A 144,179-nucleotide genomic window follows, 5' to 3' on the forward strand; every position below is an offset into this window, starting at 1 on the left:
AGGAAGGGCGATGGAAGAGAGTATTAATTTAAAGATAGTAAATATTAAGATAGAATATTTCTGTTGAATGTAAAAAAGGTTAAAGTTGAAAGAACACTGGATTTAGTAATGGACAGTTTTAGGCGGAGGAATTAAAATAGCGGTCAAATGGAAACAAGCAATTTCAAATGATGTAAGAGAGCTAACAGGGGCAGCAGCACTAGAGAAGGGGTGCCATTTGAGAACAGGAATGAAAGCGTTGCTGAAGGCAAGAACAATAGGACCGTAAAATGGGATTACAAAGCGTCTCTTTTGATCTAAGCAACCGTTAGGAAGTAAACAGGAAATTATGGGACGTCCAGTGTTTGCGTCAAAAGAAAACGGCGTCAGCGTGGCTAATATTTTGGAAAATCGGTCATATTTAGCAGAGAAGGTGTGAATACGAAAATGAGTGTTTTGGAGGTGACCGTAAAACATGAAAGGGCCATACTGTCGTGTGAAAAAATAAGAAATTTTTAGATAAGGGTTGGTTTGTGCGCTAGGGAGACAGCTGTGGTAAGATGTTTTAGCAAATAGGAAGGAATGAAAAATTAAACAGAGTACGGGATTGGTTGAAGTCCTTGGGGAAGGCGTTTCAAACTTGAGGGAAAAAGGATAGTTCGGGGGAAGTAATTGAGCAAGTGTCCACTCGGTATTTGACTTTTGTGTGGAAAAAGGAAAAAAGTCGTGAGTTTGCAGGTTGAAGTGGGAGAAGTAGATTTTTTTGGCTGTCGAAGTTCACATTTCGTAGTAGCAAGATGAAGAAGAAAAAGAAAAAAAAACGAGAAGAGAAAGAAAGTCTGGATAGGCAGCGATAGGAAGTGGAGGCAGTGGTTGAGTTTAAGGTTAAGGTAAACGTGCAAGAAAGAAAGCCTGGTCCTGCATCGGATAGCAGTGATAGGGTGATCGGCGTCTTTAGAAACGAAATCGCAAGATGTGCCTCCGAAGTTTTGTCGTGTAAGAGACAACACTTGTGTCTTTGGTCCGGCCCGTTGAGAAATGGCCAGTTGGGCAGACATGCGAGCCAAGAAGAGAAAGAATGCTTAGTCCGGCATCGGAAGGCAGTGTGCCCAACAAATGGAAGATAGCCAGTCTGCCACGAAGGAAGCCTGAATGCAAGGAAATCGGAAGTAGCGGCCATTTCGGAACGTAAGTCTGTTCCTGTTTTTTTTTATTGAACCCCGAACTCATGGACTCATAATCTAACTCTTTAAGGAATTAAGCGATAGTCCTTTTAAAAAATAAACATTCATGCTGTGTTAGGAAAGGTGTAATTTGTTATGAATGTAAATTATTATGAAATAACGTAAGGGTGGTAAAGGGGATGACTAAGATGATAACTAGAAAGTAATTAAAGTAGAATGGGTGATATATATAGTGAATATTATTGAGATAAGAGGTAATACATTTGTAATACCTTTCATGTGGAAAAAGTTAGAAAAAATATAGAAAGAGTAATAAGAGTGAGTTGAAATGAGTTTTACTGATGTAAGAGATAAAAATTGGTAATGTAAGAGAATGATTGAGTAATCATCGAGGATTCATATTAAGTAAGATACAACTGAATCAAACTGATGTTAATAATTTGTAAAATGAGAATAGTTTATGAGAGATAGTGTAGTGTACTGGTTATGGTTCAAATATATGGAAATTGGTATGCTTGTATGCAATTATTTGTTTCTTTTATGTAAATGCTGTATATAATGTTCATTAAATGTTTGTAATTTTTTTAAATAAATGTGTCTTTAATGTTCTGCTAACACACGCTTTACACACCCTACAATCTAGAGTTTTCTGTGAATTGCAGTCAGATTTGCGTTTTGTGGGGTGGGATTATGACTTCAGTAGGGTGGAAATCACAACAAAACAGTAACAAATAAAAACAAGTAATAACATTTTATCATTTCTTCCCCCCAACCCCAACAGCTTTCAATGCTTGGTTCACGAACCGAAGGGTTTATGCTCGCTATCCAAGATCAGGTAATCAACAACAGGAACTACAGGAAATAATACATCGCCAAGGACCCTGGAGTAACAGATGACACAGACGACTATGCCACATGGTACCACAAATAAACCAGTACATCACTGCAGGATGCAGGGTGATCACTCAGAGGGAGTACACTCACAGAAACAAATAGGTGGACTTGGTAATACATCAGAAGATAGCGAAAAATGTCAGCTGATCAAAGAAAGTTTACTGTTTAACAAGTACGAACATCAAGCCATACTAGAGATCTTTACTCAGTCTATACTGGAATCATGCCATCACAATGAACAAGACTATCTGACAAAACAGACCACACATAATCGTCATTGACAAGGAGGAAATGGCTACATATCTAATCGACTTAATGATGGCACGATTCCAGTATAGTCTGTGAGTACAGGTCTCTAGCATGAAGATAGTAGGAAGATAGTCATGGATGCAGTCAAAGATATGTGGCGTATGGAACAAGTAACGACCATCCAATCATCGTGTCAACTAGCGGTATAGTGCCAAAGAGCCTCCATAAGAACCTAGCAATAATACGCCTCCCAGAGAACACTTACATGGAAATTCAGAAAGTGGAAATCTTGTAAATGTTTAGGATAGTCAGAGAGTCCCTCTACCAACGGTAATTATAGCCGTACATAACAACCACCCTATACACTTAGTAGCAGTATCCGTCAGGGGGTGGAACACCCTATCAGGGGGAGATAATATAACACATAAATAATAATAAAAATAATAATGAAACTCATGGAACTCTATCTATATTTTCCCTGAATTTGCAGCTCATTTACAATGCAGTCTGGCTTTGCAGTGAAGCAACTACCGTGTTGCGCTATCAGAGGCCTCTGGAAATACAAAAGGGGAGAAAGGGGAGACGTTGTGATGAATTACAAATAGCATCCGGCAACGTTCCTGCCTTTGTTGTTAATAAAGATAAATCGAGCTTGCTTATCTGCTGCACGAAATGGTGCTTTCCGAGATACAGAACGTGTTTTAACTGCCTCGAAAGTAATTGAAAGCGCGTTTAGGATTCCATTTCTAAATATACATTACATTATGTTACCATCAAATTATCATCGCTAACTGGATCAAATGCTCGGTTAACGCGATAAACTCTCAAAACAGTCTGCTGACTTTAGTAATACAACAAACAGAATTATATTTGCATAGTATTAATGAAAATGAATTTTTTTGCTTAAGACGTTTTGTTCCTGTCAAAACCATATGTTTTTGTTTTGCAGTAAACATTGAAGGACCCGCTCGAAGCATCCTTAATTAAGAAAGCCCTATCACCATACGCTCCAAGGTACAGCCAATGAATTGTCGCGAGCTAGCATTAAAATAAAAATAGGATCTGCGAAACTCAAGAAAAGTACTGTCTGACTTGGAGTAACGAAAGAACCGGAAAAGTCACGAGAATCCAGAAAACCCATTTTGGATTCGCTCAGAAAGTTTTCGTAGACATTTACACTATTCTTGCGAAAGTGAACGAAGTGCATCGTAAATGGTGAGTTATGGCAGAAAAATAATTTCTTCAAATATCTCTTCGCAGAGTGTGTCACTGTTATGGTTGCACTGGACTAGCTGAGGCTGAAAGATGATAGGTGACATATCTTTTTCAGTATGTGCAAGGGTTACAGGTGGGATTCAATTGAATTTGGGATTCACTTGAAATGAGGGGCTTTACAGAACATCCTTTTGAGGTGTAACCGTCGTTATTCTGTTCAGCAGATTCAACGTCCAGTTCCGAAGCGTCTTTTCTGGAAGATGGTTGGAAATTGTCGGGTTTCATTGTGTGGCACCGGAGGAATAGTGTGGTATTTTGGAATTCATACAACCTTTCGATTCGCAGAGTTTTAAACTTGGATAGATCCGCCACACAATAGGCATATACTTTACGACTACGAAGAAACTCTCCCTCTATAAAGTTTATCTACTACTACCACAACTTCTCTTGATCACCCATAACAGAGTGATTCTAAAATAGGTTTCGCATGCACTTTAAAATAGTCTACTACCAAAATATTTATGCTTCGCCTGCTAACCCTCGTGGGTAATACAGCTTAGAATCACTGTCCTCCGACATCGTTTGGTAAAGACCTGAGTTCGCGTCCTGTCGATAAGGAGAGAAATTTTTATGGGCCTTTTTCCCAACGTGGCTGAGTTAGCGGTCTCAAGCGAGGGTAGCATGGTTTTTTATCCCGGAAATTCGGGTTTTTCGTCCAGAAAACGGAATATCGACCATAGAACATAATGCAATTTACAGACAATATATCCGGGGCAATATAGCCTTAGTCACTGAAGCTCCTAAAACCCTACAGACAACAAAAACAGCTTTGTCTGCTTTCAACCTAATATAATCCACATCCACAGCAGAAAGAGACTTGTGATAACTTACGCATTTGTTTGATGCCTATAGCAATGAGTGGAAAGATAATAACTGTTTATACGAATGATGCAGGGTTACATACAATTTCAGTATTGGTACACGTATTTATTTAAGACATTACACATTCATTACATAATTATCTAGGTGATGATTCGCAACTCTGGAGAGCACGAAGGGACGCAAAAACGATAATAGTTACGATGCCACTGAATGCAAGTTTTGTATATTGAACGCTCGCTCAACAAACTTCAGTTAGCAGAGGGGGTAAAAGTAATGTGTCATAAACATCATGAAATGATGCTAATGATTTACAACAACACGCTCATTATCCTTGTTGGCTCACTTAAGAGTAAGTCAATGTTTAAAAAGAGGAAGAAGCTCATCATAATTGTACCGTCTTAAAATTAGGAGGCTTTTGTGAATTTTGTGGCTTCAGTAACGTCAAAATCCAAAGAAAGAAGGCCTTCGAAAGAAAGCCAGTATGATGAAGATTTTTAATTGGACACGTTAGGGAAATATTCGCTAATTTAATTCACTAAAATGTATTACTACCCAAAGAGTAGTCTGTAAATTTAATATATATATATATATATATATATATAAATTTTCAATAATCATTAAAATTAATCACAACGCAAACCACAATTTTAAAATGTTGAGAAGATTTTTAATTATTGTTACATGAATGCGTTACAATTATTATTATCAGAATAATGCGAAAAACAATGAGATTAGTTCAAAGAACAGTACAATACACGCCGCGTAAGAGAAACACAATTTCAATAACCCTGAAGTCTTCGAGATGATTAAACATCTTTTAAAGTAACTCAAGAAAGAATCTTCTGTCTTAATGGACGGTGCAACAGTCAATCTCAGAAAGAAGTCGACGAATTGATTTTTGGAAAAAAACTTTCTCCTGGTGGGGTAGAAGCGGTTGGTTTGAATAGGTTTATATAAGGTTTGGACAACTTATTAGGAGGAATGTATAAATTAAATGGATTTTTGACTTGTATATAAGATTTGCTTTTCTCACCACGTTTCCACCACTAATACGTCTTTACCTACACCACTAATCTTTGAAACGTCTGTATTATTAAAATAGTGTTTCTTTTATGTATATGGAACCAACACTAAGTATACTTCATACAGAAAATAGAATCGCTCCAGATGAAATTTATCCACTATCTTTCCAGACGTAATCCAATGCTTTACCACAGAATCTTCTACTGGAATCTCTATTCCTACTTCAAGCTTCAATCTTTGGAAACTCGGCGAACTGTTCTTGATCTAAAACTGTTGTACCATATGTCGCTGGTTCAAACTACCTGCCGGATCTTCTGTGCCATATTGATCTTCACGCTCCAGCGGTGTCTACTAGACAGAAGACTACGTCACACATCGGTAACAACTCTAGATTAGAGATATCCAGGCACTCCTTCTTCCAAAGAAAATTGGCACTCATGATCAAGTTTGATTTGGATATGGCTGTGAACAAGAATGTTTCATAGAACTATTTGCAATAGGTTGATTGGCTGACGGACGAATTAATGAAGACTCGTCAGAGTCTTCATTAATTCGCGCACGCGCGCGCGCGCGTGTGTGTGATGTCTCCCGCAGCAACCTGAACTCTGCGATTTTCTTCATGGCACTGGACGTGACGTCATGAATACCTTTTTTTCTTGGATTGGACTTTTCTCGTTTGAAGAACTTTCATTGTACAACGTGTGTTATTCTAATATTTAATTTTATATTTTGTACAATCTTTGTTTTCTCTTATCTTTTTCTGCTCTTTTATACACTTTAACTGGGCGCATGTCCGTTGTGTATATTATACGTTACAAATAAAAAAAATAAATATACGGTCCATCGAAAGGCTCCTACTTCTAATGTGTTTGCGAAGACTTCTGACTGAAAAGATTTTCGGAGTTAAAAAGAAATGGGGATGACTCCCAGGCATTCATCAGACTCATTGCCAATGATCAGCATTCAGCGCAAGCAGTGCTGTACAATGGGTTATTTGTCAAAGCTGAAAACATTAAGCCATAATCCATTCGACTGGCTCCTGGAAGCCATGCGGATTAGTGGTCTTGTGGAAGAGTTGACGAAATATTTCTGGAGCACAGAAATAAAAGTGAGAAATGTGAAAACCTCATCTCAGCGATAATGGAAGTAGGAGCTAAAAGTTAAGGCAACACATGATGAGAAATATATTTCCCTCTAGCCCTAAGGCAATTTATGGGGAATATTTTTCATGTTATTTTCTACAAAGCGTTTAATCAGAAAGTAAAGTGGTCTCTCAGTAGATTTTGAAAATGCGAACTCGCGATCACATTTTCAAGATCTAATAATTTAAAGGAAATGCGATTTCCGTGCTGCCAAATGGATAACATACGTCGAAAGCAGTTGGTTTGATTCGAAGAAATCAAGAGTTTCTTTAATTTCTTCTATATACTAGCTAATCTTATTCTCATTGAATCCGTTTCGCTTTTTTTCTTTGCTGCCAAGCAAGCGAAATAATTCCGCTTCTTTATTTAACGGATAAAAAATAATTAAAACAAGGTTGTGAATGAAAGATTTTCTTTCATTCACATTCGGCTTTGCTAATGAAAGATTCCTTGTAAGAACAGATGAACTGAACTACTTTATACAAACGGCAAAAACGGTTTTAGGTATTTCTCAGAAGCTTCAGCACTACGATTTAGTGTTACTTAATGCTATACACAAAATAACTCAAATATATTACGGCAAAAGTTTAATTTGAAAATTCTGCAATCGAGATTAACAGCTGCCCAAGAATGCTGTTGATAGCCGTTGGCGGGGTAAAGGTGAACAGGGAGAAACTTGCAACACTCATGCCATTTGTAAAAAAGAATACGGTGCTGTAATAGCCAAGAACAGCTTCATTTCATTTTCTGTTTTGATAACGTTGCACTCGTCTCTACCGGAGTTAAACCCCGTTTTGGCCTGATGATGGGATGGCGCAATTGATCCAGAGACGTAGCCTTTTTACCAATTATTTTATAAAACTATTCTACTAGATATGAGTGATATATGCTTATCAACTCCTCCTCCGAAGTAGGCATCACGGAACCTCCCAGGGAGGCTGCTGGTCCTACAAATTGGCTTCACTTGGAGCCAATCCCCACAGCTAGATTCCAAGCTAACATCATACGAAGCTTTATATTTGCCATTCTCTACAACCTGTAGAAATTCAGGAGGAGAACCTGCTGGTTGAGGGGCTTCAACAGATCCGTTTGGGTTCCCCCCTTCTTCGACAAGGCAGATGGCACTGAATGACTGGACTAGGTGGTTTGCCTGCGAGGGTCAACAGTTTCAATGCCATGCCCCTAACCTCATGGTCCGAGGGATAAGATTCGGGCTAGGGGGCGGTGAGTGTATAATACTTGGATAGCCCAGACGTTCCATTCCGGAGAATTTAAATTTATTTCGAATTAATTGGAAGTAGCCATGAATGATTCCACTAGAATTTTCAATGAAAATCGTATTCCAGTTATTGTATGTCCCTTAGCAAGCCGAGTTCTCGTAAAAAGAGGTGAAAATGTCATAGCAATTAAAATAAGTAAAATATTACTTTACATTTACATTTTCAAAAGATGGGAAAACACGTTGGCCCAGGATTCGCATTTATCGATACAAGAAGATTCCTGTAAAGACTTCAGGATGAGTGTTAGCGGAAAGGAAATAGGTACCGTTCAAAACGATAGTGAGATCTAAAATGATTTTTGAATATGTATTTTAATATTTTCTCTCATTGTTTGTTCGAAAGGATGCACAATTTTCAGTTATTCTTTTTGTTAATGCACAAAGAGAAAGCACAAAACACTGAGCTGACATGTAAAGTGCCATAAATCATCTTCAGTGTTCTTTGCAGTGAGTTAGAAATCGATTCAAAGCACTTTATGCGCATGTCACACGAATCTTACAACCAGCGGGTATGGCTGCCTTGCTCCCAACAAAACTTCCTCAGGTGAGAAATTAGTATATAAAACACCGGCGGGGCGGTTAAATATGATATAATTTGCTCAGAGGCAAAACTATAAATTCCTGGCCTCCCCTGCCTTATAGATTAGGAGTATGGTCGCCTAACCTGAAAGAAGTAATTGAATCTAGTCTTAAAACACGTAAATAACAAAAGCTTCGAAACGTATATGCTTTCTCGCCAAATAGTGGTGCTGTGTGGTAAATGTCTAGGAACGTCTGCCTCAGCATCTATTGGTAATTCCAGGAATATTGGAAATGAGATTGATACTAGGCTTGCTATAAATTACTCAAAGTTCATCAACCTAACTGGAAAACTAAAAAAATTCTGACTAAAAAAGGAATTTCTGTACCATGAAATTGAGGATTTCTGAATTCTGTTCCGTGTGTGGCAGTATTTCAGAAAGACAAGGATGTTTAAATTAGATTCTCGCACTTATGGTACAATACAAAATGTAAATAAATGTATGGTACCCTAGCGTGGGTAGTGATTTATGAGATAAAACTGTCCTTGGCTGCCAAACGGCAATTTTTGTTCAAAAAATTCTCCAGAATATGAAAGAAGACGAATGCATCGCCTAAATCCCACCTAAAAATCTTGAAAGAGCGAAAAATCAGAAGGATCAACTCATTGCCGAACAAATCCAGGATGGGATCAGTCGCTATTTCTTCCTCTCTTTCTCTTTCTCTTTCTCTCTCTCTGGAAACCATGTGTCTACCCAGCCTCCTGCCTACACTGCATTGGAAATTTCATATCTGATTGTATCATAAACCCCTATGTCTTCTTCGTCCTGAATCTCTATTAACTACAACCCCAGTAGCTTGTAAGTAACTCCTGGATTTCTGTCCCCTAGATGAAAGGCTAAACATTTAGAAGCATTAAACTTCACTTTGCTTTTTTTTCAGGCAATTTTTGCAACCGATCTAATTCATTCTAAAACACGATTGATTTTCATCATTTCTACCTTTAAATTATCAGAAAACTTCGAAACTTCCTCTTTTTTTTTTTTTTTTTTTTTGGTAGTTGTTGGCGCATCGGCTTCTGTGGCCATAATGCACCTCCCAAGGTTTTTGCAATACTTTGATCCAAGCCCGAGGCGGGATTCGAACCCGCGGCCTTTGGGTTGCTAGGCAGGCACTTTACCCACCCGGCTAGCACGGTCGGCCTGAGCTTCCTCACTAATACACCGAAATAATCCTATTGAATATTTTAATAACTATTTTACGGAAAAACGATTTTAACTACAGAGATATAGATTTAGAAAGAAACGAACCGTCAAGGAATCGGCGCACTCTTAAAGAATTAGTCAAAACTCTTAAAGAATTAATCAGTCACGCGAATTGCTTGACGCTAAGTGAAAAGAGAGAAAGTTAAAATAAAGATCGCAGACCTTAATTAATTTTATGTTCTGTTATTTAAATTAATGGATTATAAAAGTGCACATACGACGGAAAACACATCTGAATAACTGTAGCCGAAATCCTAAACTTACCAAAACGCAAAGAGCTGCTTAAATAATTGTCACTTGTAAACAAGAGATAAGCGTACAGCGCTCGTGTAAATTTAGAAACGTCAGCAGGAAAATTAAAAATTTAATGAGAACGTTCTCCTTAAAGTTTGAACTTGGGAACGTTACAAGCAGAGCACCCTCGCGCGAGGAGATATCGACTTTTGATAAGAAAGGATTTACATTATTCTTCGCAGCTTTAAAAGCGGAATTAATAACCTGCCCCTTTCGTATGACCCGCAGTTAGAACTGTCATTTTGTGATACGAGCTTGGCCCACTTATTTAATCAATATTCCCACTGAATTTCATTCGAGAAGGATTTTTCACTCTGAAAAGAGTGAAAAATCTGACATTTTTTTTTTTAATTTTTAATTTATAAATAAATTTTGAATTTATTGTATCAGGCGTGACAATCTTCATCCGTTCATTGCCAGTGCTTGGAGTGTTTCAATTTTGATAATACCAAATTGCTATCCTGCCAAATTCTGGCATCCCGCGTCAATTACAATACCATGCATACAATACACTGTATTTATTAAAATGCGCACTATTATACAGAAAATGAACTACACCCATTCAAAAGTATGGAACAATGTCCCAAGTCCATCCAGATTACTCTCACAAAGATAGAAATGCAGTCGCCCCATATTTTGGTAGTCCAGAAATGAGCAGCACGAGGAGCTGTCCAATCTTGGAAAAAACCGTACCCAGCACCGCAAGCAGATGCTGAGACGAACAGAACAAGGAGTTGCCCAGGCCAGATAATAACAACCCAGCACCACAAGGAAATGCTTATTATCGGAACGTTGCCGCACATCCTATACCTACCTACCTTACTTCCGTTCCAATAGCTAGAGGCCAACTTACATATATTTCGCCATTGACCTTCAACGTAGTTCTTATCGTAATCATTTTTTTCTAGCCTAATCATCTTGAATTTGATCCAATTGCAGGAGTGCGCGTCTTCTTCGAAAAACCGTCAAGGCAAAGGACTGGAACGCTAACAGAATTTCCTTCTTTGCATGACACATGCCTCACAACTTGGTGTCAGCGATCGAAGATGAGGCACATTACCTACTAACTCTCCTCTCTGAGGTCTCGATACTCGTGGCAATTAAATAAGAAGTGTGCCAGTCCTCTCGTATCTCACAAACACACATTGCGCGCGTACCGACCGTAAGGCATTTAATTTATTTAACAAAACACGAGCCATGTCCAGTAATAAAGAATGTGAACTGTAGATTTGGTTTGAACCAGGCAAGCATACCTCTGCCAACCTAGTCGATATATGAAAGAAACATTTTTGTTATCAAATTTTTGAAGCTGCTGTCCCACCTTTTCTCCCCTAGCTGCGTCAGGTAAGCCCATATCCGCTTCTTTTCTTCCTTGTAGCCCTGGTCACATTTCACTGCAATCGATCTTCTCTCATACATCCGTACTTTCTGATGGTGAAAGCATATGGACCTAAAAGGTGTATTCAAATCAAGAGGCATTCTTCAGTGCATCAGTAGACACCGCTCGGCATGTCATATAGAGCCGTAACTGCATAGCTCTCTGAATTTAAGCATCTTGGACACATTTTCCATTCGCAATGCAGTCTGTCTAAACATGAGAATCATAACCAACAATTTGTAAAAAAAAAAAAAAAAAAAACAGTGTGGAATCTGTTACAACGCGCAATTCCCTAAGAGAAAGAACCATATAGAAACGGGGTTCTGGGTGGTGGTTTCCACCGACAATAAGTAACAACAGTCTTCTCCACTAGTGAAGCTTTGCTTATTCCATGTAGTGCAATATCAGGACTTTGTGAAGGTATTTACAATATGATAAAAACGATGCTATTTTACCATTTTCGGTGATTCACTAAGTACAAACATGATGTTAATGCACTAATCTGTTACGTTTATATCATGTAGGCTTTATCGGGGATGAGAAATAATCTTCATCCCTTTCTGTTCCAGGCCAAGCAGATGTTACATTCTGTTTCTGAATGTTAATTCGACATCCAGTTCTGCTGGATCCCAATCCACATTGGGATCACGGGTAATGAACTGGTTGACGGTGCAATCAGATCATCACTACCCCAGAAAAACCGTAACCTGTTGTTCCCCAATACAGATTATTGATTCACATATATTGTTTCTGATAATTGATTCACACAAACACTTTATTCACATGTCTGGCCATTTTACAGAGTCCTGTGTCATCAGAGTGAATTTTTTTACCTTTATTTAAAATTTATCTTGTTAAGCCGGTTTTACATATTATTATTATTGCTCTTTATTATTTCCCCCTGATTGGGGGTTCATTCTTATGACGGATAGTGCTACCAAGTACACAGGGTGGTTGTTGTTGTGTCTGGTGTTACTGTTGGTCGAGGAACTGCCTGACTGTCCTACAGGTGTTCAGATTGCGATTTTTTGGAGTACCATGTAGGTGTTCGCTGGGAGACCTATTGCTGCTAGGCTGTTATGTAGGTTATTTGAAACCATATTGGTGGTTGATACGATCATCGGGATGGTCTTTACTTCTTGCATATATATCCCCATTGATTTTCTGCAGGTTGCCGGCATTCGGCACTGCTATATCAATCATATAGGTAGAATTTTCCTTCTTGTCCACAAGGGTTATGTCCGGTCTGTTGTGCAGGATTGTCTTGTCCGTCATTAAGGTGCAGTCTCAGTATAACTTGTGGGTTAGAGGTCTCTAGTACTGCTTGGGCTTCGTACTTGTAGTACGGTACAATTTATTCGATCAACTGGTATTTCCTTGCTAACTTCTGATGTATTATCCTGGCTACCTGGTCATGTCTATGAGTGTACTCAGTCTGGGTGATCACCTTGCATCCCGCGGTGATGTGTCGGATCGTTTCTGAGGCCAGGTGACATTGTAGACATGTGTCATCTGACACTCCGAGCTCCTTGGCGATGTATTTTCTATCGTTTTTGGTGTTAATTACCTGGTCTTGGATGGCGAGCATGAATCTTTCAGTCTCCAAGAAGAGCGTCCCGTTCGTGAACCATGCATTGGAAGCAATTTTATCTATGTGATCTTCATGCAGTGTCTTCCATGGATCGCTTCTCGGCCTTCCGGCTCAGATCGTATTGTAGTGTCTGGCATGGCGTGTCTTCTTTGCCCATCTTTCTAACTTCGTTTGTTACGTCTGGGTGGGACGCGACTTCTCGCTTAGTTTGAGTACTGCATACCGCTTGTCTATCTTCCTTATGGCCTGGTGGAGTGCTGCTGTGTTTCTGGTAGTAATCCATCAGGTTAGCAATCCTGTTCTCTGTTGCTCGATGAGGGCTATCAGGCCCCTTCCTCCTTCTTTCCGAGCTATTGTTAGTCTCTTCACTGCTGACTTCGGGTGGTGTTGGCAGCTTTTGGTCATCATTGTCCTTGTCTTTCTCATGATCTCCTCCAGTTCAGTGTTAGGCCAATCTATGATCCCGAAGGAGTTTGTTAGCACTGGGACTGCATAGGTGTTTATTGCTTTAACCATGTTCGCTCCATTCAGCAGGCTTCTGAGTCTCTGATGGTATTTTTGGGTCAGGCAGACCTTGATTGACTTGTGCTCTAACTGCTGAGCCTGCGTCATCGCCAGGTATTTATAGGTCTCTCCCTCTGCCATAGCTTCGATTTCTTTACCAGTCTGCACCTGATAGTTTTGTCAGACTAATTTCCCCTGATGCAATCCGTGGGGCTTGCATTTGTCTAGAACAGCGGTTCTCAATACTGTGCGTCCTGACAACCTGGGCAGGCGCCATAAATTACCAGGAGCGTCGCGGACGATCTAATAGTTTATGTAAGATTTCCATGGCAAATATTAAAAATGTATTAAGAATGATTTTTTTTTTTTTACTATTACATATCTACTACTATTTGATCTGTATTATTAATGTAAATAATTATAGAAAATATTTCGGGTATTTTTGACGAAGAGAACGTATCGTGTTCCCTTACCGTATTCTTGGAATCTGATTAGTACGAGCAATTGGTTCCGTTATTTTCGCATGTTGTTTGACCTCGAATGAGTCTGGATTATTGTAGTAACATATTAAAAATAAGAAATTGCACAATTTTACTAGATGTTTTTCTTCAAGGGAGGTGGCGCCTCCGTGGGCAGGAGCAGCAGTGCGTAGCACACGCTTCTTGATTAGACCGGGGTTCGAGCCCGTGACCACCAAATATGTAGGATGCGGAAAGGTCAGGGCATGACCACCATACGTCAATTCCCAATTTGTGCTTATTTGCATGTTTTGACGTAGTTATGTAACTGGTTAGGTCACTGAAATCTTCTCTGTTACCTTTCATATGACCTGATTTTGGCCAACTATAGTCTTAATTGTTAATGCTCCAATAAAACCCAAACCAATCAACCAACCTACTCTACTCTATAAATACATTTCTCTCAGGGCATTTTGAATAGCAAGCTACCGTGTTCTGGTAGCGAAAGAAATGAATCGACTTCCGTTCTGGAAAGCTTGCGGTGAAGTGTAAATAATTATTCTAATCTTTACCAACCTTAAGTACGAAATCGGTGTTAGAGAGCAGAAAATTCAGGGCTGAGTGAGATTTCCCATGAGAATTTTTTGAGAGGTGCACTCAGTAGAGTAAATGATGACTTATTGTTTCTTTTCGAATTGGAGCGTTCAAATCTGAATAAATATTATTATGTATTGTTTTGTGCGTGTATGTGTGCTTATATAGTTTTCGTTGCTCAGCAGTAAAGGATTTATTTATTAAGTGTATTCACTGCCCTACCATTAGTATCTAGACACCTGCCTTTATATAAAAAAAGAGCTTCTTTTGTGTCATTTAATATTTTGTGCTGAAACCTTTTGCTTTTATGATGGCCTTCAACCTTCGCGGAATACTCTCAACCAGCTTTCTATAAATGTCAGGTGACATGTTCCCACTCTTGGCGTTTAACGTAGCAACCAGTTCGGTCTTGTTCTTTGGGCGATTTCGACGTGCACGTACCCGACGATCGAATAATCCCAAAGATGCTCGATAGGGTTCAGATCAGTATTCTGGGCTGGCCAATCCCACTTTTCCACACCCATTTCCTCAAACACTTTGTGACGACTCGAGCAGTATGGCATGGCACGTTGTCTTGCTGATACAGGTATGGGCGTTCTCCGAAGTATTGTCATAATGTTGGAAGTGCATAATTGTCCAGCCTGTCCGGGTATTGCACAGCATTCATGGTTTTGTCCATAACGACTAATGTGCCCAAGCCAAACCATTAAAGGAGTCCCATACCATTACATTGCCTCCGCCAAACTTTGTTATTGGGAGGATACAATCAGGAATGAACTATTCCCATGGCATTCGCCACACCCAGGAACGGCCATCAGACTGGTACAGTGCGAACCTCGACTCGTTTGTCCATAGGACTGTTTTCCATTGCTCTACAGTCCAGGATTCGCGCTCCTAACACCATGGTAATCGGCTTCTAGCATTTGTTCAGGTGATCAATTCTGTTGAACTGTTAAGGTAATTCTGTTGAACGTGTCATCTTGCATGCCCACTTTTGCAATTGTCTGTTCGAAGCCCAGTGTGCATATTTATAGCAGGTTGTGTGACGTATTGCATTCATAGGACCTGTTTCTCCATCGATGGAGGGATGTCCGATATTAATTGTAGGGCAGTGTATATATATCCACCTTTTAGTAAGTATTCTTATTGCTAAAGTGTGTTGAGTTATCTAAGCATATCACTAAATCATTTAAGAATTAAGAGTTATCACTTAAGAATATAATTTAAGAATTAAAATTTTCTATCCTTTAAGAATATCACTCCATCACTTAAAAATGTGATTCCTGCATTTTAAAAATAGTTTCTGTGTTGATAGTACGCTATTTAAACAGCATGTTTTGGATTTCATTTGCATAAATTCAGGTATTTTGTTGTGTCTTTTGTAGGACGTTTTGATTCCATTCCTAATTATAACATTACGTTTTTTTTTTTTTGTATAATTTGATACTTTTCTCATGAAAACCTTGTCAAAACATCAATACAGATAGCGACCAAACAAGCAAGTGTGAATGCACAAAATATGTATGAATGGGACAAAATAACTCTGGACTACAAATCTACTCAATTTACGCTACATCAGAACGAAGTTATTTTTAGAAGCCCTGATGAAAGTACATTTAAGCTTGCTCAGACTATCTTGTTTTCTTCGCATCTAACACTTCTGATGGCTGAAAGTGTTCACAATTATTTCAAAGAGTACAAAAATGTACAATGAAATACTTTGTTTGCACGAGCCCCTATCTACTCAGGCAGAGAAGCAGAAATTGTCTCGGCAAGCTTTAATGGACTTCGTCAGTGCTTTTAAAGTTATTTTGTAATTTGGACGCAGTATAATTTGAATTATGTAGACAAGAATGGATACTACTTGATATGATTTGATGTCCAAAACAGCATGCTTCAGAAGGTAGAGCACTAACTGCGGAATTCTTTGTTTTGTCCGACAGTTCAGCTCCTGATTTTCTTTTGTTCCAGAAACTAAACCTTTGCAGTGATGGGGCAGCATATTCGCGTTCTTCAGCACTCAGTTCCTTATTCAAACATGACATTTCAACACCGGAAGTTCGATACCTGCAATGCCACGATATCTAATTTCCTCTCTCTCTCTCTCTCGCTCTCTCTTTATATATATATATATATATATATATATATTGAGCTTCTCCTGACAGTCTAGAATAGTCCTTTTGTGACTGTCCTGGACTGTGAACTGAATAATGCTGCCATCTGTGGTTCGTTCTTTGAACGACTTTGTGAAATAACGTAATATCATTAAAAGGAAAAGATATGATGTAACATAGTGATTAAAACTTTGTTTCCAATAAAATGATAACACTGCCATACCAAGAGCAAACTTTCGAAATTCAGCAACGAGAGTCAGCCTGGAAATTTCAACTTCTATTTATTATTTATTCATATCATAATTCTGGTGATTTCTATTGGCTTGGTGCACTGTGGCGCCATCTGGTACGTTATACAGAAAGCAATGAGAAAGGGAAACATTTTCATCATTTATATTATAAGTAGTATTAAAACAGCAACTTTAATATTTTAATTTAAAAGTGTGAAACAAACCTCAATTTTATATCTGAAATTCTAAATTTATGGAAAGAATATCGGGTAATTATCAAAACAACGATAAAGGTTCAAATTAAAAAAAAAACTGATATATTCGAAAATGTGCCGATTTTGTTCCTTAATTGTTTAAAACATTAAATTCTTTGTTGCAAGATTTGCTGTTTGTGCGGTACTGTTTATACCCTCTTATATACAGCTTAGGGAATAAACAGAAACCTATTGACACGTTGTAATGATCTCTGCAGTGACCTCTCTATTTCTAAATAAGTAGTACAATAAATTAAGCGACACTTGGCTGAATAAACCTAACTACGCCTCTCTGAGCTTTTCGGAAATATTATTTCCCTCTTTAAATTCTGCCATGCCAGGAGTAATCAAAGCCGCATTTCTGGAAGCAATGCGGCTTTATCTAAGCATGGAATGCATTATTTTCAGTAACGCTAATTGCGGTTTAGCAAAGTTCAAAAGCGTGCTTCTTCGGTGAGCAACAACGGACACATTTCGAAGAATCAGATGAATATTTTATAACACAAAATCGTGCAGTTATATCTTGCGGACTCTGTTGGGACGGATCTTAGAGACTTCTGTGGTTTGAGCCTTCCGCTGTCTAAATTTCGTGTTCCACGCAACGATCATGACTTGAACAACATCGATACAAGTGAATATAGAAACGCCAAGCCACATACCTAGGTATCCTCCTATGTAACTGAGAACTTCAACGGGCTGCAATGAGAGACAAAAATTAGTACGATGGATCTTTTCATTGCCAAATGTACATACTTAGAAAGAATTTTAATTCAAGTTTCAGTTCACGAAATATTTAAACTTTTCATTTGCATCTCGCGTTTTCGTCTATCTGATATCCATTTCGGACTGCGGGGAAGCGGATTTCAGACACTCCTCACAATCCCTCATAAAACAGCTACAGCTTAGTTCGAATGACGATTCCATATTTTTTCTCGTTTCTGGTGTAGTGCTCGACTTTTAATTTTAATAATTCTATAATAAATCGCAATTAATCTTTAACAATAGGAGCAAATCTACATTAAAGATTAAATGAATAGTACGTATTAATTAATAGATTTAACTAATAAAAATAATCTCACGATAGAGATATAAAACCTTACTTCATACTTAGCTTGGTAGGTGTATGTGGTTTCCATCAATTGGTCAAAGTGCATTTTCACTTGCACAACTGAGCAGCTGGAAATTAATAAAAAAACACAATTGATTGAGAAACATTATTCGCAGTTTTAAGCAAATAATGATAGAGAAACTGATCAACGCAAAAATATAGAAAAGGAAAGATGGATGTAGGAAATTAACCCTTCGCAAACAGAAAGCACGAAATAAGAGAAGTAAATCTGGTTTCTTTTTACTGTACACTGAAGTTCCAAAATTGGAAAACTTACCTTTTGTTGCGTAGGATGCTTCGCTAGAAAAAAGAAATTTTCATTTAAAAGAGGCATTTGAATGGCGACATATTTTAACCATAAATTTCAAAGTTTAAACTTTTCTGGAGAAATTAAAGCTAATTGTATTTCCAAAGTCAAGTGGAAAATTGAATACATGTTGTAGTAATTAAACAACTGAAGTACTCTCCACACAAGTTAATTACAGTACACTGACAGACCAAAGTTGTGGCACTGACGAAAAATCCAATAGCTTTCAAATTGCAGAATAATTGATAAAAGTCAATAAAAATTGTATTATTTGTGAATTAATTTAAAAGTATAGTGAAATTCAAGCAGTTGCCCTTGACATTCCTTAGTTTTATAACCGTGTTTGGCATTAAAATCTCATAAAGCTCCCACCTTGTTTCTCTCCAAACGTTTTCTGCAAATAGATAGTGGCTGATTTTGTCTTCTTAGTTGTCTACACTTCTTATAGGACTCTTTTCCTCCTGTATGTAAATGACCTACCTTCACTAATTGGAAATCCTAACCATAGCTTGGTGATAGCACATTGCATTCCACCTTCCAATTTGAGAAACCTTTGCATGCACAATTTTGATTTCTCGAATATCTACCACCAGTTCCTCTTTTTTATTAACAAAAACAACAAGCGGCCCCCAGCCAGAAACTGGCAAATCCGCTATGTACATACATAGATATATATATATATAATGATACATACAATGATATATATACATATAATCGTGTTAATTACAATGTTATAAGTGTAATGAACATGTAAAATGTTTACACAGCAAATCACATCACGCAACTAATCAGAAGTATTAATTGTGGTACAGGAACTACAAGACAGCAGTCTTTTTCTGTCGTGGGAAGAACGAAAAAAATAGTAGATGGCAGGCGATATCACTTTTAAGAAATATCGATAGACATTGCAGGTGTTGGGTTGGTTCCTTGTTGTTGATATGTTGATAAACTTGAGAAGAGTTGCTTTCTTTTGGTGAAAACAGCAGAGCAGAATTGTTGTAGAGCTGAGAACGATTGAGAATTTTCAGTCAGTGCCACTTCATTTCCTTCAGAGAAGTTGCTGACAGCAGCTTGTAGTGCATATCTGTCATCGCGGTACAGGCTGCAGCGATACAGAATGTGCGTCCAGGTTTCCTCAGCACCACACAAGCAGAGATTGGTTTCAGACAACCCAAATTGAAATAGTTTCGAGTTGATGGAGCCGTGCCCAGTAAGTACATACGATGTTCGTAGGCTGGGAGAAAACCATCGGCGGACGTTCTTGTTGAGAGGGAAGGTAACTGCAGGAACAAAAGAGCGGGTGACTTGACCAGTAGTACTGGAATCCCATCGTGATTGCCACACACACTGATAAGTTAAGTTCCAGATTCCACACACACTGATAAGTTCCAGATTCTCCGTTTCTCGTCTTTGATGTTAGCAGTTAAGTTGCATGAGATGCCGAGAATCTCGCTGGGTCTCCGCTTTAGACGATAGCATAGTCCTTTGAAGATGACATGCAGTCTAGTGGTAAGACTCCAGCAAGAACCTGCAGAGCGGCAGAGGACACTGTCCTGCAGACCCAGAGCATGGCAAAGCAGCAGTCCCCAGTCCAATTTGGAAATTCAGATTATTGCTGTAGTGAACTTCTTAATCTTTGAGGCGAGGTGATTAATATGAGAGGAGAAGGTTAACCTGTCATCTAAAATACATTTTAGATAACAGGTTAACGCCCAGATGTTTTAATTCAGGAACAAATGGGATTTGCTTTCCGTCTATCTTGGGAATGCGCGCGTAGCACAGTGGTATCATCACAGTCCTCCCCACACCGGGTGGAAAAAGCCTGGGTTCGAATCCCGTCGATGACGCGAGGAACTTTAATGGGCTTTTTTCACTCCATGGCTGAGTTAGTTGGTCTCAGGCGTAGATAGCAAGGTTTTTCTCCCCAGTAACTGGGGTTTTTTCGTCCAGCAAAACAGGCAAATCAACCATAGAACATACGCAATTTACAAACACAAATACGGGTTAATGTATTTAATTACGGGTAACCCTAAAATAATAATATTTTTCCGTCTATCTTTATATTTGGAGGTCTTCTGTAATCTAACTTGCCCTTAAAAACCATCAGTTTTGTTTTTGTGGCAGATATTCGCAGTTTATGTATATTTGACCATTTGATTAGTACAGAAAGAGTTATAATGGCCGATTGTTCTAGTTGAAGACGCGATCGACCTGAAATTAGAAGAACCAAATCATCAGCGTAGGCAAAGGCAGAGATATTGTCAGGTTTTTGCTTGAGACAGCTGTCCAAAACTATGTTCTAGAAGAGGGGTCCCAGAACTTATCCCTGGGGGCATCCTCTTCAGATAATCCTTGAGAAGACTGCTTTTTCGAGATTACTTGGATGAGCCTATTTCGAAATTAGCTTCTAATAACTTGAAACAGTTGCTGAGAACACTTGGCTTTGGTAAAACAATTGAGAGCGCTCTCCCACCAGAGGGAATCGAAAGCTCCCTCGAAGTCAACGAATATATCATTTCATATTTAGCTCTCGAAGCTGATATGTGGTTAACTAAAGAGACCAAGGCGTCTTCACAGGATTTTCCCTTCTTGAAGCCAAATTGGGATGGAGACATTAACTGTTGACCTTCAATTAAATCTGCTACTCTGGGTGCTAACAATCTTTCAAATAATTTGCCAAGGTTTTTCAAAAGAGAGATGGGTCTGTATGCTTTGGGATCAGATTTATTTTTGTCTGGCTTGTGAGTAATTTTAATCAAAGCTACCTTCCAGAGATTAGGAAACATCCCCTCAGTAAGACATTTGTTGTACATAGAAGTATTTCTGGAAATATTTCGGCAAATTTGATAATTACAGCATTTTCCTCAAGATCTAAACCTGGACATTTATGGATATTAATTTTGCTTAGGGCCAGCTTTAGCTAGGGAAAAGTGAAGAGATCCGTTTCATATGAGGAGTTGTAGGTTGAATTTCTATTCCTGATAGATATTTGTTCTGGAGTTTCTGTTGTGAGATCGTCCAGGGGAAGCAAACGATCCAGCATGGCGTTAACTGAATCATTCCAGTTAGTGGTTTCTGTGTTGTACACTTCATGAGAGTGATACTTGTTTTTGATAATTTTATATTATAGACCCCAGGGATCAGAATTTCCTCTGGAGTGAACTAAGTGCTGCTAGGAGGCAAGTTTTTGTTTTACAATTGTATTTACGTAATCGTTGCACTGGCCTTTATAGATATTTTTTAGTCTGGTGACTTCTGATTCAGGCCAGGACCTCCTCCGTTGAAAGTCTCTGCGTGATTTGTATACTTTTTTGCGTAGAGTGGAAAGTTCAGCTGTCCACCATGGAACTGTAGTATGCTTGCTAATTTTCTTCTTAGCGGAGCGTTGTGTAGGACGAAGTAAGGCAGCCTGTACATAGAATGCATATTCTGATGCATTGAACTGGTTCAAAGACCGGTGAGTGTCAATGTTAAAATCCTGGTGAACTGAAGACATAAATAAATGCCATTTGATGGTTTTGATAGAAAATCTTCTAAGATCGTTTGGAGGAGAAGAAGGAGGGGGTCCTGTAGTATTTCGAAGGAGAGATACCTTAAAAGTGATTGCTCGGTGGTCACTGTTTGTGTAGTCAGTATGTATGGTCCAATCAGAGATCCTCGAGGACATGGCGGACGTTGAAATGGTTAAATCAATGTTTGATTCTCCGTGGACGTTTGAGAAGGTGTGCGGTTGGTTGGGTAAGTTCTGCAGATTTAAATTGTAGGTGAATAAAAATTCCTCGAAAATCCTATCTCTGTTCTCCAAGACACTGCTGAACCATAAGAAAGATTTTGAGTTTGAATCAGTTGTAATTATTAAATATGTGGGATTTAAAATAGCAAACACCTGTTCTAGATATCTTTGTCATAAATTAATATCTGCTCATGTCTTGCCATACAACCACGATTTTCCCGTCATCCACCTGCCAAGCTGTCCCTACACTCCCCTCTACTCGCCACAAGCCACCATCAAAGTTTCAGTGGAACCTTCCGTACAGGACGAAATGTTCCAAATGGGATACAGACATCCAGTGGAGACTGTGGCACAACATCCTTCCCACCCCAGTCAAGCTACAAATCTTCGGGTTATGCTCCTCAAACTACTGCCTCTTCTGCGCCACTCCAGGTACCCTGGAACACATATATCTGGCATGCCCTGTGAACAAGGAACTCGTCAAATACGCTTTGGATGCAGCAAAGCTTGCCTGCAACCACGCCCACACTCCGGAGGACTACTGGTACCTACTTCACTCTGAGCAGACAGCACACACCACCTATAACTTCTTATTCATTGCGGCCAAGGCCGTCATTTACAACTTCTACTTGAAGCACACAAGAAGCGGTGACAACGTGCCTCCTGTCGACGTCGATCATCGATGCAACATCTGAAGTGGAGCCTACGGAGGAAGTTGGAGAGCAGACTTCTACTCGAATTCCACAGCAAAAATCCAGAAACTGGAGATCATCTTAACAGCGAATGGAACAGTGGCGGTCACTTCTTCACCATCACTGAACAGTCCATCACCTTCAACGTGTGACACTTAATATGAGAATGATCCAACGCCAAGAAACTGTTTTCTTAATTCCTGAAATTGAAATGTTGAAACGTTTGTATTTCATTCTCAAAAGTTTTCTTTATCTTTCCTTTTCTTGCTTTTTACATAGAATGTGAATAGTTGTTGTTGAAAATGTATCTACTGTTCACGTTTTAATTAAATAAAAAATAATAATAATAATAATATCTGCTGATGGTGGACAATATAGTGACAGTAAGCAGAACGAGAAAGTTGATGTAGAGACTAAAATACAGGTGGAATTTTGATTACACAAGCCAGAGATAACAGTGATATCCAGTTGTTGTTGAATATGACGATGGCAGATTTAGGATCTGTTGCAGAGGACTGGATGATTCTTGTAGTCATGGGATATCCCATAACTTTGGAAGATTGCCCATAAAAGTGCTTAGAGACATAAGGTGCCTGAATGCATATAATATCCAATAAATGTTCCGTTGCAATGAGCCTGATCTCATCAGCAACGCATCTAGAGTGTTGTGCATTGTTCTGCATGATTGTAAGTTGGAAGGGATAGTCTGGTTCGCTGCCTAGCTATGCAGAGAGAGGCACACTGCTCGTCTCTGCTTTCGAGATCGCTTGTACCGCTGGTTGTTCATTATGATCGCCATACGATGGCATTACCAAGACACCTGCGGGCCAGATATCTGTGTTTAGATATCTTTCTATATTGGGACTTTTGATCTTAATCCGGAAACAGGAATAGGATGGATGCCTCGTGTGGACCTTTATGGGGGTACGGCGGTATGTTGAGCTGCTTCAGAAGGGTTTCAATTTGTTCTACTGTTGTTTCCGTGCATAGTCGACTTATAAAAATGCTGGAGGGCCTTTCCCTACTTCCTCTACGCTGCACCGTTTTAATACTCAGTGTGTTAGGGTCAGAGCCAATAACTGCATCACGATTCTGAGCTGCTTGGATGAAGGTCTCCTTGTCTTTCTTGGAAGTAACTTTAGTGCTGATAGGTGCTCCTTAAATTCCAATCTCCAATTTCACGTTAACAGAAAAAAAAAAAATAGTTAACTTCAGTTCTTCTAAAACTTTGTGCAGTCTTATATCTCGCCAGAGTAATCTACTGCTTCTATGTCTTCGACGGTACTCGGATGTCTAGGCAAGATCTCATATCTCTACCTAAGATTATCCTGCCCTCTAATCTCTCTTGACATAAATATATCGCAAGTAGTGTTTCCTCTTCATCACAAAACTTGCTTTTCGCTCTCATTAGTATTTTTCTTCTAAACAACTACTCATTCTATACAAAACTCAAATCTGCAAGAATATTTTACCCGCATCTGGGATCATTCTCCCAAGCTGCTGTCAAACTTCTTACCTAGATACAAAAAACGGGCAGCCAAGCAGTTTAAAAGAGGAGAGTCTTTTAATCTCGTCTCTCACAAAGTCACTTCGCTAAATATCATAGTTTTCCTTCCTTTGTTATTCAATCCTTTCATAATACAGTACATTACTATCATACGTAAGCATAGAACTGGGGATGGACCAGCCCATGGAGGACATCCCGGGGTTGGACCAATACAGCTTACTATGCATCTACCGTGCACTTGTGCAATCTAAACTTGATTACGGATTCCAGGTTCATACCTCAGTCAGACACAGTGTACTTAGATGGTTGGACCTTGTCCATCAGATTATCCTTATTGCTACTGGAGCATTTCGAACATCTCATTCCCAGAGCCTATACGTGGGGGCAAATGAACCGCCGCCATCGCTTCGTCGACGTAAGCAGTTGTCTCTAAAGTACGTTTTAATAGGGAGAGCCGTGCCAGATCATCCTACGTGGACATCCGTTTTTGAAACGCGTTGGAAAAATTTGTGCAAAGTCCTTCAGACTGCCACTCGTCCTTTCGGTATTCAGATGCAAGAGCTACTCAGAGAGCTTAACATCATGGTAAACAAGGTTGACCAATCACCAAAGCAGCCCCTTTCATCTTGTCATGCTCAATTTGCAGCATGCAACTTTTCCCTTAAGAATGGGATAAAGTATGGTACTCCATCAATGGAGAGGACTATGGAGGGAAAATACTCCAGGGGTAGACCAAAAAAACCTTCATCGGGACGTCGCTGGGTGAAGCAGGACTTCAAAACTTCGAGAAATTAAAAAAAAACGGCACAGGAGAGACAAAGATGGCGACCGCTCATCAGAGGAACTAACCAATCACAAGACTGAATTCCTGATGATGATGACTCCATCATCTGCCTACTTGCATTTCTACTCAGCGCACCGAGCTGATCATATTGTATTCTTTCCAGTTTTCAATAATGGCTCAAAGTCGGAATGATATGTAGGATCTGCTGCTACGGTCTTCACAGAAACTTATATATCAGAGCAGATTCTCTCTCTGAATCTGGCATATACATTTCAGAACTGCGCGCAGTAGAATTAGCTTTGGACCTCATCATAACGTGGCAGTACTAACGGTTTATGATACATTCCGATTTCTTAAGCGTATCACAGGCTTTATTAACTTTGAAATACAGTTCTCATCCTGTCCTATCTCGGGTTCAGCAGAAGGTAGATTCTCTCTATGAGCATAAATACGATATCCACTTCTGCTCGACTCCTTGCCACATTGGGATCAATGAAAATGATTTCGCTGATGCTGCTGCAGCGAAATCAACTTCCATTAATAATCAAGAAACTCCCAATGGCAGCATTCGTGGAACAGAGAGTCTACCAATAAGTTACGTTAGATAAACCCAGTAGTCGAACCATGGAAGTCTAGTCTGCCCAGGGATCGTAAAGAGGAAGTTATTCTTGCTAGGTTCCGCATAGGACACAGTTATTTTATGCATTCATTTTTGCTGAGGGGCAATGATATTGCTATGTGTTAGTCCTGCGACACCATTGTATCTATTAGACACAAATTAATTGACTCTCCAGATTGTAGCTATACTTAATAATAATAATAAGATTCTTTATTAACATAAATTTTATACACTAGTGATTCCTTACACAGAAAGCCAGAGGAATCTTACAATTAGTTGTTTATACAAGTGATTTTGATTTATAAAAAAAAAAAATAAATAAAAAAAAATAATAATAATAAAATAAATTAAATAAATAAAACAATAATAATAACTATATAATAATTAATAGATCAAAGCAAAGATAATAGTCAAAATGTAAAAATGAATGAAGTAGTAATTACAGCGAAAAAGGACTACAAGTTGAGCAGAACATGAGATTACATCAGCTAACTAAGATCGGCACTTCCATAAATGTCCTTTACAAACAGCAAGATAGGACAAGATGCCATCGCCATATGCCTTGTCCATAGTCCACAGGTCGATGTTGAGCGAGTTGAGAGTGTCCAGAGTCACATTTGGGAAGTGTCTCTTGAAATTCTGTAACCGCTGGAGCCTTGAGCACAAGGAGGGGGTACTACGGAGATGTCTGCCTGGCAAACGCCAACCAACCGTGTTCCAGATGTTGATGTGATCCTGCTTAGCTGAGCACAGATGAAGGAATGACTTTATTTTTAGCACAAAGGCTCTGTGGACTATGGGCGTATATTGCAGGTTGCAGCAGAGAGTAGATTTAGATGTTGTGTAGATCTGGTGCAACCACAAGTTGGCCCACTTCAGCACCCAGAATTCTAGGCCCCACAGTTTCCTGAGGCTGGTGGGTGGTTCCGCCGACCAAACTTTCATGGCATAGGAGAGTACACTACAGAAGTAAGTTGCGAGGTACTTCTTGATTATTTTCTTATTGTGCGTTTTGCACAGATCAATTTTCATTCCCCAGAACGCTCTCAGGGCTTTGGAATACTGAGCTTGGATTTGTTTTTATAGGTGAGGTTGCCATCAAGGATTACTCCTAGGAAATTGACACTATCTGTGGGAGTCAGGACATTTCCTGCCAATACCGGAAGTAGAGAAGATGCAGTATCAGTAGTCATCCGACTTGGGGTAAAGATAAGATAATTTAACTTCTAAGGACTGACAGGCCAAAATATTTAGCATACTTACAGAATGTATTTAGGTAGCTATTTACAGATTCAGAGGCGGTTTGTCTTTCTTGTGAAGGACCAACATGGCGTTTGCATGGCAAGTAGCAAACAGTATCATCAGCATACGATAGGAACGCTGGAATTTGATCCATCAGTGGAACGAATATTGCTCCAAATAACAAGGCTGAGAGACAACCATCTTGTGGGATCCCTACTTCGACGCTTTTAGTGACTTTAACGCCATCGCCTTTGAAGTGAAGCATTCTCCTAGATAGCAAATTATTGAGAATCTCGAGCATTTTTCCGGATATCCCGTAGAATCTCTCAAGTAAGACAAGAAGGGGTGTTATTTGGACTGAGTCGAAAGCAGATTTCATGTCGAGAAAAATGATGTGAAGATCTTCGTTGTCATTCCAGGCCTGAAGAATTTTCTGTGATAATGACTGTAGGCAGGTTACCGTAGATCTATTAGGCATGGCATAATGGGTGTGTTCTGGCCTATGCTCAAAGATTGCGAGTGCTACATCATTATAGATGCACTTCTCGAGGCATTTCAGGAAGGGAGAGGCAATTGATATTGGTCTGAAATCAGCCGATTTTTTCGCATGAGGCTTTTACGGAACTGCCATGACTCTGTATGATAACCAGCTTGAAGGCAACCGTGCAAATTTGAGTACTTTGTTGTAGAGTTGAGTGAGCTCTTTGCTGATCAAATAAGAAGCAATTTTATAACTAAAAAGAGGTATTGCGTCAATTCCTATGGTGGACTTCTCAGGTAGTGAATTTATTATTTTTATTAGTTGTTCTTCGGAAATATCTGTATTACTAGTAGGTGAAGAAATGTTAAACGCTTCGTTCCAAGGATATGCTTCGGACACACGGTGATCTCGCTTAAAACACAGCACATGCTCACACTATTCCTGGACATCTAAAGACAGAGGGGTGCAAGTATGACTTGTGGACCACACACGTTTTCCCCTGGATAGACGGCGGTTCATGAAATTGTCAATAGAAAATTGTTTCCTTTTATGGAAATCCATCCTTGCTTTGGAAAATCTGGCGTATCACTCTTGTGAAGGCGACTTCTTGTAAGAGGCATGGGCTGCCTTTTTTTCCCTAAAGGCCTTGGTCAGGAGGTCATTCCACCATGGCTTTGAGTGGGGACTAAGGATGCAAGTTTTGGACATTGCAGACCTTGCAATGAATCCCATCCATCTCGAAAGCCAGTAGGCAGCCTCATTTATGTTAAGCTCAGCCAGTATGTTCCATGGGTAAAGTTGGAAGAGGGTAGTAACTTTTCCAATGTTGATGTATTTTGGATTGTATACTCTCCAGACAGTGTTCGTAGTTTGTACTTTTGTACGTTCATCCTTAGGTGCCTGCAGCGATATCATTGCAGTAATCGGAACATGATCGGACGGGAGCAAGTTCTCAGTTATGGTCAGGGTTTCCTCTACTAAACAGTTTGAGAAGATGCGTGCAGGGTGGCATCGCCGTGTGAGGGAGGAACATGAATAAGACCAATGCCCATTTCCGACATGTTCAATGACAGAGTATCTAGGAGCTTCTTTGTGGCTGGCAGTGGAAGGTTAAAGTCTCCGAGGATGATGAGCTTTTGCCGATAATTGATTGTGGATGACAGCCATGCTGTCAGATTAAGGACAGAATCCTCAGAAACTGGTGGAGATAAATAAACGGCACACACAGAGATCGACAAACCAGCAATTCGGTAGATTCCAAGAACAGCTTCTATGTCACCTCCTGGATAAGTAGATGCCTTAATCAGGGGTAGTGAATTCCTTTGACAGATTGCTACACCGCCACCTCGTCTCCCAATTCTATTAGCAGCCAGCGTGTGATAGCCAAGATTTGAGGTGAAGGCAGCAATTTCCATTTCATCTCTGAGCCAGGTTTCAATCAGAATGACGAAGTCGTACTCTGAGCAGGAAAGCAAATCAAGTAGACCATCTAGCTTTTTTTGACACTCCTGATGTGTTGTAGGAAACATCGAATTTTTACTTCGACAGAAGGTTGTACTATGATGAGATTACTCTTGGAACAGAATTTTCTTTTCACATAATGATCTGAAATCTCGTCCCGGGATCGATGTCGCGTTCGATGTGCTCTCATTCTGGATATTCTAACTGGAATGCGATCGGTCCGATGTTCGCTCGTCATCTCCACGTTAGACATCCATAAGTTGCACCCGCTCTCGGATATGATTTGGGAGACTCCGCTAGAGAGGACAGGTAGCTATGCTGGTGTAGTTATACATTGTTGTGGAATGGGGTTCGGGCTTGATAAGTTCTTGTTCTTTGGTGTCCCATAGTATGGCATTACCAACAGACCTCTGGGCCTGTATTCTGCATTGAGGTATTGTTGATAATTAGGCCCATCAATCTGAATCCTAAAGGAAGCATGAGACGGATGCTTGGTATTGATTTTGAAAGGCATTATCGCTTTTAATCATCTGACTTATACACTACTTAATCTTTCCAATCTTAAGTCATACATGGTACAAAATGTAACAGATTCTAATATGTTCCAAGTTTGCGGTTATCTGGCTGTCTTGTTGTAGTCACTGCCCCTATTATACAAAGGACCTACTGATCACCCCTAATTACCCGTATTTCCCCATGAATAAGACGCTCCCATGTATAAGACGCACCTTAATTTTGGGGCCCTAAATTTGAAAAAAAAATGTATTACGTAAAGTTATTGAACTCAAGTTTTATTCATCATAAAATTCATACAACTCCTCATCACTGTCAAAACTCCCATCCATTAGCTTTTCCTCATCTGTGTCTGATGACGAATTACTGTCTTCATATATTGTGTCGTCCTCAGTTCCATCTATGGCATTTGAAATGCCACACTTCTTAAATGACTTGACAACGATCTCAATCTTGATATTATCCCAGGATCTTTTCACCCAGGTACAAACTTCTCCTATAGTTGGTTTCTTCACTCTTCCTGCTGGTGTCAAATTGTCCCCAGAAGACTTCATCCATTGGTTCCATTCGTATCTCGTGGCAGCTTTACAGGGTTTGGTAATGCTGACATCAAGTGGTTGGAGCTGTGATGTCAAGCCTCCAGGTATGACGGCAAGTTTTGTTTTTTGCTCTGCAGCAATATTCTTTGTGTGTTTTGTTATGTGTGCCCTGAACTGATCAAGCGCCAATAGGGCAGGTTTGCATAAGAGCCCACCTGGTCTCCTGCTCCAAACTTTCTCAAACCAGATCCATCCAACCCTCTGATAAACGTGGACAATCACCCCTCGAGGAATGTCTTCTTTTGTCACTGCTTTGCGTTTGAAAATCAGCATAGGAGGCAGCTTGGTTCCGTCGGCACAACAAGCTAGAACAGCTGTATAATGGCTCTTTTCATGTCCACTTGTCCTCACAGTTACAGTTTTCACCCCCTTCTTATCAACAGTTCTGTTACTTGGGACATCAAATTGAAGGGGGATTTCGTCCATATTTGCAATCTGTCCCAACTCAAACTGATGTGTCTTCCGACATTGAATGACAAAACGATGAAATTCAAGGACCTTCTGCTCATAGCTTTCAGGAATCTTTTGGGCAACTCTGGTGCGTGTACGCATGCTTAGTCCATTCCGTTTCATGAACCTGAAGCACCAATTGTGTCCTTTGAAATCAGTAACTTCTTTTTCATCAGCAATTCTTCTTGCCTCCTGCTGAACCATCTTTGTGGACACGGGAATTCCAATTGCCCTTTGCTCTTCAATCCATATCTTCAATTCCCTCTCTAAACCAGGCCATTTTTGCTGACTTGCCTCTCATGGCCTTCATCTGCCGTGGAGTTTTCAGTAGGGTTTCTTCTTCCCGTAGCCAGTCCCGGATTGTTTTCTCAGTTGGAAGAGGACCAAACTTACGTTCAGCAGCACGATTTCCATTCACTTGTGCAAACTGGATAACTTTTAACTTGAATTCAGCACTGTACGAAATTCTTTTCTTACGTTTTGCCACGTTCTGCCCATTTCTGGGCAGAACGTGGCAAAACGTAACCTAATATACCGGTAACAAGTGCGAGACAATGAGCGCAAAGCAAGACGCTCAAAAAAGCGGGAAATGCAAGTAAAAAAATCTACAACCACTGTATAAGATGCACCCAGTTTTCAGACCCCAAATTTTTCGAAAAAAAGGTGCGTCTTATACATGGGGAAATACGGTACAATATATTAACAACAAAAATCAATGAATTCCGCCAAACAAGAAAGACACATCCGCTAGAATCGCAATCATGTCGAGATATCTGGTAAGAATACGCTAACAGAGCTTCAAACCAAAAAATAAAAAAACGATATATTAAAATCAGATGTAAAAATAACGGTGTGTACAGATCTTGGGGCTGCCACCAGATAATGAATAGGTAACAGTGTGGGTAAATGCACGATGGAGTTCAACCATGGAACAACCTCTCAGGACAAAGAGTTTTATTCACAAATGGAACTGGAGTTCCCATTCGAACAGAAGAGGCTGTCCTTTCCTATTTCGCGATTTCACGCACCTTCCATTTTGATCACCGTCTGCCTTTCAGTGAAAATCCTCCAACATCCTCTTATTGATAGAGTTACTGTGACATGTATTTAATATATGGTCCCAATGTAGCATCTGTATGAGTAGACGCTTTTCAGTAGGTCTCATGGCGAAATCGCCAAAAACTCTAATTCGTTTAGTTGATTGCATCTTTTGATGACTTATTTGCATATCTTAAAGCATATTGCAATATAGAAGGTGTTTCAAAAACGACGGTCAATAATTTAAAAGTGAAAAGTACAAACTAAAATAAGCAAAAAAGTTCCAGTGAACATCGGGCCGCAAATGAACCGTTTTCGAGATAATGCACATTTTCTGATTACGATTTGATTACTGACTATGGGAGCAATCTGGAAGGATAGTTTGTATTGCTGAGACCTTGTACACGCTGGATATGGTAGGAGTACAGTAATTGACAATGAAAAATTCGCCACACACTGCTATGACTCAGTACACGCTCTTACAGAACAACCCTCCTTGTCGAAATTCCTAGATTATGTTCCATTCTTTCTAACAGAATATAAAAGAGCTTTAGAACTGGCACGGCAAAGATTTATGATTGAGTCGGAAGCTGCGAATACAGTGAAAACTGAATTTAATCCGATTACAGTTAAGACATTAAAATTAGTTCGTAAGAAGGACGTTTTACTAGAAACAGCATCAAAAGCTGATTTAATGAATAATTCAACGTCAGATTCTTTAGCTATAACAGGAATTACCACGGTGGTTCCTAGAAATGATAATCCATCCATAATCATTTATGATGTTCCCAAAGACTTGAGCCAGGATGAGATACTAGAAGAATTATATTGTAAAAATTTAGAAGAGTTTGGTATTACATGGGATGAAGTCAATATGGATATAACCTTCAACTCTACAACTAAGTACAGAAGCACTATAACAGGGCATTGCATAGTTAGTATCTCTCCACAATTGTATAAACTGATCTCTACATTAGATAGAATTTACTTGATTGTACTTCCAGCAGGTACGGGTCGTTTACCATAGTCTCTAGGTGCTTCCTATGCATTGGGTATGGACATATGAAAAAATATTGCTCTCAAACCACTCCATCTTGTGGCCATTTCGCAAGAGACGGGCATGTACTGGCAGAGTGTACCAGTGCATGCCCGTACTGGGACACTCTGCTTGTCAAAAATACAAAATACAGTTCGTCTGTCAGTAAGGACGACGAACTGTATTTTGTGAACTGTAAGCGTAGAAACGTGAACTTCACCTCGGCCAGGGATTCTCGTTATCCGGAATATTTAGGGGCCTATGCAACTGGAACGAATAAGGACGGCCAATGAATAATCGAAATAATTAACAACCGAATGAGGTTAATAAACTCGCAAGAGGATCTGCACATGATTCTGTGATGGATAGAGTTCTTGGTTCTTCAGGAATTAAAATCATGCACAGATGAACGGCCAACTTTCCAGGCTGGAGGCTGATTAAATTAGGAAGTCGATGGAGATCTTGATTGATACAGTATCCGTACAAGAACGTATTGGGCCAGGATTCAATCGGAGCAACGCTTTGAGATACTAGGATATCCTCTGAGTTCAGGAGTTGTGCAGCCTGTACAAGGAGAGCCCAAATCAAGAATCGTGGTAACCAACAACGATTTAGATGTTCTGGTGATACACGAGTTGTGTAATCAATGTGCCACATGCGTGATGATTGCAACAACAACATTGCAAATTTATCTTATTTCATTATATTGTCCTCCATCAATGGATTTTAATAGCTCTTTGGATTACCTGGAACATGCACTATTTATGTTGAAGCCTAACCACGTAATTATCACTACTGATGCAAATGTTAAATCAAGTCTATGGCATAGTTCTACAACAGATGGGACAGGTAGTTTGCTTGAAGAATTTATATTTAATTACAATTTATATGTGATGAATATATCCAATCAGCCTGCCACGTTTTCTGGACTTATGGGGCAGTCCAACATTGATATAACTATAGTAAGTTCTGGCCTACGATACTACATCTATGATTGGCGAGTCATTACTGACTGGACATCTAGTGACCATAGAGTTATCTCCTTTCATGTAAAAAATGTTACTACTTCAGTTAGTCAATATCGAGTGCCAGGGTTGGTTCGGTTCTCACTGAAAACAATTGATTGGTCTGCGTTCGATGCATAAATTCTTATGGACTTCTCTGTGACAAGGTAACTTCAGCTAATAGAGTATTCGGCTGACTCTCTTGCTGTATTTATACAGGATTCATTTATAAGAGCAGCGCACAAAGTTGGTAAGAAGAAAGTTGCTAGATCGAAATCCTGTCCTTGGTGGACTTCAGAGTTAATAGTATTAAGGCGAGCAGTGAACAGGGCTAGAAGACAATATCAACGTCAAGACATTGGTCCCGCTCCGAGGTTGCAAGGCTGCACGAGGAGTATTTGTCCTTAAAAAACAGTTATAGTAGGAAGATAGCTGATCAAAAACGGGTGACATGGACACTTTTTGTGAAAGAATTGCGAAATTCTCACCGGTGGGGTTTACTTTATAAACTGTCACGTGGCAAATTCAGGTATGGGGATGTGTTTAATACTGTAACCACGGATATCAGTGAGACTATTGGCTGGAAGGACTCCGTTAAGATAATTTTAAGTAAGCTATTTCCAACTGAAGATCCTCAGGAAGATACTGAGTATCAAGCTGGTATACGTAGAGAATTCGGCTCTGTGTAGCTAGAAAACATACTGCGGAGTTTACGATGGAAGAACTTACAAGAGTTTTGAAGAAGCTTAATCACCAAGTTGTGATCTGAAGTGCCTAAAGGACCTCTCACATCGACCTTGTACTTAGAGGGGTTGTTTTTTTTGAGAAAAAGATCAAGCGTATTGGCTGTATGATTAGGATTGTCCGGTATTCTTGTAGGTAAATGAACAATCTGTGCTAGTTCATTATTAATTGCAAAAGCCTCAGCAACTCGACCAGCTGAGTCGGTATGACTAGAAAACGGAAGCCAGCTGGAGTTGTGAACATTAAAATCACCAAGGAAAATTACTTCACTGTTAGGAAAGTTGGCCTGGAGAAAGTCAAATTGCAAAGAGAGCAAGTCAAAGAGCTCCAAATAATTAGTGGAGTTCGGAGCACGGCAGAGACAACAGATGGATTTGACACAATGAGGTAGAAATATTTTAAGCCCGAGAAGAGAAAAGAGAGGCGATTCCAAATTGCCAAGTCTCTGACAGGGAATATCAGAACGGACATATGCACAAGACCTTTGAGGCGAAAGGAATCATACAGCGAATAATTTGGGCATCTGAGATGAGCAGTAGTTGAATCAACTGATAACTGAGATTCAGTCAGAGAAAGTACATGGGGTTTGGAAGACTGCAAGTGGAAATGGACATCGTTGAGATTAGAATTGAGACCACGTATATTTGTGAAATGAATTAAGAAGTGTTTGAGAGGGTTAGATCTTTTCGCAGATAAGCTTGCTGTATTAGTTTGACAATTCATGGTGTATTCAATAGTAAGAAAAAGTGGGTGGGACATGCTGTATGAAGTAATGAAATTTTTGGATATGGCGTACATGTGGTAAGAATATACCCAGATCCTTGACATAACGTGGCCTCGACAATGCTCCCCGCATACACACTACTGGGACACCCTGCAGTCACTATCTGGCAGAGTACAGGTAGGAGATCCGGAAGACTCTTAGAGAGTTACCAATAGGTTCGGTCCGGCGTACTAACTAGCGGCCGGCCTGCGAAAACCGTTTTAGATCTGTACACTCGAAATGTAAGGAAGATTGGATCTCGTCACGACGTTCATCATAACCTCAAAAGTCATCAATCATACTGTATGATGGAAGAGATAGGAAGGGTTCACTGGAACGTAGCTCTAGAGACTAAACATGGGTTCCACCAATTCAAGCCTCCAATAAGCAAAGTGGTGGTATTTCACCGGTTGATGAGAGTCATCTACCACTTAGTACTGCCTGGTAACGTAGAGGGGCGGCATTCCTCTATGTGGTGTGGCGGCCACACCTCGACCCCTGCTCACGTTGGTTCACACCTGGGTGGTCACCCACCATGTACTTGTGCATGGAGGTTATACCCAGGATTACTAAAAGTCCCACCATCGTGAAGATGCAAGCAGAGGATTTGGCTGTTACAGACCGTCCAGACTTCGCCGAAATTGGGTCCACTTGACTTGAGTGTCACCCGAAAAGCAATTCTATCAGCGTTTTAGACTTCAAGGCAGCAAGTACAGGTTTTCTGGCATATCTGAGAGAATGTCTGTGACAACCTCAAGGATCAATCATGGAAAAATGTGCCACATTGCTAAGGTTCACTTCATTTTCTATCAAATTATAGTTACGTGTCTGTCATCAAAGAATGATTGTTCCATTTTAGCCGCAATAGCAAGGTCCATGACTGAGATTGGTCTTCCTTCTGTTGAGTCATCGCTCGCGGGCACTGCTTCCCCACACCTGGACTGCCATTTACCATTTTTCACAGTTCTATATGGTGGGAAGTCCGCCAAATTTATAGCTTTTATCTCCTTATTTATTTGTTTTACTATTTTTGCCTTTCTAATAAAGAAATGTTATTGCAGATTGGACCTCAACTTTCTCCAGCAAACCACTTCTCGCTGTATTCATGACTTTAATTCAGTATGAATCTATAAAAACAAATAAATATACATTAACTTAAACATTAACATATACATGTTCGGGAGGTGACTAGAGGGAGTAATACACTTCATATAATTATCAGTAACTGGGGTTTTTGCTTTTGTAAAAGGTGACTACGGTGGACTGAGACAGTATTTAAATTCTATACGGTGGGACCAACTGATGATGTTATCAACGGCAAATTCAAAATGGGAAGCATTCAAAGAATTAATCTTGGAAGCTACCAGGCTTTTCATCCAAACTAAGAAATATTGTTCAAGATTTAGGCCTAAATGGATGTCAGAAACACATGTGGCAGAGCAAACAAAGTGCATGGGATACATACAAATTAACAGGTGACATGGAAGCCTATGATAGATATAAGCTGGTCGGTAACCAATCACAAAGGAAGTTAGGCAAGCAATTGCAGATTACGAGAAATCTTTGGCAAAGGATGTTAAACAAAAACAGCAAAGAATATTTTACTTATGTAAACTCTAGAAGGAAGGGGATGAATCAGATTGGTTCACTTGATATCGATTGCGCAACTGTTGATGATCCTGGTCAGGTAGCTAACAAACTAAATGAGTATTTAGTATCTACATCCAGACATGAGGAATTCCGTAAGGAAGGCGAAGAAAGAAGTTTACTGAACCCCAGGGGCTCGCATCTGGTAAGTGTGGGCTTGGCACACTCAGGGTCCAGAGCTGGATATCATCATTCTTCTTTTCTGTGATTCTTTCTCTCTCTCTCTCTCTCTCTCTCTCTCTCTCTCTCTCTCTCTCTCTCTCTCTCTCTCTCTCTCTCTCTCTCTCTCTCTCTCTCTCTCGGGGTAATTCAGAAATTTTTTTTGGCTGGTGCAGCATGGACCTGGGACTTCCTTGCACCATGTGGCTAATAATAATAATAAAAACTCTAATAAGGAGAAAATTGATTTTGTAATAACTGAAAGCAAAGTGGAGGAGAAATTGTTGAAGATAAACGTAAGAAAGGCACCTGGGGTAGAAGGGATGTATCCAGTTATATTAAAGGAAGCAGCAAAGGAAGAAAGCAAATCATTAGCCATGATTATGAGAACTTCCTTGGACTCAGGAGAGTTTCCCCATGGACTGGAGGTGTGCAAATGTGACCCCAATTCACAAAGGAGGATCGAGGGTGACACAAGTAATTACAGGCCTGTTTCACGGAAATTAATGGAGGCACTGGTTAAAGAAGCACTGCAGGATCTTCTAGAAATGACTTCAGTTATAGCTCGGACACAGCATGGGTTTGTTAAGGGGAAGTCTTGTCCAACCAATTTGATTGGACTCTATGATATGGTCACAAAGGAACTGGATGCAAAGAATAATTTTGATATCATATATTTGGATCTTAGAAAGGCTTTTAATACTGTTGCACAAGGAAGACTGCTGCAGAAATTGCAGCAGTGTGGCATTGGAGGCAAATTGCTGCTATGGATAAAGGGATGGTTGAGAGGGAGAAGACAGAGAGTGGTAATCAATAGACACTGCTCTTCATGGACTAATGTTATTAGTGGAGTCTCCCACGGTTCAATGTTGGGTCCATTGTTGTTTTCTGTATTTATTTATTATTGATATTGATGATGTTATATCAGGCTTAATGTCCAAGTTTTCAGACAATACAAAGGTCGGCATTGTTGTTAATAACAGTGTGCTACTGGAACAGGATCTAGAAAAGTTGAGCAGATGGGCTGAGAGGTGGCAACTGAAGTTTAACATTGACAAATGTAAAGTACTGCATATATATATATTTTTTTTTTCGGTAGTTGTTGGCGCATCGGCTTCTGTGGCCATAATGCACCTCCCAAGGTTTTTGCAGTACTGTACTTTGATCCAAACCCGAGGCGGGATTCGAATCCGCGACCTTTGAGTTGCCAGGCAGGCACTTTACCCACCTGGCTAGCCCGGTCGGCAGTACTGCATATGGGAAGCAGTAACCCCAAAGTAACGTATCAACTGTCTGGTACTACACTGACAGTGGTAGAGAATGAAAAGCACCTGGGGGTAATTGTGCAAGCAGATATGAAGTTTTCTGAGCTGCGCAGACGGTCTTGTCAATGATATACAGGAATTTTTCTAGCAGGGATGAGGAAGTGATTATCCCCTTGTATAATGAGGCAATGGTCAGGTCACACCTTGAGTGTTCTGTATAGATCTGGAGTCCTGATTTTAAGAAGGATGTAGACTCATGGAATGAGTACAGAGAAGATCAATAAGATTAGTGAGTGGAACAAAATGTTGATCTTACAAAGAAAGGCTTAACTTTTCCAAATTGCAGCTTCTGGAGACAATGCACCTGTGAGGTAATCTAATTGACGTGTATGAGGCCTTAAATGGATTGAGCAAGCTGATGGGATTCTTCCTCTTGCTCAGAATAATCTGATAGGGCATAAATTCAAATTGAGGAAAGACGGTTGTAGGATAGATGTGTGGAAGTTTTCCTTTAGTCAGCAGGTGGATTGCTGGAACAAACTTCTGTCTGTCTTTGTAGAAGTTGATAGCTTAAATAGATTCAAGACAGAATTAAACAGACATTTGGAGTGAATGGATGGGTGAAATGAGAAGTTGTTTTTTTTTTGGCTGATGCTATATAAGCTTGCTTTCTTGTGTCATGTGCCTTTACTAATGCTAATGCTAACTTACGAGAATTTGTTACACAAATCACTGAATCAAATATTTCTAAGTGAGGGTAAATACTTAATGGCCGCCCCTTATATGTCATCCTGATTAAACGTGAACACTAATATTGTTATAAGCTTGTTGTACGTATAAATCACGGAATTCATGGATCCAATTTTCATAATCTAGAATACTGTCAGTTGGCCACAAATTTTTCTGATATGAAATTCTAAAACGAAAAGTAGAAACCCTTCGAGAGAAGTTACTTCATGCACGCCAATATTCCACTTCAAATTCTCGATAGGTTTTCTAAATAACAGTAAACTTGGCAGAAAGATTACGCAAACATTTCAACATTTCACTAGCATGTTATTATTCTTTCGAGGCAGTTACATTGAGGATGGTAAATTGTGGCGAGCGATGGATTACAAATTTACAGAAACAGATGGGGTGCATGACTTACGTAATAATCAGGGTGGCCTCTTTCCTCCAGTCTTGCCGTGTACGAAGTCTGTCTGGAAAATAAATGAACACCGTGTAAAAGAGATAATACAGTTTATGTCCATCAAAATATAGAAACACTATTGGGAGAGTGTGAAAATTAATTGAACTAAGGACTCGAATAAGCACTTGAGCATTGTAGATTGGACAGATGTGGAAATTACGGGTACAAACTAAAGGATCGATCCTTCAAAGATTAACTGCACTGTGGGTTTAAAGGTGAAAAAGGTTAGATAAAATAGCCCTTTTCATGTATCTGGTAATTCAGAGGTGTTCTAGTTCAGTTCATGCCAAATTTAAAATTATAATTATTATTTGCATTCTTCAGACGTGAAAAAAAAAAACAAAAAAACAAATAACGCACTAGTTGTTTAGCATATGCTGGAGTCTGGTTCTTAATACTTACAGACATTCCGGTTTGCATTTCTTGTTACAGACAGCTGCATTTCTAATCGTTTCTGCAAAGAGAGAACAATGATATTGGAGGTGCATTGAATTACTGCAGCTCTTTTAAGACATGTTCTGTAAATAGCATATGTATTATATATGTTAATGTTATGTTTTAACATTTTGTGTGTTACATTCAGAAATTCTAAACTAACAAACTGAAAGCATTGCGCTCGCATCTTAGTTTTTCTGGTATCAATGCATAGATCCCGAAAGTGGTGACGTATACTCTGCGCTTTCCGAGCTTGTGATTCAAGTGACCTTATTTGTGGATTTTTAATGCTTCGGATACACTTTCAGATGCTATCTGACAAAGGCAAATGTGTCGGAAGTTTGTAAATGTTTACAAATCATAAACATGCATAAACGTGTTTTAAGAGTTACGACAATACTTACTTATTTATGATATAAACGTTTAATTGTTTTTGAGAGTAAATTTCAAAAAAATTACCGTGTAATCTGTTCGTAATCTGAAAGCTATTACAGACTTGAGATGTAATTTATTTTTGGATTTGGCCCTTGGTGGTGAAAGTTGCATATGCTTCATAACAAATCAAATAAAATCAAAAATGAGCGTTCAAAAAGCTTCGTAGACCTGCCCAAGGTCTAAGAAGGGCTTCAACCTTAACAAGCTTGGAGAAGTCTGAGATATGTGATCGAAATGACAAAAGAGATGAAGGCTAGATCGGAATAGGACACCTAAGTCTTTGAATGTATCAGCACTTGCAATTAGAGAGTTTCCAATATAATAATCAGTAAAGACGGATGATCTAACTGATTTACATTTTAATGGGTTTAGAAACAAGTTATTTTTATTGAGCCAGAGTGAGATGAAATGAAGACGGGGCTGGCCTTCAATCGCTGTTAGTTGAAGAATAAATAATTTTGCATTGTTTAATATCATCTACATAGAGTTGCCACTCAACGTTAACGGGCCGAGATAAGGTTGACAGATCATTAATGTAACAATAAAGAAGAGCAGACCCAAGGGTGAGGCTTGAGCCTTGCGCTTCCTGCTGGTCTTTTACAACCGATTTTTTTAGAAAATGTTTATTCAGCTTCTTGTCATCATTCTACTGTTTTGGCGTTCCTAAAGTCTGGAAAAGTTACAACCATCCTCCATAGCTATAGACCAATATCTCTCTCAAGTTGTCTCAGCAAATCCTTGAAAAAAATGACCACAGTAGACTCGTCTGGATCATAGAGTCAGAACAGCTAATGAACCGTAGTTAATATGGAGATTGAAATGAGGTCTGATTGCATATTGAAAGAATTATGCAAATGCCGTAATTTACATAGGTTGACAATCTCTACATCCAAAACTAAAATTATGAGGTTGAAGGGTAAATTGGCTCTTAGTAGACCTCCGTTCGTAAGGTTGAATGGTGTTTCCTAACAGCAGGTGTGAACGATTAAATACTTGGGAATATGTATTGCTAGTAGTTTGAACTTTATCCCGCATATTAATTATATATCAGAGAAGGTGAAGAAATTTATTGCAATGATCTCAAGAATAACGGGGATAGAATGGGGGATAAAGGGGAAAGCACTCCATTTGATTTATGATTGCATTTTTCTGCCGATCGTTATGTATTGTGCATCAATCTGGGTTGACCCATGCAATCAAAGTAAGCAACGCCAAGAAGCGCTATTCTATACATCGACTTACGTTATTCAAAATGGTTATGGCCTGCAGAACGGTTTCCACAGAAGTTTTGAAAGTGCTAGCTGGCAAAATGCCACTTGATTTGCAGTTAGTGTTTAGAAGCCTATCCTTTTATTTGAGAAGTGGTATAAAATCCGAGTGGATGGACATCGAAATTAACACTTTAAATGACTTAAGAAACAAAAGGAAGAGGATCTGGGAGCTCCTTTTACAACAAAGGCATTGTTAGGAAAAATTACAGATGGAATTGTTCGGAAAAAGGTAGTCTTGGAATGGTAGCAAGATGCAACTGTACGTGTGGCGATCTGGAAACATGGGAACATGTTGTGATTAATTGTTTGGACCATGATGATTTGCGTTTGGATTTATTGATAGTGTAGATAATGTAACTCGTCTGGTGGATGGGATTGAGCCATTACTTATTAAAACAAGGGAAAATTTTATTGCCTTTCAAAATTTTGCAAATTCAGTTTTCGTGAGAAAGAATATACTTTTACAATTGGAAGGGTTAAGGTTGAATAATGGATGAATTGATGGACTGTACCCTCTTATTCACATGAAACAGTATGTTATTTTATATATAAGAACAGAGAAAATGCTTTGCAAAGGTGGATAGGATGTTGTTACTCTGTTTCCTTAATGGGTGGATGTCCACTTCTGCTCCTGCCAACGCAGTTGGCAAGAAGCCTTAGTTGTTGTTTTTTTGGATTTGATCATGCAATAACACAGTCTTCCAGCTTGGTTTTGCTGGTTAATATGAGTAACTTCTGACTGCTGGTAGATGGCTGTTCGTTGAACTCTTTATCTTTTGGAGAATACAGGCGGTGATCAGTCTCTAGGATGTGATGCTTGTGCTCATCTGTGAAAGTGTGTCTTCATAGGTTTCTGTTGTAGCCTACTTGTCCAGATCGTTATGATGATCAATCTCTAGGATGTGATCTTGTGCTCATCTGTGAAAGTGTGTCTTCATAGGTTTCTGTTGTAGCCTACTTGTCCAGATCGTTATGATGATCAATCTCTAGGATGTGATCTTGTGCTCATATATGGACAGTGCCGCTTCATCGGTTTCTACTGTAGCCGATTTGTCAGGTTGTTGTGCTGTAGAGGGGATGACCATTGCACAGTATAGTTGATTTGTAATGTGAAGGAGAAATTTGTATTGGTAATACTGTAATTGTACCCTATTCTTTACTGCTGTATGGGGGATTGGCCAGATTTTTTTTGACCAGGGGCCGCTTTACTCAATAAATGAAAAAAAGAAAAAAAAAAAAAAGAAAAAAGGCTTTCATCAAAGCAGGTCATGTTTGTATCTTATGGTTAAAACCAAATTTGCCATTCGTAATTCCTTTGTTAAACACGAACATCTAGTAATGGTTTCAATAGATATAGAGAAGGCTTTTGACACTACCTGGCGGTATGGCACACTTAAGAAATCTTTATTGCAATAATAATAATGATAATGATAATACACTTCGATAGATAGCAATGTTGCCCTTCACGGCCACCAAGCCAGGGGTTAACAGTAATAATACAATATAAATAGGGAGCATTGATATATAAAACATAGGAAATGCATATGTGGAAGTACAACTTAAAACTCCAAGTATCATACAGTTTTTTACAATAGCAGTAGTAGTAGTAGTAGCAGTGGCATTTGATGCAAGAAAGCAAGTGCATGAGCTTATGCAGCATCAGCCAAAAAAAAAAAATAAATAAATAAATAAAAAGTAAAAAACAAATCACACCATTCCCTCCAAATTGCCTGTCCAGTTCCTCCTTAAATTTATTCAACCTATCAACTTCCACAACGACAGATGGAAGTTTGTTCCAGCAATTAACCACCCGCTGGCTAAAGGCAAATTTCCGCACATCCAATCTACATCTGTCTTTTCTTGATTTGAATTTATGCCCCCTTAGGTTCGTAATCTGAACAAGTGGAAGGATCCCATCAGAATTCAGCGTGCTCAACCCATTCAAGGCCTTATATACCTCAATCAGATCACCGCGCAGGTGCCTAGTCTCCAACCACTGCAATTTGCAGAACTTAAGCCTCTCTTGATAAGAGGATCCCGTAATTCCCCTCACCAATCTTGTTGCCCTTCTCTGTACAAGCTGAAGTAAATCTACATCCTTCCTAAAATGAGGCCTCCAGACCTGTACGCAGTACTCAAGGCGTGGCCTGGCCATTGCCTTATAGAGAGGGATAATCACCTCTTTTTCCCTGCTAGCAAAATTCCTATATATCATTGACAAAACCCCATGACCTGCCCTGGCAGCCTGTCTGCATTGCTCAGAAAACTTCATATCTGACTGCAAAATTACTCCCAGGTCTTTTTCATTTTCTACCACCTTAAGTGTAGTACCACACAGTTGGTACGTTTCTCTGGGGTTACTTCTACCCATATGCAGTACTTTGAATTTGTCAAGGTTAAACAAGGTTGCCAGATAGTGACTGGAGGGAGTCCGAGTAGTGTGTATACGGGGAGCATTGTCGAGGCCACGTTATGTCAAGGATCTGGGTATATCCTTACCACATGTACGCCATATCCAAAAATTTCATTACTTCATGTCAGCATGTCTCACCCACTTTTTCTTACTATTGAATACACCATGAATTGTCAAACTAATAGAGCAAGCTTATCTGCGAAAAGATCTAAACCTCTCAAGCACTTCCTAATTCATTTCACAAATATACGCGGTCTCAATTCAAATCTCAACGATGTCCATTTCCACTTGCAGTCTGCCAAACCCCATGTACTTTTTCTGACTGAATCTCAGTTATCAGTTGATTCAACTACTGCTCATCTCAGATGTCCAAATTATTCGCTGAATGATTCCTTTCGCCTCAAAGGTAGTACTTGTGTATATGTCCATTCTGATATTCCCTGTCAGAGAATTGGCAATTTGGAATCTGCTCTCTTTGATCTTCTCTGGCTTAAAATCTCTCTACCTCATTGTGTCAAATTCATCTGTTGTCTCTACCGTTCTCCCAACTCCACTAATCACTTGGAGCTCTTCGACTTCCTCTCTTTGCAACTTGACTTTCTCCAGGCCAACTTTCCTAACAGTCAGATAATTTTCCTTGGTGATTTTAATGTTCACAACTCCAGCTGGCTCCCGTTTTCTAGTCACACCGATCCAGCTGGTCGAGATGCTGAGACTTTTGCAATTACTAATGACCTTGCACAGATTGTTCATTTAGCTACAAGAATACCGGACAATCGTAATCATACACCCAACACACATGATCTTTTTCTCACAAACAACCCTTCTAAGTACGCGGTCGAAGTGAAAGGTCCTTTAGACACTTCAGATCACAACTTGGTGATTGTCTCTTCTCCACTGGAGCCTTTATCTCATGGCTATTCCCAACCTCATATTGTTTGGCATTACAAGAATGCAAAATGTGATGACTTGCGAGATTTCCTTTCTTCTTTTCCTGGATCGGATTACTGTTTCAAACCTTCTGATGTCAACGTTTGCTCAGATCGTGTTGGTGAAATTATTCTTGCAGGAATGGAATCCTTTAACCCACACTCCACTTTAAAATCTCGTCCTCTATCTAAACCTTGGTTTTCCAATAAATGTGCTAAGGCTGTTCAAGAGAAGAATGTTGTATATCGTAATTGGCTTGTTTCTAATTCTTCAGTTTCATTTTCTGTCTACAACAAAGATAGCAACAATTGTAAAGCAGTTATTAATCAGTCCAAACTAGAGTTTGAACAGGCTAAGAGTAGAAAACTTGCTTCTTGCCCTGATGGTAGCCGAGTATTCTGGTCTCTTGCCAAAGCTATTGGCCGCAACTTTTGCCCATCTCTGCTCCCACCTCTGCCCAAACCTGATGGTTCTGTTGTCACTTCAGCCAAGGATAAAGCTGACCTGTCAGTATCCCATTTTTCTTTCAACTCATGTATTAATGAGTTGGAAGCTCCCTGTGTCGTCCGTCAAAAGGATGTCAGAAGGATATTGAGGAATCTTGTTGCTAAGTAACCTGTAGGTCCCGATGGTATTTCTGCACTCATTCTCAAAACCGGTGCTCTTGAACTTACTCCTATCCTATGCCACCTTTTTTTCCATTTCTTATGCCGAAGGTGTTTTTCCTTCTGCTTTGAAATTTTCTCATATCCGGCCAGTTCCTAAAAAGGGTGACAAATTCCTCCCATCCAATTTTCGTCCCATTGCAATTACTTCTACTCTTTCTAAAGTAATGGAGAAATCAATTAACCGCCAACTCTTAAACTACCTAGAAACCTTCCGTCTGATCAACGATCGCCAGTATGGATTCCGTCAGTGTCGATCCACTGGTGATATTCTGTCTTATGTTACCCATTTATGCACTAATTTAATGGAAAGGTTCGGTGAAATACATGTATTTGCTCTTGACATCTCAAAGGCTTTCGATTGTGTTTGGCATAAAGGTCTTCTAAACAAGGTTCCATTTTATGGTTTGCTAACCGTTTTAATAATTGGTTATTCAGTTTTCTCTCTGATCGCTCACTGAATGTGACGGTAGATGACCCTCTGTCTTCTAACGTCTCCACTAATGCCGGTGTCCCCCGAGGTTCAGTTCTTTCCCGCACACTTTTCCCCTTGTATGTTAATGACCTTCTTCCATTGACTGGAAATCCTATCCATAGATTTGCCGATGACAGCACATTGCATTCTACTTTCTATTTTGAGAAACCTTGCCCTGCTCAATCAGCTTCAACTTCTCGAAAATCTGCTACCAAAACAGTCCTTAAATGCCGATCTTCAGGTAATTCTCCAGTGGGCCAAAGGCAACTTAGTTGATTTCATCCCTTCTAAAACTCAGTCTTGTCTTATATCTCGCAAAAAAGATTCTTCTGCTCCTATGCTTACATTTAGTGACACTCCGATTTCTAGGCAAAATGATATATCTCTTTTGGGGATTACCCTGACTTGTAATCTCTTGGCACAAGCACATTACAAATATTGCTTCCTCCGCATCTAAAAAACTTGGTTTTCTCTTTCGCTCTCGGCGTTACCTTTCTTCCAAACAGGTGCTCACTCTGTATAAATCGCAAATCCGCCCTGCCATGGAATATTGTTCCCACATCTGGGGTGGTGCCCCCAAAACCTCTCTCAGGCTTCTTGATTCCATTCAAAAGAGGGCAGTTAGTTTAATTAATGATTCCTCTCTAACAGAGTCTCTCCACTCGCTGTCTCATAGACGTACTATTTAAATAAATTGTTTATTATTGCTGATAAGTACAGAACATGCACTAGAAACAATAATACTCATCACGGCGACATGGCCAGGAGTTTGGCCAGGGATTTCTGCTGCATGCCTCTTCTACAGATACTTCCACGGGCACTGTTCTTCTGAATCGGCTTCTATAATTCCCGTTCTCTCTTTCAAAACAGTCCGAACACGTGCAGCCACCAGCCAACATCCATTTGCTGTCCAACTTCAAACTCATAGAACCAACTTTTCATCTTCCTCGTTTATTCATTCAACTGCCGTTTTCTGGAACAGTCTTCCTTCATTCGTATTTCCTGAAAATTAGTGTCTACAGTAGTTCGAGTCAAATATCAACAATTATTTTCTGTCGTCTTCTTAGCCTCCAACTCAAGCACGGTACTAAGTACTATAGGTTCTAATACCTCTCGTGTTTGGGGTTTACATAAATAAAAAAAAAGTTGTGACTTCATTGATATAATATAGATGCTGTTTGGCAATCCATCGGAGTCGAGCTGTCAGGGTGAGGAGCTTATATATGTGGTAACTGAAGCAGAGCTTAGGATAAACACGACTCCGAGATCAGTATGCTCATTGACGATGGAAATTTGAGAATTACACAGAATGGGCTGAATATAAGAAGGCATTTTCTTTAAAGAGAATATCATATATTCAAATTTTTCAGGGTTTATTTTTAATCCGATCTGGTTGTGGTAGTTTTCAATTTCCGTCATGTATTATTAATTGATCTTGTTATCATGAGTAGATCATCGTATGGAGAAATCGGTGTGAGGAGCTTTATATCATCTGCATAAAATTAGATATCATACCTGAACTCAACATGTGGAGAGATAAGTGCTGTGAACAAGAGACCAGATAAGACACCACCCTGTGGCACGCCTGAAGAGATACTTCGCTCGTATGTGTGTGCCTATGGACAGTAAACTGGATAATTCTGTTTTGAAGGAGTGACGTGAGGAACTGTAGAGTGTCTCCCTTGATCTGCTAGTGGTCTGAAAGTAGTTTCAGCATTGCAGGAACGTTTATAGAGACGAAAGCTGCTTCAAGGTCTACATATGTATCATATGTTGCAAATGTATCTCCCATACATAAGGGTGGCTCTAAAAGTGAAGTGGGAAATTATCGACCTGTCAGTCTGACTTCAGTAGTAGGGAAAATCATGGAGGCATTGATCAAGGGTGGAATTCAGGATCATTTGGATCGAATTGAAATTCTCAAGGATACTCAGCATGGTTTTGTAAAGGGAAAATCATGTTTAACAAATCTGGTTCGCTATTTCGAAAGGGTCACTCACGAGCTGGATTTAGGGAATAATTTCGACATTGTTTATTTAGATTTCAGCAAAGCTTTTGACTCAGTCCCACATGAGCGGTTGCTTTATAAGCTGGAACAGGTTGGAATCACTGGAAAAATCCTTAGATGGATAGAAGGATGGCTTCAGGGCAGGAGGCAGAGGGTTGTGATAAATGGCTATTCCTCAGATTGGGTTGATGTAAGAAGTGGGGTTCCCCAAGGATCAGTATTAGGACCACTGTTGTTTTTAATTTTCATAAACGACATTGATGAAGGATAGAGGGCGTGATGTCTAAATTTGCAGATGATGTTAAAATTGGTAGAGTAGTTAATGATCACTGTCAAGCTGAGCTTCTTCAGCGAGACCTAGATAGACTTCAAGAATGGTCAGAAAAATGGCAGCTGTGCTTTAATCCAACAAAGTGTAAGGTATTACACCTGGGAAACAGTAATCCCAAAATAACCTATTCACTTGGTGGAGTTCAACTAAACCCAGTACTGGAGGAAAGGGACTTGGGTGTTACGATACGGTCAGACATGAAATTCTCTGAGCATTGTAAACAGGTTGCAAGGAAGGCCCATGGTGTCCTATCGATGATCTATCGAACTTTTGCAAGTAGAGATAGGGACGTGATAATCCCATTATATAAGGCCTATGTTAGACCACACTTGGAATACTGTGTTCAAGTATGGAGACCGCACCTAAAGAAAGACATCGAGCTTAATGAAAGGGTGCAAAGAAGGGTAACTCGCCTGGTGAGATCGGCAAAAGGGCGTCCTTATGAAGAAAGACTTCGAATATGTGGGTTGCAGAGTTTGGAAACTAGACACCTTAGAGGAGATTTGATTGAGGTGTTTAAGGCTCTGAGGGGGAGGCATCAGTAAAACGAATGAGGACAAAATTTTCAAGATTATAAATGATGCTAGAACTAGGGGACATAAATTCAAGTTACGCGGGGAAATGTTTAGATTGGACTGCAGGAAGTTTTATTTTAGCCAGCGAGTTATAAATTACTGGAATAAGTTGCCTTCATGGGTGGTAGAGGCCGACAGTTTGGGGAAATTCAAAGGTCATCTGGATAGTACTTTCGGGTAAGGGAAGCGCATAGGATGATAGGATTAATTTCCTTTTTATTTAATTTTTAATTTCATTTTATTATTTTTATTTATTTATTAATTATTATTATTTATTTAATTTTTGTTTTTATCATTGTTTTGTTCGGATTTTTTTTTTTTTTTTTTTTTGGCTGGTGCAGCATAAGCCATAGGCTTTCTTGCACCATACGGCCGTTACTAATACTAATACTAATACTAATACTAATATGTGACTGCAAGCTCTGCTTGGGATTCAAACGCAGAGAGGATAGAGCTGGTGGTGGCTAAGAGGTTAGTCACAGTGGATCTATGAGGAAGGGAGTAATGGATTTGCGGAGACTGATGTGGAAGATGTTGTTTAGTTAGAACGCGGAGAAGTACCTTCTCAAAGAGCTTTAAAAGAGGCATTGGAGATTGGCCGGTAATGCTTAAGAAGTGTGGAAGATTGAACTTTGGGGATATGATTCACAAGGTAGATGTTCCACTGCTGGGGAAAGAAATGGCTTGATAAAACAGCATTAAAAATAGTTATAAGGGGATATGGGCTAAGACATTTGATAATGAATTGGGGGCTCCGTCCGCACCTGCCGTAGCAGAAGCTGATGTAGAATTAATGACAGCAATAAGCTGTTCTGTGGAGATTGATACTGCCGACAGAGTGTCAGGCGAGATTCTAGTTGTTGGAGTATAAAGATCAGGATATTGTTCCGTGTTCGAGGCAAATCTAGATATGAAGTCAAGCCACTGGTCAGGTTCAAGATTTAGAGGAAAATCAGAAGGCCGCTCAGAGTAGGGGCATTTTCCACTACGAAATTTTCTATCCATATAATGCTTAATTGCTTTTGATTTCTGCTTATTAAATGTTGCGCGAGCTCTGGAGTAGGCTATCCTGTCTTGGATACTGTGCGACTGCATCCACATTTTGTGCCGATGCTGCTTTAACTTGAAGCTCATATTAAGATGGGGAGTCCACCATCTTCTGGACCGAGGCATGATGGAAATTCTCTTTGATGCTGCAAACGTAGCAATAGTCTTAAGCCAGCTAGTAAGCAAATTCGCTGCAATTTCTAGATCACAATTTTCTAAGATTGTCCATGGGATGACAGAGGCCGCCTCAACACATTTAGAAATACTCAAAAACCTGGGACTTACTATTACTTTGGTATTAGTCGAATTCATAACATTGAAGTTTTGAACAGGTATGTGTAAAAGAACACCAATTGACTTGTGGGCCGAATTTAAATAACAATAATAATAAGACTCTTTATTAACATAAATTTTATACAATAGTGATTTGTAAGACACAAAGTCTTACAAATTAAATTAAATGTCTATATAATTTATGATAGAACGCTAGATTGAGTGATATTGTAAACCTCAAAAGAAAACACTTAAAATCACAAATAGTGTTTAAGATAATGGGTCTCGCGCTAATGGAATTAATTTAAGAGAAGGTTAAATTTAATGTACAAGCAACTATACCGTGAAAATAAACATTAGAAAGAGTTTTGAATCAGTGCCCACACCTGAATCAGCAAGCGAAGATATCGGGACAGAACAGTGGGGGGTTAATTGATGGCATGGCTAAAGGGACGGAGTGCTCCAGAGATTACAATGGGGGTACCAGGTGTAAGCGTTTTGTTTACTGCAAACAGAGCAGGTGTGGTCATTTTATAATAAGGCGAGACGAATCAAGAAAATGGGCGCAGATGTTTTCCGGATGGATTCTGAGCTCCGAAATTTCTGGTCATTTCTAGAAGGATCGAGAATTCCCTAGAAACGGAAGTTCTTTCTACACCGGAAGGAACTCGGCCTTCCTGTCATGTGTCATAGGCAAATGAGAATGGAGACGATGGTCAGATAGAAATGATTGGTCGAGGAAAGGAGGGGCGTTACGAAATTTTGGGAAATAAAAAGGCAAGAGCGCGCGCGAATAAGGGAGTGAAAGGTTTTTTTGGAGTGATGAAGTTTTTCGGAGTTGATAAAAAAATTTTTCGGAATAAGTGATGTTTTAGATATGTGATAAAGTTTTTTTTGGAGATGATAAAGTTTTTTGTAAGGTGATAAAGTTTTTTTTTGGGAGTTATGAAGTTTCTTTGGAGGGCGAAAAGGGTGTTTTTGGAAAGATAGGCCCAGGAAACAGTCCCCGGAAGCGATCCACCAGTAGAACCAGTTATGGTGAGTTCACTAAATTCTGATAGCTTTAGCAAAGTGTAGATAAGTTACGGAAAGGGGAACTTTCTCGAGATGGAACATAGAAGTCCGAAAGCGTCCACCGAGAAATATATTTGAAAGGAGGACAGCGAGATATTGCTAACAGAAGAACATCGTACCGTCCTGTAGAAATAAAGTGATGGGAAGCGACTCCTACTGAATGATCCGGCACAGCAAAGAAGGATGCGACACCAGGATGATCGGCATAGCGAATAGTGTCCCTGGCCGAAGTTAACATTCCGGAATCGGAGAAGAACGTTCCCAAACCAATGGAGGACCCGATGCAGAGCAGAAAGTCACTGGCCACACGTTGTATTAGCGGTAAGATCCAAATCCCCAGAAGTAAGTGGTTAAACAACGAATTTACCTCTATGTAATTGCAAAGGACTGCAGGGAAGATAGATAAATATTAAGTGAGATTTAGGGAAGCATACAGTTAAGAGTTAAGTTAAGGTATAGATAAGTAAGGAAATATCATAGAAATAGTTAATGAATGATGGTTTACAGTTATGATTTATTTACTGATTAATCAATGGAGGAAAGGTAATAATTTTGGACGGGTTAGCCTATAGAGCAGGTACAGTTGTATGATACTTATATAATGTCATTGATGTAGAGAAATTAGTCGCTAAATGCTGGAGTTTACTTGAGGGAATGAAGACATAAATAATCCCATGTATATTTCATTAACATGTAACTTTAAAGTGCTGGGGAGAGGAGAGAATAGAATAGAATAGTTTGTAAAGTGGACATAATTCCAGAAGAATTGTTTTAACCATGAAGAAGAATGTAGGATTGTGCTAGATAGGTATGAAAAGGGAAGATATAAATAAATAAATAATAAATGTCAATTGTAATTAAGAAAGAGTTAAATTAAACTGATTGTACGAGATGTTAGTGGGCCTATAGTAAGAAGAAGACGATGGATGGGAGAGCCTAATGACCAGGAACGTGATCCATGCCCTGTACCTATATATGAAGTGAATAATGTGTAATGATTTGTCTTATCTTTTATTTGTAAGTATGTATAATAAACTGATTGTATTTCACTTAATGAAAATGGAGTTTGGTCATTTCTGAACACACAGCAAAACCCAAAGGAGGAGTGCACTAATATAGAAACTCCCTCAGAACCGGAATTCTTCTGTGAGATAACAAGTCAGATGCAAAGTGGGGATATTTAAAAATAATAAACATAAGAAAAAAAAAAAAAAAAGAATAAATAATAAAACCGCCACCCCCACAGATTCCTTACACAGAAAGCCAGAGGAATCTTACAATTTGTTGTTTATACAAGTGATTTTGCTTTATAAAAAAAAAAATAATAATAACTAAATAATAATTAATAGATCAAAGCAAAAATGATAATCAAAATTTAAAAATGAAGTAGTATTTACAGCGAAAAAGGACTACAAGTTGAGCAGAACATGAAATGACCTCGGCTAACTAAGATCGGCACTTACATAAATGTCCTTTACAAACAGCAAGATGCCATCGCGATATGCCTTGTCTATAGTCCACAGGTCGATGTCGATGTTGAGCGAGTTAAGAGTGTCCAGAGTCACATTTGGGAAGTATCTCCTGAAATTCTGTAACCGCTGGAGCCTTGAGCACAAGGAGGGTGTACGACGTAGATATCTGCCTGGCAAACGCCAACCAACCGTGTTCCACATGTTGATGTGATTATGCTTAGCTGAGCATAGATGAAGGAATGATTTTATTTTTAGTACATGGGCTCTGTGGACTATGGCCGTATATTGCAGGTTGCAGCAGAGAGTAGATTTAGATGTTGTGTAGATCTGGTGCGACCACAAGTTGGCCCACTTCAGCACCCAGAATTCGAGGCCGAATAGTTTCCTGAGGCTGGTGGGTGGTGTCGCCGACAAAACTTCCACGGCATAGGAGAGTACACTACAGAAGTAAGTTGCAAGGTATTTCTTGATTATTTGCTTATTGTGCGTTTTGCACAGATCAATTTTCATTCCCCAGAACGCTCTCAGGGCTTTGGAATACTGAGCTTGGCTTTGTTTTTTATATGTGAGGTTGGCATCAAGGATTATTCCTAGGAATTTGACACTGTCTGTGGGAGTCCGGATGTTTCCTGCCAATTCCGGAAGTAGAGAAGATGCAGTATCAGCAGAAGTAGTAGTAGTAGTAGTAGTGGCATGTAATGCAAGAAAGCAGGTGTATGAGCTTATGCAGCATCAGCCAAAAAAAAAAAAAAAAAAAAAAAATCACACCATTGCCTCCAATTGCCTGTCCAGTTCCTCCTTAAAATTATTCAACCTATCAACTTCCACAACAACAGATGAAAGTTTGTTCCAGCAATTAACCACCCGCTGGCTAAAGGCAATTTCCGCACATCTATTCTACATCTGATTTTTTTTTATTTGAATTTATGCCCCCTTAGGTTCGTAATCTGGACAAGTGGAAGGATCCCATCAGAATTCAGTGTGCTCAACCCATTCAAGGCCTTATACATCTCAATCAGATCACCGCGCAGGTGCCTAGTCTCCAGCCACTGCAATTTGCAGAACTTAAGCTTTTCTTCGTAAGACGATCCCTTCATTGCCCTCACCAATCTTGTTGCCCTTCTCTGTACACGCTCAAGTAAATCTACATCCTTCCTAAAATGAGGCATTCAGACCTGTACGCATTACTCAAGGCGTGGCCTGACCATTGCCTTATCCAGAAGGATAATCACCTCCTTTTACCTGCTAGCAAAATTCCTATATATCATTGACAAAACCCCATGACCTGCCCTGCCAGCCTGTCTGTATTGCTCAGAGAACTTCATATCTGACTGCACAATTACTCCCAGGTCTTTTTCATTTTCTACCACCTTAAGTGTAGTACCACACAGTTGGTACGTTTCTCTGGGGTTACTTCTACCCATATGCAGTACTTTGCATTTGTCAAGGTTAAACTTCAGTTGCCATTTCTTAGCCCATCTGCCCAAATTATCTAGATCCTGTTGCAGTAGCACACTGTCATTAACAACCCTGCCAACCTTTGTATCATCTGCAAACTTCGACATTAAGCCTGACATACCTTCATCAATATCATTGATAAATATACAAATCAACAGTGGACCCAACACCGAACCCTGTAGGACTCCACTAATAACATTACTCCATGAAGAGCAGCACCCATTGATTACCACCCTCTGTCTTCTCCCACTTAACCATCCTTTTATCCATTGTAGCAACTTTCCCTTAATACCATTCTGCTCCAATTTGTACAATAGTCTTCCATGCGCAACAGTGTCAAAAGCTTTCCTGAAATCCAAGTATATGATATCAAAATTATTTTTTGCATCCAGTTCCTTTGTAACCACATCATAATATCCAATCAAATTTGTCAAACAAGACTTTCCCTTAACAAACCCATGCTGTGTCTGAATTATTGCTGCAGTCTTGTCTAGATGATCCTGAAATGCATCTTTAACCAGTGATTCAATTATTTTACCCGAAACAGAAGTTAAAATAACTGGTCTGTAATAACTCGTGTCACCCTTCGATCCCCCTTTATGAATACATTTGGACATCTCCAGTCCGTGGGAACCTCCCCTGAGTCCAAGGACGCTCTCATAATTATGGCTAAGGGTTTGCTTAGTTGCTTTGCCGCCTCCTTTAATATAACTGGATTGATACCATCCACCCCAGGTGCTTTTCTTATGTTTAACTTCAACAATTTCTCCTCCACTTTGCTTTCAGTTATACCAAAATGATTAAGTATCCTGCTACAATTTGATAACTTTCTGCCATTTTCAAACCTTAATAATTCCTCATCTTTACGCCAAGTCATCCGACTTGGCGTAAAGATGAGATAGTTTGACTTCTCTGGATTAACTGACAGGCCAAAAAATTTAGCATACTTACAGAATGTATTTAGGTAGCTGTTTTCAGATTCAGGAGCGGTTTGTCTTTCTTGTGAATCACCAACATGGCGTTTGCATGGCAAGTAGCAAACAATATCATCAGCATACGATAGGAAAGCTGGAATTTGATCCATTAGTGGAACGAATGTTGCTGCAAATAACACGGCTGAGAGAGAGAGAACCACCTTGTGGGATCCCTACTTCGACGCTTTTAGTGACTGTAATGCCATCACCTGTGAAGTGAAACATTCTTCACTTCACAGGCGATGAATAGTAGATTATTGATGATGTGGAGCATATTTCCGGATATCCCATAGAATCTCTCAAGTAAGGCAATAAGGGGTGTTATTTGGACTGAGAAGCGAAAGCAGATTTCATGTCCAGAAAAATGGTGTGAAGATCTTCTTTGTCATCCCAGGCGTGAAGTATTTTCTGTGATAAGGACTGTAGGCTGGTTACAGTAGATCTACTAGGCATGGCATAATGGGTATGTTCTGGCCTATCGCAAAGATTGCGAGTGCTACATCTTTATAGATGCACTTCTCGAAGCATTTCAGGAAGGGAGAGGCAATTGATATTGGCCTGAAGTCTTTTCTCACGAGGCTTTTTTGGAGCTGCCACGACTCTGTATGATAATCAGCTTGAAGGCAACTGTGCAAATTTGAGTACTTTGTTGTAGAGTTGAGTGAGCTCTTTGCTGATGAAATAAGAAGCAATTTTTAGACTATAAAGAGGTATTGCGTCAATTCGTATGGTGGACTTGTCAGGTAGTGAATTTATTATTTTTATTAGTTGTTCTTCCGAAATTTCTCTATTACTAGAAGATGAAGAAACATTAAACGCTTCCTTCCAAGGATATGCTTCGGACACACGGTTATCTCGCTTAAAACGCAGCACATGCTCACACCATTCCTGGAAATCTAAAGATAGAGGGGTGCAAGTATGACTTGTGGACCACACACGTTTTCCCCTGGATAGACGGCGGTTCATGAAATTGTCAATAGAAAATTGTTTCCTCTTCTGGAAATCCATCCTTGCTTTGGAAAATCTGGCGTATGACACTTGTGAAGGCGACTTCTTGTAAGAGGCATGGGCTGCCTGTTTTTCCCTAAAGGCCTTGGTCAGGAGGTCATTCCACCATGGCTTTGAGTGGAGACTAAGGGTGCAAGTTTTGGACATTGCAGACCTTGCAATGAATTCCATCCATCTCGAAAGCCAGTAGGCAGCCTCATTTATGTTAAGCTCGGCCAGTATGTTCCTTGGGTAAAATTGGAAAAGGGTAGTAACTTTTCCAACGTTGATGTATTTTGGATTGTATACTCTCCTGACAGTGTTTGTAGTTTGTACTTGTGTACGTTCATCCTTAGGTGCCTGCAGAGATATCATCGCAGCAATCGGAACGTGATCGGACGGGAGGAAGTTCTCAGTTATGGTCAGGGTTTCAAACCCCTCCCTCACACGGAGGTTCCTCCCTCCGTGTGAGGGAGGAACATGAATAAGACCAATGCCCATTTCCGACATGTTCAATGACAGAGTATCTAGGAGCTTCTTTGTGGCTGGCAGTGGAAGGTTAAAGTTCCGAGGATGATGAGCTTTTGCCGATGATTGATTGTGGATGACAGCTATGCTGTCAGATTAAGGACAGAATCCTCAGAAACCGGTGGAGGGAAATAAACGGCACACACAGAGATCGACAAACCAGTAATTCGGTAGATTCCAAGAACAGCTTCTATGTCACCTCCTGGATAAATGGATGCCTTAATCAGGGGGAATTGAACTCCTTTGACAGATTGCTACACCGCCACCTCGTCTCCCAATTCTATTAGCAGCCAGCGTGTGATAGCCAAGATTTGAGGTGAAGGCAGCAATTTCCATTTCATCTCTGAGCCAGGTTTCAATCAGAATGACTAAATCGTACTCTGCGCAGGAAAAATAATCAAGTAGGCCATCTAGTCTGTTTTTGACGCTAGTGATCTTTTGTAGGAAACATCTAATTTTTACTTCGACAGAAGGTTGTACTATGATGAGATTTCTCTTGGAACAGTATTGGCTTTTCACATAATGATCTGAAATCTCGTCCCGGGATTGATGCCGCGTTCGATGTTCCCTCTTTGTGGATATTCTAACAGGTCTCTGGCAGGTAATTAGGTGTGCAAGGAAAAGAAGCAAGGATGAGATCTAATTGGTTGTTACATCTGGAAGGGATATGGTTGATCATTTGTAACCCTGTACAAGATAAGTTTGATAGGAGCATTTTGTGGGGGTGGGGATTTTTTTCTTATTGGTTATTATTTATTTAATTTAATATATAGTATTTTATCCTTTACTTATTATCTTTATCTATCCCCTTGTGATTATATCTCCTTTAGAATAGCTCCCCACTTGCGCATCTGACTATTAACTTCACAAAAAATATTAGGTTCAAGGGGAAAAGCTCTTAGATGTATTTAATTCCCTTCGGATAGGCTGGTACGTGGAACAACAAAAAAACACACAAAGGTTATATATAAAATTCAGTTTATTGTACATATTTACATTAATACATCGAAACCAAAATGATTAAACCCAAACATATGACAACATGATCTAGTCTCATCTTCTTATATATAAATATATATATATCTTATTCATGCATCAGTTAAAACCATCAATAACAAAAATCGATCCCTTTCTATTATTTCCTATATATATTGATTATGCATCAATTAAAACCATTAATAACAAAATATCAATCCTCTTCCTATTATTCCTTATATAATTCAATACTTATTCATTTACTTATCACAATGATTATTAACAGGTATCACTCACTTCTAATTCCCATCCAAAACATATTTAATTGTAACCTATCAAGCAATTATAAACCAGGGATCAATTACTTCAAATATTTTATATATATATATATATATGTGTTCCCTTCCAAAATTATTTATATATCTATTAACTTGCCCTGGCTAATGTCCTTCAGCACATATCCTAAAATAACCTATCCTTGCAACTGAGTAATTCTTATACACAGTATCTTTTAAAAGTCCTGCTACTTAAATTTCCAGGTTTCTACAGTTCTTTGTGTGTATGACAATACTTATGTAACTAGCCACTTACTTAGTTATCTTGAGGCTCTGCGGCATGTCTTTCATCTTTCTCGCGGTGAACAGTAGGTCAACTCCATCTGGAACGCATCTCACAAACCCTTGGAGAGTTCGGCAGGAGTTATTCTGATTTGCTTCTTGGGACTCGGGTTCCTTTGCTCCTGGAAAGCGATTTATTTCATCTGGTCAGCATGTTTGTTCTCCCTTCGGTCCGGCTCCGGATTCTATCGGCTTCAGCACCATTATCTCCTGGGCATCAGGCATCTTGTTTATTAACACAGGGGTTGATTCCTTCTCAATTATTGTGCAAGATCCTACAATGAGCTAACTTCACCGTATTCTGCCTTCTCAACTATTTTAGTTGCCTTCTGCTCTTTACTGAACTCTGTAAAAAGCTCGGAAACTCTGAACTCTCTTTACTGAAACAAAACTGTGTCTGCTACTGGCCGACGGATTGACTAACTGCTACATCTTAACTTGATCCCCTTTCTTCTCTCCAATACTAACTTATACTACAATACTCAACTTACTGACACTGACTGACTATACCATCTTAAACTTTGTCAAAAATTTGCTCAACTTTGACAGAATTACTCATTTCACTAACACTAACTAAAATCTCCACTTTCTCTCTTACTAACTCATCTTCAGAAACACCGACAAAAACCTCAACTCTGTCTCTTAAACCATTTTCACTCATACCGACAAAAATCTCAACTTTGTGTCCCTTAAACCATTTTCACTCACACCCACAAAAATCTCAACTTTGTGCGCTCCTAAACCATTTTCACTAACACCGCCAAAATCTCAACATTTTGTCTGTTTCCAATCCTTTCACTGCCTTTTTCCTTCATCTTACTCCCGATTTCGCCACGCCTATTCTCAGTGACTCCTTCCAATCCTATATTCATTTACGGATTCCTTCTCCTTTCATCCGTTAGAAGGCCTTTACTCAACCTGCCCAGTAGCACTTGTTCAATACACCCACTTTTACTATTTTACTAGATCTGCTACCATAAGTTGTGCCCTTAGATGTTTGCCGATTATCGAAAAAACAATTTTCCCCTCTCATATAACGCCTTTGTCCCCGTAGAGTTCTAAAACCACGAAAATCACATGTCCTGACCACAGCACCTATATTTGGAAACTTATGTGCTGGTCAAGAAACCACTTCCTGTTTACGACTGGCTGTCTCTACTAAGTTCGACCCCGCATAAACCTTAATTTGCTTGTTGTGGTTTGGACCCATGCCGCTTTACAGTAGTTTCCCTGCTTATAACGGAAGTTGATGGCTAATGGCTCTGCTTTTATTACTTACTACCCATTAAATTTATATTCCATGCTGAAAAATTGTTATTATTGAAATCAGACGATATTACTTTCTTATTCACCAGCAACAAGAACTCCTATTTCTTAATTAATAAAAACAAACTTATTATTATTTTTATTCTGTAAGATTTTGAATCTTACAATTTGCTGAAGGTTAGCTAGCTGATGAGGAAGATTAAAATCTCCACAGATGAGGTGCAAGGCAGAAGGATGAATCTAATTGATGATCCAGTTAGATATTCCATGGATGGCTTCATAAGAAGGTGCTGGGGGTATACAAATATATACAAATATACAAACATTTGTATATATAACAACTACATCTGAGGACCCTATGGTAGCTGAGAGTAACAGCAAGCGCTTCATACGTTGATGTTTGGCTAGAGATTTGATGAATGAGTGAGGTTTGTGAGCTCTTAAAGAAAATTGCAACACCCCCTCCTCTTTGCCCAACTCTAGAAGTGAAATCAGATTTATATCCAGCTGGAACACAGGATATAAAATATTCTTGGTCTTCTTTATCGAGCCAGGTCTCGGTGACACAGAGGATATCGATATCATTGTGAGGAGAATTTGGTCAACGGTATCCAGCTTCTTGCGAAGGCTTCTAACATTCTGGTACAAGACTCTGATTGCATAATTCCGGGGGATCTTTCTTAAGGCACATACCTTGTTTTTATTGAAGGCAGGCTTTCGAGTTCGTCGATTAGTGACCCATGTTGGGATGAGCATCCCGAACTGTTTATTACTGGTGATCGCAGGCTGATGGAATCAGTTTGATGATGCCGATGTGGTTCACCACTAGCATAATTACGACTTATGGTGCGCACATTTTGAGACAATACCTGGAGCGTGGAGCATTCATACTTGTCTCCTTGAGTCCTTGATTGCTATCGAGGAGGGTGGATTAGTTGAGATTGTTGATCGGGTCTGTTTTCCTCAGAAAATGGTCTGATATATATTCCTTGGGGCCAGGAGGCAGGATCTACAACCTTTTCGTAGACAGCGGGTGAACACGTTATAAGGAAGGAGGCATAGGATGTTTGCCGACTTTTAAGCCGAGACATACTATGCCTCTGCATAACCTCTCAGTTTAACCTGAACTGAGAGGTTATGCTCCTTAATAAACATTCTCCTAATAGATTCAAGAGAGGTTCTAGGTCCAAATCTGGAGGCGAAGATCGCGGCTCTGGTGGGAACGACGGAGATGTTATATTTCTCGGCAGGTGTTAGACGAGATTTGGAGACTGTTACTTTGCGGGATAAAGAGATCTGGTTAGTGATAACAGCATGATGGGGAGGGCGATCAATATTGGTAGCTCGGCGGCATCCTGAGGAATATGGGGGGGGGGGGTTGACTGCTGGAATGAGGGAATATTGTATACATCTCCATACTAGATCATTTCAAGTTCGATACCAACATTTTCATCCCGGTTTTCATCCCGGTTATCACCTATGCCTCTGGAGTCTGGTACAAGAAGGCTAATACAGTAGTAAACAGATCGCGCCTAGGAACTATCCAGCGCTCTCTTCTCCTTCTGTCCTCGCGTGCCTGTCACACTGTCAGTACCCATGCACTCCAGGTTCTCACTGGATCTCTTCCACTGGACCTGGAGATTGTTCGTCATGGGTTGCTCTATCAAATAGCCAAAGGAAGAGCAGTTACCTGCGCAGGTTTCACCACTGACCCAGCAAATAATAGAAATGCTGAAAAGAAGAGACTTAATGAACATCTAACAGACACCTGGAAAGAAAGATGGCAGACCTCAACTAAAGGCGCTGTCACCAAAAGATTCCTCCCAGATGTCAGGGCCTCCTACCCCCTCACACCTGTCTGGTTTTCACCGGGACTCTATGCTACCTACCTCCTCACTGGACATGGCTCCTTCCAGAAAAAACTACATGACTTCAGAATTTCAGACTCACCCCGCTGTCACTGTGGAGAGGATCAGACGTGGGAGCACCTTGCCCACAGCTGTGAAATCTACGAGGACATCAGGAGTATCCTAATAACGAGACTATGCTTCAACTACCAAAATCAAGAACACCTCACCCTACAGAATGAAGAAACTTACAGAGCCCTGACTCAATTTGCAATGGACCTATTTACCAGGCAAAAAGCGCTACCACCACCTTAGCATCTGAATCAATTAGACTTGACCAACAAACCATCCGGAGTACAGAACCCAACTTGATCATTCACATCTCAAGTAGTCAACTGGTCTCCCCACTTGGTTGGGACAATACTAGCAGCGCAATCAAAGACAGGGTCCACACATACCTTGACAAATTCCTCATCATTGATTCCTGGACCTACTTCTCCCGACCAGACGTGACACATCTTATCAAGCAGAGACCTACCATCGATCCCTGGACTTAACCATCATATCTTGGACTCCCAGTTTTGACCACCCCACTGTTCGTTATCATGGACTACTGGACCAGCCTTCAGTTTGGATGCGACACAGACTCACCAAATGGACTCCCAATGACCTTCCTGAACATGACCCATCCACCATAGCAGCACTGACACTGCTGGATTCCCACCAAGTGTTGGCTCCAACTGACCGGCCATGCTAGCTGTACCTACCCTGCACTTGCGGGGTATCTCTCTCTCTCTCTCTCTCTCTCTCTCTTTTTTTTTTTTTTTTTGCTTCTTTCTTCTGTTTCCTTCCATCTTTCCTTTCTCTCCCCCTATTTTTCTCATACACAATCATTTTTTTTTTTTTTTTTTTGTGGTGAGGTGGATTTTTTTTTTTTTTTGCTTTTGTCCACCCCACTCCTCTCTGGTGAGGCACTGGGCATGCCACACTGTCATCAGGGACCATCTTCCCTGTCGGCCCCCTTCTTCTGTTTCCTACCCTCCAGTCTTCTGCCTACCTCTCTTACTTTTCTCTTGCACGACTTTTTTTTTTTTTTTTTTTTATGTATGTGTGTGTATATATATATATATACACACACACATACATATATACAGGGTGTTTCAGTTAAACGTTTCAGAACTTCTAAGAGAGGTAGGGTACATCCTGACAACTCGAAATCATATAGCAATGTGGGGTCGGAAATGCTTTCCTGAAGCGGTGTTGTACACAGAAGCACCATAAAGAAAAGAGACCGTAAGTGAGAAATCGTTTTAATAATACATGAAAAGAAGCAAAAGGTACATGGATTAAAGTAAGTGTTCGAAGTTTCTTCCACGGGCTACAATGCACGCCTCACATCTCCGACGCATGGACATAGTGGCATAGTGGCATAGTGTTTTGTGGAAGGCGCCACCGGTGGTTTCCCACATCTGCACCATAGTACTCTGTGAAGAATTTACAGAATCTCTGTAAAAGCCAGAAAAAGTGTGGTGTCTGGTTTGTGACAGAGTTGTGCTGTGTTCTGTTGTTCTGTCTCTGGCTGCTTAGCCGCAAGACCCCTAAGGGAACCCCACGTTGCCCGCCACCACCACTGGGAGGTGAGCCAGGCTGCCCATTATACTCTGGCTGGCCTCCGCCAGGGTTGCCTGAGCTTCCTGACGGAGACCAAAAAAAAAAAAAAAAATAATAAAAATAAATAAAAAAAAAAATAAATAAAATAAAAAAATAAATAAATAAATAAATAATTAAATAAAAAAAAAAAAAAAAAAAAAATATATATATATAATAATAAAAAAAAATAAATAAATATATATATATATATATATATATATAAAATAAAAATAAATTAATAGAAATAAGTAAACAAGTAATAGATTAAAAAAAAAAAAAAAAAAAAGGGAGAGAGAGAGGGCCATAGAGGATTTGAGGGGGAATGAATTTGGGTGGGTTGACAGGGGAGAATAAATCCACCCTAATTGGGCGAAGTATAGGAAAGAGTGTGGGTTTAAAAAGTCACAGGGGACAGGTGCCCCTGTGTAATTGTCAATGACATAGTGCCTGTAGATCCCGCACTGAGGTCAGTGCCAGCAATCCCGCACCTAGATCGGTGCCAGCAGTATATCCTACCCATTTCGGGTTTGCGATGACTTAAATCCCGCACTCCAAGGAGTGCCAGCATCCCGCACCTTGGATGGTGCCTGCAATAGATCCTACCTTATTAGGGTTTGCATGATTATGTCTGCGTTTCCGGGGGAATAGAGAGTTATCCCACGCCGGTCCGGTTTAGTTCTTGGGCTCTGAGTTCTGCAATCTTAGCTCGCCTAAGAGCAAATGTTTCCTGCGCGTAGGTGTTAATGCCTTATAGGTATGTTCCTCGAGTAGCAGAGTGGATTCTTGATTACGAGGGTTTCTCTGTATCGTGGTGAGGAATTTAAGCCTAATGTTGTCGTAGCTGGGGCACTCATACATGAGGTGCCCCCAGGACTCCTCTTCGCCGCAGTGGCAACGTGGATCATTCTCGATTCCCATGGCGGTCAGTTTTTGTTGGAAGGATCCATGGCCGTGATGATAAAGGTCACATGGAGGCCAGGCGAAAACCAGGGTGGAGGTTCTGGGTGAGTTGAGCTTATGGATGGAAGGAATCGTTTTGTGATGGCCCCTTTTGTTGTAGTGTCCCAGTCATGTTGCCATATCTCTTGTAGATGTTGGGTTATCCGTTGTCTTTCCTGCCTGATGCCATTTGTGGTGTCAAGTTGAAAATTTAGCAGTTGGGTTGGAATTCCCTTCCTTAAGTGATAAAAAAGCCCTCTTTTAACCACTTCTAAGTATAGTGGCTGACATCCAGTTAATACCTGCAGAGCAGGGGTGCTGACGGTGCGGCACGCCCTGCAAATTGAAAGAAGCATGAATCTCTGGATTGAATCCAGCTTACGTTTATTTCTTGCTAGGATTGCTTTTCGGTACCAGATAGAGGCACCATAACACACAATCGGCACGTATGCCGCTTGGTATATCAGAGTAAGAGCTTTGTGCTTCAGCCCCCAGTCTGCCCTGCTGACTCGCCTATCATGGCACTGTACCTTTGAATTTTGTTGGCTAGATACTTTAGGTGGTGGTGGAAGGTAAGCCCCGAGTCTAAGAAGATACCTAGGAGCTTGACTTCAGTGTGCAGCCGTATGGGCATAAAGTTTAATTTTATTGTAGGTGGTCTTGTGATTTGTAGCCTGCCTTTAAGGAGTATGGACATCCGAACATTCTGGAATACTCCAGGCGAATTTCGAATTTCTTGAACAAGAACGCCAAGTTAGTAGGATGGATGATTACACGAACGCAGAGTTAGCCGATATGCATTTGGCGTACGGGGCTGCAAATTGTAGTGGGCCAGCCGCACAGCGTTTGTACGCGGAACGATATCCGACGAGGCGTATTCCCAGTCATAATTTCTTTGCAAGACTGCACCAGAGGTTAGCTGAGAGAGGTTCATTTGAAAGAGCTGACAGTGACAGGGTAAGAACAGCACGGACTCCAGCCGTCGAACAGAATGTGCTGCAGCATGTACAGGGGAATCCAAGAACGAGTACCCGAAGTCTAGCAAACGCAGTCGGGGTTTCCCATTGCAGCGTCTGGAGGATTCTCCGAGAACAAGACATGCATCCGTTTCACGTGCAGCGTGTCCAGACACAGCAACCGGAGGATTATGCACCTCGTATTGCTTTCGCACAGTGGTACCTTGGAAAATGTGCTACAAATCCCCTTTTTCCTGCTGAAGTGTTGTTTTCCGATGAGGCATCCTTCACAAGGGAAGGAATTTTCAACACGCATAACGACCATATCTGGGCGGTCGAGAACCCGCATGCAATACGACGTCGTGCAGCACAGATTCGATTTTCGGTCAATGTATGGGCCGGTATTATGGGAGATCACCTCATCGGACCTTACCTGTTACCGTGTCGTCTAACCGAACCTATCTACTTGATCTTTCTGCAGCAAGTATTGCCACAACTTTTGAGAGATTTCTGCATCGACGCAACAGACAATGTGGTTCCAACACGATGGAGCCCCTGCCCATTATAGCGGAGATGTTCGTAACTACCTGGATGTCACATTTGGTCAACAGTGGATCGGACGTGGTGGTCCCGTGCGTTGGCCTGCTCGGTCACCCGACCTATCATGTCTTGATTTTTATTTCTGGGGTCATATGAAATCGCTAGTTTATGACACCCTGTTGACAATGCTGAGGAGCTGGTTGCAAGAATCGCAGTAGCTGCCGAAGAAATTCGCCTGGAGTATTCCAGAATGTTCGGATGTCCATGCGTCGGAGATGTGAGGCGTGCATTGTAGCCCGTGGAAGAAACTTCGAACACTTACTTTAATCCATGTACCTTTTGCTTCTTTTCATGTATTATTAAAATAATACATGAAAAGCCCTATTATGTCCGCGTTACTTGTACATTTCATGTACAAGTAACGCGGACATAATAGGGCTTACAGAGACGTGGTGCCACCCGGAAATTGGGGATGATGAATTTCAGTACGGCTTGTATAATGTATTTAGGAAGGATAGGTTAGATAGAAGGGGTGGTGGGGTAATGCTTCTTATCAGAAGCAGCCTGAGTGCGACGATAGCTTTCCCGGATTCAGACGTTTCACATGCTAGTATAGAGTCTGTATGGTGTGAGATAGTTGGAAACAAAGGTATAATGCGAGTAGGAGTAATCTACAGACCAGGTGATTGTGAAGATTATGACAAAAGCCTCTACATGCAAATGGAACGGGCAAGTAAGCGTCAATGCCTTATTATGGGTGATTTCAATCTGCCTCTAATTGATTGGAGTAAATGGGAAGGAAACTCGACATGGGGTACAAAATTTTTAAATCAACTAGATGACTGTTATTTGTATCAACATGTCAGGGAAAATACTAGAGAAAAGAGTATCCTAGACCTCATCATCACACATGAATCAGATGACATAACAGGGCTGACAGTAGAGGAACCAGTAGCAGGAAGTGATCACGGAGTTCTACGGTGGATGATGACGAGAGAGGTAGCAGCAGTAAAAGGCAAAGGAATGGGTTTTAATTTCAGAAAAAGAAATTACGATGCCTTAAGGTACTACATGGCCTCTATTAACTGGGTAGATATCGCGCAGAGAATGAATACAATTGAACTGTGGTACGCTTTTAAAACATTAATCACAGATGCCTTGAATGCGTATATACCATTAAAAAAATACTCCACGAGGAGGGTTCCAAGTTGGATGACTAGTGAAGTTGCCGCATTACTTGAGCAGAAAAAGGTGGCATGGAAAGGTTACAGAACAACAAAAAGTACTGAAGCCTATAACAGCTACAAGGTGATGTGTAATAGAGCCACAGAAAAGGTTCGACAGGCAAAGGCAGTTTATGAGAAATCACTAGCAAACAGAGCAAAGAGGGGGGATAAAGAATTCTTCACATATATAAATGCCAAGAAGAGCAGGACAAACCAGATCGGACCTTTATGTAAGGGAAAGGGGATAGTAATAAATACACCAGCTGCCGTTGCAGATGAACTCAACAGTTATTTTGCATCGATATTTACAAATGAAAAGCCTTTTGTGGCAAAGGGAAATTGTGGGAGCGAAGTTAAAAAATATGTAATTAATGATATTGAAATTTCGCAAGATTATTTAATGAAAAAACTTTCGAGCCTACAGACCAGTAAGGCTCCTGGAGTTGATGGAATATACCCTATAATCTTAAGAGAGGCGGCAAGCGAGTGCATTGAACCATTGAGGCTAATTATGCGAGCATCATTAGACTCTGGGGAGATTCCCTTGGATTGGAAAAGTGCAAATGTATCTCCCATACATAAGGGTAGCTCTAAAAGTGAAGTTGGAAATTATCGACCTGTCAGTCTGACTTCAGTAGTAGGGAAAATCATGGAGGCAATGATCAAGGGTGGAATTCAGGATCATTTGGATCGAATTGAAATTCTCAAGGATACTCAGCATGGTTTCGTAAAGGGAAAATCATGTTTAACAAATCTGGTTCGCTATTTCGAAAGGGTCACTCACGAGCTGGATTTAGGGAATAATTTCGACATTGTTTATTTAGATTTCAGCAAAGCTTTTGACTCAGTCCCACATGAGCGGTTGCTTTATAAGCTGGAACAGGTTGGAATCACTGGGAAAATCCTTAGATGGATAGAAGGATGGCTTCAGGGCAGGAGGCAGAGGGTTGTGATAAATGGCTATTCCTCAGATTGGGTTGATGTAAGAAGTGGGGTTCCCCAAGGATCAGTATTAGGACCACTGTTGTTTTTAATTTTCATAAACGACATTGATGAAGGGATAGAGGGCGTGATGTCTAAATTTGCAGATGATGTTAAAATTGGGAGAGTAGTTAATGATCACTGTCAAGCTGAGCTTCTTCAGAGAGACCTAGATAGACTTCAGGAATGGTCAGAAAAATGGCAGCTGTGCTTTAATCCAACAAAGTGTAAGGTATTACACCTGGGAAACAGTAATCCCAAAAAAACTTATTCACTTGGTGGAGTTCAACTAAAGCCAGTACTGGAGGAAAGGGACTTGGGTGTTACGATACGGTCAGACATGAAATTCTCTGAGCATTGTAAACAGGTTGCAAGGAAGGCCCATGGTGTCCTATCAATGATCTATCGAACTTTTGCAAGTAGAGATAGGGACGTGATAATCCCATTATATAAGGCTTATGTTAGACCACACTTGGAATACTGTGTTCAAGTATGGAGACCGCACCTGAAGAAAGACATCGAGCTTCTTGAAAGGGTGCAAAGAAGGGTAACTCGCCTGGTGAGATCGGCAAAAGGGCGTCCTTATGAAGAAGGACTTCGAATATGTGGGTTGCAGAGTTTGGAAACTAGACACCTTAGAGGAGATTTGATTGAGGTGTTTAAGGCTCTGAGAGGCATCAGTAAAATGAATGAGGACAAAATTTTCAAGATTATAAATGATGCTAGAACTAGGGGACATAAATTCAAGTTACGGGGGGAAATGTTTAGATTGGATTGCAGGAAGTTCTATTTTAGCCAGCGAGTTATAAATTACTGGAATAAGTTGCCTTCATGGATGGTAGAGGCCGACAGTTTGGGGAAATTCAAAGGTCATCTGGATAGTACTTTCGGGTAAGGGAAGCACATAGGATGATAGGTTTAATTTCCTTTTTATTTATTTTTTATTTTATTAATTATTATTATTTAGTTATTTATTTTTATTTTTTTGTTTTTATCATTGTTTTGTTCGGATTTATTTTTTTTAATTTTTTTTTTTTTTTTTTGGCTGGTGCAGCATAAGCCATAGGCTTTCTTGCACCATGCGGCCGTTACTAATACTAATACTAAAACGATTTCTCACTTACGGTCTCTTTTCTTTATGGTGCTTCTGTGTACAACACCGCTTCAGGAAAGCATTTCCGACCCCACATTGCTATATGATTTCGAGTTGTCAGGATGTACCCTACCTTTCTTAGAAGTTCTGAAACGTTTAACTGAAACACCCTGTATATATATATATATATATATATATATATATATATATATATATATATATCTAAATACATCAAAATTATTGCCCGACCTATTTGGCCTTAGAACAAGTTATCAGCGAACAACCCTACGCTCTGTTAAAATTACAACCGTTGCTCAAGAAACAGCGATCATCTCATTCTCAAATGTGGTCCTAGCCACTGAAATCCCAGGAAAGTAGGTGGCAGGATCCGCCAGAGTACTCTATCATCAGTGGTGCACCCGGTCAGCCTCCCCGTGGCACGGTGTGGTAACGTCGGGTCCCACTAGGGGCTCGGCGGCTAATAGACCGGAGGAACAAAGGGCACAACACAATATACAGCACATGACCCCCACATACTTCAAATCTCTGGCCCCGATACAATGTACACCCGCGGAGATGGGAGAAATCCCAGTAGCCGTTAGACACTAACATACCTTACACCTTACACCTTACACCAACATGCCCTTTCTGTAACATTTATTCAGGAAGAAGGTGTTCATCAGGAATAAGTACTGAGTGCTACTCTTTTGCTCTTAAAATAGATTCCACGACTAAACAAATTCCAAATACAGTAGAGATTTACCTTTATGTAGATGACCTTTCCATATCCTGCCATTTCCAAAACATGAGATCTATTGAACGACAGCTTCAGATATCATTTAATAAAATACAGCAATGGGCCAGCCTCAACGGCTATGGAGTCTCGCAGCAGAAAACAGTTACTATCCATTGTTGTAGACAACGCAAGTTCCTGAACTTCAAATCTCGAATATCTCCATCCGAGTCATTAATAACATCAGATTTCTAGGATTAATCCTAGACAACAAATTAAACTTCTTAGATCATATTAAAAATATGTGTACTTCCTGTTTAAAAAAGTTGAACATACTCAGAGCTGTATCCGCCCAAATATGGTGTAGAGATCGTACCTTTCTGTTTCTGTTATACAGAGTATTAAACAAATCACGTCTGGATTATGGAGCTGCCATCTCCGATTCTGCCAGAGCAAGTGCATTGCGGTGGCTTGATCCAATTCAACACAGTGCCTTGAGAATTGCACTTGGGACATTCAGAACATCGCCCGAACATAATAGCTTCTACATTGATGCTCACGAGCCCCACTAAGTTTACGTAGGAAAGCACTGTTACTGAAGTATGCTGTTAAGATACAAAGTTGTGCCTCGCATCCCATTCAGCCATACCTATTCAATCCACCATTAGAAAACTTCTACAGAAATAAACCTAGCATAGTAAAGCCAGCTGGTCTCGCCTTCTTGAACTGATGCAGGTTTGGAATGTTTCTCCATACAACAGACAAAAACTTGCACTCAACCACCATGGAATCCTACTTTTATACTGCCCTGTGACACTCACCTCTGCCAACGTTGAATGAATGTTTTATCAGCATCCACTGTCAAAAAACTTCATGCAGTTCCCACTCAAAGATATATTGATTTTTCCCCAATTTATACAGATGGCTCTAAATCTAATTCGAACGTTGGAGCAGCCGCAGTGTTTCCGAATACCATTATTTCAGCATCCCTACCATTTCCATTATTTCAGCATCCCTACCATCCGAATTCAGGATCTTCTCAGCTGAATTATATGCAATTAAACTAGCTTTTGAAAATCTTTGTTCTGACTGTTTTTTAAAATCTGTTATCTATACTGATTCTCTCAGCTCAATCTTGGCATTATGTAATTTCTCAGATAAAGTTCACTCTGTTCTAGATGAAATCAGAAGTTTATTACTGCAAATTGAAGAACGCGTTCAATGGGTCACTTTCTGTCGAATTCCGTCCCATCGTGGTATTTTGGGCAATGAACTGGCCGGTAAAGCTAAAGAAAATCGAACTACCCTAGATTTAACTAATATCCGTGTTACAACATCAGACTATGCATTGATCATTAATGCTGCATGCTTATCAGAACGGACAGCCCTCTGATGCTCTGAGACTAATTATATACTCTTTCAGTTCAAACAGGATCTGAAAATTTGGCGCTCCAATGTCCGTACATCAAGACGAGAAGAAGTAGCCCTTTCAAGATCAAGAACAGGTCACACCCATCTGACCCAACTACATTTACACACAGGAGATGATCTGCCACAGTGTCAACATTTTCTATAAATCTGACTGTTAAACGCATTCTCATTGACTGTCCCTACTACAAAGAAGACAGAACTTCAACCTTGCTATCTTTGGATAATCTTCGTAAACCAATAACTCTAGAAAACCTAATTGGTGACAATGCAAATATTTCTGAATTTTTTATTCCTCGGGCAAACTGGATTCTTCAATCATTTCTGATTTCAGATGATTTTTTCTTTTTTTTTTTGCTTTACAAAAATTTCTTATTTCCCTATATGTATAATAAATGAATAGGCGCGTTATAGCCAAAGCAGCTAATGGGCCATTAAACTCCCACAACAACAACAACAATCAACAATATTATCCCCATGCTGTACAAGAGAGTATTTAAAGAAAGTCAAGAAAGTATTTAAATGTTTAAAGCATTTACAAAACTGTCTGAACGCTTTGATTAATAACTTTGTTTTATGAAATGGTTTTTGTGTTTCTTAATCAGGAAGAGATAAGTCAAGTTTACAACGGGAATGCAGTGTATCAGTTTGCTGCTCTTGAATTTGTGTTCTCTTAAGTAGCCAGTTGGTATTATCACCAACCTCCCCACACCAGCAAGATGTCACCCGCGTTCGTATCCCGTCAATGAATTTTTGTGGTCTTTTTTCATAAAACAATGGCTGAGTTAGACGATCTCGGGGAAGAATACCATGGTTTTGTTCCCTGAAATTGGGGTTTTTCGTCCAGCAAACAGCAAGTCGATCACAGAAAACACGGCATTTCGAGAGATTTTATATTTAGCGAACTACGCCTAAGTTTCTATTGCGCCTAAAATACCCTTTAAATCTGTCGAAAGAAATTTTCTTAATTGCATCTGTTGGACATTGTAATGAAAATAATTTGAAAATTATATGAGAATAATTTTTGAAGTACTCTGTACTTATTCAAAGTAAAGATCATGAACAGGTACTCACCTGAAGGAGATATTACACAGAATGTATGGTTCTGATGAAACTTTATCATAGATGAAATGCAGCCATGGACGGCTAAGGACCGATTCATCTGACACTCTTCGATGCACATCTGAAATAGAGATATTTATATGAATCATGCATCTCTTTAAGATTCTCAATTATTTATTATTTTTGTTTTACTCACTAGAATATTTTCTTACACTGCCCAGCCAAAATATGGAGAAAAAAAAAGCACTCTAAGTTTTACTGTCGGGTTCCCAATTGACTGAAGCTTTCTGGGGCATTACTTGTCACTTTAAAAGTCCACACAGTACTCTTAGATATAGCAGTCGTTTATATTCTACCTGTCCCTAGTTTAGAAAGGATAAACAATGCAGTAGATTGGCTTCTCAACAAATTACACGTGTCAGCCAATCATATAGTATGTGAAGATTTCAACCTTCCACCGCAGCTTAATAACCTGTTGGACAGGACACAACGTTAGAAAGGCTGCGGCCATGCTCCATCTCTCTTATCAACTATCAACCTACAAGAGGTGAAAATAGACTTGGTGTAATTCTGTCTTCTGGTAAATGAATAATTGATGTATCCCCCGAAACGTTCTTTCCATACGATCATAGCCCAATTGCAATGCTCATAATGTTACAAGCATACATGCTCATAAGGAGCATGTATGCTTGCATGTATACCAATGCTAGAAGTATAGTAAATAAATTTGATGAATTTGAAGTGTTGGTCAAGACATCAAAGGCGGATATTGTTGGGATAGCAGAGACGTGGTGTCACAAAGATATAAGGAATGCAGAACTGGAATTTGGGGAGTACAATGTGTACAGAAAGGATAGACAGGACAGAAAGGGAGGAGGTGTTTTGCTGTTAATTAAGAAAAACATAAAATCAAAAGAAGTGCATCCAGTTGATATAGATGGACAGTGCACTGTTGAGTCAGTTTGGTGTGACATAAGCACTGCAAAAGCAAAGATAAGAGTAGGAGTGTGTTATAGGCCTAATGACTTGAATGAGTACAATGAACAATTGTACAGAGAAATAGAGTGGGCCAGTAAATCAGAATGTCTTATAATGGGGGATTTTAACTTCCCAGATATTGACTGGAACTTGTGGGTTGGTCACTCACACACTAGTCAGATTTTGTGGATTTATTGGATGATTGTTTTCTGCAGCAGCATGTTCGAGAGGCAACCAGAGAAAGTAACACTCTTGATCTGGTTATCAGCAGTGATCATTCGTGCATTAAGAATTTGCAGATAAAGGAACCACTAGGTGGCAGTGATCACAGTGTGCTGAAGTGGGATTTACTCAAAGAGGTAACTACCGTCAGGGGTAAAGGAAAGGGTTTTTGCTTCCGTAAAGGGGAGTACAGTGGTCTCAGACAGTTTTTAAATTCTGTACAGTGGGATCAACTGACGATGTTACAAACAGTAAATTCTAAGTGGGAAGCATTCAAGGAATTAATCGTGGAAGCTACTAGACTTTTCATACCGATAAAGAAATATTGTTCAAGGTTTAGGCCTAAATGGTTATCAAATGAACTAATGAGACTCGTGACAGAGAAGAAAAATGCATGGGATGCATATAAATTATCAGGCGACGCAGAAGCCTGTAGCAGATATAAGCTAGTCTGTAATCAGGTCACAAAGGAGGTTCGGCAGGCAAAGGCGGATTACGAGAAATCTTTGGCAAAAGATGCTAAGAAAAAAAGAAAAACAGCAAGGATTTCTTTACTTATATAAACTCTAAAAGGAAGGGGCTGAATATGATTGGTCCACTTGACATCGATGGTTCGACTGTTGATGATCCTGCTCAGATAGCAAACAAACTGAATGAGTATTTTGCATCTACATTCACACGTGAGGAATCATTACAGTTTGAAAATGGAAGAAGGTTATCAAATTGTAGCAGTGTGCTTAATGATTTTGTAATAACTGAGAGCAAAGTGGAGGAGAAATTGTTGAAGTTAAACATAAGAAAGGCACCTGGGGCGGATGGGATCTATCCAGTTATATTAAAGGAGGTGGCAAAGCAACTAAGCAAACCCTTAGCCATAATTATGAGAACATCCTTGGATTCAAGGGAGGTTCCCACGGACTGGAGAAGTGCAAATGTATCCCCAATTCACAAAGGAGGTTCGAAGGGTGACACGAATAATTACAGACCAGTTAGTTTAACTTCTGTTCCGGGTAAAATAATGGAGTCACTGGTTAAAGATGCATTGCAGGATCATCTAGACAAGACTGCAGCAATAATTCAGACACAGAATGGGTTTGTTAAGGGAAAGTCTTGTCTGACAAATTTGATTGGTTATTATGATGTGGTCACAAAGGAACTGGATGCAAAAAATAATTTTGATATCATATACTTGGATTTCAGGAAAGCTTTTGACACTGTTGCGCATGGAAGACTACTGTACAAATTGGAGCAGAATGGTATTAAGGGTAAGTTGCTACAATGGATAAAAGGATGGTTAAGTGGGAGAAGACAGAGGGTGGTAATCAATGGGTGCTGCTCTTCGTGGACTAATGTTATTAGTGGAGTCCCACAGGGTTCGGTGTTGGGTCCACTGTTGTTTTGTATATTTATCAATGATATTGATGAAGGTATATCAGGCTTAATGTCGAAGTTTGCAGATGACACGAAGGTTGGCAGGGTTAATGACAGTAATGGCAGTGTGCTACTGCAACAGGATCTAGATAATTTGGGCAGATGGGCTAAGAAGTGGCAACTGAAGTTTAACCTTGACAAATGCAAAGTACTGCATATGGGTAGAAGTAACCCCAGAGAAACGTACCAACTGTGTGGTACTACACTTAAGGTGGTAGAAAATGAAAAAGACCTGGGAGTAATTGTGCAGTCAGATATGAAGTTTTCTGAGCAATGTAGACAGGCTGCTAGGGCAGGTCATGGGGTTTTGTCAATGATATATAGGAATTTTGCTAGCAGGGAAAAGGAGGTGATTGTCCCTCTGTATAAGGCAATGGTCAGGCCACGCCTTGAATACTGCGTACAGGTCTGGAGGCCTCATTTTAGGAAGGATGTAGATTTGCTTGAGCGTGTACAGAGAAGAGAAACACGATTGGTGAGGGGAATGAAGGGATCCTCTTACCAAGAGAGGCTTAAGTTCTGCAAATTGCAGTGGCTGGAGACTAGGCACCTGCGCGGTGATCTGATTGAGGTCTATAAGGCCTTGAATGGGTTGAGCACGCTGAATTCTGATGGGATCCTCCCACTTGTTCAGAATACGAACCTACGGGGACATAAGTTCAAATTAAGAAAGGACAGATGTAGAATAGATGTGCGGAAATTTGCCTTTAGCCAGCGGGTGGTTAATTGCTGGAACAAACTTCCATCTGTCGTTGTGGAAGTTGATAGGTTAAATAAATTTAAGGAGGAACTGGACAGGCATTTGGAGGGTATGGTGTGATTTGTTTTTTTTTTTTTTTTGGCTGATGCTGCATAAGCTCCTACACTTGCTTTCTTGCATCAAGTGCCACTACTACTACTACTACTACTACTACTACTACTAATGTTACCGTATATGGACTTCAATGTTAAAGACAATAGTAAGAGCCAGCTTGTAACATTGCCAGCCTTTCTGGACCCAAATAAATGCCTATTTGCTGCCAGCTGTATCCTGTGGGAATGTCTACTCATATGTGATGCCTTACTTGCAACAACTCTCTTAACCAGTTGGATCAACTCTATTGCAGAATTTTGGGCTTCCAAAGTAGTAAGGATCTCATCAAGATCGAAAGTCTGGTGGACTAAACTAAACTAATTATAGCATAACTGCTTTGTTTAAACTAAAGAAAACTCTGCATGGAAAATGGAAACTGTCAAATGATACACAAACCAGGATTAAATATTCGAGGTTCAGAGCAATATTTAATAGGGAAAAATCTAGAGCAATCAACCGCTACATGAAAGACACACTTGACAGGGGAAAGCTACCTTGTTGCAGACAAAAAATTTACACAAATTAGGGGCTTTACAAAGAAGCGTGGATGGACCACATCAGCAGATTCTCCAGCATACATCATGAGTCACCAGTCAGGGAGATGAAGTGGGATCAATTGGTTGACAATGAGTTGGGGTCTGTTCTTATCACTAAAGAAGCGCTAGTAGAGAGTGTTAACTCCCTCAGGGCAACTAAACAGCTAGAGTTGATCGAGTCCCCCACTTCATGGTGGGGGACTCGATCAACTCAAGCAATTTATTGCTCTATCATTGCTCACCGAATTTTACCTGAGAACTGGAATAAGCATACTGTAATTCCACTAACAAAAATTACAAAGCCTTACCTCATGGAGCACTATAGGCCTATATCTACTGCATCTACCTTTTAAAAGTACTGGAGAAAGCTCTACTGCCAAAGTTTTAGATATTGGTCGGGCAGCCTCAACAAATTCATTATACAATAACTGCTAGATCAACAATTACTAAACTGCTCACAGTTCAAGTCGCGATGCTGAATGCTTTACAAGGCGGAAAGGAAGTTGCAATAATATATGCTGATATAAAAACAGCCTTCGATAGTCTGGATATACATGCCCCCCTACTTCATCAGCTCCAGCCCGCTTTCCAAATGAAAGGAAATTTGCTGAAGTTACTACAGGCCCTACTTATTTGTTGATCCATTTATTTCCATACAGACAACTCCATGCAGGAGTTTCACAAGGTGGAGTCTTATCCGGACTCCTCTTTACTGCCATAATGATCCCGTTCTGCAAGGGTAGGGATGATATATGCACTTTCGCAGACCATATTAAGATCCTAACGACCATCCAACCGTCCATGACCAATAGTGCATTGTGTGACCAGATTAATAATAAGCATCTGAATTTATTCGTGTACTTAGATAAATTTGGCTTGGCCCTAAATCTGCAGAAGATTCTATTGGTGTACTCTCTCAAAAATCGCCTACGCTAGTACACCCAAAACTAAATGGCATAACGTTGGGTCCCATTAGGGGCCCAACGGCTAAATGACCAGAGGAACAACTGTAGACGAAACTATACATGTACAAAATCCATTCACTTTTAAACCTCTGGCATTGACAGTGTTCTGTTTCGCACCCACAATGTATACTACGCGGAGATGGGGGAAACCCCTGGTGCCGTTTGACACTAAACACACTCTACACTCTACTTATCCCAGTCGTTGAGATGCATAGAGATCTGGGAGTAACATTTCAAGTCGCATATTAACCTGATTTTAAAGAAAATGAACTACTTATGTTTGTCAACCAAACAGCACCTCTTGCACGCGAAACAAACTACAACAACCGCACAATATTTCAGGTGAATTCTAGCTGCTGAAGTGGGCAAACTCCCTCAATAGCTGAGGACCACGCAGCTTAAGCTACAGCGTTTACCAGACATCATTGCCTGGAAACGATATATAACCACAATCAAGATGACTGGAGTGATATCATCGCCATACTTCTGGCAGCTTTGTGAGTGGCACATCCTGCCATGTGCCTTAAAAAGCAGTAAATCCCTGAGAATGAAGACAAACAGACTAAAGAAGGCTATCAGATATATACCAGCCAGGGTGTTGGAGTCAATTGTGTTTAACACATATTGGAATTAACCTACATTGGCTCATAGAAGAGCTGAAGATCACAGAAATGTATTGATGAGCCATTCATTTTATATTGTAGCTTTTCTTGTATATTTTAGCAATTCATTTATTTTTCATTTTATGGTAATTCCCTGGTATTTTCTGCTGTGAAGGGAATTTTCCACTTACCAATGTACTGCTATATTTATATTGGAATTAACCTACATTGGCTCATAGAAGAGCTGAAGATCACAGAAATGTATTGATGAGCCATTCATTTTATATTGTAGCTTTTCTTGTATATTTTAGCAATTCATTTATTTTTCATTTTATGGTAATTCCCTGGTATTTTCTGCTGTGAAGGGAATTTTCCACTTACCAATGTACTGCTATATTTATATTTGGTAGGACAAATAAAAATTTATTTATTTATTTATTGAGCAGATCCGTGAGGCGTGCACAGTATCGATGAAGTTTTAAGACATTTTATATGCTGAGAACAACCATATCTGTGTTTGTTATTTGGTTTTTAGGAGCATTAGCAACTAAGGCCATATTGCTCCCGGGATATGCGGTGGTCATTCCCTGACCAACCACATCTACTCGAAGTCTACAAATTCTGTGATCCAGCAGAGGGCCGCAATAAATTTAAAATGAGATTCATCAGGATTTCATTCAGACTGTAAGAGAAGTGGAAGCATGAATGAAATCCTGACGAATCTCATTTTAAATACATTTGCAGTAAACTAACACTATTTCAAAGTAATAACACTCCAACACTTACGAATTGAGTTACAGGCCCATGGCCTCCCCTCTTCTTCCACAAGTCGATATAGTCTACACAGTCAGATGCATAGGGAGTGGGCAGCAGTTTTTTTGTCACCTAGAAGAAAACAGAAAACAGAACGATTACATATTAGAGTATGAACAGAAGAACTCAATATATAGGCAGTGGAATACAAGTGCATGCGTCAATTATATTGATAGACGCCATTGATTAAAATACAATACTTGATTAATAGATAGAAATTACGATCATTTCTTTCTTCACATGCCCTCGACGTGGGCACATCTTACATGACGAGGGAACCTCCCACTGATGATGCTGGTCCTCCAGTTTAGTATCACTGGGAACTAGCGTCCTAAGCCTCAGTTCCAGGCTAACATCATCGGAATCCAGCATGTTTGCCGTGCACTGTAACCTGGAGAAACTCGGCGTTTAAGAGAACACTCAGGATGTTTGCTGAATTGTATGTAATTATATAATAAATGTTTACATGAAGGGGCATTCCCTCCGGTATGGAAGATTGCACAAATAATATTATTGATTAAAAGCACGGATAGAATGCTAAATGAAACCGGGCATACCGTTCATTACTCACCTTTCTGTTCTGGCAAAAACATATGAAACGGTTATGTATGAACCGTATAATGATTAGATATGGAAATAAATGTCTACCATCTAAAAATCAGTATGGGTTTTAAAAAGGTTGCTCTACTGAAGATGCGGCATATAGACTGGTTCAGATGGTGGTAGATAGTGGTGAGCGATATGTCCTTGGAATATATTTGCCGATTTTAAAGGTGCTTTCGACCGTCTCTGGTGGGAGGCATTATGAATAGGATAGGCAAGGCCAAGTGTTCCAATAAGTTATATTCTGTTTTTAGGAATTACTTTGTGGATCGTGGAGTTGTAATAAGAACAAAATATACTGAGATTAAGAAGAATGTATATAGAGGTGTTCCACAAAGCTCGGTGGCGGATTCCTTTGCATGGAACATTGTGTTTGATGAATATTTAAATTTGGAATTGGTTGGTGTTGATAAAATCGCATATGCTGATGATCCTGTCTTAACAGTAAAAGGGAATACAAGATCTGAAATAGAAAAGTTGGCTGAAATTGCTTTACCTACACTCCAGGATTGGACTCTGAAGTATGGACTGCAAATATCAAGAAAAAAAAACAGTGTAAATGCTATTTAAAAGGTAAACTTAGTAGAAACTGTGCCCCTACTGTGAGGCTTCTGGACGAGTCGGTTCGATATGTGAAGGTAACTAAGTATTTGGGTTTAAAGTTAGAAGAGCGACTATTTTTCACTGAACATGTTAAGTATTTAAAGGAAAAAATGAGGGCACTCTATGCTAAGTTGTGGAGGGTGATAAAAGGCCGAGCTATAATTTTTGTTATATGAATGCCTATTTATCCCAATTGTAACATTTCCCTCTGCAGCTTGGGTGCATAGAGCGTGAACTGTTCTGGTTCAAAAACATTTCAGTCAGGCACAAAGATTCGTGTTATTGTCTATAACCAGAGCATGTTGAACTATATCTACAGAGTCCTTACAGGTGGTCTCATGTAGGGTCCCTCTCTGGTATGAAGTTTTGTTGTCTGGCATGACATATTTTACAAAAAGGAATATCAGAAAAATTCATATGGATATAATAGAAATTTTACTGCTATGGATTCGAAATATGAAAAGAAAAGGATATTGAATGGAATAAAAGAGAAATGGCAAGTGCAATGGAATGAAACAGATAAAAGAAGGCAAACTTATGAGTTTATACCAAGAGTGTATATAATTGATAGCAAAAGGAAACCCTGGCTACAATTTGTGATGCATGTGACATTTCTTTTGACGGGACACGGACTTGCCTTCAGACTTTTTCAGTTGGGGCTGAGGAATGATGGATTTTGCACTTGTGGTGAATTGGAAACATCTATGCATATGATGTTAGATTCTGCAGTGTATGCTGATTTGAGACATGAATTGGAGGTTTCTATGAGAAATCTTGGAAGGGTGACCTTGTGGACCCTATTCACAGATAAACTTTAATTTTCCTATTTCAATAAATATGTGGCTGCGGTTTTTACAAGAAGAGGGCTGTACAGCTAGATAGTAGAGCCACACCTCATAGCGGCAGGGGCGGTCACTCTTGACATAAAGATCAATGAAGCAATTTTATATTAGATCTTTCTTTCAAGAGGCTAAGTGGCTAAAGTATTATAAATTTTATATTTAGAGTTGAGTTAATTTACTGTTTTTTGTTATAAGTTGAATTCTAAAGACTATGATATAAGAATTCAATTAGTCTAAAACCATGGATAGGCTTCGGCCTGGGAAATGGATAGCTGATTGGAGGTTTAATGCGTGTGCTGTTTTATCTGTTCTACCCACAAGGGGTTAGGCAAACTATAAATTAAGAAGTTTTGCTGATCCTGGTTCCCAGGATGGGATAGGTTCCCATGGTTAGAAGCATGGTTAGAAAACTTAATTTACATTTTAACCAAGATAGCTTGATATCACTGTAGTAGTAGTAGTAGTAGCAGTGGCATTTGATGCAAGAAAGCAAGTGTATGAGCTTATGCAGCATCAGCCAAAAAAAAAAAAAAAAAAAAAATCACACCATTCCCTCCAAATGCCTGTCCAGTTCCTCCTTAAATTTATTCAAACTATCAACTTCCACAACGACAGATGGAAGTTTGTTCCAGCAATTAACCACCCGCTGGCTAAAGGCAAATTTCCGCACATCTATTCTACATCTGTCTTTTCTTAATTTGAATTTATGCCCCCTTAGGTTCGTAATCTGAACAAGTGGAGGATCCCATCAGAATTCAGCGTGCTAAACCCATTCAAGGCCTTGTACACCTCAATCAGATCATCGCGCAGGTGCCTAGTCACCAGCCACTGCAATTTGCAGAACTTAAGCCTCTCTTGATAAGAGGATCCCTTCATTCCCCTCACCAATCTTGTTGCCCTTCTCTGTACACGCTCAAGTAAATCTACATCCTTCCTAAAATGAGGCCTCCAGACCCGTACGCAGTACTCAAGGCGTGGCCTGACCATTGCCTTATAGAGATGGACAATCACCTCCTTTTCCCTGCTAGCAAAATTCCTATATATCATTGAAAAAACCCCATGACCTGCCCTGGCAGCCTGTCTGCATTGCTCAGAAAACTTTATATCTGACTGCATAATTACTCCCAGGTCTTTTTCATTTTCTACAACCTTAAGTGTAGTACCACACAGTTGGTACGTTTCTCTGGGGTTACTTCTACCCATATGCAGTACTTTGCATTTGTCAAGGTTAAACTTCAGTTGCCACTTCTTAGCCCATCTGCCCAAATTATCTAGATCCTGTTGCAGTAGCACACTGCCATTACTGTCATTAACAACCATGCCAACCTTTGTATCATCTGCAAACTTCGACATTAAGCCTGATATACCTTCATCAATATCATTGATGAATATACAAAACAACAGTGGACCTAACACCGAACCCTGTGGGACTCCACTAATAACATTAGTCCAAGAAGAGCACCACCCATTGATTACCACCCTCTGTCTTCTCCCACTTAACCATGCTTTTATAAATTATAGCAACTTACCCTTAATACCATTCTGCTCCAATTTGTACAGTAGTCTTCCATGCGCAACAGTGTCAAAAGCTTTCCTGAAATCCCAATATATGATATCAAAATTATTTTTTGCATCCAGTTCCTTTGTAACCACATCATAATATCCTATCAAATTTGTCAGACAAGATTTTCCCTTAACAAACCCATGCTGTGTCTGAATTATTGCTGCAGTCTTGTCTAGATGATCCTAGAATGCATCTTTAATCAGTGACTCCATTATTTTACCAGGAACAGAAGTTAAACTAACCGGTCTGTAATTACTCGTGTCACCCTTCGATCCCCCTTTGTGAATTGGGGATACATTTGGACATCTCCAGTCCGTGGGAACCTCCCCTGAGTCCAAGGACGCTCTCATAATTATGGCTAAGGGTTTGCTTAGTTGCTTTGCCGCCTCCTTTAATATAACTGGATTGATCCCATCCACCCCAGGTGCTTTTCTTATGTTTAACTTCAACAATTTCTCCTCCACTTTGCTCTCAGTTATTACAAAATCATTAAGCACACTGCTACAATTTGATAACCTTCTTCCATTTTCAAACTGTAATGATTCCTCACGTGTGAATGTAGATGCAAAATACTCATTCAGTTTGTTTGCTATCTGAGCAGGATCATCAACAGTCGAACCATCGATGTCAAGTGGACCAATCATATTCAGCCCCTTCCTTTTAGAGTTTATATAAGTAAAGAAATCCTTGCTGTTTTTCTTAGCATCTTTTGCCAAGGATTTCTCGTAATCTGCTTTCGCCTACCGAACCTCCTTTGTGACCTGATTACAGATTAACTTATATCTGCCATAGGCTTCTGAGTCGCTTGATAATTTATATGCATCCCATGCATTTTTGTTTCTGTTACGAGTCTCATTAGTTCATTTGATAACCATTTAGGCCTAAACCTTGAACAATATTTCTTAGTTGGTATGTAAAGCCTAGTAGCTTCCAAGATAAGTTCTTTGAATGCTTTCCATTTTGGATTTGCTGTTGGTAATATCATCAGTTGGTCCCACTGTACAGAATTTAAAAACTGTCGGAGACCATTGTACTCACCTTTACAGAAGCAAAAGCCCTTCCTTTACTCCTGATGGTAATTAAATCTTTAAGTAAATCCCACGTCAGTACACTGTGGTCACTGACACCTAGTGGTTCCTTTATCTGCAAATTCTTAATGCACGAATGATCACTGCTGATAACCAGATCAAGAGTATTACTTTCTCTTGTTGCCTCTCGAACATGCTGCTGTAAAAAACAATCATCCAATAAATCCACAAAAAATCGGACTAGTGTGTGAGTGACCAACAGACAAGTTCCAGTCAATATCTGGGAAGTTAAAATCCCCCATTATAAGACATTCCGATTTACTAGCCCACTCTATTTCTCTGTACAATTGTTCATTGTACTCATTCGAGTCATTAGGCCTATAACACACTCCTACTCTTATTTTTGCTTTCGCAGTGCTTATGTTACACCAAACTGACTCAACAGTGCACTGTTCATCTATATCAACTGGATGCACTTCTTTTGATTTTATGTTTTTCTTAATTAACAGCATAACACCTCCTCCCTTTCTGTCCTGTCTATCCTTTCTGTACACATTGTACTCCCCAAATTCCAGTTCTGCATTCCTTATATCTTTGTGACACCACGTCTCTGCTATCCCAACAATATCCGCCTTTGATGTCTTGACCAACACTTCAAATTCATCAAATTTATTTACTATACTAAAAGAAACCCGGACCACAAAATTAGCTCGTCGCAAAGGAGCTATTTGATTTTATTTTAATAAAATAGCTGGACGGCTATTTTTTGGTTGAAGTTTGTTTTAGCCCCGCAGTGCTCTGAAGCTATCTGACTTAAAAATGAAAATTCTTAAGTTTTCGTGCACAAAAGCATTTTGAACGGGTGTAATGGTTATACCTCGTTTTTAGGCTGTTCCTTATGCATCCTCGTTTTCACTAAATCGAACGTTTTAACTCAAGTTAGTGTTCTTCAGTGTTATTGAGTGTAAAATAGCTGGCGATCTTGCGACGGTTATTTTATTGTTCATGATTATTTTGACTCCACCTGTGAATTTGCGTTGTGAGACTGTAGGAAAATTCTTCATTTTCCACTGCAAAGTTGTGTTTCGAGTACAGCAACAAGTTTCGTAAGATTCGTGGTGCTCTTTTGGCCCCTCTTCTTTGCTAAATCAAGCCGAATGTGGCCTTGCAGGTCAATTTCTTGTTATTTTTCAAAATTATTGAAATTTTCATGTTTTTGTCTGAGTGAAGTTAGCATATATCAGACATACTGACGATGGGGGATACTAGTTCAAAGGATTTTACAACTGAATAACTGGTACATCTATCTTATTTGTAAAACATTCACGTTGGGAATGATTTTTTTATTTTTTTTATTTTTGCTAATATGATGGAGTGAGAGTTTAACGGTGTCTGGGGTAACGTGGAAAATTCTTGTAAAAGTGTGACAACTTCAGTTGTAAAAATTTGGTAAAAACAATTTCAAGTATTCGCAGTATTTTGAAAATAACAGGTATAATACCAATACAAAAGCAGTAATATTGAAAATGATTGTGTAAGTTATAAGCGTGGTCTGTAATTTTAGTAAAATGGCGCTTTTATTCCTGTGACAATGTGAAGAAAGCATGCACAATGTGTGTGTGTGTGTATGTGTGTGGTCTAACAGCCTTCGGCGGGTACTATTTCTGCAGATATCGGCTATTTTCAGTCGAAATTCCGAAATTAAAAGTGGTGACGCTTGAAATGTATACATTTCCAGTTAAAAATTATCATTATTTTTCTCGCGTTTGCTTAGAATTTTTCTTTTTTTCAAGTATAAAGGTAAGGTGTTACATTGGCAAATGACGAATTACATAATAAACTCGACATCTCCTGAAACATCAATAAGGATTTGATTGTAATAGCGGTAATTATTACTGCAGAGGTCCACTACCACGGTTTCAGAACTCTTCTTTGCTCTGCGATTAGAAATTACGTATGTTTCTGCAAAATTATGTGGTGAGTTTTCCTATTGCAACACACTGCTGGTTTTTCTTCTTGTAACACGCAGTACAAATATGATAGTTTAGAATTATTTGAACACGTGTATGGGGTTTTGCCCACATCTAGTATGTTGCTTTTGTCTATCTTTTATCGTTAAATCAAGGTTTTTGATTCAAATTGCTGTTGCTCAACTTTTGTACGAGTATGTGTATATGAAAATACTTCAATTGTCATACAGACTTCAATTGTCTTCAATTGTCATTAGGTCCTTGAAGTTGTCACAGACATTCTCTCAGATATGCCAGACAAGCTGTACTTGCTACCTGGGAGTCTAAAACGCTGATGGAACTGATATTTGGGTGACACTCAAGTCAAGCGGACCAATTTCGGCAAAGTCCGGACGGTCCGTGACAGACAAATCCTCTGCTTGCACATTCACGATGGTGGGACTGTTAGTAATCCTGGGTATAACCTAAATGCACAAGTACATGGTGGGTGACCACCCAGGTGTGAACCAACGTAAGCAGGGGTCGAGGTGTGGCGCCCACACCACATGGAGGAACGCCGCCCCTCTATTTTATTAGGCAGTACTAAGTGGTAGATGATTCTCATCAACCGGTGAAATACCACCACTTTGCTTATTGGAGGCTTGAAGTGGTAGAATCCATGTTTAGTCTCTAGAGCTAAGTTCCGGTCAACCCTTCCCTATCTCTTCCATCATGCAGTATGATTGATGACTTTTGAGGTAAAGATGAACATCACGGCGAGATCCAATATTCCTTACATTTCGAGAGTACAGCTCTAAAACGGTGTTCGCAGGCCGGCCGCTAGTTAGTACACTGGACCTAACCTATTGGAAACTCCCTAGGAGGCTTCCGGATCAGCTAGTGTATAATCTTGCTACCTCTACCCTGCCAGATAGTGACTGGAGGGAGTCCCAGTAGTGTGTATGCAGGGAACATTGTCGAGGCCACGTTATGTCAAGGATCTGGGTATATTCTTACCATGTGTACGCCATATCCATAAATTTCATTACTTCATACAGCATGTCCCACCCACTTTTTCTTACTATTGAATACACCATTAATTGTCAAACTAATAGAGCAAGCTTATCTGCGAAAAGATCTAAACCTCACAAGCACTTCCTAATTCATTTCACAAATATACGTGGTCTCAATTCTAATCTCAACGATGTCCATTTCCAATTGCAGTCTGCCAAACCCCATGTACTTTTTCTGATAGAATCTCAGTTATCGGTTGATTCAACCACTGCTCATCTCAGATGTCCAAATTATTCTCTGTATGATTCCTTTCGCCTCAAAGGTGGTACTTGTGCATATGTCCGTTCTGATATTCTCTGTGAGAGACTTGACAATTTGGAATCTCCTCTCTTTGAACTTCTCTGGCTTAAAGTCTCTCTACCTCATTGTGTGAATTCATCTGTTGTCTCTACCATACTCCCAACTCCACTAATCACCTGGAGCTCTTTGACTTCCTCTCTTTGCAACTTGACTTTCTCCAGTCCAACTTTCCTAACAGTGAGGTAATTTTCCTTGGTGATTTTAATGTTCACAACTCCAGCTGGCTTCCGTTTTCTAGTCACACCGACACAGCAGGTCGAGATGCTGAGGCTTTTGCAATTACTAATGACCTAGCACAGATTGTTCATTTTCCTACAAGAATACCAGACAATTCTAATTATACAGCCAATACGCTTGATCGTTTTCTCACAAACAACCATTCTAAGTACACGGTCGAAGTGAGAGGTCCTTTAGGCACTTCAGATCACAACTTGGTGATTGCCTCTTCTCCAACGGAACGTTTATCTCATGGCTATTCCCAACCTCGTGTTGTTTGGCATTATAAGAATGCAAAATGGGATGACTTGCGAGACTTCATTTCTTCTTTTCCTTGGTCGGATTACTGTTTCAAAACTTCTGATGTCAACGTTTGCTCAGATCGTGTCAGTGAAATTATTCTTGCAGGAATGGAATCCTTTATACGTCACTCCACTTTAAAATCTCGTCCTTTATATAAACCTTGGTTTTCCAATAAATGTGCTAAGGCTGTTCAAGAGAAGAACGTTGCATATCGTAATTGGCTTGTTTCTAATTCTTCAGTTTCATTTTCTGCCTACACCAAAGCTCGGAACAATTGTAAAGCAGTTATTAATCAGTCCAAACTAGAGTTTGAAGAGGCTAAGAGTAGAAAACTTGCTTCTTGCCCTAATGGTAGCCGAGCATTCTGGTCTCTTGGCAAAGCTATTGGCCGCAACTTTTGCCCATCTCTGCTCCCACCTCTGTCCAAACCAGATGGTTCTGTTGTCACTTCAGCCAAGGATAAAGCTGACCTGCTAGCATCCCATTTTTCTTCCTGCTCATGCATTAATGACCTTGGTAAAACACCTCCCACCATTCCCAACACGCTCCATTCAATGCCTCCTGTTGTCTTCCGTCAAAAGGATATCAGAAGGATTTTGATGAATCTTGATGCTAAGAAAGCTCCAGGTCCTGATGGTATTTCTCCAATTGTTCTCAAAACCTGTGCTCCTGAATTTACTCCTATTCTTTGCCGCCATTTTTCACTTTCTTATTCCAAAGGTGTTTTTCGTTCTGCTGGGAAATTTGCTCATATGCAGACAGTTTCTAAAAAGGGTGACAAATCCCTCCCATCCAATTATCGTCCCATTCCAATTACTTCTACTCTTTCTAAAGTAATGGAGAAATCAATTACACGCCAACTCTTAAACTACTTAGAAACCTTCCGTCTGATCAACGATCACCAGTATGGATTCCGTCAGTGTCGATCCACTTGTGAAATTCTGGCTAATGTTACCCATTTATGGACTAATTCAATGGAAAGGTTCGGTGAAACACAAGTAGTTGCTCTTGACATCTAAAAGGCTTTTGATCATGTTTGGCATAAAGGTCTCCTAAACAAGCTTCCATCTTATGGTTTGCCAACTGTTTTTAGTAATTGGTTATCGAGTTTTCTCTCTCTAATCGCTCATGAGGGCGATGGTAGATGGCTCTCTCTCTTCTGTCTTCTCCCCTAATGCCGGTGTCCCCAAAGGTTCATTTCTTTCCCCCACTCTTTTCCTCTTGTATATTAATGACCTTCTTCCATTGACTGGAAATCCTATCCATAATTTTGCCGATGATAGCACAATGCATTCCACTTTCCATTTTGAGAAACCTTGTCCTGCTCAATCAGCTTCAACTTCTCGAAAATCTGCTACCAATTCCTTAAATGCCGATCTTCAGGTAATTCTCTAGTGGGGAAAGACAACTTAGTTTATGTCAACCCTTCTAAAACTCAGTCTTGTCTTATATCTCGCAAAAAGGATTCTTCTGCTCTTATGCTTATCTTTAGTGACACTCCGATTTCTAGGCAAAATGATATATCTCTTTTGGGGATTACCCTGACTTCTAATCTTTCTTGGCACAAGCACGTTAGAAATATTGCTTCCTCTGCATCTCAAAAACTTGGTTTTCTCTTTCGCTCTCGGCGTTACTTTTCTTTCAAACACTGCTCACTCTGTATAAATCGCAAATCTGCCCAGCCATGGAATATTGTTCCCACATCTGGGGTGGCACCCCCAAAACCTCTCTCAGGCTGCTTGATTCCATTCAGAAGAGGGCAGTTAGGTTAATTAATGATTCATCTCTAACAGAGTCTCTCCACTCGCTCTCTCATAGACGTACTGTTTCTGCTGCATGTCTCTTCTACAGATAGTTCCATGGGCACTGTTCTTCTGAATTGGCTTCTAGAATTCCCGCTCTCTCTTTCCAAACAGTCCGAACACGTGCCGCCACCAGCCAACATCCATTTACTGTCGAATTTCAAACCCACAGAACCAACTTTTCATCTTCCTCATTTATTCATTCAACTGCCATTTTCTGGAACAATCTTCCTTCATATGTATTTCCTGAAAATTACAGTCTACAGAAGTTCAAGTTCAATGTCAACAAATATCTTCTTTCGTCTTCTTAACCTCAAATCCAAGCACGGTACTAAGTACAAAGTACTATAAGTTCTAATACCTCTCGTGTTTGGGGTTCACTTAAAACAAATAAAAAAAAATGACGGAGTATTTTGAAAATTTTTTTATTATTAAAACCATCATCGTTTTACTGTTTTGCTATGTAAAATTCAACAAAGTTATTGGTCTCACACGTGCAAATTTTAAACTTTTGAAAAGCGTTTTCATTTGAAAATGCCAATTATGTTCTCTTTGTGACAATTTTCTCTAATTATGAACGTTCCACTGTTTCAAGGGAAGCAATTTGAGATTTTTTTTCATGTCAACGAATTATGATTTGAATGAGCTCCTCATGTTCAAATTTATCTTATATTATACGGAAAATGTTTAAAATTAAGAATTTTAAATTGATTTTTTCACGTTTGTTGTGAAATATTTATAAAGTGTTGATGGATAAGTGAAACTATATGAAAAATCTCAGCTTTTTCCTCTTTTGTGAAAGTAATACCATGTAAACTTGTAATAATCAGCTGTATTTGGGTGTCTACGATCAATGAATTTCAAGTTTTGATAGTACAAAAATGTTGCGATGTGTAATCAAATTTAATTCAAATCTGACAAACACATCCCTTGTTTACTAGGGAAAAAGCGTTTTCATTTGAAAGAGTCAATTATTTTCTCTCTTTCTGACAATTTCCTGTAATTCTTAGACGTTCCACTGTTTCAATGGAAGCAATTTCAGATTTTTGTTTCATGTCAATGACTAAACTAATTGGACTTTTATCATTTGAAGGTGGGGCTCATGTTGAACTTTATCTTATAATATACGAAAAACACTTAAAGTAAGACTTTTAAGTTCGTTTTTTTTTCATGTTTGTTATAAAAAGGTTACAAAGTGTTGATGGATAACTGAAAATTTATTAAAAATCTCAGCTTTTTACCATTTTTGATCCAAAAGGACCAGTTGCTGAGAGCGAATGTTACTTGTCCCCCCATCAGCTAGTCAACAAATGTTGATTTTAAACTACTGCTCAATGTAGCTTTAAATTATTTATTTTTCCTAGTTTCAATGATGGCAACGAGTCGGTGCGAACCGTTTTACAGTCGTTTTGCGCGATTTTTGAGTTGGGATGCGTAAAAACCTGAGGGTTGGATTGAAAAGTGGACGAAATCGCATAGGGACAACGGCGAGCCCTGTGCCCATCTCGAAAGAGAAACTGACACAAAAAGTTAGATTTCGTACAAATTCTAGCAATTGAAAAGTATATAACGGGACAAATTTTCTGGTTGAATACGCAAAATATCTAAAGGTGAGATGCGGTTTTCTCAAACTTTCCCATTTTCGGTGAAGATCTTATGGACAAACAAATGCTATCATTCGTGAGTTTTGTGAAGTTCCAGGCTATGTTATTCCCTAACGGTTAAAATATACATTTTACACCTACATATAGGTTGTGAAAATTAGAAAAGCTGTTAATTTTAAGGGGATATATCCGTATTTTCTTATTTCTATTACCATAACAGAACGTTTATTTCTGACGTTTTAAAATTAGATCCGAAAAATAGGCTCTAATTCTATGCAGTTAACTGAACCGACAAAACGTGTATTAACAAAATTATGTAAAAAGCAACACGTTAACTAATAAGTTGTTTTTAGCATTTATTTAGGAATTAAAATGTTAACACCAAAATTATAAAAAAATAAATATAGCTCTTTATTGTTTGGTTAGACCGTTAATTCCAAAATATAGAGGATTACATGTTGTTTATGACGTTTTGGGTTTTTCGAGGAATTCTGAATACTCGGCGGTATATACACCCGTGTTCACCACGTTTACAAGCCGGTTGATACTTTGTTCATGAAATATAAAAACACCCGGAAAAACGCTGATTTTGAATAACAAATGTTATTCGGAATTACAATTCCAAACTACAGTGGAAATTATACGGTTATTTTCAACGCTTTTACGGAGGTTTATGGCGCTGCTAAATTTGGGTTTTTCTCAGAATTCTACCCATATTGAGTTTTCAAGGAAGTAGACAAGATTATGGACATATCAGTATACAAATTACAACGCTTCGCGCAAATGTTGGGAAAATTTTTGAAAAAAATGTTGTGGATATCACTTAATTTTTTGCTTGTTATTGTGAAAAGCTGGTTTATGATTGGTTAAACTCCCACGTGGTCATTCCACTTCAGTTGCCTTTAGCCGTGGGGTTGGTGTTATTACAATATCTGTATCTTCAACACGAGCAAATGGATTGCTCGTGTTGAATTTGTGGATTTTTCAACCCTCCATTCAGATTCTTGTGTTGCTGTTATCAAAGCGGAGAAGAAACGACCAGAATTGATAAAATATTTGCAGCAAAAGGAAGACAACGAATCAGGGATTGTGGCTCTAGGTAGCATAAATTTCAAATGCAATCCATTCTCGCTCAGCTATGTGTGTGTGTGCAAAAGTTTGCTCAGTGGAAAGACAAAATGTGAACTTTGTGTGAACTCTACTAAAACTAGGTGAGTGGCTTTGTAGGTTACGATTAAAGTATGATTTAAATTCCTTGTATTTTGCTTTTAAACTTTCTGTTTGTGTGTAACATGTTAAAACTATGTAAATAAGTTAAATTTAACTGCGAAGTACTTAAACTTAGCATCACCGACCAATTTTTGTGGAGTTTGAAAATTTTTTCATACTGTAAGTACTGAAAACTTTCTGGAGCTATACTTGTAGACTTCATACGAAAACAAGAAATGGATTGTTCTCATAACAGTATGCAATCTGAATTGAGATTTTTATTATTAGTAAAGACATGTGCATGTTTGTATTGTCTCTTTAGAATTCCAATAAAAGCTCGTTAAAACTGTGTCTTCAATGATGATTTTAGAATTTTACCAAAATAGTAAGAACGTTATATAGCTTGGAAGTTGGAATGTTTACCTTATTTTCGCGCAACTTTAGGGAAATTGCCTTTAACTTTTCAATTTATCCTCAGAATTCGTCTCATTGGTTGGGTTAGGTTGGTAAGATAAATGAAAAAAAAAAAAAAAAAAACACGTTGTGTTCAAAATAAATAATCCTCATTAAGCAGTTTAAAAATAATTTGTTAATAAATCATCACCATCAGCCATTTTGAATCCACTGCAGGATGAAGGCCTCTCCAGCAACTTTCCAGTTCCTTCTGTTTTGTGCAATGGCCATCCATTTACTACTCACAAACTCATGAATTTCATCTATCCATCTCCGCCTTTGTCTTCCAGGTTTTCTTCTAGTTCCTCTTGGGTACCATTCTGTTATTTTCTTAGTCCATCTGTCATCATGTCTTCGAACTATGTGTCCTGCCATTTAGTTCTTTTAGTTCTTTAGTTTTGATATAACTCAGTATCGGTAAACTCAATTTTCTCCTTTTCAGTGTTTATCTTGCTCTTCATTTTTCGCCTTCGGTTCATCATAACAAGTGTTTCTTGACTAATTTTTTCTTCTTTGGATTTCTTTTTCCCTATAGGTTTCTTGGGCTTTATCACTTTCAGAAAGTTGTAATATTCCTCGTCAATATCTTGGTCCTGAGCAGTCTGCAGAAGCTCAAACTTGTTCTTAAGTTCCAGTACATACTGCTTTTTCTCCTCTTCTGTTATCTCAAAGACCTTTGTATTATTTACTAGAGTCAGGTTTTTCCTTTCCTTTCTTACATCTATATCAAGTGTACATCTTACCATTCTGTGATCACTTCCAACATTTACCTTTTTCAGGACTGTAACATCATTCACAATATATCTTCTGTTAGTGAGGATGAAGTCTATTTCATTAGTTGTTAATCCATTTGGACTCTTGCATGTCCACTTTCCGTTCACCCTTTTCTTGAAAAAAGGGTTCATTACTGACAGTCCTTGAGATTCTGCAAATTCCACAAGTATTTCGCCTCTTTCATTTCTTTGACCAATTCCAAAATTTCTTATAGTTCCCCTGCACTGTTTTGTCTTTAATTAAAAAAATCTGAGTTAAAAAAATTAAAAAAATGAAATTAAAGACCACATGTTGTGTTCAAAATAACACTAAATAATTTGTTGATTAAAAGGAATAAAAAAATAAAAAGCCACACAATGCGTTTAAATAACAGTAATTTAAAAAAAAAATTAGTTCGAGTTGCGTTCTATTACTAGTTCTGCAGTGCGGTAAGTAAATATCCCAGTGGTTAAGGCAGTTGCCTGTGAAAGAGTTGGACCTCAGTTCAAATCCCACTAAAATTATTTTTTATGAAAAAATCCCATGGCGCTATCCAGCATTCAAAAAAAAAAAAAAAAAAAAAAAAAAACGAAGTTCGGCGAGCGCGAAGGATCATGGGAGAGAAAATCGGAGATCGCGCAAAGCATCATGGGAGACGCATGCGCAAAGGATCACGGGTAAGAAAGCCGCAGATTGCAGAAGAGTCACGTGATTGATTATGTCATCACTTTCGGTGGGTAGGGCGGGTGGTAGACCACCCGCTGGGAAATTCTGTTCAAAGAACCATCAACCCTACTGTCCTCCTCTATTCTATCCTTTTACCTCCCCAATTCCCAAACTTCTTCCTCTATATTTCTCCTTTTCCACTTCATACTTTTTCGGGCACTCTCAGATCTTATGCCCTGGGCTTCCCCGGCAGGAGATAATAGATCCTGGCCGCCTCCACGTGGCGGGGATGGTGGATGGGACGTGATAACCAGGCGTTAGTGCTTCTCACGTGCTAAGAGCCAGGCACCGGCCGAAAACAACGCATCATAACGCTTACACACCCAACACACTACATACAATGGTTCAACACAAAGAATACAATAGCGGCTAATGGGGGGAACCCTAGAAACCGCCACAACAACATATGAATATCCCTGTTGTTGTATCTTTCAACCGTTGCATTAAAAAGCTTTTCAATCAAGCTTTTTAATGCAACTAGCTCTTCAGTTTCAGCAAAGTTTTGATTTACACCTCGGATATAAATTAGTAATTGAACTGTATGGCTTGTATCTTCACGCTCATCAATTGCTATTGAAAAATGTGTGAGTTCACGAACTTTTTCTGTCAATTGATTTTGAACATCGGCTTCTAAGTCTTCAGTTCTCGTTACAGTTGATGAAGATAAACTTACAGACGCCAAATTGTTTACTTTCTCAAGACATACTTCTTCTGCAATTGGCATACAAATTCGTTTTACAAATTCTCCATCCGCAAAGGCACGTAATAAGATACGTGGAAGTATTATTGAGCGGTGCAAAAAAAGTAATTAATTGGCCACAGCTGATTAAAAACGCGACACTCAGCATCAACTTTTCTTTTTTTCGACACGGTTTTTGTGGGGTCCACGGAATAAAAAAAAAAAAATCGTGAATATCGAAGTAAGTAAGACTCACGTGTCTTAAAATTTTATGAACTATTTTAACATGAAGGTTATTATTATATTCATATCACGTGAAATTAATAATATAGTTTATTAGGCTATTTGCTTAATAAACTACATTATTATAATGTAAAACTGTAAGTGTTATATTATAATATAGTTTAATTAGGTAACGTTTCTGGTATCTTACCGATACCCATCATCAGACCATGCTGTGGGGAGAACAGAAAGGGCTATAAATCTGAATATTTTGGGATATTACAGTTATAATTACCAATATTACAATTTGCAAATTACGATGTTAAAGTATTAAGTTTTCAATTGCTGTCACAATAGAAAACAGGAGATCGTAGATAATACAAAGAGATTTAATTCATACCTGCCGACAGCCTCCTCTTGCCGATGCTACCAGAAATTTATGTGCATACAGGCTGCCAGCGTTAATTTATAGCGGTGGGATTAACTCATTAACAGATACGGTAGTGTCATGTTTTGTTTTGTTTTTATCCTGGATCTGGAGTTCTTATATAGTAGTCATCACACCATGCTGCTGGCGTCAGGTTTTATCCTGGATATGGGTTTCTTGGGTAATGGAAGCCCATGGTGACCTTTTCTCCCATACTCTGTTCATCAGGATTTGTGTACACCCTGGCAAGGGATTAAGAAATCCCTAATTACTGTCTCTAACGCCTATTGCTCTTTAATGACAGGGTCAAGATCAACGGATTATTTTACGATGTTTCAAAGAATAGTTTGAGTGGAAATAACAGGATTAATATCTAACAAGACTAAGCTGACGACACAGAGGCGTCAACACTATTAATCAACCGACGAATGTTAACATAAACTGTAAAATGTGTTTTTCATAAATTTTATTGTGATATAACAAAAGTATTAATTTTTACGATCTGATTGAAATATCCGAGGGCCGGATAAAATTCCTTCGCGGACCTGATCTCGCCCGCGGGCCGTAGTTTGGGGACCCTGCTCTAGAGCCATCCTACTTTCCAATCTCAGTATTCCTTCCTAGAAACAGACAACCAACAAAAGAAACATTTTCACATTAGCCCAACTGCTAACAGGAAGATTAGACGCTCCCAGTTTTGACGACTTGTTTCACTCTCGTCGAGAAGCCACCAGGATTGCTGAAACAAAGACAAAGCAACTTAAAAAACCTGGACAGCTTAAACCTCTTTTTTCCAGAAAAAGTGATAGAACTCTTCACTCAACTAAGAATTGAACTGGAAAATCTCTGTAACGACAATGCCTACAGATTTCAACTTTTTGCCGTCTCTTATCATCTCGTGCAACTTTAGCGCACAGCCACTCGGCTCAAAACTGCATTTAATTTTGATCCCTTTTAACTATATATTCTCATTATTCTCCATGTCAACAAAAGATGTTAAAATTTGAAATATTCCAATATAAAATCATAATTACTCATGTATTTCAAAATTCTGTATTCAACCTTTCAGGGTGAACGTCCCATGGACTTTGTAACCTATTGCTCATGGGGTCCGCTTCACACCTTAGAATGTAACTCACACCCTTCTAGCCAATGGCTGTCCCAGGGGTGTCTCCTCAACTGAGAAATAAATTGATAATGATATTTTTTAAAATTCTTAGTGTAATAAGCAGGAAGGATTATTGCAGAAGGCTGAAATACTTTCCATTCGTAACTATCCCTTTTACTGGGACGGTAAAGAATAAAAGTTGCGCTAATTCGTAGCATCTCATAGTTGGTAAAAACAGTAGACGAAAATCAAAACGAACTCTTCTCATTAGCAGTTTCTAACAAGTCTCATAAACAACGACACCCATCAGGATGACATATTCATGCTCCAAATAAATTTGAAAGCTTCGCGTCATTTTAATTTAGTTTAAACGCACTTTAAAATTATTTAAAAATTAAATTTAATCCCTGCAAGGGAATTCAGACATTCTATTTTTGAAATAAAAAAAGAAACACTCACCAAGCTGGGAAAATAGTCATATAACTTGTTGTTACCCAAATAAATACCTTCGTAATAAGGATAGGGAATGTGGTATGCAGAGTGCAATTGGAGCAAAATCCCAGGTTCGGAAAATAAGTCTGCATACTGTTCGTAGTGCGTTTCTACTTTAATATCCATATCTGAAATGATAAATTAATCAGTATCAACGATTTTTATTTGCTCTGAAAAAAAGCAAAGAATCGGATGTTCCATTTTTCCTTAACACACAGTTAAAATTTTAACACTGAGGGGAATGGAAATATACAACAGTGGATAAGACCAAATTAATTTAAAATAAAGTTACGAGAACGAATAAATACTTCAGTGCTCATTTTTAAGCTTAAGTGTATAAACATGCATATTATTTATTTAAATTCCTAGTATAAAACACTTGCAAAGTAGACATACAGTAGATAACCAAGCTTTATTCCTCGTTTCATATAAAACCTACACTGAAGAGCCAATTTTTAGGCCCACCCACCCTTTTCATGTTTCCTCAACGTGGGCGCCTGTACGCGGAGGAGGACAATCTGGCGACGCTACTCGTGCTGCAGATTAGCGTGACTTTGATCCAATGCCCACAGCTTAGATTAAATGATAACATCAGAAGAATCCGGTGTTTGCAGTGGAAAATCGGAAAGGGACCTGGGATCTGGATCAGCTTCAACACACCACTTTATCCCATTTTCTGACAAGGTCCTGGAATGGCTTGAAAAAGATCAACCGGGTAGGGGGTTCACCTGCAGTGTTCAAGTGTGTCAATGATATTCTCCACCCTCGTGGTGTGCGGGACGGGATTCAGGCTAGTGGCGGTCCAGTTAAGGGTCTGGTTAACCCTGGCGCCCCAATTCCTAGCGCATTTATTGCTTTCCCAGAATTGATCGTCGCTTTTGGAATCTGTGGTGGGTGTGTTGGCCTGAAATGCCACAAGACTATCAAAATACCTAGCGATTAAAATAGATCGGCAATTACGATTTGTAACGCATGTTGCACACATTGAAGAGAAGGCCAGTCGGCATTTTGTGCACATGATTACTAGAGTATCGAGCAGGAGTGTGGAATCAGAGGAATGTCGTTGGAAATCTTTTAGGACTGTGTCTTCCTAACAGTTGTCACCTATGGAGTACATGTCTGGTTAGACTGTGCCTTAAAAAAAATAAATGTCAGGGAAATGTACTCTGTACAGATGTTATTGAAGCATTCCATGTCCGATTGAACTTTATAAAATGATGTGCTGCAGATTGTTAATGGACGCATGCCTATAGATTTGGTTCTTCTTTTTAGATTACCTGCGGCGACGAATCCCCTATGAAAGAACAGGATAGAGGTAGACTGCGAAGGGGGTTATAAGCAAGGGAAAATCCGTATCTGGATCTAATTGGTATTTATTTGGCAGGACTGATGAAATGATAGTACGAAAGGACGTATAACTAAAAAAATTCTTTCTTGCCTCGCACAAAAACGATAGGGAATGCCACGTATGTTCAGACAACTCTACAGACAGCATTCTTTATTGCAGGCCATTGGTCATTCTGTGCTCACTTTTATGAATTTGTGACAAATGAGCATATGCACTGCGTCTGTGGACGTGGAGTGGGTTGGGAACATATTTTATATGTGTGAGGAACATGGAGACCTCAGGAGGGAATTTATTGAGCAGGCCTCAAACTTGCAATTCTTTGAGCCTGGATGCGAGGAACAGCTCATTGCTATGAAAGATAATTTTGTGGCTTTCCAGGTGTTTGCAATACAGGTTGTTAGAATAAAGTGCTTGTTATTGGAACTAGAGCTGCATTAGTATGGAAAACGGGTTTGGGCAACAATATACTGTATAACATTCATGTGGATCAGCTGCCTTACATCAAGTCTTTCACATTAGGCATTACTCATTGGAACCTTTCTTGGATTTGTTGTCTTTTAGTAGACTGCAGTTCCATTTCTGACTGCATTAAGCTAACAACAAGGGGTGTTGGACGGTAGCTGCGAATTCATCTTGTACTAATACTGCACACGCATCTCCTTGTGGATGTGTGCAGTGTTCGTCCTAATGATATCGTCACTGCTACATCCGCTTGCAATGTTATTGCTACCTTTGCTAGTAATGTGCTGCTCTCCTACTCTCCTGATCGCTTGTTCACTGTTTGGCACCACTCTTGACTCCACGTGGTGGGGCTGCTAACACTGACACCCGCAGAATGAAACATGATCCCAGTCTTCCTAAAAGAAGAAGAACGGATTTGAACAAATCAGAACTAACAGCCTTTGTGATCCCTATTTATAATGCTCTCCTTATCGACTCAGCCGGTGATCAAACTGTTTCCCTTTGTTATCCAGAGATGTCTCGAAAATGCGGCAGGTACACTAAAAATTGTTAAACGACTACAGTCAAGAGATCTATTAATTGAGACCACGAATGCAAGGCATTCTGGTTTACTATTAAAACTGTCCTCTATAAGTGGAATCATGATTAAAGTCTCGCCACATAACAACACTCTAAACTCCTCAAAACGAGAGCTAAGTGAGTGGGATTTATTAATTAAAAGTCACCGATAGGCAGGCAATACTTGGTGGTAGACGACTCACATCAGCGGGTGCAATACCACCACTTTGCTTATGGGAGGCTCTACGGATATCTCATGAACTTATCTTTCGGCAGATATCATAAATGAAACGTCATTTTGTTTGTTTTATACAAAATCAATTAAATTTATTATAAATAAACCAAAAATCAATCAAATAAAATGAATTTAATCAAATAAATAAAATGAGTCAATTGAAAATTGCATAATCCTAATTATAAGGTTTGCAGTTAGTCAAAAAGTACGTGGTTACTTACATAGACTATTTTCAACCATGCGAGGCTTCACGTGTGGTTCCCCCTCGAGGGAGTTGAAAGTGTAACAGTTCAACTGATAAATATCCATATAGGTGATTTGGAAGAAGTAAAACTTATCCCTGAAGAGAAAAGAATTAGTTCAATTATTAATTAATACTGTACATCGCGCTCTGCCATCTTTTAGACCGGACTGAATGCCGGCCGACAGACTGCTTTTATCACTTCAATATACGCGAACTGTGCAACTGAATGCTACAGTTATTTGATGTGACGAGTGGAACCACAAATGACACTGAGGACAGCGTCACGTTAATTATAGTGTAAACAAATAATATCGCGGGAAGCGCTTATTTATGTGCAACAGTGTAAACAAATAATATCGCGGGAAGCGCTTATTTATGTGCAACAGTGTAAACAAATAATATCGTGGGTATCACTGGGCATGCGTACAGGAGACGAGGGTTAATTGTTATGCATGGTGAGAGGTCTAACGTTGCTCTATCGGTATCACTGTGGTCATCAGGGTCGCATCCCGATGACAGTTTCAGATCTCGTCTATCGAATGATACCGGCTTTTCAACTTCAGAGACATCAACGGTGCCTATCAATTGATCTGATCAGAGGCAGTTTTGTCTACAGACGACGGGTATTGCAGTCAGTTTTATTTTGATTAATATTTTCTACTTGAAATAAATTAGTTTGTATAATAATTTAACAGTGTTTAGCATTCATAATTAAGGACAACTATCGTTGATTTTAATAACTTTAATTAGCTGTTGAAAAGATAACTTGAACTGTTGAATATACACTTTAATTTACCTGGAAGAATTAATATCATTAACTCGATGTTTGGTGAACTTCGCACTTTATAAATCTAGTAGGGTTGTGGCTTTTCATCATCAAATTTAAAGCCACATATTCAGGAAAATTTATATTTTCAAAAACTCGCTAAATTCAATCAGATTAATGAAATAAATATAAAAATTTTCCCTTTAGTGTTCATTACGAAAAATATGCATTGTTCCGTAAAATATGCATTTGGACCAATCAGAAAACGTAAACAGGTACGGTGAGTGTGTGTGCGTGTCTCCTCTGAAACCGTGATGTCAAACGACGCCTTCCCGAACTATGAACGCGAAATCGATGCTGCGCTGTTAGGCTTGGACTTGTGGGGGCAAATTATTAAGTGTTGCGCTGTGTAAAGGGACAGATTGTTCGGGCCTGGGTTTTAAGTGGGATAAAAATGAGCGCCGTTCTCGTTTTGTGATTCAATTCACGTTTTGGTTCTCGTCTCTGCGCCTACCAGCAAAAATGTCAGTTGAAATTTCTAACGTCAGAAAAAAAGAATTTCGCATTCTATCGAAGATTGAGGAGTCAAACAACTCTTCATGTTGCGTATTATGATTTTGAACCAGTGATGATGTTGGGAAATTCAAAAACCTGCACACGTCTTTCCAAAAGTCAGGGGTTGGAATAAAAAGAAAACGAAGGTACAATGATATTCATCATTTTCTTCCTCGCAGACATACTACAGACCCTCTACATCGCCATGAAGGAATACGCATCGAGATTGTTGGGGATCTCGCTCGCTACTCTTGAGTGGAATGATAGCAATGGTAAGCTTAACACGCATTTAAATTTAGACTTTTCAGAAGTGAAACTTTTAGCGTTGAAAATTCCTTTTATTGACGACTTCGTTCAAATTTTGGAATCCGAAAAAATAATATTCAGGCTAATGGAGAATGTGGACATGTGTTTTTGTAATGGGCGGCACCTAGAACGTCAGTTCATCTCCGCCTCGTATCTCTCTGAAGAACAGTACCACTGTAGAAGGGCCAGAAATAAGTAGTGTATGTTTGTTTGTTCTGTTGTTGGGTCTGACCGCTTGGCTACCCAGAATCATCATTCACCTGGACAAATGATTCTGGGTACTCGTCCACACCACGGGAAGGTGGGCCAGTCTCAATGGAGCTCGCACTGTCTCAATTCGAGACTCTGACCCACCTGATGTCTAATGGAGAATAGCATTACGGACGGTATTGATTTGCCATGAGGACGATTGAAAAGAGGATTGCTCTTGCGATCGTTCGACGTACCGTTTTATTTTCGCAGCATTGACATCCCACTTTTTCTCGGATCGGTGTATGAACATTACATTAGCAGCCTAGCTGCTATAAATACTTTTCAGAAAAAAATGTAAGACGATGGGCGAAAAAATCAGTGTTCAATTCGTATGGGATTTTTCCAGGCGGTCATTGCTATGCTTCGACAGCTGGAAAGCGCGTACAAATTCAAATTCAGTTAGTTTCCATTCAACAATCCGAAAAGAACCAAAATGCATGTTCTTCTCTGCTAAACTATGTGGGTACCCCTTGTGTCGATAAGAATCTGTATTCTACTGCTAACGTGAAATACCTACTAAATTTATAATGGATTGTATAATTGTTGTTTTGAAAAGAAATTGTGCTTTTAGCCGTCTGCAACCCTTCAAATAAGTAAAAAAGGACAAAATGTGTTTTTAATGATAAGTGTATCTGTTGTGACAATTTGAATTTGCATTTCTGCTGATAACTTGTAAATAGTTTGCATGTTTGTTGTTAACAAGAAATTACGATTTTATAAATTTTATCGGATGTGCGGTTCCTTCAGAATAAGTACTGTTAATAAACTTAAAATTAACTGTTGATAAAATTTGGAAAATTCTCATTTTAGGTAGTTTCGTGTTGGTAAAGTAAATATAAACTTTAATCATTCTAGTTCTAAGCAACAAAAACAAACACAAACCAAACGGCGAAATTACAATCTTAAACTTCACAACATTCAAATTTGTACAAGTCAGATTACGCTTAATTACCACTGAGAATAATACGAAGTTAAACATTTAATTGAAAATACTACTAACAGTTGGTGCTACCAATATACACTTTAATTACCACAAAACTCTCTAGCCACGATTTAAAATACATTTGTTAAAATAAATAAATAATATTTACAGAAAGTACTAAAATCGAAATAAAATATAAAATAAAATCGTTAAAATACAATATAATATGGGCAAAACAAATAAAATATACAAAATATCTTTCGGGACGATGTTCCTCTTCATCAGCTTAGTGAATGGTGTATTGCAAATATATATATATGTTGGTTAAAACAGCAGAAGTAAGCAAAACATGATCATGCATCACGAGTCTGGTGCCGGTAGAGAGAATTACGTACATGTGAGGATCGCCAGCGCTCATCGGACTGCAAACCAGTAGATTCCATAATGGGGGTGCAAGTGCACTCCCCTACTGATTCATGGTACTTTGAAGACAAGGTACCTGGCAGACTGATAGCTATGTTCAGTGCCTCAAGCCATTAGCGCTGGCGTTAATCAAGTGAATAGTCGACAATTTTAATATTCCATCGGGGACCAAAATTATGTTGCTCAACCCAATAATGCTCGGGGACCGTGGAGCGTTCAAAATTAGCAGTTCGAAAAGTCACCTCATGTTCAGAAACCCGATATTTCAATCTCCTGGTGGACTCGCCTACATAACATCTCCCCTAAATGTACCAACAGCTTATGACCAAGACGATATCGCTGAAAATGACCGAGTTTCGACCACATGGTCAAGTTTTCGATATGCTCTGTGAATGTAATATGTTACCTTAAGGATTATCTCTTGTGCAAATTTAGCCAGAGACAATGTTCCATTCCACTGTCTCTGGGCTGTATTTTAAGTGATATTATACAACATAGAGGAAATCATAGCCTTTGTGTTCTCCCCTCACCTACCATAGACATTACATAGTAGGGCAACAACGCCGACCGGGCTAGCCGAGTGGGTAAAGTACCTGCCCGGCAACCCAAAGGTCGCGGGTTCGATTCTCGCCTCGGGCTTGGATCAAAGTACTGCAAAAACCTTGGGAGGTGCAATATGGCCACAGAAGCCGATGCGCCAACAACTACCAAATCAAAAAAAAAAAAAAAAAATAGGGCAACAACTTGTTTTCTACTCATCAAACGACAATTCGCCCATCACCATCGTTTTCTGCACACCTGAAAAGCTTAGAGGAAATTAGACCCGACCTTCTAGGGGCATTTTTCCACCTGTGTGTACCCTCCCACTTTAGGGTGACCATTATTACCAATGAACTAAAACTGCAAGTTGAAACCCTGCAAGAACAGTACCCTGATCATCATCAGTGCGCAATCATGAAAGCAGTCAAACAAGCAGCTGACGCTTCCATTAAAAAAAAAAAAAAAAAAAATCCTCCCGGGAGCAGTCCCGTGATGGTCTAGGGAACTACAGGCACTCAGAAGAGATGTAAATCATAAAAGACGAGCCTTCGAACCGGCGAGGAAAACCTGGACCCTGCAGAAATTGAACATCTTAGACACCAATTATCGGAAGACAAGGAATGCCTACACCGCCATGATTAGGCAGCGCAAGCATCAATCCTCGGAGCACCTGGTTTCAACAACGGGTAACTCTGACCTATGGTGCACTGTCTACAAGGTCGTCAATTACAAACTTCCCAGAGGTGAAGACACCCCTTCCACCCGAATCCCCCCAGGGAGGCACCACTAACAAAAGGCAAGATTCTGTTCTGAACATCCTGGATACCATCTTCAAGAAGCTGGATGATCACAATACCCCAGAGCAAATGCAACTCTGTCACAACAATGACATTTACCACTCGGCACAGTCTGAGGAATCCTTCACTGAAACAGAATTATCAAACGCTATAGCCGAACTCAAAAATAAAAAGACATCTGGATTAGATATGTTAGAACCCGAAATTGTTAAAAAAAAGTGGCACAGTACACTCCGAACCTCCTGCTTAACCTGTTTAATCACTGCCTCCACAATGGATGCTTACCTGCAGAGTGGAAAACGGCAAGCATAAAGCTAATGCTAAAAAACCCGACCAAACAATAAGATCTTCCGGAGTCCTACCGCCGTATTCCTCTTCTCTCCGTTTTGAGTGAAGTCCATTAGAAGCTCCTCAGGCAGAGAATAGATATACACTACAATGCCGTCCATCTGCCTGCTAAAACCAATTTGGATTCAAACCGGGCAAATCAACAGCAGACGCACTTGAATGCATTGCCGAAGTGATCCAAAACTGCAATCGCAAGTATCTTCTGGTTATATCTGTCGACTTGGCCAGGGCGTTCGTCACCGTGTGTTGGTCGAGTGTTATCTCGAGGCTCAGATGTGCAAATCTCCCTGACAACCTATACAGGGTCATCTCACGTTATCTCACAAACAGAGCTATCATAGTCCAGGCACCCTTCTGTGAGGTGGGAAAGCAGGTTTTTTGGGGCTGTCCGCAGGGATCAGTTCTTGGATCCCTGCTCTGGAACTATGTCCTCGATGAATTTCTAAACATGGACCTTGGCGAAGTGCAGACCCTCGCCTACTCCGATGACCTCACACTGATCCTCGCCGCAGATCCTCAGGCACAACTGGAAATTACAGCAAATCTGGCTCTTACAACCCTCCAGGACTTTTTTACTTACAACCTCTTACAACCCTCCAGTCCATATATTTGTGCATACAATTATTTACAAATTATATACAAAACTTACAAAGAATATATATATATATATATATAAGATAAATGAACAAATTTATTTAGTGCAGAATATAATATATGATAAAAGGTAGAAGCAAAGAAAGTACAGTGTACCCTGGTAGCGAAAGGCTGTGTGAACGAAGTAGGGGGGGGTAAAGAATTCGGTAAGGGTAATAATTGAAAGAATATGTACCAAGTGAAAATTTGAACAAACGACCAAGGAGGAAATACATTGCCAAGTCTTTCATAATTTTTGTGTCTTCGTCAGAGGTCATCCACCAAAATTATGAAAAAATATAGCAATGCTCTTACTTCTGTTTCCAACATGTTCTGTATGCCAAAGCACGTGTAAGGGAACACGTGGTAAAATAATTTTGATAGGTAAAAAGTTAAAATTAATTATGATAGGTAAAAAGTTAAAATTAATTATGATAGGTAAAAAGTTAAAATTAATTATGATAGGTAAAAAGTAATTATGATAGGTAAAAAGTAATTATGATAGGTAAAAAGTTAAAATTAAGGAAATGCATACAGAACATGGATGACCTTACAGAAGTAAGTACAACCATATGAAAGTTGAGAACAAAGGGAATGCACGACGACAGTTAAGTAGTATACGAAAGACTGACTTACCGCTGTTGGCAGGACTGACAGAAAAGTGTGTGTCGGTGTGATACGCTAGTATTTATGTGCGGGTACGCTAGCGGCGCCTAGCGTATACAAATTTTGGTGTACGTAAATAAGTGGGCGGAGGGTTACGGTAGGTTAAATACATGATGTCCAAACTGCCCAGGATAGGTAAGAAATATGATAACTGACAAAGTAGCTGTTGAGGGAAGCTAAACTTATTTTACACAACTGACTTTAAATACATGATGCACACACTCCCAGACATTCGTTCAGGGTCCTATCTAAAGGAACGGGCTAGCAACCCCGAACTACCCGAGCACCACTACAAATCTCTACCTCAATCATCTTTCCACTTTACTAGCTTCTACCTTTTTATGCCCTGTGCGCCAGTAGTTTTTCGACCGCAACACCAGGGCTCTATTTTTCTATCTTTACCCATACTTTTTTCGCCTTAAACAAAGTTTAGCTTCCCTCAACAGCTACTTTGTCAGTTATCGTATTTCTTACCTATCCTGGGCAGTTTGGACATCATGTATTTAACCTACCGTAACCCTCCGCCCACTTATTTACGTACACCAAAATTTGTATACGCTAGGCGCCGCTAGCGTACCCGCACATAAATACTAGCGTATCACACCGACACACACTTTTCTGTCAGTCCTGCCAACAGCGGTAAGTCAGTCTTTCGTATACTACTTAACTGTCGTCGTGCATTCCCTTTGTTCTCAACTTTCATATGGTTGTACTTACTTCTGTAAGGTCATCCATGTTCTGTATGCATTTCCTTAATTTTAACTTTTTACCTATCATAATTACTTTTTACCTATCATAATTAATTTTAACTTTTTACCTATCATAATTAATTTTAACTTTTTACCTATCAAAATTATTTTACCACGTGTTCCCTTACACGTGCTTTGGCATACAGAACATGTTGGAAACAGAAGTAAGAGCATTGCTATATTTTTTCATAATTTTGGTGGATGACCTCTGACGAAGACACAAAAATTATGAAAGACTTGGCAATGTATTTCCTCCTTGGTCGTTTGTTCAAATTTTCACTTGGTACATATTCTTTCAATTATTACCCTTACCGAATTCTTTACCCCCCCCTACTTCGTTCACACAGCCTTTCGCTACCAGGGTACACTGTACTTTCTTTGCTTCTACCTTTTATCATATATTATATTCTGCACTAAATAAATTTGTTCATTTATCTTATAGACATTATGGCTGTAGGGTACGTTTTGCGATAGCAGTGTCCCTGAGCCATAACTTATTCTATTATAACTCTGTCTTATCTCTTTCTGCTTTCCTACATCTTTTCTATTACTTTATTATTATTATATATATATATATATATATATATATATATATATATATAGACAATTTTATATACATTAGCATTCTCATTATTTATGTATAAAATACTAGATGCGCTAACAACTACCAAAAAATAAATAAATAAAAAATAAAATACTATATTATATATGAACTCGTGTGTGTGTGTGTGTGTGTGTGTGTGTGTGTGTTACCTGTATCGATGGTGGCTCCTAGGCCTAAGACCATCTCCACCTTGCACGTCTGTTTTGGTGCAGAACTCTGTATGGTGTGTCGCTTGTGTCAGTCCACCTCGCCACCAGGGAGCAGCCAACACCTAGGCAGCCGCTGCCCACCCCAAGGCACAAGGAGCTGAGCCTGGGTCTGCTATCACCTTTAGTGCTTGTGCACAAATCCCTCACCCACCGGAGTTAGTGCAATACCGGTGGGTGCCAGCAATCCCGTCCCCATGTTGCCCAAACCAGGAAGCCAGCAAAAAAAAAAAAAAAAAAAAAAATAGTGGAAAAATATCGAAGCCTCAGCAGATACAAGCCAATTTGAAAAACTCCAATAAACTTAGCGAAGTAAATATTTACATTTGTACAAGACACTAGAATTTTAACTCTAAATCCTAGAAATCCAGGATTGGTTGCACAAACACCACCTCACTATATCACTGGCCAAAACGCAATCCATCCTACTCAAGGGACATCTCGATTCCTGGAGACCACCGCAAATTAAAATACAGGGCAGGACCAGCAAACTCAACACCCAACTTAATACCTTGATGTTTGCATAGTGTTGGGGGAAAGGCGCCTCCGGTGGTTTCCCACATCTGCGCCATATAAACTCTGTGGAGACAAACAGTATCACCGTAAAAGCCAGAAAACAAATTTTGTGCTGTAAATGAAGTATTGTGCTGGGTTCTGTTGGGTGTCCTGGCTTTTGGCCGCAGGGCCCCTGGTGGGACCCCACGTTGCCCGCACACGCCACTAGGAGGTAGACAGGCTGCCCATAATTCTCTGGCTAGTTTCCTCCGGGTCTCCTGAGCTTCCTGGAAAGAGACCTGGTAAAAAAAAATATATATATACCTATATAGGGTACAGGGAGTAGAAGATGTACCGGAAAGAGGGTAAAGGAAAGTAAGTATAGACAGGGCGACGGAGGATGTAAGGGAAGGCATCCTCCACAGGTTGGGTGAGAATTCTCCCACCTAAGCGGAACGTGGAAGAAAAGGGCCCTCGAGAGGGGTGGGAAGACAGTCACGTATCAAGAGAGACACGGATGAAACAATTCAAGCGAACTGAGTGTCAAGTTAGTAGCTAGAAGTGGTCACAATCCAGGTGAAGATGTTCAAAGTCGAATCTGGACGAATCTGAGGTGGAGATGTTCAGTATATGAGAAAAGGGTGTTGATCAAAGTGCATTAGTTCCAGGACGTTGCACCAGTTATCTTCTGGTGAAGAGATCATGGGCGAAGGCAGAGAAAACGTGGTACTGGTCTTCCTCATTGATCAGAAAATGTTCATTTCCTCGAGGCAAGGCATGCATTTTTGATATGAGCAACGTTCGCAGGTCCTCGTAGAGCGGGCAAACATAGAATAGGTGATCCCAGTCTTCGTTTTCACCACAAAGACAGCGAGGGTCATCCACGATGTTCAGAGAGGCAAGTTTGTGATTCACGGATCCATGGCCTGTAATCAAGAAAGTGGTATATAAACCTAGGCTGTACCATGCTGGAGCTTTAGGGTAGATCTCGGCTATTTGAGGTAAGAATTTTTTAGTGATGGAGCCTTTTGGGGTAGTATTAGTAGTAGTAGTAGCAGTGGCACGTGATGCAAGAAAGCAAGTGTATGAGCTTATGCAGCATCAGCCAAAAAAAAAAAAAAATCACACCATTCCCTCCAAATGCCTGTCCAGTTCCTCCTTAAATTTATTTAACCTATCAACTTCCACAACGACAGATGGAAGTTGATAGGTTCCATCTGTCGTTGTGGAAGATGGAACACAACGACAGATGGAACCTGTCGATTTGCCTTTAGCCAGCGGGTGGTTGTTCCAGCAATTAACCACCCGCTGGCTAAAGGCAAATTTACTCCCAGATCTTTTTCATTTTCTACCACCTTAAGTGTAGTACCACACAGCTGGTACGTTTCTCTGGGGTTACTTCTACCCATATGCAGTACTTTGCATTTGTCAAGGTTGAACTTCAGTTGCCACTTCTTAGCCCATCTGCCCAAATTATCTAGATCCTGTTGCAGTAGCACACTGCCATTACTGTCATTAACAACCCTGCCAACCTTTGTATCATCTGCAAACTTCGACACTAAGCCTGATACACCTTCATCAATATCATTGATAAATATATAAAACAGTAGTGGACCCAACACCGAACCCTGTGGGTTTCCACTAATAACATTAGACCACGAAGAGCAGCACCCATTCATTACCACCCTCTGTCTTCTCCCACTTAACCATCCTTTTATAAATTATAGCAACTTACCCTTAATACCATTCTGCTCCAATTTGTACAGTAGTCTTCCATGCCCAACAGTGTCAAAAGCTTTCCTGAAATCCAAGTATATGATATCAAAATTATTTTTTGCATCCAGTTCCTTTGTGACCACATCATAATAACCAATCAAATTTGTCAGACAAGACTTTCCCTTAACAAACCCATGCTGTGTCTGAATTATTGCTGCAGTCTTGTCTAGATGATCCTGCAAAACAGATGTATTCCATCTGTTTTGTCAGGCGTTAGGAAGGTAGACTGCAAGGCTCTTTTTTTCTTCTTTAATGGTGTTTGCTGGGTTTTTAGTGAAATCCAGGATGGTGGTAGGGAGTCCCCCTGCGAGCTGGTAGTGCACGCCTTTGCGAATTATCTGCAGGTCCAGAGAGAGAACTGCTGCCAAGACTTGGAGCGCTGGGTTGCTTACTGTGCAGCAGGCACGGGTGATAGTGAGAAGGATATTACGCTGAATGGAGGTGAGCTTCCTTTGGTTACGAACAATGAGTGCACGATGATACCAGACACCTGCACAGTAGGTTATAGTGGGAATAAGTACAGCTTTGTATAGCATTTGCAGTGAGCGGCGATTTAGGCCCCAGTCAGACCTGCTGATCCTCACTACCATTGCGGTGTAGTTCCTGACTTTGCGATAAACTCGCCCATGACCACATTTCATAGGAATGGGCCAAGGACAAAGCCCTGCGGGCAGCCTCTGTAGACCTTTCTGGAGAATTGTCGATAGGCATTTCTGACTGTAACACTTCTGTTGTGCAGATAGTCCTCTATGCATCTGTAAAGATTTGCTGGAACGCTAGCTTCTCTGAGTCTTCGTAGTATACTTGGCCACCAGAGAAAGTCAAAGGCCCCGGCGATATTCTCTGATATTACTAAGAAGTATTTGGTGGCTGGATTTTTGACAGAATCCATGAGCTGTTGAAGAGCATCTGCTGGACGGCCTGCTCGAAAGCCGAACTGGTTTGGGGACTGGAGACTTGCATTTTTATAGTGCTTTACCAATCTGGATAATAGAAGACGTTTAAATATTTTGCTTAAAACGGGAAGGAGTGCTATGGGTCTGTATGTCCTTGGCTGCTCTGGTGACTTACTTGGGTTCTTCAAAATGAGGCATAGATTGGCCTTTCCAGTCATCCGGCAAGAGTCCAACTTCCAGACAATGGTTGTACAGGCTGAGAAGGAGATTTGATTGCGTCTCTGCAAGCTTTCTAATTACTTTTGCTTCAATGAAGTCTAACCCTGGACTGTTTTTGTTATTTGTTTAATGGCCAGTTTCAATTAATCTGAGTTCAAAGGCTGGTCTATAGAAGTGGTGCCGTAGGATGCGTTTTCAGTACAGATTTATTGTTGCTGGCTGAATTGAGAATCTGTTTTTAGCGGGAACAGGGTGTCCAAGATGTTGTTTACTGACACTTCCCATGTGAGGGTTGTGGTGCCCTGCGGGGTGACTGTAGAGAAGATGACCTCACCCCTTGGGAACTTGTTCGTAACATTGCGATACACAACTCTGGTTACACAACTGGTTAAAGAGGCACTGCAGGATCATCTAGACATGACTTCAGTTATAGCTCAGACACAGCATGGTTTTGTTAAGGGAAAGTGTTGCGTGAACAATTTGATTGGATACTATGATGCAGTCATAAAAGAACTGGATGCAGGGGATAGCTTTGATATTATATACTTGGATCTTAGAAAGGCTTTTGATACTGTTGCACATGGAACACTGCTGTACAAATCGGAGCAGTGCGGCATTGGAGGCAAATTGCTGCTATGGGTAAAGGGGTGGTTGAGGGGGAGAAGACAGAGAGTGGTAATCAATGGATACTGCTCATCGTGGAATAATGTTATTAGTGGAGTCCATCAGGGTTCAGAGTTGGGTCCATTATTGTTTTCTGTATTTATAAATGATATTGATGATGGTATATCAAGCTTAATGTCCAAGTTTGCAGACGATACGAAGGTTGGCAGGGTTGTCAAGGACACTACTGACACTATGCTACTGCAACAGGATCTGGAAAGGTTGAGCAGATGGGCTGAGAGGTGGCAAATGAAGTTTAACATTGACAAATGTAAAGTACTACATATGGGAAACATAAACCCCAGAGCAACGTATCAACTCTGTGGTACTACACTGACAGTGGTTGAGAATGAAAGGGACCTGGGGGTGGTTGTGCAGGCAGATATGAAGTTCTCTGAGCAGTGTAGACGGGCTGCAAGAGTAGCTCATGGTGTATTGTCAATGATATATAGGAATTTTCTAGCAGGGATAAGGAGGTGATTATTCCCTTGTATAAGGCAATGGTCAGGCCACACCTAGAGTACTGTATACAGGTCTGGAGGCCTCATTTCAAGAAGGATGTAGAGCTGCTGGAACGAGTACAGAGAAGGGCAACAAGATTAGTGAATGGAACAAAGGGGTGCTCTTACAAAGAAAGGCTTAAGTTTTGCAAATTACAGTGTCTGGAGACTAGGCACCGGCGAGGTGATCTGACAGAGGTGTATAAAGCCTTGAATGGTTTGAGCATGCTCAATGACGATGGGATTCTTCCTCTTGCTCAGAATAATCACCTGAGAGGGCATAAATTCAAATTGAGGAAAGACAGATGTAGGATAGATGTGCGGAAATTTGCTTTAGCCAGCGGGTAGTTGGTTGGTGGAACAGATTTCCATCCCCTGTCGTGGAAGTTGATAGCCTAAATAAATTTAAGGCTCAGCTGGACAGGTATTTCGAACGAACGGGGGGTGAAGTGGAAGTGTTTATTTTTGGCTGATGCTGCATAAGCTTGCTTTCTTGCATCATATGCCTCTACTAATGCTAATGCTAATTCTAACTCCCCAGTGGATGCGGTTTCCAATCGTGGAGACCAGGTGCTCCCAAGACTATTTCTTCTTGGCTCTACTTAAACTAGTGTAGTCATTTCTTAACCTACGATAGTTATTGCGTAGGGCATCAACTTCTTGAGGGGGCCTTGGTATAGGTTTAGGTATAGGTATGTTTAGGGTCAGACGGCTCCGAGGATTTCTCCCATCTCCGCGTATGTTCTATGTATCGAGTGACAGAACCCTGCCTATGCCAGAGGGTTGAATAATGTATGGGTTATGTGGTATATAGTTTGTTGGGCCCATTGTTCATCCGGCCTGTTGGCCGCCGGGCCCCTAGCAGGACCCGGCGTTACCATACATAGCAACGGGGACGCCGCCTGGGTGTACCAAAAGACTAATTATACTCTGGCAGGTCCTGCCACTTACTTTCCTAGGATTTCGCTGACTAGGACTAAAATAAAGGTTGGAACGATCGCGGTTGATTTAAGTAAAATTGCATTTAGAAAGCGCTGCGAGGGGTTTTACGCCGAAAGAACTATTTCTAGAGAGCCTAGGTCGGGCAAAATTTGATGTGATTTAAATTTGGACATGTGGGGCAGTCGCTGTACAATAGAAAGTGTTGGGAGGGGAGGTGCAGACTGGGGGAATAAAATAGAGAAGAGGGTTCGAATAGGAAGGTAACCCCCCATTTTCAGTGGGGCATGCCCATGCCCCACTGAAAATGGGGGGTTACCTTCAAAAGTATTTGCTCTTCTCCCCTCCTCGCCTTGGGAAGGCGAGGAGGGGAGAAGAGCAAATACTTTCCTCCCCCACTCCCCCGGAAATAGGGGGGGGGGAGAAATCCGGACAAGGGAGTGCAGTTTTGGGTCGCCAGTAGGCCATCCAAATCACCTAGAATCTTGTCTTTCTGTGGTATAGTGAATATTTTGTATATCACGTACTTGTTTGAGTTCTGCAGTTCTGCAGTCCTTCTAGTCGGGTTGACTGAGTGCCTTGTAGTCCTCTAGAGTGTCTAACAGCCTGGGTTCTTGGTTGTCTGGTATACTGGATTGCCGTTATTAGGCGTAGTCGTAGATCATCATACAGACCGCACTCAAACATTAAGTGTCTCCACGACTCCGGGTTGCCACAGGGACAGTCCGCGTTATTTATGATGCTAACTTGGTGAAGCTTAGCTTTAAACGGGCCGTGTCCTGTAAGGAGGAAGGTGGTATTTCGACCTGGGTGAAATCACGCTGGCGCCTTAGGGTACAGCTTGGTGACAATGGGGAGGAATCTTCTAGCCACTCCGCCGTTTTCTGTGTCGCTTCATCTCCTCTGCCAATTCTGGACGAGGTGGTCGGTGATTCTTTTCTTATCACAGTTGCGGTCATTAGTGATATCAGTGGTGAGGTCATAGATTGTAGCCGATGTGTTTCTGGCAAGATGGTAGAGCCGACCGCAGTGGGTAGCCTCGAGATCCAGGGGGAAACCCCTGCCAGGACTTGGAAGGCAGCCGTGCTAGTCGTTCTAGTTGCTCTCGACATGGTGAGCAGAATGGTCCTCTGAATGGTTTCGAGGATCCGTTTATTCACTTCTAGTCCCACCCTCACGTACCAGACAGGAGAGCCATATGTGATGACAGGGATGAAGAGAGCTTTGTAGTAGAGGAACAGTGTAGTACTGCTGAGTGCCCAGTCGCTGCGAGTGACTCTAGCGAAGAGGTCCGCGTATCTTTTTATCTTTTGTTTAATATACAGGGTGATTCACTACCAGTGCGACAAACTTGCAGGAGGTGTAGGGGGCACAAAGACGAATCATAATCACATAGCATTGCAGGGTCCGAAATGCCTTCGTCATGCGGTAGAGGACGTTGAACGGGAGGTCGCGTGAACAGCGATCCCGCTGGAAGTCAGCATTTGAAAACCGGTTCCCGAAGCAGTAGGATGGACGAGCATTCAAATGTTGAACTGGCAGACATGCACCTCGCGTATGGAGCTGCGGACTGTAACGGGCACGCCGCTCTGCGCTTGTACCAGGAACGTTTCCCGCACAGGCGTGCTCCTCATCATACGATTTTCGCATGTGTGCACAGAGGGTTACGTGAGACTGGTTGTTTTACGAGAGGTACCATGAATCGAGAGCGAACGACGAGGACGCCAGACAATGAGGAGAATGTCCTACGTCTTGCAGAAGGCAATCCGAGTACGAGTACTCGAGCGATAGGCCAACGATTGGGTATTTCCCAATCCACTGTATGGAGGATACTGTCAACAAACCAAATGAGTTCATACCATCTGCAACGCGTCAAATCATTGGAGCCTGCGGATTATCCACTCCGGAGGACTTTTGCTCTTGGTTCCTTCAACAGAAACGGTTCGCAAATGCTGACTTCCAGCGGGATCGCTGTTCACGAGACCTCCCATTCAACGTCCTCTACCGCATGACGAAGTCATTTCGGACCCTGCAATGCTATGTGATTCCGATTCGACTTTGTGCCCCCTACACCTCCTGCAAGTTTGTCGCTCTGGTAGTGAATCACCCTGTATATTAGGTGCGGCTTGAAATTTAATTTTCTGTACAGGATTATTCCTAGGTATTTAATCTGTTCCCACAGCTTAACTGTTTTGTTCTCAATCTTAATTTGTGGTGGTCTCCTTAAGTCTAGCGTATCTTTTAGCAGCACCGATTTTGTCTTGTCGGATGCTAGTTTGAGCAAGTGTAACTTCACTCAATGTAGCAGCTTTTGCAGGGCATCATTTGCTTACATTTGTAGGGAGGATCTGCTGTCAGTCTAGATGGTCAAGACAAAGTCATCTGTATAGGCCTGGGCCTCCACACCAAACAGATCCATGGCGAGGAATTGATTTAAGACAAAGTTCCACAGGAGCGGCCCCAAGTCAGAACCCTGGGGGCAGCCCCTGCGGACTGGGTGACTGAGGCATTTATATGGTGTGTTTTTCTTTTTCCAACGTAGCATTGAAGTCCCACATAATAATAGTGTAGTGAGATTTCTGCTCATCTAGAAGACTCTCAATTTCGGTGTACAATTCTTCATCCTCTTCATCATCATGGCTCGATGTTGGTGCATAAATCATTATAACCTTTAGCTTGTACCTCTTAGAAATCTTGAGTATTAGTCTTGACACCCTTGGTGATATACTTTGACACCCTTGGTGATATTCCGAAATGTTGTTTTTTTTTATCTTTATGGACCAGAAACCGAACTACACCTTCGCTCCTTTCACTGTTTCCATTGGTGTACAGCAGATTTCCACTCGATAAACTTATAAGTGATTTATTTATTCTTCTTGTTTCAGCCAAACCGATGATATCCCAATTCCCATTTTCTAGTTCCTTTTCCAGCTCTAATATCCTGTCTTCACCGATGAGTGATCTTACGTTGTAACAGGCCAAGTTCAGTTTCCGTGCATGGCAGCCTGGTCGTACCCAGAGATTCTTAGCACCCTCTGCTTGCACTCTGATCCTCTAGCTGCCGTAAAAGGGAGAGTGAAAACCGCTGGGGACTGAGGGCCAATTTTTTCGTCGTGCTGTCATATACTGGAGGGTTTGGGAACCACTCTACACGTTCGTTGCCACCTAAGTGACGTAACAGGGCGTACCATCGAGAAGGTGTGCATGAGTGGATTTTAGGGAGGCAGGCCAACCGGACTTCTCATAAATCTTCTGTAATAGAGAGATATTGGATCCATCAGTGTTTTAGACTGAGTGTCTGATAACACAGAATACCTGTTCCCCTCTAAGCCCTTTCTGCTGCTAACTTGGGAATAATTTATAGGTTTTATGTTTACAAAAAAAAAATATGCCTTTGTAAATTTTATCAGTGTTTGTGGTTCCTTAATTTTTAGGATAAATACTGTTGATAAAATAAAGTTTGAAATGAACTGTTAAAGAAGTTAACTATTGGCAAAACAACTAAAAATGTACTATTGATAAAATTAAAATTCATTGCTGATAAATTTCAAAATTAAACTTGCAAAATTCTCATTTTAACTAGAAACTACTTAAAATGAGTAGTTTCTACTCATTTTAAGTAGTTAATAATTCTACTGGTAAACAACAAAAACAAACTGAAAAAGCGAAGTTACAATCTCAACAAACATTCATATTTGTACAAGTCAGATTACACTTAATTGTCACTGAAAATAAGGATCAATCACATTGGATTTTTTTTTCAGACGCTTTCAAATTATTTCAAATATTACCACCTGATGGCGCAGTCAATATGTACTTTAATTGTCTTTTGTGAAAATTCAAAGTGTAATGGGTACAAATTTGGATTTTTTTTTCTTGAGAACATTTAATGGAGTACACCTTCAAAAAGGCATATTATTCTCTGCAAAACAATGCGATTAGCTTGTTGTGTCGATATACATCTGCATTATGCTGCTAACTTGAAAATGATAAAATGTGTTTTTTTCTGCTTACTGTGACAATATGAATTTTGCATTGGAAAATGCTTACAAACAAGATGACGGGGGCCCCTTCTGCGAAGCAGAAGAGCTGCGGTGCGCGTGGCCCACCCCACCAATCAACATTCAAAACCATGATCCCAGATTGCATTGTCCCGAAATTTCATCTCTCATACAGCTTTATGGCTTAATGATAATCTCGCCACGCTGAGTTTACTCAAAGATTCAAACTGTCCTTCTGGAGAAAGAGAAAGCTGGGAGCATCTAATGTACCAGTGCCCCATATACGAAGACCTGTGGGGAATGTTCATAACGAGACAGATTTATACCCCAACGGCAAGAACATCACCTATTGGATTCCAGGGACGAATATCAAATGCTGTCCAGATTTGCCCGGAACCTCTTCACAAGAAGAAGAACTCGAAATGCTATCGGGAACTGACGAGAAGATCCACTGAAGAGAATGTCATAAGCAAAGCCACACAAGGACAAGACCTCTCAAGAGACATCGAGAATGACTCTTAACTACAATGATCATGTGCGACCCAAGCACATGAGGCACGGACGACCAGTCAACTCTACAACCTAGGAAGGGAACACACCCCTTATGTAGCCTAGGATTGAAAACATTCCAGAATTCATCATTCAAAATAGGACCCATGAAAATCGCGGCCGGGACACTGTCCCAGATATGTTCATTACTGAACTGATAAAAGGCGCCATCCTATGAACAGACACCCGAGCACCGAGAACTAATGTGACAAATTGCAAAGCAATTGATAGGACAAATGCGCGTACCGTGGTGAATATGTACTCGAAGGTGCTCCAGAAATTTATCAGTTTTAAATGTTTTTTTTGTAAAGCTATTCAATGGGGATTTTTCGTCTACCAGGGACTAAACTCACAGCGGATCTCTAGATCTGGATACGCTGCATCAGGTTGTCAGATTCAAGGTAATTTTTATAATTTTTATCGTTGTTTCCACCTCTGACAAAGAAAGTCACTCTCGCCAGTTCAGTTGCGGACAAGGTCAGCGCAACCCCCCGTTGATTATCTTCTGCTCTTGCTAAACCCAGTCGCCCCAGGGCACACTTTCGAAGTGACCTTCCTATAGTTCACCCAGTTTAACGTAAAAACGCTGAACGTATTTTAATCTTTCTCCGACCCTGTTAAGCCCGCTTTGACATTACATTTCAGTTTAGTCAGCATGGGCGAAAATGTGGTGTGTACCGGATGTCTCAAGCAAGCAGATTTTCTACTTGTATGTTCTTCCTGTAAGCAGGTATGTCTCTGCGGAACTTGTAGCCCATATTCGGATGTAAAAAAGCTTGCAAAGAAAATTAAACTTGCGTGGAAATGTGATGTCTGCAAAACGATCAATAATGACAGCGATAAAGTTGACACAGCGCATCCCACCTTTTACAGAAAACATTCGGAACAGACTGATCCCATTGGCTGTGATGAGCTGAGAGTCCTTGTGAACCCAATTCAAGTCGCCGTTACGGAATTGGTCCGGACTAGATTAGTTAAAAGATTCTCACATGCGTCTGACAGAGAATGTAGTCGCAAAACTCGAACATCAGCATAAAATGACTACGGAAAGTAATTCCACCGTCATGGAAGCGTTCGTCGGCAGTTCCGAAATTGTGTTGTCAAGAGTCAACTTCATGGAAAACGAGCTAAGGAACCTTCAGGAGACCTCATCCGACGTCATTTCAAAAATGGAATTCGGCTTCAGGTATGATGAAAGCGAACCTCGCAGAACTGCACTAGCTATATAGTGCAAGAAAGCCTGAGGCTTATGCTGCACCAGCAAAAAAAAAAATAAATTCCCTGAGTTACCCTGAGAGAGAGAGAGAGAGAGAGAGAGAGAGAGTGCAGAAAGGAATCACCAAGAAACAGAAGAATGGTGATATCCAGCTCAGGACCCTGGGTGTGCCAAGCCCATACTCACCAGATGTGAGCCCATGGGGTTAACAACGACATCAAGCTCATTCTTCTAGACATTTATAATAAATCGAACTGAATAAGTCCGAGGATTCTAGAGAGCTTGTCAACCTTCTCAACGCACAGGACCTTATTAAGATTTATAAAAATTATGAAAAGATCAATATCGTGTTAATTTGTCCTGAGTGTAAAACGAAATCTAGTCACGTTTCTTCCGCTACAAATCCCAGAAGAAGCGACTCCACTGAGTCCTCGATCGACATCCCTGTCAGGCCGAATCCACTGGTCTCCAACAGCCCCCTTCAGAATTCAAGAACGAACAGTGTTCTTCCCGAGGAAAAAATCATTCTCGATCTCAGGAAAAGACAACTGATGAATATCATCCCCCACTCAGGATCAATACCAAGCCATTCAAGGAAAAAACATTAGGAGCGAATATGAGTTTCCAACACAATGAACGATTTCCCCCTCCTGGAGAACCAGCGTCTGAACTCCAAACCTCCTCTTACCCCTCCTCACATAAATCACAGAAGGACAGCACCATCCATTTTCTCCCATCTCGGGTACAAAACTATTCCATCCAAGACTCAGAAGTAAGCCAATGTGCTACATTAGCAGATGTCCTTAAATCTAACATTCAACCGTCCGGACACCTCGGAAGAATGCCCCCAGCTTACGGGTCAGGCCGCACGCACCGGAGGAAGAGGAGCAACTAATTCCCGGGGTGCAAAGTCTATAATCTGAGGCACCCGAGCTTCTCTATCAACAAAATCGCACCCGGAAATTTTGAACCACAGCAAATCATCCCGAAATTATTCATCTCGCCCCCACATCGAAGAAACAACCAAACCAAGACACCCAAAATTTCCTAAGAAGATGACACCGTGCAAAGGGAAGCAGACGTACACAAAAAACCAAGTAACTGCACCAGAAAAGCCAATCTACAACATGAAGCCAACAGTCGGGACTGCTAACTCAACGAAAATACATGCAATTCCGCTAAAAATCTCTTCACATGAAAAATCAATTTTTCATGTGAAAAATCAAATTTTCCACAGACAACTATTGAACAGATGTGATCTTATCTGAATGAAGACTTAGGTATAGACACAGAAGTTACCAGGCTCACGACCAAACAACCATACTGTGCATCATTCAAAATCACTACAAAATCACTCGAACATCAGCTTAAAATGACTACGGAAAGTAATTCCACCGTCATGGAAGCGTTCGTCGGCAGTTCCGAAATTGTGATGTCAAGAGTCAACTTCATGGAAAACGAGCTAAGGAACCTTCAGGAGACCTCATCCGAAGTCATTTCAAAAATGGAATTCGGCTTCAGTATGATGAAAGCGAACCTCGCAGAACTGCATGATAACGTCACATTTCTGCACCGATGTATTATTATTATTATTACTATTCCCCTATACGCGGCACAAATCTGGTCTTCAGCTCCCGAATGCAGTATCAAACCTTTCTAGGACTCGAATACTGGCTCTTAAGATGGCTGAACAGAATTTCAGCTAAGCCTTTTACCATCTCAAGAGCTATACTATACTCCAATTTAGAGGTCACACCCTGGAGACAAATAATCACGTCAAGAAACATAATGACCCTCGCTCAGCTTTTAACGGGACGACTGGATGCACCGAAAGTCCGAGAGTGGATAATACCCGGCGAAAAACCAAGACGAGTTGCAGATAAGGAACCACAACTGAAATCGGCATTTACGCAGTTGGATAGCCTCGGAAGATTCTTTCCAGCAAACACCATCCAGCTATTCAACAACCTCAATATCAATCCTGAAAAGCTCTGCAATTGCAAATCCTACAGAAAGGAAGTTCTCAGAAACTCTTACTCGCAAATACAGATGTAAGGATACAGTTTCAGCACATTGTTCGGCCAGGCACGAGCCACTGGGCTTCAGGAAACCCGACCTCATCAAGAAATAGGTGTCAGGATTGTCCTACCTACGCAACTCTAATCCCCACAGAAGAAGAAGACTGCTGGAAAATTGAACTTTCAAATTTTTATTTTGCTGTATCGCGGTCATTCCCGTTGTTTCATATGCTGTATGTTGTTTGGCTGTAAATATTTGTGTTTATGTAAATATAGTGAAATAAACCACTTGTGTGTGTTTATGTAAATATGGTGAAATAAACCACTTGTGTGTGTTTAAGCAGAAGGTATGCTTCAATTGTCATGGTATTATGTTCTTACCAGTTTACAGTAGTAAAAGCCTTTGCGAGTAATTAATAACTCAAATATTCTATATTCCAGAGAATTATAAATCAGATATTATGTATTTGATGTATTTTATAATTGTAACATTGATGTATATTTTGTAACATAGTTGTATATGTATGATCACCCTCTAGCCAGTGGCTGTAACCCGGTGTTCTCCTAAGAGAAATAAACTGATGATAATAATAATAATAATAATAATAATAATAATAATAATAATAATACAGCAGAATCAAACTACAAACTACTCAGCCTTGCATCTTCTTGGCTTGCAGGGGCACTAGTGAAACACTTCTACACTACAAAGCATACCTCTACCTGGATGCGGTATCCCCAACGTATTGAAACCACAAATAATGAAAGGAAAACCTGACTGAGACCCGCCTAAGTCTAAGTTTAGGGAGGAATATTCCGGTTATACTGAGCAGGACCTTCGTAAAGGTTCAAACACTCTTACAGAAGCTTGCCAGCGACATGATCACCCACCACAAACGCCTGAGGGAAGACATATGAAGATTGAGGTGAGAACTACCTCCAGAATGAACCATAGACGATTGATGAAGGCCATCAGAGCTCCAACAAGGGCATATATCCAAACTTCTTTGATGTGCAAAATTTTCTATCGAAATACTAGAAGTCTGAGAAATAAACTTCAGACAATGGAAATTCTTCTCTTGTCAAGGTTGTATGACATCATTTGTATCACAGAGACATGGCTCTCCCCCCAATGAAGAAGACCTCGCATTTTCTCAAGCCACTTGCTTCTCGGGGATTTTTACCTCCAGAGAACGGACAACTGGTGGTGGTGTAGGCATTCTCTTCAACACAAAAAAATTCTCACTGACTAGCTCAGCCACTCTAAAAACAGAACTGTTTGAAGCTGCAAGAGCCTTACTCAGCATTCAAGGCCACAGACTTGAGTGCACAGTCTACATTCCCCCTCCCACAGTAAAGAACGCTTTACAAGAGATCTCCAACTGGATCATTAATCAATGCCACCGTAAAGCAACATTACTAGTGTGTGGAGACTTTAATATTAGCTCAAGCCAACACAGTCTTCGCAAATTGTTATCTTCTAATCTGGCTGCAGTAGGTCTGACCCTCCAGAATTTTTCCCCTACCAGAGGCGCTAACCTGTTAGACCTAATATTTGCAACAGACACCCTCACCGTTGACAATCAATAGGAAGCAGCCAAGACCTCCAACTCAAACTGAGCGCGTCCAGCGAGGAAATCGAGATCTCAAAAATCTGCACAGTTCACCTCGTTTTGCAGACAAAACAACTGAACAGATCGTAGCCCCGGCCGTGATGTTGAACCCTTTGGGCACTCATCCCCATCACACCGCTCTCCATCAGCGCGATCTGACCTTCGAGGCTGACAGCCCTTTTATACAGGACAAGTGTATTATTCCTGGTGAATCTAATCTGCACCAACCTTGCAAAAGACGTCAGGAGAAGCCTGGTGGCCAGGTTCTGAGCCAGGCCCAGCACGGTTACAAGAGGATGGAGATGAGAGAAACCCCACGCCAAAACAGGGAGGAGCGGATCTATGCTCAAGCGGATGCCTTCTGTCTCTCTGACCAAATTAACCATCTTGCGCAATTTCCCAGGCATAAGCCACAAATGACTTGCGCTCAAAGTGTTTTGACTGTGAAAACACAAGGTAACAAAACTCCATGCGAGGAGCCTAATATGTCGGTTCCGACTGAACCTGCCTCGGTCCCTCTGTCGCGGAGACTTGAGGAGATATATAATATTTCAGCTGTCCAGACCCGAGAGAGAATTTTTGTTTCCAGACTAGGACCAGCAACAAAAGTGGAAAGTATCAGGGCACTCTTTGCCCAAGAACATGGGATCAACTTAGACGCAAAAGCGATCAAAACCAGACACCCGACCTATTCTTCCTTTATCATCTCCTGCCCTGCGAATGCAAAGCATATCGTCTTGGATTCTAGCTGCTGGCCGGTAGGCACCCTTATAAAGCCGTTCCAAGAGAGGAGTAGATCGATCGCTTACAGCGGATCCAGGCGAGATAAACAGCCATATCTACAAAAGGATGACTTTCTACCAGGTTTACACGAAGGAGAGATTCTTTTGTTTATGCAGAATGTACGCAGCCTAAAAAACAAGCTTCATTGTCTCCAGACTCTCCTATTGCTTAATGAGTTTGATATCATCTGCCTTACAGAAACATGGTTAGCGGCAGATAGACAGCTTGATCTTACCCATTTTAACACCCCTTACAAACACATTGGAAATCACAGAATTAACGGGCGAGGCGGAGGTGTTGAAATCCTGTTCAACGATCGCTTCCGGCCAATAAGGACACGAGTGAGCCAGTCTAACAACTTTGAGGCAGTCTCCCTGACGCTGAGGAGTCCTCTTCTTCAAATCCAATGCTGCCTGGTTTACCTTCCTCCGGACCACAATGATGACTCTAGAGCGGAGCTGCTCACGTGGTTAGCAACCAACTTAATGCCTAAAATTCCAACTGTTGTAGCAGGTGACTTTAACTTGCCACTGCCCAGGCATGGGAATGCTCTTGAGGGCCTTCAGGCCACTCTCCGGGCCTTTAACCTTACATGGTTAGTCACGCAACCAACTAGAGCGTGTCAAGCACTGGACCTAATCTTCCACAACTTAAAAGATATCAAACTCCTACCTGGCAACTTTCGATTCCAATCTGATCACTCGCCAATTACATGTAAACTATCCTTACAGAACAATTCCCTTGGGTTACCTGACGAGTACTCTGCTGAATTACCTAGGATAGCCTTCTCTACGAAATATCTGAAGCCAGAGATCATTCTCCAATGCTTGATTGGGTTTGACTGGGGGCGTCTCTATTCTGAGCCGTGGGAGGATGCCATTATGCTCTTGTCGGAACAACTGAAGTTAATTGCACTACATGGTGCAGCCAGAATCACCAGGAGTGGTAACAGGTCGAATCGGGGTTTCAATAAGGAAACTAAGATGGCTTTCATCAAGAAGCAGAAGGCCTACCGGAAATGGCAGAAAACTCAACTTCCCTCAGACCATTCCATCTTTAAGAAAGAAAGAGCTTGCTTCTTGAAAAAAAAAAGGCTGATCCTTAACCAAGCTGTTCTCAATAGGTTGAAGAGTGGTAGAAGGATCCTTTCGAATCATCATCATCACCTAGCCATTGACAAAAAGCTTGTCCAGAAATGGGCACAGTTCAGCTTACAGCAGGCAGATTTTCCTGACTCTGATTCCTTTCTTTCGCAGGAGAACTGGTTACCTAGGGCACACTTGTCTGAAATAGAAATAACTAGAGAGACCCTAATTGATGTCATCAATAAACTACCCAACAAAGCCACTGTAGGTCCGGATGGTTTCCCACTCTTTATTATCAAAATTTGCAGCCCATATATAGTCGACCTTCTCCTTCACCTTTTCAGACAAATCCTGCAATCTGGAATAGTTCCTTCAATTTGGAAAACTTACCATGTTAAGCCCATTCCAAAGACCAAGAAACCCAAATCTCCTAAAGACCTGAGACCAATATCCATCAGCTGTTCTTTACTCAAAATTTTCGAAAAAGTAATTCAGCCAACAATTGCCCAGCATTGCTTTGCACACAGGCCCGAGTACCTCCATACCGTTCTACAAAGGAGATCGACAACTACCAATCTTCTTGATACCCTCTTCAGAATTCAGCACACCCTTAACAACAAATCACAGATTGATATCATATTCCTCGACAAAATCGGCTTATGACAGAATACACCTCCCAGCTCTTTTTACCATTCTGAAACACTACTTCGGCCTGGCGGAAACCTTACTTCAAATTTTGAAGTCTATTTTACTTCCTAGACATCTGTCTGTGACCCACAATGACTTTCAAGAAACTATTGACGTCTCAAGAGGCATCCCACAAGGAAGTGTACTGTCAGCTATCCTGTTTGCAGCAGTTTTGGAGCCTTTCCTTGCTCAGAATCCGAACTTTGTTTCCTATGCCGACGATCTGAAGTTCTACGTGAGCTCAGATCATAATCATCAGATTCATGATATCAACCAGCAAGCTTCTAGGCAGATATTGAGCTTGGAAAGTTATCTTGCCACAATAGGGCTACATCTGAGCCCTTCCAAATCAGCACAACTGACAATAACCAAGAAGAGAGCCAAAAATGATATCCAAATCTTTGTGAGTGGGGAACCGGTGCAAAAGGTGACCTCTCATACTGATCTTGGCCTCACCTGGGACGTTGGGCTCACATTTCAGCCTCACTTTGCCAGGATGAGGCAGAAGACGTACGCTGCTCTTTGGGCAGTGCGTCAAGAGCTCGTTGGTGTGCATCAGCCAGCGCTGCTTGTTCGGCACATCCTGAGGTGTATTACGCCGATTCCTCTCTATGCTTCGGAAATTTGGTCATCTGCCCCTGCCTCATACCTTCAGAAGTATCTTAGTTTAGAGTACTGGTTGCTTAGATGGATGAACAGGGTGGTAGGCCACCCCCTAACTATCTCCAGATCTATCCTACAAGCAAATCTAGGCACCACACCTTGGAGACATATCATCATGACAAAAAATGTTCTCACGCTTGCACGGCTTATAACGAGGCGAATTGATGCTCCATCAGTATCCGCATTAATCTCTGGCCCGAGGAGGACAAGAGGGAAGCACCCCGACTCCTGTCTCCCTCTACGTCTTACTCTGTCAAACATTGATTCCCTGAGGAACATGTTTCCAGCCAATTGTCTTCGGATCTTCAATAAATTTAGGATCCACCCTGATAGGTTCTGTGAAGACAAGCCCTACAGGAAGGAAATCCTCAAGAACTGTTACCAGATTATGAACCTATAATACTCCCCTGCTCCTGGACAGACTTTTTTTTTTTTTTTTTTTTTAACTTGCCTATTTGTATATGGCAAAGACTTTCTGTTTTCATGTAATCATGTATATTACTGTATATTTTGTACATTATTGTTTATTTAACCCTATAAAGTCTCGGGTCGAGCACGAATGTACCCTTGTTTATTGTACATTGCGTTCCTCGCACCTTAGTCTGTATTCACACCCTTCTGGCACAGAGCCGTCCCGGGGTGACCCAAGGTTTCTTGGGAAATAAACTGATTTTAATAATAATAATAATAATGTCAGACCATCTACCAATAGCCCTCATTCTTCCAATCACTTCCAGGACATCCTGGCAACATCAGAAACCAGTTAAGAAGACAGTGATTAGCCCTTCTCTCCTCAATCCAGAGAAATGCTGCTTCGCAGCATCCATTGTTCCTTGGGAAGCCCTAAACCAATGTGATCCACAGCTCGGGTTGCACTTTCTTACCTGCTGGCTGTAGTCAATTGCTCGAACTGCAGCGTCGAAAACAGTTTCAATCTCCTGTAAAAGCAAAGCATGGTGGGCCCAAGATCCCAGCCTTAAATTTCAGAATAAACAAAGAATACATACAAAATGGAAAGCAAACTCAGACCCACTAGACAGAACTGCATACTCAAGAGCCCGTGCCCAGTTCAATAGAAGCAAATCTGAAGCCATTAAAGCCTACATCGACAAAACAATCAAGATCGGGAAGGCACCGTTTAAAGCAAGGCATGATGAATTCCTTCAACAATTTAATCCAATTGAATGGCTAGACTACATCATGAGATTTAAGCCAAAGTCAGTGTCAGACCTTAAGAGCATTCACAACAGTTGTCAGCGAGATGTCCTCGCTTACATCATCATCACAAAAGAGAGCTTATCCAGGCCATCAATGATATCCCACCAACGTCTTGCACTGGATATGTAAAGTGTAGAGTGTAGACTGTATTTAGTGTCAAGCGCACTAGCGGTTTCCTCCATCTCCGCGTTGCTTTCATTGTAGGTGTGCCAGTTCACTGGAAAGGCCAGAGATTTAAAAGTGTGTGGATTTTGTATATGTATAGTGTTATGTACCGTTGTTCTACTGGCCATTTAGCCGCTGGACCGCTGCTGAGGCCCAACGTTGTCCACACTCAGCCCCGTGGAGGCAGGCCAGGTATACCAGCATTATAATTATTTACTCTGGCAGGTCCTGCCACCTAACTTCCTGAGATTTCAGTGGCTAGGACCTAACAAAAAAAAAATAATAATAATTAAATAAATAAAAAAATAATAAATAAAATAAAATAAATAAATAAATAAATAAATAAAAACAATAAATAAAATAAAATAAATAAATAAATAAATAAAAAAAATTTTGATCTTTCTCATGGGGAGGTAAGAGCACTAGAATTTGAAAGGCCGAAACTATTGGCAAACAGTAATTTGGACGTGTAGGGCAATCGCTTGTATACAGATAGAGTAGGGGAAGGAGGCTAAAGACTGGGGGGAAGAGACAGAAATATGGAGTCAATAGGGAAGGCGACCCCAATAGGTATCAGTGGGTGATCCCACTGATACCTATTGGTCACCCACCATGTACTTGTGCATGGAGGTTATACCCAGGATTACTAACAGTCCCACCATCGTGAAGGTGCAAGCAGAGGATTTGGCTGACACAGACTGTCCGGACTTCGCCGAAATTGGGTCCACTTGACTTGAGTGTCACCCGAATATCAGTTCCATCAGCGTTTTAGACTTCCTGTGTCGCTATTTCCTTAATTGCAGCCTTCGTGGTAGCACAGTGTGTAGAATCGTCGTCCTCCCTACACCGGGTGGAAAAGACCTGAAATTCGGAGGAATTCTTGTCTTATATCTCGCAAAAAGGATTCTTCTGCTCCTATGCTTATCTTTGGTGATACTCTGATTTCTAGGCAAAATGATATATCTCTTTTGGGGATTACCTTGACTTCTAATTTCTCTTGGCACAAATACATTACAAAGGAATTTTATGAGCCTTTTTTACAATGCGGCTGAGTTAGTCGGTCTCATGCGAGAGTAGCATGGTTTTTTCTCCCAGAAACTCGGGTTTTTCTTCTAGCAAAATAGAAAATCAACCAGGGAACATACGCTGTTTGCAAACAGCATATGCGGAGCAATATGGCCTTAGTCGCTAATGCTCGTAAAATCCAATTACAACAACAACAACAACAACAACAAAATCAATTTTCTCAACGAATTCAGCCGTGTGAGATTTGGATGATATCTCACTTCTTTCCTCATCATGGACGCTCTTCCGGCTACACTTGAACTGGCTCTAGAAATGTTTTGCAACGTAATACGATAGACAGATGTCCCCGTATACCATAGACATTTCTTCATAAATTGTCCTTGGATGTTGGCAGTGGAAAAAGCAGGAATTAAATAATGGGTGTATATTTAACTTTATTTACGATGACACCCTGTCACATATTCAGCTCTGTAACAAAAGAGACCTAAGATTGGAGCGATGACACTTGTGGCATATATTAAGAAGGCCGCCGTAGCCTAGTGGTCAGGCGCGCGGGTGCATAAGTACACGTGCCTTGAGTGACCGGGGTTGAAGCCCGTGACTGCTGAATACGGTGCTGTTTCTTGTATTCTGTCTATCTTGTAAACTCCTCTGACCATTTGGTTGTCCCGGAGTATAAACAGAAAAATTTATTTATTTTTTTATTTACTAGATGAAAACGCGATACAGTTAATAAAACATAACCTTCGTAGAATATACAGAAAAAGCCCAGGGAGAACATTTCGCCCCCCTCGTATTTAAATTGAGAGCACCTCCATTGGATCACCGATTGACATCACACTCTTTAATACTCAGCTCTGTGGACAAAGAATATAAACAAAATGAGTGACTGAAAGAAAATTTTACCTGCAGTAGAATAGCTTGTGGTCAATATAATATAGGCAGTTGGTTATGTCCGTGAAGGGATGGCCCATTTCTCTGAAGACTGCCCGAGGTAATTTGAAAAGCTTCATTGCCAGGTAATATTCTGACTAGAAAGGGAAAAATTTTTGATATCAGTTTAACCATTGATGGTTACATTCATCTAGACGGAGGGCGTAATTTTAATAGGCAAATCAATTACAATATTAATTACTGAATTCATAAAATTATTCATATATTTCAAAACCTTTGAGTAACTTGCTATCAAAAATTTAATTAAAAATTACAGCGAATTATACAAATTGGAGAATTCAATTTATTTCAGTAGCCAGTTAATTGCTTCCTATGAGCGTTTTGTGTGAAATGCTTCACTGAATTGAATCCAAACTTGTTGTATATGGCGAGAGTGTTAGCCAGAAGAAATTTTATATAGATTGAAGAAAGATTATATAGATTGATCCCAGTATTGATATTAGTATTAAATGGCATAATAATGCAAGGAAACGAAGTTATTCTAGACAGAACAAAATTTTTCATATCATTCCTAGTGAAAACGTGTCTTTCCGATCTCTCTTTGAATCCTTCAATTTTTCCAAACTCACTACCACTCTTATAGACAAATTATTCCAACGAATAAGTTGCCTGCAAGGGTCTTAATCGGAGTGGTGGACTTATACTATATCTTACAGTGGACAAGATAACCGTGGACAAGTTATCTGAATCTAATTGTAATCTGTTAAGCGGATCAATTATTTTGGCCATTCCAGAATAATTGACAATTTTACCACAGACTGATATTTCTCAATATTCTTCCACGGAAATTTAGTATTTCCATGATATTTAGATTCTTGTGGAGGATGGTCCTTGATATAGCGAATGACATCCCCGTATTTTAGTCCATCCAACGTGAACCAAATTTTCCATTCCTAGGAATTTCTTTGATAAGTTTTAGTTACTCCAATTCCGCTGCAGAAAAAAAACTTGTATAAGACATCTCCTTGTCGGACACATCTTGAAACAGCAAACAAAGATTGCAGATTGATGAACTTTATTACCATTTTCCTGGTTACAAGGAGTAGTTTAAATAGGTGTAACAACTTAGCTATGAATACAAAATGCTTATAACCCTTTTCTAGATTATCAAAATCAGCCTGATATCTAAAGAGATTTCCAGTTAGGCTTAACTGTTAAATGTTGTGTGAATCGGAAAACCGTTTATAAAGTTGATAGTAGTCCATAGGCTATGGAGAGCTGTCTGTAGTTAGCTTAAGGGAAAAAGAAGAGCAGAGGAGAGGATGGTCTAGCATGATAGGACTAGATATTTTAAGGATGAAAAGAGGAAAGTCATCCGGTCAGTATATATTTTGAAAAAAATGGTTACTCACATTCATTAGAACTTTAGTGAAGGTTTTACTTTTTGCCTATTTATAAAATAACATTTTTTCAGAGGGAACTAACTGTGTTTAGATTTTTTGCTTGAGATAATTTTGCCCATTTATGAAATATTTCTTTTTTATTTTTATCTTCTGAACTTAATATTCTCTACACGGATCCTTTTATTTGTTTTAAGTCTTTTTTTTTGAGTCCACCCTTGGTATTCCCTCTTCTAATGCACGCGACATCGAGACATTAGTACACCCAGAAAACTCGAAGGTGGGTATAAAAATTCGCTCATTCTCGTGTCAGTGAAATTATCTTTGCAGGAATGGAATCCTTTATCCCACACTCCACTTTAAAATCTCGTCCTTTATCTAAACCTTGGTTTTCCAATAAATATGCTAATGATGTTAAAGAGAAGAAGGTTGCATATTTTAAGGATGAAAAGAGGAAAGTCATCCGGTCAGTATATATTTTGAAAAAAATGGTTACTCACATTCATTAGAACTTTAGTGAAGGTTTTACTTTTTGCCTATTTATAAAATAACATTTTTTCAGAGGGAACTAACTGTGTTTAGATTTTTTGCTTGAGATAATTTTGCCTTTTGTGGCAAAGGGAAATTGTGGGAGCGAAGTTAAAAAATATGTAATTAATGATATTGAAATTTCGCAAGATTATTTAATGAAAAAACTTTCGAGCCTACAGACCAGTAAGGCTCCTGGAGTTGATGGAATATACCCTATAATCTTAAGAGAGGCGGCAAGCGAGTGCATTGAACCATTGAGGCTAATTATGCGAGCATCATTAGACTCTGGGGAGATTCCCTTGGATTGGAAAAGTGCAAATGTATCTCCCATACATAAGGGTGGCTCTAAAAGTGAAGTTGGAAATTATCGACCTGTCAGTCTGACTTCAGTAGTAGGGAAAATCATGGAGGCAATGATCAAGGGTGGAATTCAGAATCATTTGGATCGAATTGAAATTCTCAAGGATACTCAGCATGGTTTCGTAAAGGGAAAATCATGTTTAACAAATCTGGTTCGCTATTTCGAAAGGGTCACTCACGAGCTGGATTTAGGGAATAATTTCGACATTGTTTATTTAGATTTCAGCAAAGCTTTTGACTCAGTCCCACATGAGCGGTTGCTTTATAAGCTGGAACAGGTTGGAATCACTGGGAAAATCCTTAGATGGATAGAAGGATGGCTTCAGGGCAGGAGGCAGAGGGTTGTGATAAATGGCTATTCCTCAGATTGGGTTGATGTAAGAAGTGGGGTTCCCCAAGGATCAGTATTAGGACCACTGTTGTTTTTAATTTTCATAAACGACATTGATGAAGGGATAGAGGGCGTGATGTCTAAATTTGCAGATGATGTTAAAATTGGTAGAGTAGTTAATGATCACTGTCAAGCTGAGCTTCTTCAGAGAGACCTAGATAGACTTCAGGAATGGTCAGAAAAATGGCAGCTGTGCTTTAATCCAACAAAGTGTAAGGTATTACACCTGGGAAACAGTAATCCCAAAATAACTTATTCACTTGGTGGAGTTCAACTAAAGCCAGTACTGGAGGAAAGGGACTTGGGTGTTACGATACGGTCAGACATGAAATTCTCTGAGCATTGTAAACAGGTTGCAAGGAAGGCCCATGGTGTCCTATCAATGGTCTATCGAACTTTTGCAAGTAGAGATAGGGACGTGATAATCCCATTATATAAGGCTTATGTTAGACCACACTTGGAATACTGTGTTCAAGTATGGAGACCGCACCTGAAGAAAGACATCGAGCTTCTTGAAAGGGTGCAAAGAAGGGTAACTCGCCTGGTGAGATCGGCAAAAGGGCGTCCTTATGAAGAAAGACTTCGAATATGTGGGTTGCAGAGTTTGGAAACTAGACACCTTAGAGGAGATTTGATTGAGGTGTTTAAGGCTCTGAGAGGCATCAGTAAAATGAATGAGGACAAAATTTTCAAGATTACAAATGATGCTAGAACTAGGGGACATAAATTCAAGTTACGGGGGGAAATGTTTAGATTGGATTGCAGGAAGTTCTATTTTAGCCAGCGAGTTATAAATTACTGGAATAAGTTGCCTTCATGGGTGGTAGAGGCCAACAGTTTGGGGAAATTCAAAGGTCATCTGGATAGTACTTTCGGGTAAGGGAAGCACATAGGATGATAGGTTTAATTTCCTTTTTATTTATTTTTTATTTTATTAATTATTATTATTTAGTTATTTATTTATTTATTTTTTTTTTTTTTTGTTTTTATCATTGTTTTGTTCGGATTTATATTTTTTTTATTTTTTATTTTTTTTATTTATTTATTTTTTTTGGCTGGTGCAGCATAAGCCATAGGCTTTCTTGCACCATGCGGCCGTTACTAATACTAATACTAATACTAATATCGTAATGGGCTTGTTTCTAATTTTTAAGTTTCATTTTCTGCCTACACCAAAGCTCGGAACAATTGAAAAGCAGTTATTAAACAGTCCAAACTAGAGTTTGAAGAGGCTAAGAGTAGAAAACTTGCTTCTTGCCCTAATTTTTGCCGAGCATTCTGGTCTCTTGCCAAGGTTATTAGCCGCAACTTTTGCCCATCTTCGATCCCACCTCTGACCAAACTAGCTGGTTCTGTTGTCACTTCCGCCAAGGATAAAGCTGGCCTGCTAGCATCCTATTTTTGTTCCAACTCATGTATTAATGATCTTGGTAAAACACCTCCCACCATTCCCAACACGGCTCATTCATTGCCTCCTGTGGTCTTCCGTCAAAAGGATGTCAGAATGATTTTGAAGAATCTTGATGCTAAGAAAGCTCCAGGTCCCGATGGTATTTCTGCACTTGTTCTCAAAATCTGTGTTCCTAAACTTACCCCTATTCTTTGCCGCCTTTTTTCACTTTCTTATTCCAAAGGTGTATTTCCTTCTGCTTGGAAATTTGCTCAGATCCAGCCAGTTCCTAAAAAAGGGTGACAAATCTCTCCCATCCATGTAACGTCCCATTGCAATTACTTCTACACTTTCTAAAGTAATGGAGAAATAAATTAACTGCCACCTCTTAAATTACATAGAAACCTTCCGTCTGATCAACGATCGCCAGTATGGATTCCGTCAATGTGGATCAACGGGTGATATTTTGGCCTATGGTAACCATTTGTGGACTAATTCAATGGAAAGGTTGGGTGAAACACAAACAGTTGCTCTTGACATCTCAAATGCTTTCGATCGTGTTTGGCATAAAGGACTTCTAAACAAGCTTTCATCTCATGGTTTGCTATTTTTTTTTTTTTTTATTGTTATCCAGTTTTCTCTCTGAACGTTCACTGAGGATGAGAGTAGATGACTCTCTGTCTTCTAACTTCTCCACTAATGCCGGTGTCCCCCAAGGCTCAGTTCTTTCTCGCACTCTTTTCCTCTTGTATATTAATGACCTTCTTCCATTGACTGGAAATCCTATCCATACTTTTCCCGACGTTACCACATTGCATTCCACTTTCCATTTTGAGAAACCTTGTCCTGCTCAATCAGCTTCAACTTCTCGAATATCTGCTACCAATTCCTTAAATGCCGATCTCCAGGTAATTCTCCAGTGGGGCAAACACGACTTAGTTGATTTCAATCCTTCTAAAACTCAGTCTTGTCTTATATCTCGCAAAAAGGATTCTTCTGATCCTATGCTTATCTTTGGTGATACTCCGATTTCTAGGCAAAATGATATATCTCTTTTGGGGATTACCCTTACTTCTAATTTCCCTTGGCACAAACACATTACAAATATTGCTTCTTCTGCATCTAAAAAACTTGGTTTTTTCTTTTGCTTAGGGCGTTACTTTTCTTCCAAACAGCTGTTCACTCTTTACAAATCGCAAATCATCCCTACTGTGGAATATTGTTCCCACATCTGGGAGTGGTGCCCCCAAAACCTCTCTCAGGCTTCTTGATTCCATTCAAAAGGGGGCAGTTAGGTTAATTAATGATTCATCTCTAACAATCTCTCCACTCGCTGTCTCATAGATATACTGTTTCTGCTGCATGCCTTTTCTACTGTTCTTCTGAATCGGCTTCTATAATTCCCGCTCTCTCTTTCAAAACAGTCCGAACACGTGCAGCCACCAGCCAACATCTATTTGCTGTCCAACTTCAAACTCACAGAACCAGCTTTTCATCTTCCTCAGTTATTCATTCAACTGCCGTTTTCTGGAACAACCTTCCTTCATACGTATTTCCTGAAAATTACAGTCTGCAGAAGTCCAATGTCAACAAATATCTTCTTTCGTCTTCTCAATCTCCAATCCAAGCACGGTACTAAGTACTTTAGGTTCTTATACCTCTCGTGTTTGGCGTTTACATAAAAAATAAACTATTACATTGCCTGGAAATTTACTTTCTACTACCCATGTGTGTTGTGTTTGTAAATTGTGTGTGTTCTCTGGTGGATGTATCTGCTGTTTTGGAAGAAACTCCCAGTTTTTCCAGGGGAAAAAACCATACTATCTTCGCCTGAGACCGACCTATTCAGCCACTGAGTGAAAAAAGCCCTTAAAAGTTCCTCGAACCATTCACTGAATTCGAACCCACACCCTTTCACCCGGTGTGGGCAGGGGGTTACGATACGACTATGCTGTCCCCGCAGACCTCATAGAGGAATAAATATTTGTGTGTATCTGTCAGCGGTACCAGTGATACCGCACAAAACCGCGAAAAAGTGTCGCTGTGAATTAGCAAAATCTGCTAAAGCCAGATGAAGGTGTGAGTAGTGTGGGCATCGTGAATATAGTTTGTTGTGATGTTCATCCGGCTAAGACGGATGATGGAATGCCCCTCACCAGGAAGAGGCATTCCAGCATCCATCCATGGCCCGGAATCTGATTAGGTCAGTAGAGTCTACCTCTCCTGCCAAGGAAGGAGAGAGAGACAACCCAAGAAATGAACTAAGCATAGGGAGAAGGGGAATAAAAAGTGTTGAGAAATAGTGGGAACCATGCGGTCGGGTCCCACAGGCGGACAGGAAATCAGAAGCCGCTAGTTGGAGAACACCCTTGAGAAGGGTGAGTAAGGACAGAAAGAGTGCAAGTTGATAACAGAGACAGATAAAAGAGGAGTGAGCACCGAGAGATCGACAGAGAAGGCACTCCTTCCCAAAAGAGGAAGAGTGCAGGTACAGAGACATTCCACACCAACATAGTGGTCTGCAATGTAATCCTACCCAGAAGGCTTGCAATGATCTCGAGGTTTCATGCCTGATTGTGGAAAAGACTGGGTTCGGGTGTAGCCTAGATGAGCGGGTTAGTCGGGTGCCGGTAGAATGGCAGGTGTGGAAGCAGTGGCCGGAAGGTGTCTTCTTCGCTTGAAAAGAGCTGCGCAAAATTGTAGGAATGCGCTGAGGGCTTCGCTTCCTTGTTTACAATCAGGGAATGGAGCGAATGAAGGTATTTTTTTTTTTTTTTTGTTCTTGAATAAAGGTGGCACCTAGGCAAATGCCCATCTTGATCACCTGCGACAGCACAAAACTTCTGTGAAATGGCCTGAAAAAAGTGTCAGGCCTCTTTGAACTAGCGAGCAGCCAACACCTGAGCACCTGCCGCGTAATGCCCGTCCCACGCTCGAGGAGCCAGGTCCGGGTCCATTATTCACTCTCTGTGCTCAGCGCACCTAAAATCCCGCTCCCGCCAGATGTTATGCAATACCGGGGGGTGCCGGAAATCCCGCTACCAGGTTGCCCATACCTGGGAGCTAGGGAAAAAATAAATAAATAAAATAAAAATATATAAATAATATAAAAATAATTAAAAATATAATAATAATAACAAAAAACAAAATAAAATAAACAAATAAAAAAATAATGATAAAAAAATAAAAAACTAACTAGTGGCAAAACCACTGTACATAAGCTCATTACTTCTGAGAAAACAGTATAGTTAAGAGCGTTAAGTTAATTATAGTTAAAAACCAAAATATTCTCAGCATATTTGAGACAAAAAAAATTAATAAGTGCGTAAGAACAAAACATAACAAAAGGTGCTTTTTCACTAAACTCATCTTGACAGTAAGCGAATGAAGGTCTGGAAGGTTGGTCTGAAGGAGGAGCTGTTGCTTGAGGTCAAGGTAGGCCACGAAGTCGTGCAGACGATGAGCCCATTCTTCCTTACCACCGCAGATACAGGTGTCATCCTCGACTATTCCAAACTGTTTAAAGCTGGGCCTTGATGGACCCGTGGCCGGTCAGCAAGGATGTAGTTTCCAGGTTCGGAGTTAACCAGGCCAGGGTAAGTTTGGTTAAGAAACTGATGTCAGGTGTGAATTTTCTGGTGGCTTCGCCTTTGCTCCAGAGGACCAGCGTGACTGCCATAGGTTGGTAATTTTGGACCACAATCTGTTCTTATCCATGGTATGGTTGTCTTCAGCAAGAGTTTAAATTCTCAGGATGTAGGTTAGTATATTGGTCCGAGCTCTATAGAGAAGGCCACAAAAGGCAATGCAAAGATCCAGAGGGCGGTTATCAGAGATCACCTGGAGAGCTGGAGTGGAGGTGGGTCTGCAAGCTCGCTGGTCATATGAAATAAGAAGTGTCAATGGATTTGGTTGAGTTTATTGCAAAGTTATCTTTTCAACCGTGTGGAACCATATTTAGTAGGAGCACCAAAAGAACTTATCGGAAGGAATACAGCTACATACATTAGGTTGCGGGCATGGCCTTTGAGCCCCGAGTCTGTCCTGGTTACTTGCAAGCATAGCTATGTATTTCTTGAATTTGTCCTTGATATGGCTCATAAATCACAAGTAGTCTCTGGGAATTCTTAAGATTGCGGCATAATCCATAACAATGAAGGGCCTTATTTTTAGTTTCTATGCAGGCCACTTATTCACAGTATATGATTATTTATTTAACATGGCAAACAATAAAACTTAATGAAATCAACCGAAATATTATGATTTTCATTTAATACCAACTGACTTAGAAATGAACAGTCAGAAAGAAATGTTAATGGTGCTTCTAACTAACGTTAATGCTAATGGTGCCAGTAACTACTAAAATTAGGCTGGATTGTTTCAGATTTAAATAAACGGAACTCCGTTGATATTTAAAAATAGTGCCAAACTAAACTTGATAGAACTACCTCCTGATAATTTTTCTTATTAAATCTGTTTATTGCTCACGAGCATAATGAAAAGCTCACCTTCGCTCATAGACCATAAGTAGTCTCTGGGAATTCTTAAGATTTCATCTCACTTCTGGCTATATTTAGCTGATAGCCGGAGGATGATGTTTCTGGGTGAGTTATTTCTTATTTCTAAGTTTCAGTCTTCACAACACGAAACCCGGCCAGTTAACGATTGTCTACACAAGTGCAAGTGTCTACTCACGTCCACAAAAGTGTGCTCAATGGCATTATGGCTAAAATGGTCAACCAAACTTCCATTCAGAAATTTGAGGAAAGCATTTGTTAATTTTTTTCTGTAGTTAAGAAGCCAAATTTGGCTACTGAATTGTCCCTTCTCGACAAAGCACATCTCCAAATCAAACACTGGAAATCAGAGCATGCGCTCCAAGAAAAACAATCCAGTCATAAATACCAAATAACTGAGCATTTTGAAAGGACCAATAGTTATCATCCTTCTAGAACGTCGTTGACGAGATTCACTACTCCGATTCAATACAGCGTGGAGCCAACAAATAACTGAGAAGTAAAAAGAGAAATATTGGGCTATTTATGTAAAGAAATTCTCCTCAATTCCTGAAGTGAAGATCGCACATTTGTTCTGACAAATAGTTACTTCGCAGTTCATTCAGTGCGTAATAGGAGATGGAGATCGGGGAACTGGGTTCATCCATACATATATCTGAATTTTTCCTGGTAAACCTGAAGGCACTCTTTCGTATTCTGGCGTAGTAGACAGTTTCATACTTTCTCGAAACCACCATTGTCAGTAGGAGTAAACATGCAACGCTAACGAGATTTACCTCCTGTACCGCCAGTATACGCTTCTCTCCGGCATCGTGTACTGGCGGTACAGGAGAGGAAGACTCAAGTTCTCTATGTGGATTCCTTAATACAATGCTCGGAAGAATTAATAGTAGACATTGAAAACGTGATGTAACTCGTGCAGCTTGCGATGACGCACTGCAAAATTGGTATGCTGGTGTACCATAGAATAACGATGAAATTAGGAGACAACAAGAAATTTCGGACAGCTATAACAGATATTTGTAGAGGTTGTAAAAGAATTGCGAAAATGGCTACATTACAGGAGTCGATACAAGAGGCACGAACATATAGTCACATGAATCCACATAGTGTGATCCCCTCCAACGGCTAAACAAGCCTGACAGTGGTGTATCATGATCGATATAAAGAAACGTATAAGATTCTATGGCAAGAAGTCCCATTCTTTCACCGGCGTAAACATTAGCTGGCCAAGTGAACAAAGAGTAGGCCCTCGGACTACAATGCGACGCCCAAAGGGGTTCCACATATGTTCATTCGGATTTAAATCTCGTCATCGTGCTGGCCACGGTAGTCGTTGGATATTCCTCAACCATTTGTGAAGTGGCGTTGTATTCATTGAAAGAAAATCTGGGTCAACCGCACTCCTAAAAACTGCAAATTGGGTTCGAGGATCTATTCTCGGAACCTCTCAGCAGTTACAGTAGTGAAAAATGCAAAAAGGGGATATCGTAAGTGTCCCTTTCTCTGAAGTTGGAGGGACGGTATGCCATTCCTCGTTGTGTTCAGATGAAATGACGTCGAGAATCTGATTATACGCTAAAACAGGACTCATCAGAGAACAGAACTGTTCCATTTGTCACCCTCGTAGCTTAAGGCTGTTCAGGGCATATGCAGTAATAACAATAATAATAATAATAATAAAACCTTAACAACAATGGTGCAACGCTGGCGGCTATCCACACAGCCATATACTGTGCTGCCATAGCAGCCACTAGGATTAATGGAAAACAAACGAGGGACCAGCAGCAGAAGAACCGAAAACAGAAGCAACCGCCAGCTTGGGAAAGAAGACTTCAGCAGAAGATAGAAGAATTAAGAAACACGATAGGTCAGTTGACCCAGTACCAACAGGGTAATATAAGTAAGAAATTGATTGGAAAGGTGAAGAGCATCCTCAAGAGAGAGAGCGCCTACAGCAAACATGAGACCAGAAATCAGAGAATAGGAGAATATTTAGACACACTGAAGCAGAACCTCCTCGCACTCAGCGAGAGACTACACCGATACAAAGAGAGCACCCAGAGGAAAATAACAACAGAATTTTCGATGAGGGCCTTCTACAGGAAACTGGGTGAAGATGAGAGAGCAGGAAACGGACCACCCGAGAAGAAAACGATCGAAGAGTTCTGGGGAAATATCTGGAGCAGTGAAGTAAGACATAACAGCAAATCACCCTGGACAGAAGTAGAACGGAAGAACACGAAGGACACACAAGAGATGAGCGAGTGGGAGATTCGAGAAGAAGTAAACCAGTCGATCAGGAACACCAACAACTGGCGAACCCTGGGAATTGATAACATCCATACCTACTGGTACAAGAAGCTCACCTGCACACACAAGCACCTATCAGAGCAGTTCACTCGAATGATAAGGCACTCGGAGACAATCCCGAAGTCTCTCACTGAAGGAGTTACATATCTGCAGCCTAAAGATGGAAACACAAGAAACGCGGCGAAATGCAGGCCAATCACATGCCTTCCAACGATATACAAGATCCTGACCAGCTGCATAACAAAGAAGATATCAGACCACTTAGAGAATGAACATAATGGCCGAACAGCAGAATTGATGCAAGCGGAGGAACAAAGGATGCAAGGAAAAATTAACCATAGATGCCGCAGTTATGGAGCAAGCCTTCAAGAAGCACCGCAACCTATACACGGCCTACATCGATTACCGCAAGGCCTTCGACTTCGTACCTCATAGCTGGCTAATAGAGACCCTGAAGATCTACAAGGTCAATCCGATAGTGACAAATTTCCTAGGAGCAACAATGGCGAAATGGAATACCACCATTAAGGTCGAGAACATCACAACCAGGCCAATTTCCATTAGAAGAGGAAAATTTCAGGGAGATGCTCTGAGCCCACTATGGTTCTGTTTAGCACTCAACCCGCTGTCCACCATGCTCAACGGCAGCAAGTATGGATATAACCTCAAAGAAGGAAAAAATAACCTGTACACCCTCATCCACGTGATGTACATGGATGACATCAAGCTCTACGCGGCAACCGAGAAGCAACTCCAGCAACTACCCCAGATCACCGAAGAATTAAGCAAGGACATCATGATGGAATTTGGTCTAAAAAAATATAAGACCTACACACTGCACCAGGGAAAATTAGTTGGCCACAACTTCCAGTTGCAGACTGTTAAAGAGATCGAAGCTATGACAGAGGGAGAGACCTACAAATACCTAGAGATGATGCAGGCTGAGCAGTTAAAACACAAGGAAATCAAGAAGTGCCTGACCGAAAATTATCATTAGACACTCAGAAGCCTACTGAAAGCAAAATTGAACGGAGGGAATACAGTTAAAGCCATAAACACCTATGCAGCTCTAGTACTAACATACACCTTCGGGGTCATAGATTGGACTAACGCCGAGCTAGAAGATATCATGGGAAAGACAAGGACAATGATGACCAAGAGTCGCCAACACCACCTGAAGTCAGCAGTGGAGAGAATAACAATACCTCGGAAAGAGGGAGGAAGGGGCCTGATAGACCTGATAGAACGACAGAAAACAGCGATAGTTAACCTGAAGGATTACTTCGAAAACAACACAGCACCACTCCACCAGGCCATAAGGAAGATAGATAAGTGGTATGCCCGACTCAACCTAAATGAGGACACCCTTCCCGCCCAGATGGTAAAAGAAACGAAGTTACAAAGATGGGCAAAGAAGACACTCCATGGCAGACACTACAATGACCTCAATCAAGATCACATTGATAGCATTGCTTCCAATATATGACTCACAAGCGGGAAGCTCTTCCCCGAGACTGAAGGATTCATGATGGCCATCCAAGACCAAGTAGTCAACACTAGAAACTATGAAAATTCATCGCAAAGCAGACCGGAATTTCATACGACACATGTCGATGATGCCACCTGCCCTCAGAAACGATCCAGCACATCACCGCGGGATTCAAGGTGATCACACAGACCGAGTACTCTCATAGACACGACCAGGTGGCCAGGATAATACATCAGAAGCTAGCGGCGAAATATCAGTTGACCAAAGAAAGTGTACCATACTATAAGTACGAACCCCAGGCAGCACTAGAGACCCGAATCCAAACTGTACTGGGACCGCGCCATAATAACGGCAAAAACCATCTCGCACAACAGACCGGATATACCCCTGTGTACAAGATGGGTATATCCGGATACCCATCCGGTATGTGTGGGCTGATCAATCCAGCGTACAATCCATTCTCGCTCTTAAGGCAAATCTCTATGACCAAACAAAGCACCAACAGCGATTAAAGCAATGTCTTTTTTTTTATTATTTTTTTTATAGGTCCTAGAGATTGAAATCTGAGGAAAGTAAGTGGCAGGACTTGCCAGAGTACTGATTTCTTACTGGTGACACCTGGCTAGCCTCCACGTGGCGCGGTATGGGCAACGTCGGGTCCCATCAGGGGCTCGATGGCCAATAAGCTAGATGAACAATGGGCACAACAGACTACACTATACACGATCCACACACTTTAAATCTCTGCCTTGACAGGGTACTGTCACTCGATACAGAGAACACCGCGGAGATGGGAGAAATCCCAAGAGCCGAAAACCCTCAACATACCAAATACCAAATACCAAAAAATCCTAATCATTGTGTCAACCATCGGTATGGTACCAAAGATTCTACATAGCAGCTTGTTTGTTTGTTTTTGTTTTTAGGAGCATTAGCAACTAAGGCCATATTGCTCCGGGATATGCGGTGGTCATTCCCTGACCTTTCCGCATCCTCCGTATTTTGTGGTGACGGGCTCGAACCCCGGTCTAATCAAGAAGCGTGTGCTATGCACTGCTGCTCCTTCCCACTTGGCTACGGAGGCGCCACTCTACATAGCAGCCTAGCAGGAACAGTCTCCCCGAGAAAACCTACAAGGAACTCCAGAAAGTCGTAATCCTGAATACCTGTAGGAGTGTCAGAGATTTCCTCGACCGACAGTAACACCAGACTATACAACCACCCTGTTTACTTGGTAGCAGTACCCGTCACGGATAGAAGGAGAAGAACAACAACAAGAATGCTTCCTGCTCTGGTAACAATCCAGGAAGGGAGAAAACACCAACGCATGAAGTGCAGCTTCGAAATGAATATGTACATGAGGCTGGAGACCGATATGACAAATTATAGGGCGAGACTACATATCAAGTGACTGGAACGATTCCCGGATATTCAAGTCACCGAACAGCAAAAAGCGGAATAGAGAAGGATCATCTTCACGAAGAAATTGATGGCTCCTGCAATCTTGGAAAAAATCAAGCAGGACGTGAGCGTTCAACTAGAAAGGATAACGAATATGGAACCAGAAGAGGAGGAACATACCACCACCGAACAAGTGGAGGAAGAACAAGAAGAAATAAAACCCAGAACAGCTGAAGTGGAAACAGACGAGGTCATGATATCCAGAATAGAGGACGATTGGAAGAAGGCCCTAACAGAATTCGAAGGAATGGACGCCACAAAGACTCACGTGATAACTAAGCAGAGGCCGAATATAACCTGGTGGAGAATCACAGAAAACCTTAATCGGCACATAACACCTATTACTACGACAGCAATGGTGCAACACTGCAGGCCTTCCACACATCCGCGTATTGTTAGCATTAGCATTAGCATTAGTAGATGCAAGAAAGGTAGCTTATGCAGCATCAGCCAAAAGAAAAAAAAAAAAAAAAAACACTTCCACTTCATTCCAGCTGAGCCTTAAATTTATTTAGGCTATCAACTTCCACGACAAGGGATGGAAGTCTGTTCCACCAATTAACTACCCGCTGGCTAGAGGCAAATATCCGCACATCTATCCTACATCTGTCTTTCCTCAATTTGAATTTATGCCCTCTCAGGTGATTATTCTGAGCAAGAGGAGGAATCTCATCAGCATTGAGTATGCTCAAACCATACAAGGCTTTATACACTTCTATCAGATTACCTCGCAGGTGCCCAGTCTCCAGACACTGTAATTTGCAAAACTTAAGCCTTTCTTCGTAAGAGCAACCCTTTGTTCCATTCACCAATCTTGTTGCCCTTCTCTGTACTCATTCCAAAAGCTCCACATCCTTCTTGAAATGAGGCCTCCAGACCCGTATACAGTACTCAAGGTGTGGCCTGACCATTGCCTTATATAAGGAGATAATCACTTCCTTATCCCTGTTAGCAAAATTGCTGAATATCATTGACAAGACACCATGAGTTACTCTTGTAACCCGTCTGCACTGCTCGGAGAACTTCATATCTCCCTGCACAATTACCCCCAGGTCCTTTTCATTCTCTACCACTGTCAGTGTAATACCAAAGAGTTGATACGTTGCTCTGGGGTTGCTGTTTCCCATATGTAGTACGTACTTTGCATTTTTCAATGTTAAACTTCATTTTCCACCTCTCCGCCCATCTGCTCAACTTTTCCAGACCCTGTTGCAGCAGCATAGTGTCAGTAGTGTCCTTGACAACCCTGCCAACATTTGTATCGTCTGCAAACTTGGACATTAAGCTTGATATACCATCATCAATATCATTTATAAATACAGAAATTAGTAAAATAATAAGAGGAGTTTACCTCAATATAGTGCGTAGAACACTTCCGTATGATACCCTCCAGAAATTAAAACGGAAAAAACGAAAAAATCGACATCTTACCGGTACATTAGAGTAAAATATAAATAATTTAAATAATCAATTAAACACAAATCAAATCAATTCAAAACAATTAAAAATCAAATTAACGCAATTAAAAATCAAATTAACGCAATTAAAAGAATCTAACGAAAATATTCAAAACGATTTTCCTTCCTATTTTCGTTAGATTCTTTTAATTGCGTTAATTTGATTTTTAATTGTTTTGAATTGATTTGATTTGTGTTTAATTGATTATTTAAATTATTTATATTTTACTCTAATGTACCGGTAAGTTGTCGATTTTTATGTTTTTTGCGTTTTAATTTCTGGAGGGTATCATACGGAAGTGTTCTACGCACTATATTGAGTTAAACTCCTATTATTATTTTACTAATATTATTATCAACGTAGAACATATTGAGTAGTACAACTCTGATTCATACTATATAAATACAGAAAACAGTAATGGACCCAACACTAAACA

At 40.2% G+C, this 144,179-nt stretch overlaps 1 protein-coding gene across 1 annotated transcript; it reads right to left on the minus strand.

Annotated features, from left to right (window-relative positions):
- Nucleotides 1-36,232: 36,232 nt before the first annotated feature.
- On the minus strand, nucleotides 36,233-78,828 carry LOC150090453 (uncharacterized). The gene is made up of 6 exons (XM_090390320.1): nucleotides 78,679-78,828; nucleotides 78,430-78,528; nucleotides 72,069-72,177; nucleotides 39,795-39,846; nucleotides 39,351-39,402; nucleotides 36,233-36,256 (listed from the first exon to the last, which is right to left on the minus strand). Exons 1-6 carry the CDS (start codon nucleotides 78,826-78,828, stop codon nucleotides 36,233-36,235), a joined length of 486 nt encoding a protein of 161 aa, XP_090246446.1.
- Nucleotides 78,829-144,179: the final 65,351 nt, after the last annotated feature.

Source organism: Mastigoproctus giganteus, chromosome 2 (genome assembly GCF_048544385.1).
Source record: "Mastigoproctus giganteus isolate SK-2022 chromosome 2, ASM4854438v1, whole genome shotgun sequence".
In the NCBI taxonomy this organism is placed as follows: domain Eukaryota; kingdom Metazoa; phylum Arthropoda; class Arachnida; order Uropygi; family Thelyphonidae; genus Mastigoproctus; species Mastigoproctus giganteus.

Coding starts and splice junctions, on each gene's coding strand:
- LOC150090453 (XM_090390320.1), bottom strand. CDS start 78,828: ATGCTGGATTCCGATGATGTTAGCCTGGAACTGAGGCTTAGGACGCTA. Junction 72,178..78,429: donor ATGGGCCTGTAACTCAATTC/GTAAGTGTTGGA, acceptor TCTCTATTTCAG/ATGTGCATCGAAGAGTGTCA. Junction 39,847..72,068: donor CTGTGTAATATCTCCTTCAG/GTGAGTACCTGT, acceptor CTCTCTTTGCAG/AAACGATTAGAAATGCAGCT.